The sequence below is a fragment of the Nomascus leucogenys genome, chromosome 18 (assembly GCF_006542625.1).
Source record: "Nomascus leucogenys isolate Asia chromosome 18, Asia_NLE_v1, whole genome shotgun sequence".
Lineage (NCBI taxonomy): Eukaryota > Metazoa > Chordata > Mammalia > Primates > Hylobatidae > Nomascus > Nomascus leucogenys.
Window position 1 is genome coordinate 53,114,861 of NC_044398.1, and position 144,179 is coordinate 53,259,039.

At 43.1% G+C, this 144,179-nt stretch overlaps 2 long non-coding RNA genes and 1 other non-coding gene across 3 annotated transcripts; 2 read left to right on the top strand and 1 right to left on the bottom strand.

Moving 5' to 3' along the window:
- Nucleotides 1-38,991: 38,991 nt before the first annotated feature.
- Nucleotides 38,992-106,497, bottom strand: LOC101176407. The gene is made up of 4 exons (XR_001114807.2): nt 106,385-106,497; nt 106,040-106,123; nt 42,726-42,817; nt 38,992-39,321 (listed from the first exon to the last, which is right to left on the bottom strand). It is a non-coding gene; the product is annotated as an uncharacterized LOC101176407 (long non-coding RNA).
- On the top strand, nt 52,747-59,684 carry LOC100606801. The gene is made up of 2 exons (XR_122076.3): nt 52,747-53,029; nt 55,924-59,684. It is a non-coding gene; the product is annotated as an uncharacterized LOC100606801 (long non-coding RNA).
- On the top strand, nt 86,720-86,824 carry LOC115831309. Its single transcript, XR_004026832.1, has one exon. It is a non-coding gene; the product is annotated as a U6 spliceosomal RNA (small nuclear RNA).
- Nucleotides 106,498-144,179: the final 37,682 nt, after the last annotated feature.

Below are 144,179 nucleotides of genomic sequence, written 5' to 3' on the forward strand. Positions count from 1 at the left end.
GTGTTTTGCTACCTATTGCTCCAGAATCACACAAACCCTGTCACAAGATTAGAGTCCCCCTTCACTGCTCTACAGATAACAACTGAACATTGTGAAATGTTGTTTTCCATTTGAGATATTCTTGTAGGTCGTGCATACTGATGAAACTACTGACGCCAGCTGGTCTGAAGGACCCCGTGAGAAGCTGACTCACCGAAGAATGCAGTTTCTACAACCTGATGATTTCATCCCCCTTTCCCCAACCAATCAATGACTACAGTTTTTCAGCCCCTCACCCCCCACAATCCCCTTGAAAACCTCAGCCTAGAACTCTTCGGGGAGATAGATTTGAGGGTCTTCTCCCATCTGCTCACTCAGCCTCCCTGCTGTCATCAAAGCCTCTCTCTGCTGCAAAGCCTGCTGTCTTGGTGTATTGATCTGTTTCTGCACAACAGGCATACGAACATGTTGGTCCTGTAATACCCCTGCCCAACATTGTTCCCCACCTTTTTCAGCAACATCAGTTCTCAGCCCATTGGCATCCTCCCCAATACTTCTCCTCTCTTTTCTGAGCATGTTCAATGCATAGATAATAATCTTTCCAAAACTCCACCATCCCAGGTCATTAAACTTCTCTCCTCCTTCAGTCATCTTGACCTCTACCCTCATAGAAACAGTCACTCACTTTGATGGCAATACATGGATCCTGTCATGCACATTCATTGCAGTCCTTAGGCCCTTTTAACTTCTAATTACTCTAGGGCTCAGTCATTGCTGTTGTTTTCATTTCTGTCTCTACTTACTCCGTTGGAGATCTCATGTGGTTCCATGGCTTTAAATACTACCCACACACTGATAACTCCCAAATGAATATCTCCAGTCCAGTCCTCTGTCCTGAACTCCAAACCTGCATATCCAATAGCGTACTCATCATTTTCACTTGAATATCTAATATACTTCTCTAACTCACACATCCACTACTAAACTGATTTTCCCTACCTATCCCACTGCACCCACAACCTTCCCCATGTTAGTTAGTTGATGACAATTTCATCCTTCTGGCCTAAAACGGAACACTTCTTGGATTCATCCTTGACTCCTCTCTTTCTCCCCATCCTACATCCAATCCATCAAGAATATCCCTTGTCTCTTTCTTCAAAACACATCCAGATTCTGACAATTTCTCACTGCCTTTGCTGCTCTTATTCTGATCCCAATACCATCTGGAGGACTGCTCTAGCCTCCTGGAGGCTAGCTTTGCTGCTCTTGTTCTGATCCCAATACCATCTGGAGGACTGCTCTGGCCTCCTGAAAGGCCCCCCTGCTCCTACCTTGCCCCTTATCATCTATTCCATGTGATTCAGGCTTCTGTGACCTCCCTAGTCTCAGCTCCTACCATCCCAGCTCCAGCACAGCAATTCCCTTCTGCTCCTCAATCAACCTCCAGGCTCCTTCCTTTCCTCAGCCTGAACATCATGCCCTCAAAGATCCACATAGCTCACTTCCTCTCCCTAAGACTTTATTCAAATCTCATGATCTCACATTGTCAGAAGCCAGTTCTCATCATCCTATTTAAACTCACAACTTTAGCTCCTTCCTCAAACACGCTATTCCTTTATCTTGCCCTATGCTATTCCTTTATCTTGCCCTACACTCTTCCTTTTCTTTTTTATTTCTTTCATTTTGGACAGCATAACATTTATTATCTCCTGACAGTCTATATAATTTATTTATTATGTTTATTATTGATTATATTTATAGTGAATTCCTTTCATCCTCTTCTTGGTAGAGATAGAGTCATGAAGCATGATAATACAGAAGCTGTTGTGTTGCAGATTACCATGGTAATAACAACAAAAACAAAAAGTGCAGTGTTTTTTTTTAGGCTCCAATTTGAAGACTGCAAGAATCTATTGATAGAGACAAGAACAGGTCTCAACCACAAGGAGCTGCAGCAATATGAAGGAAGGATAGATGGGCAAGGAGAAAAAGGGCAGAAATGGAAGAGAGAAGGGGCTTTTGAATGTCAGTTCAAAGTGGGTTATGTTCAGAATAAAATATGACCTAATCAGAATGGAGAAGAAGAATTTGGACTCTCTGGACCCCAACCACTGAGGAATAAGGGCCTGTTTCTGTTAATGCACCCTTTCCAATGTGATAAGGCATCAAAACAGGATGACCCTCTTTTAAAATTACTAATAAGGAAGAAAGCCTACTAGTATGAGGCAATCATTTTTAATGCATTTTTTGATTCAACAGAATTTTTCAAGAGCCTACTATGTGTAAAGTATTGTGGTTATACTATGGAAGATTTTAAATGGAATGAGAAATTATGTCATCCTGAAGATGTTAGAATATAGTAGAGGGAGGCCAGGCACAGTGGCTCAGGCCTGTAAACCCAGCACTTTGGGAGGCTGAGGAGGGCAGATCACTTGAGGTCAGGAGTTCGAGACCAGCCTCGTCAACATGGTGAAACCCATCTCTACTAAAAATGCAAAAATTAGCCAGGTGTGGTGGAGGGTGCCTGTAATCCCAGCTACTCAGGACGCTGAAGCAGGAGAATCGTTTGGATCCAGGAGGTGGAGGTTGCAGTGAACTGAGATCTCACCACTGCACTCCAGCCTAGGCAACAGAGACAGACTCTGTCTAAAAAAAAAAAAAAAAAATAATATATATATATATATATATATATATATAGTAGGGGGAGAGGGCAAATAAACAGATTACTATAAATATAAAGTAGAAATGTTCATTATTGAGGCACAGCAAATGTATTAAGAACAAAGGAAGGGATTATATATTCTGCATGAGGCTAAATCAGCACCCTGGCTACCAAACTGCAAATAAAGAAGGGACCCTTTCTTTCCTAGCAGCAGTTTATGCTGATTTGAATCAAAAACCCTTCCTCTAGCACTCTAGAGAAACAAAACCCACAAAGTGATAGGCACAAGACAGAGACTTCTAAGTCCTGTGCTGGAGATCTGATGAGTAAACCAAAGCCATGACTCAATAATAGGAATTTGTCTATGGTTTGTTTCAGTATGAAGATCTCTAAGAGAATCCCTTCTGTTTCTTGGCATGGAAACATTGTGAACAACTGGGGACAAATCCCTAGGGGAAAAGGGACTCTGGGGATTAGAACAGGGGTTCTCGAGTTCAGCGATGCCTCCAAAAATAGAAGATACCTCACTGCTGCCCACTTTGGAGAATGTGAATTTGCTTTTATTGACACAGCCTCAGACCTAGAATGAATGATTTTATCTTCTACAATATGGCACAAAGTGTTGTCATTAACAATTGATATGGAGGGCACAACATTTATTAAATTTTTTAAAACTTTTCCAAATGTTGAAGCCAACCATTAACAACAAACTATTTATTTATTTATAGACAGGGTCTCACTTTGCCACCCAGGCTGGCATGCAGTGGCACAATCACAGCTCACAGCAGACTCAACCTCCCTGACTCAAGCAATCCTCCCGCCTTAGCCTCCTGAGTATCTGGAATCACAGGCACACACAACCTTGCACGGTTAATTGATTTATTTCTTGTAGAGACAAGTTCTATGTTGCCTAGTCTGGTCTCGTAGTCTTGGGTCAGGCAATCCTCCCACCTAGGCCTCCCAAAGTGCAGATTACAGGCATGAGCCACCGCGCCTGGCCCATAACAATCTATTTATGTGATTTCTGGAGTAGTTAGTGACTGGCCTTTCTTTTAATGTGGATCAGATTTCTCTCCACCTCTAAAATATAAACGATTCATCCTGGAAAGATGGGTATTATGCTACCAAGCCAAAATGCTTTTTTTTTTTAGAATGAGAAAAAAATCAGTGTGATTTCTAAGGTTTTATCTAATATCATCCCTAGAAAACAGCTTGCTGAATGCCTTATATAGCTTTGTCTTATAATTAGATTCACATACAGAGTGAAAATTTAGAATATACAATTTATTTGAAACCAGATATTTCTGTTTCATGCTGCCCCATACTTTGCCTGACGGACAAACAAAACGAATGCTTATTTTAGAATATTTAAGTTTAACAAACACAAAGCACAGTTAGTTTTCACACAACAGTGCCTCCTTGTAGCAACAATCCTACAAGGCACTTAAGTTGAGCCAGGAGGAGGACCTCCACCCCACATCTTTCAGGATAAAGTGGTAAATGGGAGGTGGTACTAAAGTCCTATAATTCCTCTTAAGCTTTTAAGAAATTCCCTCCATTAGTATCAGTAGCTAGTTTTCCTCAAGGCTTTGGTCTGAAGGAATGTATTACTGGCAATCTTGACAAAAGATGTTTTAGTTTATATGCAGTCGTCTCAAGATTGTACGGATATTTGCTTTGACTAACCTCAGAAATTCAAGCAAAGCCATGTTACAGTAGGCATATAAACAAGTAGGTCACAGGGTTAATGTTTGATGCTAACACTGACTTTTTTCTACCACTCAAAAGCACGCAGGAGCAGTAAGATGTGCTACCCAGAAGCAACAAAAGATAAACACTTAACTATCCGCAGTCAACCAGCTTGGAGCTTTCAGGCGATGAAAAGTTATTTAATTATTAAGGCAAAAAGCACATAGGCATACAACTGAGGACACCAGAGAAGTTGATGCTTTCCAAATTTTGAATAAAAAATTGTAACTTTAAAACTGATTTTATGGAATAAAAATAATCTCTTAATGGATCTGTAAGAATGTATTTAAAAATCGATCTGAAAATGGTATTTCTTAATCCATTAATTAATAGCGGTCGGGCGTGGTGGCTCACGCCTGTAATCCCAGCACTTTGGGAGGCCGAGGCAGGTGGATCACGAGGTCAGGAGATCGAGACCATCCTGGTTAACACGGTGAAACCCCGTCTCTACTAAAAATACAAAAAATTAGCTGGGCGCAGTGGGAGGCGCTTGTAGTCCCAGCTACTCGGGGGGCTGAGGCAGGAGAATGGCGTGAACCCGGGAGGCGGAGCTTGCAGTAAGCCGAGATTGCGCCACTGCACTCCGGGCCGGGCGAAAGAGCGAGACCCCATCTCAAAAAAAAAAAAAAAAAAATCATTAGCAAAAAAAGAACTCCTCCATGCATGCATCACACATGATATGGAAAACGTATTGAATATTGATTTTGGCAGGGTGGGAACACATTTCCAAACGTGTTTCTGGACTAGGGATCTATGTATCTGTCTTGCCTATCTCACCTCAAGACTGAGCTCCAGGTCAGGTGGCTCACACCTATAATCCCAGTTCTTTGGAGGCCAAGTCAGGAGGATTGCTTGAGGCCCTTGGGCAATATAGCAAGACCCAATCTCTACAAAAATAATTTTAAAATTAGCTGAGTTTGTTGGCGTGTGTCTGTAGTCCTAGCTACTCAGGAGGCTGAGTACTCAAAGAGGATCAGTTGAGCCCAGGACAGGAGTTCAAGGCTGCAGTGAGCTTTGATTGTACCACTGCACTCCAGCCTGGGCAACAGAGCAAGACTCTGCCTCAAAGGAAAAAAAAAGACTGAGCTCCCCGAAGGTCCAAGGGCACTCTTTGAAATCCCACACTTCGCAGGGTGCATAGCAGAGAAAGGGCTCAGAAAGTCTTGTGTTAAATTTCAGTAAAACAGACAAGATCGCATCCCAACTCTTATCAACAGTAATTGTGAACTCTCTTCACTTGACCTCTCTCTTAAACTTCAAGTCAAAATTCCCCATCTAGAGAATGGGAGAAGTAATTTTATGCAGCAGAGCCATGGTTCCAAAGCTTTCCACAAACTTTAAAGGCAGTACCACTCCATCTAAACCCAGATATTAATATTTAAGATACTTTCATTCTAGGGCGCAGGAGACCAGCTTTCCCATTCTTTCAGGAAGAGAAACAGAATGTGTACCAATAAAAATGTTTGCAGGGACAAGGAGCTGCAGACTGGCTGATAAACAAGCTCTAGATTTAGTAGACGTGGTTTACAAAGGTCCCAAGTTCCGGCAGTAAGTCATTCCACATTTATCTGAGACGCTCTTCTCACAGATAAATGCAGCCCTTATCAAGAGGCAACGTATGTGCCCAGCACCGTTTATTTTGGCAGTGGCTCAGTTTCTGCCTCTATAATTAACTGAGGCTGATGAGTCAACAGCAGCTCCAAGAGAGATCAGAGGAAATTTGACTTCATCTCCCTGCCTTTTATTTTCTCTGCTCTCCACTGCCTGGCCTCCCTTGTGTCTTTATTTTTATTTATTTTTTTTTCATTAATACAGGAGAGCAAATTTAACCCACATCCAGGCCCAGCAGGGGAGCTCAGGAACAACATAAAATTCCAAATAGGTGTTTTGATCCTCATTGCCCCTCTGCCAGAAACAGCAACTTCACTTCTCATCAGACGCTAGCAACAGCTTCTTAATTATCCCCACAAAGAGTAAGAGACACTGTCGGGATCTTTACTGAAATCTGAAATAGCCCTTAACTCTGTATTCTACTAACGAGGACTCTAGAACATTAAGGTAAATGCTCACTAATGGGCTAGTGCTTGGATTCATCATAGAAAATGCTCTCAAGTGAGTGCATGAGATAGCTGTGAAAACAAAGGCAATCAACAAGTCCATAGTTGACTACCAGTTCTAAATTCATAAACCTTCTTGTTGAATGATAGGCCAAAGAACATATGTAATATCATGGGCCACTATTTACTCACAGGCTGATATCTCTGCAGGGTGGGGATGTGTGTGTGTGTGTGTGTTTGTGTGTGTGTATGCACATCCACACATCCACACAATACAAATGTTGGTTCAGGCCAGACACAGTGACTCATGCCTATAATCCCAGTGCTTTGGGAGGCTAAGGCGGGAGGGTCACTTGAGGTCAGGAGTTTGAGACTAGCCTGGGCAACAAAGCAAGATCCCTCTCTACAAAAAATTTTTTTAAATTAGCCAGGCATGGTGGCACCTATCTGTAGTTCCAGCTACTCAGGAGGCTAAGATGGGAGGATCACTTGAGCCCAGGAGTCTGAGGCTGCAATAAGCTACGATTGCACCACTGTACTCCAGCCTTGCAACAGAGGGAGACCCAAACAAATGTTGGTTTCTTCCTACCACCCAGATCTTGTTTCAGATATTCTAATTCAAAAAGCAACCTCTGTATTCTTCTTCTTTTTGTTTTTGTTTTATCCAAGGGCTGATATTTTATTTTTATTTAATTTTTTATTTATAATTGACACACAATCATTGTACATATTTATAGGGTACAGTGTGGTGTTTAGATGCAGGTATACATAGTATAATGATCAAATCAGAGTAATTACCATATCCATCACTTTAAACATTTATCATTTCTTTGTGGTGACAACATTCAAAATCTTCTATCTTGAAATACTTTATACACTACATTGTTATTTGCTATAGTCACCTACCTTGTAACAGAACTCCAAAACTTATTCTTCCTGTCTAACTACAATTTCGTATTCTTCTTTATTGTAGTTCTAGAAACAACTACAAGCACACTGCATGAGACTCAGCTGCTGTGCCACACTTAACTAAGAAGAATAGATTCCCCAAACTCTCTTAAGAGAGTAGCTCATGGGTTAAACATAACTAGTGTCAGATTTTGACCTAAAGTAGCAGAATGTGAGGTTACCGATGACACATTTCCATGCTTTCCTCATAAACACCCATCAGAAGATAGGCATTATCTCAGCTGGAAATGTGCCATCTTCTCCCTGATGAAGAAAAATCATTTCTATTATAAAATAATCTGATAAAAGCAACCCACATTAACAGCTTCCCATATTAACAGCATTTCATATCTGGCCATGTAAAGTGTCCTAGCACACACTGTCTCCTCTAGATAGACTCCACTGTGTCCTCCTGAATGCTCCTATACTGTGATTATCATCTTTTAAGTGTCTGACTCCCCCATGCAGCTGTGTTCAAGAGCAATTCTTGTCTCATTCTTCTTTCTTTCTCTTTCTTTTTCTTTCTTTCTCTTTTTCCTTGTTTCTCTCTTTCTCTTTTCTTGTTTCTTTCTTTCTCTCTCTTTCCTTCTTTCTTTCTTTTCCTTCCTTTCTCTTTCTCTGTTTTTCCTTCTTTCTCTCTCTTTTTCTTTTCTTCTTTCTTTCTTCTTTCTTTTTCTTTCCCTTCTTCCTTTCTTGCTTTCTTGTGTTCTTCTTTTTCTTTCCCTCCTTCCCTCCCTCTTTTCTTTCCCTCCCTCCCTCCTTTCTTTCCCTCCCTCCCTCCTTCCTTTCCTTTCCTTTCGTTTTGTTTTCTGACAGGGTCTCACTCTATTGCCGAGGCCCGAGTGCAGTGTAAGGATCATGGCTCACTGCAGCCTCAACCTCCCAGCCTCAAGCAATCCTCACACCTCAGCTTCCCAAGTTTCTGGGACTATAAGCATGCATCACCGTGCCCTGCTAATTTTTCATTCTTTGCAGAGAAAGAGTTTTGCCATGTTGTCCAGGCTGGTCTCAAACTCCCAGGCTCAAGCGATCCTCCCACCTCAGCCTCCCAAAGTGCTGAGATTACAAGCATGAGCCACCATGCCTGGTGTATTCATCTTTCTAACTCCAGCAGTGTGCAAACTCCCTAGTGTACCTGAGTTTCAACAAAACCATTTATTGAAATGGAATAAATTATCTCCTTTGATCCTTACAACATTTCCGGGAGCTAATGCCGAGAGGAGTTAGATGTGGATGGTTGAACACATGACCAGTGATAGAGAGAAAACAAAGGCATTTGGTGCCAGGTCTAACCTCATGTCACCCCATCAGGTACCTGCTTTAATTGAATACTCACCTAGTGAGTCACTCTGCAGCTTCAACATTTATTTTCACATTAGTGTGTTTTATGTACCCACAGGGATTATTATTTATTTGAAGGCAGAAGATTTAAAATTAATAAAACATATTGTACATTTGCATTGCTCTCAACACAGTTTGAATTCCTTCCTCATTGCAAGGAGTATAAAAAATAACATTTAGGCTGGATGCAGTGGCTCATACCTGTAATCCCAACACTTTGGGAGCCCAAGGCAGGGGTATCACTTGAGGCCAGGAGTTCAAGATCAGTCTGGGAAACATAGCAAGACCCTGTCTTTACATAAAATTTTTTTTTTAATTAGCCAGGTTTGGTGGCACATGCCTGTAGTCCCAGCTACTGCGGCTGAGGCAGGAAGATCACTTGAGTCCAGGAGTTCAAGACTGCAGTGAGCTATCTCACTTTGCCTTTCCAAGACTATTGGATTCCAAGCCTAGAAAGTGACATCAGCCTAAGCCAGGCCAATAGCTCAATATTCTCGCATTGTTTTGGAAAATAAATATGTACTCCATGGCACTCCAGCCTGGTTGACAAGGTGGCACCCTGTCTCAAAAAGAGAGAGAGAGAAAGAAAGAAAAGAATGAAAGAAAAAGAGAGAGAAGGAGGGAAGGAAGGAAGGGAGGGAGGGAGGGGAGAGGAGAGAGAGAAAGAAAGTGAAAGAAAGAAAGACAAAAGAAAGAAGGGAAGGAAGGAAGAAAGAAAGGAAGAAAGAAAGAAGAAAGAAAGAAAAAGAGGAGAGAGAGAAAAAGAAGGGGAAGAAAGAAGGAAGGAAGGAAGGAAGAAAGGAAGAAAGAAAGAAAGAAAGAAAGAAAAACAAAGAAAGAAAAGAAGGAAGGAGAGAGAGAGAAAGGGAAGAAAGAAAGAAGGAAGGAGAGACAAAAGAAAGAGAAAGAAAAGAAAGAAAAAGAAAGAAAGAAGAAAGAGAGGAAGAGGAAGGAAGGAAGGAAGGAAGGAAGGAGAAAAATAATATTTAATAGTGTTCACATAAATCCTAACATGTCATTTACACAAACTGTCCAGTGATAACCATCAGGACCTGCTGTGGAAGTGAGACCTGAACCCTCCCATTCCTTTCTGTCCAGCAGCATCAGTGTATTTTGTCTCTCACTTTGCCTTTCCAAGATTATTGGATTCCAAGCTTAGAGAGTGACATCAGCCTAAGCCAGGCCAACAGCTCAATATTCTGGCATCTTTTTGGAAATTCTTTTGTCATCCCCAAACCCACCCTGAGACTTGAGGCTCAATGCTTCTTGTGACTCCCCGGTACTAAAGAAGTGCCAAGCTCAGATTAATTCATCCCAGTGTGAGATTTTACAGTCACTCAAGAACCAGGCACCTGGAAACTGGGAAACACTGTTACTTGCTCTACCACACTTGCAGCTTCTTATAGGATAACACATAAAGTTCAATCAGTAACTCCAATCATCAGAATGAACCTTTGATTAAACAAAGGATTTATTCCTGGGTGAATACCTGAACTTCTAGACTTCATTCAGTATCATCCTTGTAGTATTTTGTCCTACTCATGCTACATGCTTTCCTTCAACTAAATTCCTAACATGAGCCACTTGATTGACTTAAATTTTTCAACCTAGCATCCACAGCATTTACACACGTAATTGAGTATGCACATGGAATTTTTTGATGACTATGTTTTTGTGTATTTTCACATGTACTGATTCTGTCTTTTCCCACTAAGCAGTAAATAACTTGGAGTTAGAGGCTGTGTCTTTATTTTTTTATCTCCGTACAACATCCAACTCAGAACTCTGTGGAACCAGTATTCAATAAAGTTGTTTGCTCCTTAAGTAGGTAATTTTATAGAATGTGATAGAAATTTAACAAAGATGTGACTGTGCCTTACACATGTTGCAAAATAGAACAGAAGAGAGTTATTTCCTCTTTAGAGATTGAGCTCTGTGAGAGTAAACACCCATCCAAATTCTATTGCTGTCCCAAGCCTTCATTTCTTTAGAAGCGTAGAGGTAAAGTCTACACAAAGCAACTATCTTGCAAGTAGTCACCAGACTGCATCAGGAAAGATTTACAAGTACCAGATGCAGTAGCTCATGCCTGTTATCCCAGTGCTTTGGGAGGCTGAGGCAGGAGGATCACTTTAGGCCAGGAGTTCAAGACCAGCCTGGGCAACATGGTGAGATGTCCCCATCTCTAAAAAAATAAAATAAAATAAAAAAGTAGCTAGGCATGGTGGCATGCATCTGTAGTCCCAGCTACTTAGGAGGCTGAGGTGGGAGGATCGCTGAGCCCAAGTGTTCATGGTTACAGTGAGCTATGATCATGCCACTCACTCCAGCCTGGGCAACACAGTCACGCCACTCACTCCAGCCTGGGCAACAGAGTGAGACTCTCTCTCTAAAAAAACAACAACAATAACAACAACATTTACCCAGAACAGTCAACAAAAGAAATTAAGATTCCAGCCATTATGTTCTGAGAAGTTCCAAGGTGTAGGATAGGCAAATAAGAATGATTATTCACTAGGGGCTGATGCAACCAGTACTTATTTTGGAGGATTTAAAATCAAACACTAATCCCACTCAGAAAGGTTTGAGAACTAGCCTAATAGCCTGATAGCCATTGAAACGTAGGCTCTCATTTCCACAGTGGAGCCCTTCCAGGCTATATTTTGTCTCAAATAAGATGGATGCCTGAGACTGAGTCAGGCCGGGGTGCTGCACCCGTACATTTTTTTTCTATGAATTGCATGCCATCAAGAAACCATTGAAAATGAAAGTTTGCACTTTACCCATTATTGTGTCAATGAGATGAAAATGTGTAACCGATTCTGTCCGTTCTGTTTCCATGCTGAGATGGCTTAAGTCCTTTTGCTGCATGATCCTTTTGTTGGACTGTTAGGTAACAGGGGTACCTTAATGGCGCCGGTTCCAGGTTCTTCTCCCCTCCTTGACCGGGCACTGTCTGAACCCGCCAAAGGAGGGCCAATAGGAAAGAAGCATCTCCCGCCTTCCCTTGGGCCCGCCCCACGTAGGCCCAAGGGATATAAAACCCAGCATACCAGCAGCTCTCTCTCTTCTCTTCCTTCTCTGCTCGATACCTCCAATAAAGATCTCTTGACCGCGACCGGTGTAGTCTGATCCTTGCCCGGCCTCTTTCATTGGTGCCGTGACTCGGATCGGGACTCCCCACTTCCTCTCAGTGGGACCCCGATCCTCTTCGGGCTCGGTCCAGACCCCGGCCGGTCTTCGCCCATTTTCCTGTTCGCCGACCTCTCCACCCAACACCGGCCTCATCTCGGTAAGTCTCCCCTCCTGGTGTCCAACACCAGCCGACCAACTCCCGTCTCAGCCGCCCGCTCTCGGCTGCCGTAAATCTTACTCTAGACTCGGCCTGCAGGGAACGGAGTTTTCTCCCTCTCCTCCTCGCGTCTCCGGCCTGGGCCCCCCTTCCCTTTCTCGTCTCAAAAATCCTGGTACCAGGTGGCCCACGGTCCTCGGCCATAGTCGGCCCCTCAGTCCTTTCGCTTTGGTGACGACCAAACCGGAAGCTCTGAGTCACGTCGCAGTGTTCGGCTATTAGGGGACGCCCTACTTAGCCCTCACTGCATATCCTCTCGTAGCCCCGCAATGGGAGGCTCCGCATCCCTGCCAGCCGACTCTCCCCTACGATGCCTCGTAAACAATTTGTCAGCCCTAGGCTTAGCGGCCGACCTCAAACCAAAACATCTAATTAAATACTGCACACAAGACTGGCCCACTTACACCTTAGATAACCAAAACAAGCGGCCCCCTTGTGGGTCCCTCCATCCTGGTATCCTCCAGGACCTCTATAACTATTGTGAGCGAACAGGAAAATGGGCAGAGATCCCATACCTCCACGGGTTTTTCAAACTGTCACCCTCCCCAACCCCCCTCATTCCTTCCGCTCCTGACTTTGATCCCGCCGATGAGCCCCTGCCATATCACCACCCAGCCCGCAAGGGCCCTGCCCCCGGCGGCAGCCTCACCTCCTTCCACCAACCCCGGCCTTCCTTCCCCGTCCTCTCCAACCTCTCCTACTTCCTTTCCTCCACCTTTCAGCCCTCCTACTGCTCGCTCCAGATCTCACCTCCCTGTCCTCGCTCCTCTGCGAGAAGTAGCAGGGACAGAAGGCATCGTTCGCGTCCATGTCCCCTTTTCTATGGCTGATCTTTCACAAATCGAAAAACGCTTAGGCTCCTATACCTCCAACCCCGCTTCATATATCAAAGAATTCCAGTATCTTCTCCAAGCTTAAACCCAACCTTTAACCAGCTTCTCCTCAGAAATTACCAACTTTTAGCAACCTGTGAAGACGCAGAGGACTCCAGAGACAGCCTCACACCCTTCTAATAAGTCAACGACCAATACGCCAGTCAGCCCACACCAGTCAGATAAGATCTACCATAACAACCCCTCATCCAACATCCCTCATCCAGCCATTTCCAGGGTCGAGTCTGCCAAACACCCTAAATAACTATCATTCTCTTTTCCTTCTGGGCTAAACCTAGGTCCAACGCCCAATGTCTCGGCTCCACCAGTTCCTAGATGACCTCCGCACGGACAGCTGGCTCATCGCAGACCCCTCCCTGCCCCTTGGCTGGCTCACGGCTTTGGCATAGATTTCACACCCGAGGAGGTGTTCATATATAGCGCCCTACTACTTGGCCTTATACTCCTACTGTGCCCTGTCCACAACCCTCACAGTCCTCCCTTACCCCTCCCCCACAACGCCCCTGTTCAGCAGGAAGTAGCCAGGCGAACTACAACGCCCATTTCCCCAGTTCTTAAAAAACAAAAAACGGAGGAATGTTAGGTAACGGGGTACCTTAATGGCGCCGGTTCCAGGTTCTTCTCCCCTCCTTGACCGGGCACTGTCTGAACCTGCCAAAGGAGGGCCAATAAGAAAGAAGCATCTCCCGCCTTCCCTTGGGCCCGCCCCACGTAGGCCCAAGGGATATAAAACCCAGCATACCAGCAGCTCTCTCTCTTCTCTTCTCCTCTCTTCTCTTCCTTCTCTGCTCAATACCTCCAATAAAGATCTCTTGCCCGCAACCGGTGTAGTCTGATCCTTGCCCGGCCTCTTTCATGGACCACATCTCAAAACTAGAAACATCAGAAACTTGTCATTTAAGTGTTCAACTTTACCTATCTATAGTTTGCTCAGCTTTTGGTGTGGGATACAGGCAGCATTGACTATAAAGGATTATTCACTAGATTAAATATAATATATAATAAATTATGCATAATTTGATCACCTTAACTGATAGGAAGAGGAAATTGATTTTAATCTGATGTTAGTCAATAGCTTTCCAATTGTCCTCTACAGCTATTCCAACAGGAATCAGACGGGTTTGAATAACCCACAGAAAGTCGGCGGCAGAACCTAGAACCAAAACAACAGAAACCTTAACACTTGCTTAGCCCTGTTCCGTGGAAACTGTAGAGGTTGGTTTCTTCCTCTATTCTACAGCCATTTTTCATAGGTTTATTCCAGCCTGTCTATCGACAACCAACCAATTTTGGAACATTTAACGATCTTGGTTGGGAAAACACTGGTGCTTTAAAGAATTACTGGTGTTTTGATAATTGTTTTTATGGCATGTTTGGGCACACCACATAATTTACTTAAATAAACATCCCAATGTGAAGTTAATTAAGTTCTGAAGAGAGTTAACAAAACTCTCAAGAAATAGATTATTAAAAAAACTGCAACCAACTTGGTTCTTGGCTGTCACAACTTAGATTTAGATTGCTATAAGTATACTTAATCGTGCTTACTGCCAAATACTGTATTTCTGTGTTTGTTCATAAAAATTTAATTTGAAATGCATGTAAGGATGATACAGCCTTTTTATAAAAGGAAGTTATTATCTGTGATAAAAGCAGTTGTTGACATTAGAAATGCAGACGCAAGGATCCAGACGGGAAATGTAATAAAAAGAAAACAAATGTAGCAGGGGAGAGGGGGGTTAAAAATATGGCAAAACAAAGCCAGATGTTGGCTGCAAAAATCTGCCCACAGGCAAAGCTGGAACTCCTACCTTTCATACGGGCCATCGTTGGCCATTAGAAGTAAAATATCCATCCTGACTAACACGGTGAAACCTCGTCTCTTCTAAAAATACAAAAAATTAGTTGGGCGTGGTGGCTCGCGCCTGTAGTCCCAGCTACTAGGGAAGCTGAGGCAGGAGAATCGCTTGAACCCAGGAGGCGGAGATTGCAGTGAGCCAAGATCATGCCACTGCACTCCAGTCTAGGAGACAAAGTGAGACTCTGTCTCAAAAAAAATAAAAATAAAAAAAATAAAAAAATAAAAAAGTAAAACATGACCACAGATCTAGAAAGCAAAATGGACGATTCAATTCACAGCTGCCTGCTGAATGCAACCTCTGCAAGTAGAGGTTGAACATTTATTCAATGAGGAATGAACAAATGAACACTGCTTCTATTTTTTTCTAAACACTGCTTCTTTCTTTCTGGAGACAAGGTCTCATTCAGTCACCCAGGCTGGAGTCCAGTGGTGCGATCATGGCTCACTGCAGCCTTGACCTTCCAGGCTCAAGCTGATCCTCCCACCTCAGCCTCCTGAATAGCTTGGACTACAGGCGTGTGCCATCACACCTGGTTAATTTTTTTATTTTTCTGTAAAAACAGGGGTCTTAGTATGTTGCCCAGGCTGGTCTTGAACTCCTGGGCTCAAGTGATCCTCCCCCGCCTTGGCCTCCCACTGCTTCTTTTAGTGTCTCAGGATAATTGACTGTGGATTTCCACACTGCTGAGCCTTCTTGTTTCCATTGCCTCTTCATCAGACGTTCTCCAGTGGGGCTCCCACACAGTAGTTTAATGAACAGACTTTATACTATTCCCCACAGAGCTGCAAAGACATGAGGCTGTGTGGTAAAAACTGGTACTTCAACACATTTTACTTAGGCTCAGATAATCTGTTAAATGTTAGATTCTTTCAACAAAACCCATGGCAGGTTCTCCCCTCCCCACATCCATACAGTTGTCGTCCTGGAAATTATTCTCACAGATCACCAGGATCCTGTAAGACCCCCCAGGTTCACCTTGATGTTCACCAAAGCAAGTTGTTAATGATGTAGTCAGTGGCAGGTGTCAGTGCTGGGTTTTAGCTAATGTTTTTAATCTTTCCTGTAAGACAAATGTGTTTTAAAACCTGTCTTTTACCCGCCCCTGCTCCCTGCCCCTCCCCTAGGCTGTCTAGAGTCGCTCCTTAATGTTCAAAATAATTCCGTGCTTATGCAAATAACAGAAAACTCATAGATCTCCCAAAAAGGGTTTCTTAGGGCCCGGCGCAGCAGCTCACCCCTGTAATTCCAGCACTCTGGGAGGCTGAGGCAGGCAGATCACTTGAGGCCAGGAGTTCCAGACCAGCCTGATCAACATTATGAAACCCTGTCTCCACTAAAAATACAAAACTTAGCCGGGCATGGTGGCGGACGCCTGTAATCCCAGCTACTTGGGAGGCTGAGGTGGGAGAATTCCTTGAATCCAGGAGGCAGGGAGGTTGCAGTGAGCCAAGATTATGCCACTGCACTCCAGCCTGGGTGACAGAGCAAGACTCCATCTCAAGAAAAAAAAAAAAATCCTATCACCCAAGACAGCCCACAGTCTTGAATATCATGAACATGAAGCCCCTGCCTTTTCCTTCTTCTCTCCCTAAGTGAATTGCTGGAAAACTCAAATTTTAATGAAACTAAAAAGTATGAAAATTGTGGGAGGTGTAGAAATAAATACTTGGTCCTGCCTGAAACCCACAAAACTTCCAGAAGGGAGGCAGCACCCAAGGGTGTGCACAGGACATTGTAGGAGAAGGACTGACCTCAAGACCCAGAATGATTTGCTAAATTTCCAGCATCTGTGCCTTCAATAGCACAGAAATGTTTCTAATAACTTGGTTCACAACAAGAACCAAACGTTTCTTCAAATCTTGCCATGAATATTTTCTAAAACAACAATGGCCACATTAATAGAAATCAGACCTGGAAATACATACCCAGGTTGTTATAAGGATATCCAGATTAGAGAGTTTAAGAAAGTTCAGACCCTTAAGCAAAGTTTCCTGTGTGATATTAGGAATTGGCAATTGAGTCCCACAGCCTTCGAGTCTTGTGTTGAAACTCTCAATCCTAGAGAGCCTCTGTGTGGAAATCTGTGCCTTTCACTGTCTCCCCAGCCCTCCTTCTCCGCTGATGTGGGTAGACACACACACATACACATGGGCGGCTAGCTAGTTAGATTTTGGCCAAATAATGACCTTGAAATGGGCACTTTCAAATCTGGGTATGAACACATAATCATTTCTTCTTGTTTTTTTTGTTTGTTTCTGTCCTTTGTCTATACATAAACATGCTTATTTTTAAAACGTGGAATTATTTTATATCTAGGATTTTAGCCTAATTTTGTTGTTGTTGTTGTTGTTGTTGAGATGGAGTCTCGCTCTGTCGCCCAGGCTGGAGTGCAGTGGCATGATCTCGGCTCACTGCAAGCTCCGCCTCCTGGGTTCACACCATTCTCCTCCCTCAGCCTCCCAAGCAGCTGAGACTACAGGCGCCCACTACCATGCCCAGCTAATTTTTTGTATTTTTAGTAGGGACGGGGTTTCACTGTGTTAGCCAGGATGGTCTCGATCTCCTGACCTCGTGATCCAACCGCCTTGGCCTCCCAAAGTGCTGGGATTACAGGCGTGAGCCACCACGCCCGGCCACCTAATTCTTAAATGTTAATTATAAAATGTTTATTATAAAACATTTAAAAATCAGGTTTTAAAATGGCATAAAATAGATGGAATAAAAGTGTTTTATTTCATCATCTATTTTGCACCCTTTTAATAGTTCTATATTATTTCATTCTATGTATGGATGTACCACAGCTTACTTAACCAAGCCATCATTGTCAAACACACATCTTTTACACAATTTTACAAGGTGCTATGCTAAGTGTAAATTTTTACACATATCTATGACGGTTTTGTGATATAAGCAGACCTACTACATCAAAGAATACAAAGGTTTCAGGCCTTTTGAGATTTATTTGTAAATTAGCCACCACTTATGTTTTACATTCCCAGCAACAATATGTGATTTCTCACTCTTCCAAACACTAATCACTTTTTAAATTTTACCAACTTGTTAGGTTAAAAAGCAACACCTTGTTTGGATTTGTAGTGTGTTTCATTATTAGGGAAATTGAACCTTGTCATTTGGTTAGTTGGTTGCTTCGGTCAATAATAAGACATTTATTGAATGCTTACTATGTTACTAGTTCTAAACTGGGGAAGACAAATGGTTTGCAAATCATGTAAAGAACAATAAAATACCAGGATATATAACAAGAAGAAAACAAGACTCAGAAAGGACAATTGTTTTAAGAGCTGAGCTCTAGAAAGGAAGTTAGACTGATGCATTTTTTTCTCCTTATAATCTTCTATTTTTGTTGTTGTTGTTATTTTGTCTTGTTTTTGTTTTTTGTTGTTTGAGACAGAGTCTCTCTCTGTCGCCCAGGCTGGAGTGCAGTGACACAATCTCAGCTCACTGCAACCTCTGCCTCCTGGATTCAAGCAATTCTCCTGCCTCAGCCTCCCAAGTAGTTGGGATTATAGGCATGGCCAATACGCCTGGCTAATTTTTGTATTTTTTTGTAGAGATGGGGTTTCGCCATGTTGCCCAGGCTGGTCTGGAACTCCTGGCCTCAAGTGCTCAAGTGATCCTCCAGCCTTGGCCTCCCAAAGTGCTGAGATTACAGGCGTTAGCCACCATGCCTGGCCAGTCTACTCTGTTTTTAAACTTGTTTTCTATATACACTATACACCAAAAAACACCTACATACGTACATCTTAAAGAATTATAGAAATAAAAAAAAGACATTAAAGACATGAAACATAAACCCATGTGCCAGTCTCCCAGCTTAAGAAAGAAAGGTAACTGATTATTCTGCAGCCTTATAAATACCTCCACCCAGAAACAGGTTCTCCTCTTTTTTTCTAAAAGGTAAGTACTGAGCTTTATATAAACCCCCTCCTGAATTTTCTTTAGAGATTTTAACATATGTGAACATATCTCTGATTAACATATTGTTGAGTTTGGCCTGTTGTTGAATCATATATAAGTTCCGCAATTTAGGGCTTTTTTTGTTTTGCTTGGTTCTCTTTTTTCATACACTTTGTTCTTGACCTGTATCGAGTATAGGTTTTTCATTTTCAGTGATATAAAGTCTTCCATTACTTAGTATACATCAATATACTTATCCATCCTGCCATCACTGGACATTTGAGTTCAGGTTGTTTTCTTTTTAGAATTATCACAAGCAATATTGCTATGAAGAATCTTATGCATGTCTCCAGATCAAAAGTGCAAGAGTGTCTTTAGGGTATATACTAGGTTGAACCACATGAAATTGTCATTTTTGTGTGTCACGGACAGTCTAATTACTCCCTTACAGGGTCTGCATGTGTTTGACTTAATTCCTAATAAATTATTTTATAAAATGGTTTTATCAACTTGCACAAACACAGCAGTGTTTGAAAGCTCCCTTTGTTCCACATTCCTGTCAATACTTGGCTTTGCAAGACATTTTGATTTGGGCCACTGTAGAGGGTATGTAGTGATGTCTCATAGTGGTTATCATCATCCTGATAACCAGTGAGGTCGAGCATTTTTCATTTGTGTATTAGTTATTTATGTCTTCCTCTAGGTCATACCTGTTCATATTTTCTGCCTTTTTTTAAATTGGAGTGTTTATATTTTCCTTATTAATTTATAAACATTTAAACAGATGAGTATTCTGTATACATATTTTTATATAAAAGGTTGAGTATTCTGTGTATATAATATACAGAATATACTTTATATTACAGAATACTCATCCTTTGTCCTTTATGTGCTGAAATATCTCAGATTATGACTTGTCTTTTCAGTCTCTCATTGATGTCTTTTGAAGGACAGAAGACCTTGATTTTATTGTGATTGAATTTATTGATATTTTCCTTCATGATCTGTGCTCTCTGTGCTTGTTAAAGAAATTCTGCTCTATCCCCAGGGTCATAAAGATATTCTTTCTATATTTTTTTCCAAGTACTTTAAAATTTTACCTTTCACATTTTGGACTGTAATCCACCTTGCCCTCTGACTTCAGCATTGTCATCTGAAAACAGACTGTGAGACGGTTTTCGTGATTTTTCCCATACACATGACCAACTGTCCTGGTGCCACTTGTTGAATAATCTGCCATTTGTACACTGGTCTGCAATTGTCAGCTCGCTCGTGGATCAAGCTGCTATATTTGGCAGGCCTTTTCTTGGGCTCTGTGTTCCATTCCTGTTGTCTCTCTGGGCTAATAGGCACTATCTTAATTGCTAAAACTTTATAGTAAGTCTTGATATCTTGTAGACATCATGTATCTTGTAGATAATCTTGATATCTTGTGCATGTCCCACCTGGTTCTTTTCAAGATTGTCTTGGTTATTCCTATCAATTTACTCTTCTATTTAAATTTTATCACCATTGCGGTGGCTCACGCCTGTAATCCCAGCACTTTGGGAGGCCAAGGCAGGCAGATCACCTGAGGTCAGGAATTCAAAACCAGCCTGGCCAACATGGGGAAACCTCGTCTGTACTAAAAATACAAAAATTAGCCAGGCGTGGTGGCATACACCTGTAATCCCAGCTACTCAGGAGGGTGAGGCGGGAGAATCATTTGAACCCGGGAGGCAAAAGTTGCAGTGAGCCGAGATTGTGCCACTGCACTTCAGCCTGAGTGACACAGCAAGACTCTGTCTCAAAAAAACAAATAAATAAAATAAATTAAGTTTAGAATTTGCTTATGAAGTTCTGCACAAAATATCCTTTTGGCACTCTTATTAAAATTGCATTAAGTATCTTATCATTTTGGGTAGAATTGCCATTTTTATTATGTCTTTCTTCCATGAATATGGTTCTCTCTCCATTTATTTAGCATTTTTATTGTAACTGAATACAATTGTGTAATTTTCTGCATGAAGGACCTGCACAGCGTTTGTCAGATGCATGCTGGGTTATCCTGCCTCTGCCTTCCAAGTGTACCCTCCATCCTTCCTACCATGTCATGTGCCCAGGAGACTGACTCTGTGGACAGCATCGACAGGCTCTCTGGATCCTGACTCCCTGGAATGTTGGAAGTAGAAAGCAATGGGTGGGAGATCAGAGGGCAGAAGAAGAGTGAATTGGAGGTCAGGCACGGTAGCTCATGCCTGTAATCCCAGCACTTTGGGAGGCCGAGCCAGGCAGATCACTTGAGGTATGCAGTTCGAGACCAGCCTGGCCAACATGGTGAAACCCCGTCTCTATTAAAAATACAAAAATTAGCCAGGTGTGGTGGCACACGTCTGTAATCCCAGCTACTTGGGAGGCTGAGGCACAAGAATCACTTGAACCCAGGAGGCAGAGGTTGCAGTGAGTCAAGATCGCACCATTGCATTCCAGCCTGAGAGACAGAGCGAGACTCCATCTCAAAAACAAAAATCAAAACAATAAAATAGAAAAGCCATGCATAGTGGCTCACGCCTGTAATCCCAGTACTTTGGGAGACTGAGGCGGGTGGATCACCTGAGGTCAGGAGTTCAAGACCAGCTTGGACAACATGGTGAAACCCCGTCTCCACTACAAATAACAAAAATTACCCAGGGAATGGTGGCAGGCACCTGTAGTCCCAGCTACTCCGGAGGCTGAGGCAGGAGAATCACTTTCAACCCAGGAAGCGGAGGTTGCAGTGAGCTAAGATTGCACCACTGAACTCCAGCCTGGGTGAAAGAGGGAGAGACAAAGTCTCAATAAATAAATAAATAAATAAGTAAATAAATAAAAAGAGTGAATTGGGTCTTACTTCCCAGCACCTTCTCTACCAGGCAGCCGGTAGGCAGTGACTGTGCTCTTCTCCTGAAACAAACACCTCCCGCTCGCAGCTCCAGCTAAAGCTGAAATTTGCTCCAGATTCTGCTTCCCATTCTTGCCTCCCAGGCCTGAGGGTCCCTGGCTGTTACTTCCCCGGGGGTTTGACCACCTTCGCTGGTATCCCTTCGCCCTGCCCAGACCTTTGCAGTCATTAAACTGCGTTGGAGTTGCCACCTATTTCTTGTAGAGACCCTGCCTGATACAACTGTGAGTGCATGAAATTTCTCATGCTTTGTAAATTCTTTCACGTTTTCCACATAGAAAATCATATCATCTGCAAATAGTAATATTTTTTTTTTCCTTTCTGATTCTTACACTTTCTACTTTCCTTACACCGGCTTGTGCTCCAGAGCACTGCTGGTCCGCAGTGGCAAGAGCAGCCACCCCTGTTTCATGCCTGATTTTTAAAGAGATGGCTTTTCATAATTCTCTACTCATAAGATGTTTGCTGTCGGTATAGGGATTTCCATGCTAAACTTTGCTTGCTAAGATTTTATCATGAATGGTTTATGAATTTCCTCAAATGCTTTTTCTTAATCTATTACGATCACAGGATTTTTCTCAAGACTATTGATATGAGGTATGACATAGTACATTTTGTAACACTAAATCAATCATTCTAGAAATAAACACTACTTGTTCCTTGCTTGCTCTGGATTGCCATTTAGGATTCTTGCCTTTATACTGGTCTGGGGATCTTTTTTCCTCCTAAATGTCCTTGTTTGCTATTGGAATCTGGATTACATTTGTCTCATAAAATAGGTGAAAAATGTTCTGTCTCTTTCTATTCTTTGAGTTTGTATAAGCTTGAAACTACCTGTTCCTTGAATATACAGTAGAAACTACTTATAAAAACATCTGGGATTGGTGTTTATTTTGTGGGAAGATTTTTAACTACTGACTCAAATTCTTTAAAAATTATAGGGCCCTTCAGGTGTTTATTACTTAAATCAGTTTTAAAATTTATACGTTTCTAGGAATTTTTCCACTTAACCTAAGTTTTTAAGTATTTGATATTTATTTGATATTTAAATACTTAAAAACCTAAGTTTTTAAGTATTTGACATTAAGTTGACATAGTTGACATAAGTTGATTCCCGTAAAATATAATCTCTGCTGCATTAGCAGTAATGAACTTCATTCATTCAGGTATTGTTTGTCATTTCTCTTTTTATTGATCTGTCTTACTAAAAGTTTGTCATTTTAAGCAGCTTTGGCTTTGATAATTTTGCATCTTTGTTTCTTATTTTATTTCTTATTTCTATCTTATTATTTCTTTCTTCTTATCTTCTTAAGATAGATACACAGCCTTTCTTCTTTTTCCAGTTAAGCATTTAAGGTTAGAAATTATACTCTAAAATATGACTTTAGCTATGTCTGCCAAGTTTCAACATATAATATTCCTGTTTTATTCAATTTTTACTATTTTCTAATTTCCACAGTGGTTTCCTCTTTGAGCCATGGGTCCTTTTTATGTTTTATTTATTTATTTAGAGACAGAGTTTCGCTCTTGTTGCCCAGGCTGGAGTGCAATGGCACGATCTCGGCTCACTGCAACCTCTGCCTCCCGGGTTCAAGCCATTCTCCTGCCTCAGCCTCACGAGTAGCTGGGATTACAGGCGCCCATCACCGCACCCAGCTAATTTTTCTATTTTTAGTAGAGACGGGGTTTCACCATGTTGGCCAGACTGGTCTCGAACTCCTGACCTCAGGTGATCTGCCCGCCTCAGCCTCCCAAAGTGCTAGGATTACAGGCATGAGCCACCACGCCCAGCCCATGGGTCTTTTTTAACATTACATGATAAGAGATTTATTTTATCTTTTAAACACTAATTTCTGGTTTATTTGTATCGTGCTAGGGACTTTGAGATTTGTAAGCTTGCTTTATGACCCGTTAAGTATAGGTGTCCCTCAGGGGCATTGGTTCCAGGACCCCCGTGGATTCCAAAACCCAAAGATGCTCAAGTTCCTCATATAAAATGGGAGTAGTGTTTGATTATAACCTATACACATCCTCCTATATACTGTAAATCATTGTTAGATTACTTATGGTACTTAATATAATGTAAATACTACGTAAATAGTTGTTATACTATATTGTTTTTAATCAGTAGTTTTTCATTGTTTTTGTTTTGTTTTTATTTTATATTGTTTTGTTTTGTTTTCATTGTTTTATTGTTACTGTTCTTTTTTTTGTTTTTTTGTTTTTTCAAATCTTTTCAACTCAAGGTTGATTGAATCTAAAGTTGTGGAACCACAGATACAGAGGGCCAACTGTCATCAATTTATAAATTGGCCTATGCGTACTTAAAAAGAATGTGTATTGACCAGGAACTGGGCACATTTTACACACACACACACACACACACATACATATACACATATATATGTATGTACATTTCTCAGTAGATTAATATTGGTAATTGTGCTGTTCAAATCATCTACGTCTCCAGTGATTTTTTAGTGAATCTATACCTAATTCCGAGAGAGATGTTTTAAAACCTCAATTTATCCTTAAAACTGTTAACTTAGGCTTTATATGTGATTCAGTGCCTATAAATTTAGAATTGTAACGTTGTTTAATTGAAACTTCTACCATTATGTTGAAACTGTAATAAATTATTTTTGCCCTTAGGCTAATTTGTCTTGACATGGTCCTATCTCCCAAGTCACTGAAGGCATCAGCATCCTGTGCTAGTTAAGTAATAACCGGAAATCTGGAATACAGAACCTGTCTTTTAGTAGTCACTAAATAAATTATTGTTGAAATAGTGAATGAATGGATGGATGAATACACCCAACTGACTGCCTGAATAGACAGTCAAAACAGCCTTCAGCTGAAGAGAGAAATTATATTCCCACCATTTGTTTTTCATCCTCAAGCAAAAACCACAATACTGTAGCCAACACGAGAGTCTGTCCAATCAGTGCATTTCACTAGAGAAGCAATCTCCCTTTCCCTTGCAAAATGGTGATTTTAAGGAAAAACCTTAACACTCTTTCTTAAGGAAAGTGCTTGGATAGGTTGGAAATTGGGTAAAGCTGTCAGTGACTCCATAGGGGGAAAAAAAAAGTTATATTTGCTGACCCTGGTTGAAAATCAAAACAAACTTAGAATCAAACATTTTTATGGTCCGGAAAATGTGTGCTTGAGAAGATGCAGAGGAGTCCAGCAATTAAAAAGATATGAAAACATTTTATTTCTCTTGCATCGAATTAGTTTGCTGTCTGCAAATTTCAGAGACAAAATCACGTGGGTTTTCAGATCCTGTGTCTTATTGTAACAGATTTCAGGGGTGTGGGGTGGAGAAAGAGAAACAAAGACTAATGGAGAAGAGAAAAATAGAAGGAGTCAGACACAGAGAGGGAGAGAAACAGGAAGACAGAGAAAGAGAGAGAGAGTTAGAGGCAGAGAGAATCCGATGGTGTATGCCCACTAAGAAACGTGCTCCCAACTGGCAAAGGGAGGGAAGGAGAAAGAAACCCTCCACCACTGAAGTTTGTTTGCCTCACTTCTTTAGCTCTGGAAATAATAGATAAGGAGGAAACAGGGGGACTGGAAGGGGAGAGAGCAAAGGGAGGTTGTAAAACACTTTAATACATTAAGCTGAGGGAGGATTCCAGTGCTGTCGCTGAGGTTTCTTTCATTGATTAAGACCAGCGCCAGCTAAAAGGGACAACAGCACGATCCCACATCCTCTCCTTTCCCTCTACGACTCCCTGTCCGTCTTTCACCATCTCTGTCAGCCTGCATGTAAAGAGGCCTTCATCATATCTCAGAGTCCCAGCCCAGGAACCAGAATCAAGAGTTCATTGCCCCTCTGCCTGACAGGCCTTGCATTTCAGCAGTGTCAGGAAGCAGATGGAGATAATCCTTGCTTCTAGCAGAGAAGAGCGGAACCGGCAAATTTACATTAAGAGACCCATCTCATCCAACAGTCATCATGGGGATTCCATAACATTTGATTTCTACCCAAATAGAGCACTCATCTCAGTCCTGCTCTGCTTAAAGTAGGGATCGTTGTGCACTTGTCTTTGAAACCCCAGGCTCTCCACTCTGCTGGACCTATGCGGCATTGCCTGATTCATTCATTTCAGGCTCCTCTGAAGCCTGACCAACCAGAGTCTTGTTCATAGAGGAAGGACTCTGTAAATTTAGAATCGAATTCAAACTGGGGCCAAGTAAGGGGTTGCGTAGCTCCCTAGAAGTAAAGCTTAGATCTTCTGGGATCTCACTCCAGGGCTCTTTCAACCTGACCACACCCGTCATTCAAAAAGGCAGCTAACTTTTTCCTTCTTCCAGACAGCAAGTGTCCACTAGCCTGGCGTCAATAACAAGCTACTATTCAAATGACTCCCTGTTTTCCTATTTCCCTAGTTGTTCATTCTGGTCTCTTTCTTCCTACTTCATACTTTGCAATGTCTAGAAACTGTTACTGAGTTTATGATACATAGAGGAGATCATCTCCTGAACTGATCAGGCTTGAATGGCTGCATGGACGAGACACACAGATCATCTTTATTGAGGGGGTTTGACTTTGAGAATACACAGGAAACTGAGACAGCCCAAAAGCAGGCTCAAGCAGCGGTACAGACAGGCAAATCATGGTGCTTCCTAGTTCATGATGTACATCAGTCCCTGGGGAGAGCTGAAACAGTGCTGGCTTAATGCTGCTCAGAATCCAACCTGAGCTGTAGACCCATTTCACGTGATTTTCCTGGCCCAAGAAGCCAGGTCAGTTTGCCGCTGTCCAGTAAGGAGTCATCCCATTGGGCAGGATGTTTTAGCTGTTAGATCTCCCTTGTATGTATGTATGTATTTATTTATTTATTTTTAGATACAGAGTCTCACTCTGTTGCCCAGGCTGGAGTGTAGTGGCACAACCATAGCTCATGGCAGCGTTGAACTCCTGGGCTCAAGCGACTCTCCCACCTTGGACTTCAGAGTAGCTGAGACTACAGGCATGTGCCACCACGCCTGGTTAATTTTTTTGTAAAGATAGGGGCTTGCTATGTTACCCAAACTGATCTTGACCTCCTGGCCTCAAGCGATTCTCCTACATCAGCCTCCCAAAGTGCCGGGATTACAGGCATGAGCCACTGTGCCCAGCCAATCTCCCTCATTTAGATCCTCAGGTTCTAAACCCGTATCAGTCTCTTGAGTCCTGGACAATCACTTGGCACCTGGGAAGGAAGGCTGGCACTTAAGCATGCCTCACTCCTCTCCAGGACATCTCTCCTAACAAGTAGAAACTATTTTTCACCTTTCCCATAAGCATTATTAATCTGTTTTCTTCTCACTCTCTTTCAAGTCGTTATTCAACTCTTCTTTCCTCAAGCTACTCTGTCATTTACTCCTCAATAAAGTCGCTCAATTTACTTGCTCTCTATTCTGCCAATCAATTTCTAAAAGGTCCTTCCTCCCATTACAACAAAGTGGTACCCAGAAGCTCTGGTCCCTACTGTCTGCAGGAATCTCTCATGCCATGTCAATGTCCTCTTCCCATCATGCCAACCCCATCTCAGAGACCTGCAGATCTGAGTACACATGGCATAAAGATAGCAACAGCAGAGACTGGGGACTACTAGAGGGACGAAGAAGAGAAGGGGAACGGGTTAGGAAACTATACCTACTGGGGACTGTGCTTAATACATGGGTGACAGGCTCAATCATTCCTCAAACCTCAGCATCACGCAATATACTCATATAACAAACCTGCACGTACACCCCCTGACTCTAAAATAGAAGTTGTTTGCCAAGTGTCATGGCTCACACCTGTGATCCCAACACCTTGGATCGCTTAAGCCCAGAAGTTTGAGACCAGCCTGGGCAACAATAGGGAGACCCTGTCTCTACAAAAAAATTAAAAATTAGCTGAGCATAGTGACACACGCCTGAAGTCCCAGCTACCTGGGAGGCTGAGGTGGGAGGATTGCTTGAGCCCAGGAGTTCGAGGCTGCAGTAAGCTGTGATCACACCACAGCACTCCAGCCTGGATGATAGAGTGAGACCCTGTCTCAAAATAAATAAATAGATAAAATTAAATTTACTAGTTGAAATTTTTTTTTAAAATCACTAGTCATATGTTTTATATCCTTTTGATCTAACTTCTAAGGTAATTACTAAATAATTACATTATAATTTAATTAAATGATCAGTTTCACAATTATATTTTTATTAGAAATTAAGAATACTTAAATTATATATATAAAAAAGAAGTCTGCAGGTCACTGCTGGCATAAAATTCCCAGCGAACGGTTCATGTTTTCAGTTGGCACGTTTGTTACCCCACCCCCTGTCTAATCGGGAACATACTCATCCTTCTACATAGGCAAAAATATTAGTAACCTGCTGAATATTACTTGTTCTCCATGTCAAAGCTGTCATGTTCAGCCAACCACATAGGATAGCTTCCTCCTCTCTGCACTGTCCTTCAATAGCCTGCCCAACGGGAGAACCACACGGACACAGGGAAGGCTATGTCTTCCCTGGAGAGACCACTTCCTCTCATCATCTACATCAGTGTCTGAAACAGGTTTCTGTCTGAAACAGGTTTCTATCTGACCTGCCTGGGTCTCACGCCCACCCTGTGGTAGGAGTGTTGTTGATTGCAAGCCATTAGTTGACTGACCCACCAGAATTATACAAATGCCAGAGTAGTAAATCCTGAAAGGGAGGAATAATCTGATTCAGACAAAATAGTAAGAGATGAGAACTTTTATCTGAGGAATACAAGTCATTTTAATTAACAAGTCCAGAGAGACATTAAAATGAGACAGCAATCATATTTTACTCCCCGCTTTGAGCTATGTATTCATCTCTTGAAACAACCTGCTATTGCCACAAGTAGCTATAAATTAACCTAATAATGCTGCACTGGACAGGTTCACAATGTATAGTCAATCACAAATCAATGTTATTTCTGTAAACCGATGAGAATTCCTGACAAGTAACTTCATATCAGGCTACTCCCTGTCCCCGCCTCCTTTTTATTTATTTATATTTTTTTTGAGACAGAGTCTCGCTCTGTCACCCAGGCTGGAGTACAGCGGTGCGATCTTGGCTCACTGCAACCTCTGCCTCCTGGGTTCAAGTAATTCTCCTGCCTCAGCCTCCCGAGTAGCTGGAACTACAGGCGCACACCACCACATCCAGCTAATTTTTGTATTTTTAGCAGAGATGGGGTTTCACCATGTTGGCCAAGATGGCGTCGATCTCTTGACCTCATGATCTGCCCGCCTCCCAAAGTGCTGGGATTACAGGCATGAGCCACCTCACCAGGTCCTGTCCCCCTTTTTTTGCCTTTAAAAGTCTACTTGTAACTGCTGCAACCAGAGTATATATTCAGGGAAACTTGAATCTGAATCTATGCTCCCAGGTTGCAATTCTCAAGCTTGGCCCAAATTGTGTCTCTACTTATACCAATTTTGCCTCAGCTTCTCCCTTTTAAGTTGACAGAGAGATCCACTGTATAGGTCATTTGAAGGTAATAAAAATGATTTTCTCTGTAGTATACAATTGATGTCATAATGCATCTGTACACAAATCCCCTAAAACCATAACAGGTATTTTAACATGTTTAAAGGAAGCTTCCCTCTTACATGTGCACATATACACACATACAAACTCCAGCAAAAGTGTTCATTTAAAAATTCACTGGAAAGCCTATTGAGAAGCATTTTCACAAGCAAGTAAATCAAATGTGACTTTATTGGATATCAAATCAGCTCACTCTTTGTTTTTTAACGACTTCTTGTGTAAACTGTAAGAGAAACACTCCTTGGGCTGGCAGAGGAGATGGGAGTTTGTTTAGGAGCTGTCTTGCTCAAGGGCTATTTTTTAGACACTAAACTCTTTCTTCTGCTTCAGGCACAGAAGCAGGGGGTTACATGAAATGAGTGAAGCACAAATAAATTTCTTAAAGGGGTGGGAAGGGGGAGAGGGAATAAAGTCTGTGGGTTTTGATATACAGTGTGGAGAGTACAGGTCAGGAGGAAAAAAAAGGGTCATTCAAACAAAGATACCCAAGAGGCCTACAAATGTGTCTCATTTTTGAGCATTATCCATTTTGGGGAAGGGGGGTTGTCGGATGTTGATTTATGCACCAGGCCACCAAACGTAACGTTTTGCCAATTTTTTTTAAAGGAAATGTGGTCATTACCTTTGAATGAAATCCAGCTAGCCAGCTTTCAATCATGCAGGAACTAGCTGTCCTGGTGTGAGTTACCCAAATCCTTTTCCTAGCTGACCTGTTTGTATGATTACGTCACCCTGAGGAGAGCAGTGGAGGGGGAAGAACTTAAGAGTTTTAAAATCTCAGCTTGGGTAGTAAGGACGTAAATCCGTAGCTAAATGGGAGTTATGGGTCAAGGATTGAAGACCGTCCTCTCCCTGATCCTTCCACCACTTCAGAAACTATTAATATGGCCAGGCGCGGTGGCTCATGCCTATAATCTCAGCACTTTGGGAGGCCGAGTCGGGCGGATCACGAGGTCAGGAGATTGAGACCATCCTGGTTAACACGGTGAGACCCCGTCTCTACTAAAAATAGAAAAAAATGAGCCGGGCGCCTGTAGTCCCAGCTACTCGGGAGGCTGAGGCAGGAGAATGGCGTGAACCTGAAAGGCGGAGCTTGCAGTGAGCAGAGATCGCGCCACTGCACTCCAGCCTGGGCGACAGAGCAAGACTTCGTCTCAAAAAAAAAAAAAAGAGAGAGAGAGAGAAATAAAGAAACTATTAATACATCTCCTAGGAGCTTTTCTTACTGAAATTAAAAAGGGAGAAGGGCTCCGGGGTGGGATGGTTGGGCGAAGGGGGATCAGAGTTTAAGAAAATAAATCCTTCCAGAAAAGGAGGCCAAAAAAGACTCCATTTATCGTGAGATGATGAATTCCTGAATTCACTTGACTGTTTCCATTTTTCTCCATCTTTCTATCTTTGCCCCTTTTTATTTATATGTATGAGCTCCTTCTATATTATGAATAATAATCTTTATCAATCATGTAGCTTCAAATTTTTTACCTGAGACTGATCATATTTTTCTTATTTCACTGCATTAAACCTTTTACATTAACTAAATTTGGGTAAAATGTCTTTATGAAAAATGCATCAGCTCTTGATATATTGGTTTTAAAAAACAATGTTTAATGGCTTAATAATGAATATATTCTTTTAAGTTTTCATACAATATAGAAGTATATCGACTACAAAAAAGAGCCACTTTTACCTCCTCCCTCCCCCGGCCCCAATCACAACATGCACCCCCATAGAAAGCACTATTACAGTTTGGTATGTAAATTTTAGGCTTTTTTTCTATGCAGTTGTACATGTGCATCCATACATATACACAAACGCACAAACACACACATGGGAGGTATATAAATAGCATTAAACTGTACGTATTGCTCAATGTGCACTTTGTCACATAAAAATATGTCTTATTAATCTTTCCATGTCAGTACTAAAGTCTCTACCTTATCTACCTTAGCCTCTCTCTCACTCTCTTTTTTTTTTTTTTTTGGTTGCCCAGGTTGGAGCGCAGTGGCACGATCTCAGCTCACTGCAATCTTCACCCTGCGGATTCAAGCAATTCTCCTGCCTCAGCCTCCTGAGTAGCTGGGATTGCATGCGCCACCACGCCTGGCTAATTTTTTGTATTTTTGTAGAAACGGGATTTCACCATGTTGGCCAGGTTGGTCTCAAACTCCTGATCTCAAGTGATGAGGCTGAGGTGAGTGGATCACTATAGGTCTACCTTAGTCTTTACAGGTCTGCCTTAGTCTCTCTCTCTCTGTCTTGTTTTTTTTTTTTTTTTTTTGGTTCACTCAGGTTGGAGTGCAGTGGCGCAATCTCAGCTCACTGCAATCTCTGCCTCCAAGTTTAAGCGATTCTTCTACCTCAGCCTCCCAAGTAGCTGGGATTACAGGCACACACCACCATGTCTGGCTAATTTTTTGTGTTTTTGTAGAGATGGGGTTTCACCATGTTGATTAGGCTGTTCCCAAACTCTTGACCTCAAGTAATCTGCCCACTTCGGCCTCCCAAAGTGCTGGGATTACAGGCGTGAGCCACTGTCCCCAGCCACTTACCTTAGTCTCTCTTACTGCTGCATAATGCTGTGTAGTGTTGGAAATATCACAATTTGTTTCCCTAATGATGGACATTTAAATTGAAAATTTTTTGCAATTATAGACAATGCTGCACTGAAAATCTTTATCCATGCCGCTTTGAACCTGTATACCTTCATACATGTGCAAAGAATTCTCTTAGACAGAAATACAGAAGTGGAAGTGACAATGCAAAGAAAATAGATATTTTTACTTTTAATAAACACTGCCAAATCAATCTTCAAAACGCTATACCAATGTATACTCCCCCAACATGGAATGCAACAGAATTTTTTTGAATTACCCAGCTAATGGGTGAAAAATAATCGATCTTCCTTACTTTGATCTGTGTTCACTGTTTACTAATGAGATTAAGAATGTTTTCACATGTAGATTGGTTTATTTAAGTGAATCACTTGACTGTTTCCATTTTTATCCATCTTTCTGCCTTTTTTCCTTTTTTTATTTGTATGAGCTCCTGACATATTATGAATAATAATCTTTATTAATCATGTAGCTTGCAAATATTTTATCCAAGACTGTTGATCATATTTTATTTATATCACTGCATTAAACTTCAATTTCTTTTTTTTCTTGAGACAGAGTCTCACTCTGTCACCCAGGCTGGGGTGCAGTGGTGTGATCTCGGCTCGCTGTAACCTCCGCCTCACAGGTTCAAGTGATTCTCATGCCTCAGCCTCCTGAGTAGCTGGGATTACAGGCATGCGCCACCACACCGGCTAATTTTTGTATTATTGGTAGAGACGGAGTTTCACCATGTTGGTCAGGCTGGTCTCGAACTCCTGACCTTGTGATCCACTTGCCTCGACCTCCCAAAATGCTGAGATTACAGGTGTAAGCCACTATGCCCAGCTCAAATTTTTGCTGTTGGCAACAAATTCAAATTTTATAAGTGGTGCCAATCTTTTTTATTGGCCAGGTGAGGTGGCCTATAATCCCAGCTCTTTGGGAGGCTAAGGCAGGGGGATCACTTGAGGCCAGAAGTTTGACACCAGCCTGAGCAACATAGTAAGACCCTGCCTCTACCAAAAAATAAAAATAAACATAAAATTTTTAATTAGCCAGATGTGGTGGTGTATGCCTATAGTTCCAGCTACTTGGGAGGGTAAAGCAGGAGGACTGATTGAGCCCAGGAGTTGGAGGCTGCAGTGAGCTATGATCATTGCCACTGCACTCCCACCTGGTGACAAAGCAATACCTTGTCCCTAGAAAAAAAAGAAATTTAAATCTATTTTATTAATCTGTGTATTTTCCATTCTATATAAACTAGCAGATCAGCTTGTCAAATTTCATAAAATATCCCTGTTATGGTCTGAATGTGGCCCCCCAAAGTTCATGTGTTGGAAACTTAATGCCCAATGCAACAATGTTGAGAGATGAGACCTTTAAGAGGTGATTAGGTCATGAGGGCACTACCTACATAAATGAATTAATGACCTTATTGCAGGAGTGGGCTAGTTACCTCAAGAGTGGATTCCTGATAAAAGAATACATTTGGATCACCTTCCCTGTCTTACCCTGGCCCTCTATCTTGTCCTTCCAACTCCTGCCATGGGATGATGCAGCACCAAGGCTCTCACCAAATGCTGGCACCATGCTCTTGGACTTCCCAGCCTCCAGAACTATGAGCCAAACAAATTTCTGCTTATTATAAATTACCCAGTCTGTGGTGGTGTTATAGCAACATAAAATGGACTAAAACAATCCCTTTGTAATTTTTCATTAGCTTGCATTAAATTAATAGATGATTTAGAAAAAAATTGACACTTTCGGAATTTTTATTCTTACCATCCAAAAACATGATATGTGTGCTCATTCGACTTTTCTTTTGTCCTCCAATAAAATTTTACATGTTTCTTTGCATTAGGTTTATGTCTAGAATTTTTCTCCCCACAGGTTTGAAATGAACTTTAATTAGCTTTTGTCTCCAGAATTCCCCATTGATGCCTGGGCTTTAGGGTTCTCCTCACCCCCTCCAATTTGAAGGTCCAGTCTGGAAAGAAGAGACACAAGGGGGACAGAAGATTCCCTAGCACAAAGTTGCAGGGGGGTGTCTCCCTGGCAAGAGATCCCAGGGCCCAATGCCTCTCCAGCCCAGCCACAAGTACTCAGAGTGTCAGAACATATTTTTGTAATGAGAAGCGTGGGCCCTGCCTCTGCCAACTCGTGGAGCAGGTGGGTGTCCTGCAGCCTTGGGGGCCACTTCAGTGGGGCAGTAAGCGTGGGCCCAGCAGAGGCACTGACAGCGAGAAGTGGTCAAACAGAGGGTTGCACACCACCATCTCCCTGTTTGGGGCCACGCCTGGACACCTGTACACCATAAAGTCACTGTTTTCATTCTGATCTGCAGAGTCCAGCTCCTCAGGAGGCTCTTTCTGCAACTCCAGCCATGGTATCTGTTACCTCTGGTGCTGGTGGTGATACATTTGCACGCTGGGCACCAGCTGCTGGTTGCAGGCTGTGTGGAGGCGGAAGAAGAGCCAATTATTGTACCACCATAACTAAAATCCTTCCTTCCTTCTTTCCTTCCTTCGTCCCTCCCTTCCTCCTTCCCTCCTTCCCTCCCTTTCTCCCTTCCTCTTTCTCCTTCCTTCCTTCCTTCCTTCTTTCTTGTCAATTCTTTTACCACCATAACTAAATTACTTTCTCTTTCTTTTTCTCTTTCTTTTCTTTTCTTTTTTGTTGACAGGGTCTTACTCTGGAGTTCAGTGATGTGATCATAGCTCACTGCAGCCTGGAACTACTGGCCTCAAGCGCTCCTCCCACATCAGGTCCCCCAAAGTCAGGTCTCCCAAAGTGCTGGGATGACAGGCATGAACCACCACACCCCACTTAAAATATTTTCAAGACTTTCTCTAAGTGTTTATTGATGGTACATTGAATTACTAATTTTTCACCCATTCACTCAACAGGCGTTTGTTAAATGCTTACCATATAGGGTATTGCAATTCTGTTTCTAGAAAGGATGCTGAACTAAACCCCAAGAGAGAATTCTCAGGTCTCTCGCAAGAAAGAATTCAAGGCAAATCCAGAGTAAAGCGAAAAGCAAGTTTATTAGAGAAGTAAAGAAATAAAAGAATGGCTACCCAATAGGCAAAGCAGCCCCGAGGGCTGCTGGTCGGCTATTTGTATGGTTATTTCTTGATTTTATGCTAAACAAGGAGTGGATAATTAATGAGTTTTCCTGGAAAGGGGTGGGCAATTCCCAGAACTGCGGGCTCCTCCCCTTTTTAGACTATATAAGGTAGACATTGCCATGGCATCTGTAAACTGTCATGGCACTGGTGGGAGTGTCTTCTAGCAGGCTAATGCATTGTAATTGGCGTATAATGAGCAGTGAGGACGACCAGAGGTCACTTTTCTCTCTGTCATGGTTTGGGTGGGTTTTGGCCAGCTTCTTTACCACATCCTTTTATCAGCAAGGTCTTTGTGACCTGTACTTTGTCCCAACCTCTTATCTCATCCTGTGACTTAGAAAGCCTTTATTTCTTAGAAAGACTTTATTTCTAGGAATGCAGCTCAGTAGGTGTCAGCCTTATTTTACCCAGTCTCTATTCAAGATGGAGTCACTCTAGTTTAAGCACCTCTGACAATTTTGATTGTCTACTGTTGGCCGGGCAAGGTGGCTTAAGCCTGGAATCCCAGCACTTTGGGAGGCCAGGGCAGCTGGATCACTTGAGCTCAGGAATTTGAAACCAGCCTGGCCAACATCGTGAACTCCCGTCTCTACTACAAATACAAAAATTAGCCAGGCGTGGTTGCAGGCACCTCTAGTCCCAGCTACTTGGGAGGCTGAGGCAGGAGAATCAGTTGAACCCAGGAGGTGGAGGTTGCAGTGAGCTGAGATCGTGCCACTGCACTCCAGCCTGGGCAGTAGAGCGAGACTCCATCTCCAAAAAAAAAAGTCTTCTTTAGGGATACAGACAAATGATTGAGTTTCGTATGTTCATCTCTATACAAGAAGCTATAGGATGAAATATCAGAGAATAAATTTTAATAACCAAGGTTGAATGGACAGAGAAGGCCACAAAGTTTCAAGGAAAAGCAAAGCACTTAGAAACGTTTCCTAGTACATTTTCAACCACATTTCAAATGTCTCCTACATAAAGTAACACAGGAGAATTTTCTTTTGAGTGGTGGCCAAGGCTTTTCTCTTCCTGTGGTCATGCCATCTTCCTCACAAAGAACCAAAAATGCACAACTGTGGGTCCCCTTCCTCCACTCACCTGCCAACCCACCCCCTTGTTTTGCATTTGATGCTGTGAAGTTCAGAGTTAACTTGCTTGGTCAACCATAGCAATCTTACAGTGCATTATCGGTATTCTCTTCCCACCTACCTGATTCGGTTTTCGCTTTTGTTCATGTTTTAAATTTGGTTTTCCTATAAACTCCCAGGAAGCAAGGCGAGGAGGGAGAAGAAAATATTTCTAAGTATCTGGGACACTAGTTGGTACAAAACAGGTTCGAAGGAGATTGTTCCTTCACATTCCTGAGACTCCCAAGGACAAGGTCAATCAGGTCCGCTCCCCTTCTCCCTCCCCGCTCCCCGCTCCTGCCCCCAGCCTAGGTTCAGTAGAGACCATGTTACACCTACTGACCGCCAGCCTTTCCGCTCTGGGGCTGCACTTCTCTCCCTAAGTCACCTCTGACTTCCCAGCCAGCAACTATGTTCTTTCCGGCTGCCAGGGACAGACAGGACGTGAATCCTTTCATCGTAAAGACAGAAGTATTTTCTTGAGTTTCTTTTTTCTTTTTGAGTCTTTGGAAGGAGAAAAGCAAGGAACCTTCTTTCAAGGCCCGAAACAATTTTAAAAGTTGCGTGCTCATGGCAAACAGCATTTCTCATTCTGTTTATGTGTTTTCTGCCCCACAATTCTGAATGACTCAGATGACAAAAAAAAAAAATCCAGGCCTGGGGGAGGGGCACCCACAGGGGTGGTTGTTGCTTTTCATATTGTGAGGCATAAATGATACAAAATGCCAAAAGAAGCTGGAAACCAATTTTAACCTGAACTACAGGTTTGCATTTTTCCCATTTCTCTGCCTTCTCTCTGTCACCTCCATCCCACCCCCACATCCAACTTAGCTTTTCTATTGCAAATAGCCGGGCCCAGGATTTGAATGAAAGCAGGAGCTGTTTCCTCTGCTTACAATCTGCAGACAACTGCATCACAATTTGGGTGACTTTTGCAGATGCGCCACCAATTGTGAAATAAATAACTTATCTGATTTATGCCATTTGAGTAGAAGAAAACTACGAAATAATAGATAAATTATTATTGTTATTCATTTATGCACAAGAAACCTCTTTATTTGTATCTATTATTTTGTGAAGGCCATAATTAGTTGAATAGCTGGACTTTAGATTTTTGTATCTTTAGGCTCGAGCAAGAGTACAATAACAAAGAATTTACAAAAAATAAAAAGTAATCAGGACAACCTTGTAGTAGATTTTTGACCCTTGAATAATTCAGAACCCAAAATCTACGAGAGCCACATTCTATCTGAGACAAGGAGAAATGATTCTTTCACTGCAAGAATTTCTTAAAAAATCAACTGACAAATTTTCAGCTGAAAGGGAAATCTCCCATCGAGTTTATTGAATGACAGTCATTGTTACTTAAAACAGACTCTCGTGTTCGGTTCTGATTGCAGGGTTGTGCAGTTTTTCTGTTTTTAAAACTGATGGCATTCAACATGGCAAAGGAAAGAATTTCCTCAGCAGTTTTCATAATTATCTACATTTAAATTCTCCCCTTAATAAAGAAGTCCTTTTTTTTCCTCAGCATCATTATTTTTTAATAGCATTTTACCTGATTGCAAAAGTAACACCTGTGCATTGTAAACATTTTGGAAAATCCTGAAAATCACAGGGAAGAAATATACAAATCATGTTTCTCCAGCACCTACCAGTAACTATTCACATTTTAATGTTCAGTCTTCTAGTCTGTACTTCTCAATATGAATATATTCATATTCTTCACAAAAATAAGAATATGCCATTTTTGCTTTTTCACAAACCATTACAAATCTTCACCATCCTGGTTGCAGGTAGATGCCATCTGATGCTGCACCATAATTTTTTCCACCGATTTTTTCCTCCTAGGCATTTAGGCTTTTCCCGGTGGCTCCATGAACAATGGAGTTAATGGTTATAGTCATGAAGAACATGGAGTCTAATTCAACTCACCCTAAAGTGACACTTCTACCCTCGTGACCAAGAATTCTCCTGGCGAGGAAAACAGAACAGGAAAATATTTCACACACTTTTGGGTGAGGCTTGGCTAAACTAGACTTTAGTGCACTTATTAACATTTCAACGGCGAACTCCTCAATGGCTAGGTATACGTTCAAGCAGCCAACCAAGAAGGGGGAAGTTCTCTCTTGAGTTTTAAACATATATTCTCTATGAAGGTACGCCTTCCCTCATTCCCTAAAGAGTAAGGAAAGCTCATTTGAACTTTTATACTCCTGTTTTGCTCTGAACTCCATTATAATGTTTCTCTCAATTGTCCCCTTTTCCATAAAACTTTCACCCACTTCCCCCTCGACCATCTCGCTTGGCCCAGGCCCCCACAACACCGGATCTGCTCCTGTCCCGGGGTAACTATCATTATCTATTATCTTAGGACTATTTTAAACAAACCCCTTTTATCTTTTCTCCCAGTTTTTTTTTCCTCCATTAGAGTTTATGTCCAATTCAACTTGGTAGCCCCACACAGTAGGCACTCAATAAATATTTGTCGAATGATTCTTTCAAGGCATCTCGGTCACAGCACTTTTTCTGCATTTAGGTCTCTCACAGGCTGGAGGCCACAGTTTAACAAAGCCAGGGCAAGGTCAGAGGGAGGCCGAGAAGGCGCTTTCAAGTTGAGTAATGAAAGGCGATGTTAATTACTGACATGGGCTATTTAGAAGGAAGAAAAATGCTATCTCTTATTAATTTTGCTGAAATGGACACACTCTTGTCAGTGGCTAATGGTTAACAAAGCCATTCTTTGCTAAAAGACAGGGCAGGAAAACCTCAGTTACAAAAGGACCAGAGCAGCCACAGTGCAGAAACTTCCTGCCCCTACACGCCTGCACCCGCCAGAGATAACGTCTTTCACCATTTTTTTCCCCATGTATAAAGTTAGACGGAAAACAATCAAGGAGAGGTTAAAAGTTGCATTTCTACCAAGATGTTTATGATGGGCTTACAGGGAAGCCAGGCTCCTGCAAAGGACAGAGGAATCAAGTTTACATTTTAATGGAGGGAGGCGGGAGGTGGAAAGAGGAAAAAAAGTCAGCTTGTGGAGTGGGAAATCCTCATCCTGTTAGTGGCCAATACTAATTCAATCAAGAAGAAAGGGTTTGTTGAACAGACCCTCTCCCTGCGACTTCAGCCTGCCGGATCATCTTGGTGGAAGTTCATAAATGCGTCTCAAATGCTCCCAGCCTTTCAGTCTGAACACGCGGTTTTGGCAGTTGTGAACTTCAAGTGGAACTATTTAAGCTGATCAGAGGAAACAGGCTGACAGTGAGCTGATTAGAAACCTCTTAGAGACCCTTCTTTAAAGAGGGAAAGGAGTTCTTTTTTTCCATCATCTTTAGAGACCCAGGGGTGGGTAATAAAAAGGAAAGGTTGCAAGTGGGGTGGGAGTGGGGGTTGTGGGGGAAAGGAAAACATCCATTTTAGGACACGAAGAAAAACAACTGCTTTGCCAGCCCTTTCCCAACCTCCTCGCTCTTGTCAATTTCTGCTTTGAGGGAATGTTTGAAGATAACAGGAAAGGAAATCATGAAATGATATGGCAAGGATGAGTGAGGCTTAAAGAGACGAACGCAAGCTGTTTCCTTGACCCAGGCTTATCTCAAGCCTGCCAAAAAAATAACCATCTATCACAGACCCATAAATAGGTTAGGAACATGGGAGTAAAATGCTGCTTTTAATGATAAAGCGATCGGTGAGTTAGTTTAGAAAACAACCATCTCAGACATCTTGGGCTTAACAGATGCACACAAAGGTATACTTTTGTCTCCAGGGGTGGGAGGTGGGGGTGAGTTCTTGAACAAGCTGAATGTGTTTTAGGAAGGAAGAGCTCCACTTGAGAAAAGTTATAAACATATGAACATTCAGAAAGAACATTTCAAAACCTCTCTGGGGAAAATAGGAGTTGCTGACAATAATACACATGCAGGGAGCGATTCCACTGCAAAATCTAAAAAAGTGAGAAAGCTACCTCTTTGCTAGCCACAAAGCCCTTATCAGCAACAAAAAGTTGAGGTTAAGGATTTGCTTTCCAAACGGATACCCCACAGTTGACCTAAAATAGAGCAAGCAGTCAGGTTTCTCGTTGGGGCCCTTGAGAAAAAGTCTGCAAACCTGATCCCTGCTGAAATACTCCAGGAAGAACCAGATTCTCTGTGTTACAGCCCTTAAGATCACAATAGGAGTTTCGATTCCAGACCTTCAACTGAAAATGAAGTTTACAAATTAGCTTTGAATAAATATTATGCTTCCAGTCTCCAGTAAAGAGCCACAGCTCTGAGAGAAACCAAATTAGAAAAAGACGCGATTCAGCTCCTAAACACACAGAACCAAGCCCAAGCCAACCTAGCCTGGCATGTTTCTCTTCTTGCTCTACCAAAATAGCATGGTGATGTCATGCTTTCATTCGTCCCCCAAAACCAGCCACCCTGCCCTCCTAAAAATGGCTTGATGCACTTCTAAAGGGAAAAAAAGGGGAGTCAAAATATTTTTTGAAATAAGCTTTTTTACCGTCAAGCAATAAAAGACAATCTTTTCTTTCCTGTTTACTTTGTCTCCCAGACTGTGTGTGTGTGTGTGTGTGTGTGTGTGTGTGTGTCCCAAAGTCCCTCTGAAAATCATACAAGAAGGAAAAGCCTTTTCCAAAATAATTTATGTAGTCTGACTTCTGAGGCCTTCTCGTGTTTGTAAATTTTCTCTTTGTTCTTTGCCAGTGAATGCACCAGACTCAGGATTAACCAAGGACTTATTTAGGAGTCCTCTGAAAAATATAAGCATATTTGTAGGGAAGAGGACCGACTTAAAGAGACTGCTAGACATCAGGGACATAAATCAGTGATTCTCAAGGCTGTTTGAGCCTCCAGATGAGAGGTGACAGCGTGCTAGCAGTCTTCACAGCCCTCGCTTGCTCTCGGCGCCTCCTCTGCCTGGGCTCCCACTTTGGCGGCACTTGAGGAGCCCTTCAGCCCACCGCTGCACTGTGGGAGCCCCTTTCTGGGCTGGCCAAGGCCAGAGCCGGCTCCCTCAGCTTGCAGGGAGGTGTGGAGGGAGAGGCGCCAGCGGGAACCGGGGCTGCCTGCAGCACTTGCGGGCCAGTTGGAGTTCTGGGTGGGTGTGGGCTTGGCTGGCCCCAGACTCGGAGCAGCCGGCCAGCCCTGCCAGCCCCGGGCAATGAGGGGCTTAGCACCCAGGCCAGCAGCTGCGGAGGGTGTACTGGGTCCCCCAGCAGTGCCAGCCCACCGGGGCTGCGCTCGATTTCTCACCGGACCTTAGCTGCCTTCCCACAGGGCAGGGCTCGGGACCTGCAGCCCGCCATGCCTGAGCCTCCCACCCCCTCCATGGGCTCCTGTGCGGCCGAGCCTCCCCGATGAGTGCCACCCCCTGCTCCACGGCGCCCAGTTCCATCGACCACCCAAGGGCTGAGGAGTGCGAGCACACGGCACCGGGACTGGCAGGCAGCTCCACCTGCAGCCCTGGTGCAGGATCCACTGGGTGAAGCCAGCTGGGCTCCTGAGTCCAGTGGAGACATGGAGAACCTTTATGTCTAGCTCAGGGATTGTAAATACACCCAATCAGCACCCTGTGTCTAGCTCAGGGTCTGTGAATGCACCAATCGACACTCTGTATCTAGCTACTCTGGTGGGGCCTTGGAGAACCTTTATGTCTAGCTCAGGGATTGTAAATACACCAATCAGCACCCTGTGTCTAACGCAGGGTCTGTGAATGCACCAGTCGACACTCTGTATCTAGCTACTCTGGTGGGGCCTTGGAGAACCTTTGTGTCTAGCTCAGGGATTGTAAATACACCAATCGGCACTCTGTGTCTAGCTCAAGGTTTGTAAACACACCAGTCAGCACCCTGTGTCTAGCTCAGGGTTTGTGAATGCACCAATCGACACTCTGTATCTGGTTACTCTGGTGGGGCCTTGGAGAACCTTTGTGTCCACACTCTGTATCTAGTTAATCTAGTGGGGACGTGGAGAACCTTTATGTCTAGCTCAGGGATTGTAAACGCACCAATCAGTGCCCTGTCAAAACAGACCACTCGGCTCTACCAATCAGCAGGACGTGGGTGGGGCCAAATAAGAGAATAAAAGCAGGCTGCCCGAGCTAGCAGTGGCAACCGGCTCAGGTCCCCTTCCACACTCTTTCGTTCTTTGCAATAAATCTTGCCACTGCTCACTCTTTGGGTCCACACTGCTTTTATGAGTTGTAACACTCACCGTGAAGGTCTGCAGCTTCACTCCTGAAGCCAGCGAGACCACGAACCCACCAGAAGGAACGAACAACTCCAGACCCGCCGCCTTAAGAGCTGTAACACTCACTGTGAAGGGCTGCAGCTTCACTCCTGAGCCAGCGAGACTACGAACCCACCAGAAGGAAGAAACTCCAAACACATCCAAACATCAGAAGGAACAAACTCCAGACGCGCCATCTTAAGAGCTGTAACACTCACCGTGAGGGTCCGTGGCTTCATTCTTGAAGTCAGTGAGACCAAGAACCCACCAATTCCAGACACACAGACACTTGTAACACTTTGAGATACAAAAGCTTTGGACTCACTAGGGACCTGTCGAATCATTTAAGTAAGCCCCAACCATCTGCATCATTCAAAAGAAAGCCAGGTAGCCATGTGTGGGGGCTCATACCTGTAATCCCAGCACGTTCAGAGGCTGAGGTGGGAAGATCCAGGTCAGGAGTCTGAGATCAGCCTGGGCGACATGGTGAAATCCTGTCTCTACTAAAAATACAAAAAAAGAAAAAAAAAAAATTAGCCAGCCATGGTGGCAAGTGCCTATAATCTCAGCTACTCAAGAGGCTGAGGCAGGAGAATTGCTTGAACTCGGAAGGCAGAAGTTGCAGGGAGGCAGAGGTTGCAGTGAGCCAAGATTTTGCACCACTGCACTCCAGCCTGGGCGACAGAGTGAAACTTCATCTCAAAAATAAAAAAATAAATAAAAAAAGTTAGCTGGGCATGGTGGCATGCACCTGTAGTCCTAGCTACTCGGGAGGCTGAGGCAGGAGGATCACTTAAGGCCAGGAGTCCAAGGCTGCAGTGAGCCATGATCCTGCACTCTAGCCTGGGCAACAGAGCAAGAAAAAGGAGTAGGGAGCTTGGAGAGAGGTGGCGATGGTTAATGGGCACCAAAAAAAAAAAAAAAAATGAGTAAGACATACTATTTGATTGCACAACAGGGCAACTATAGTCAATAGCAACTTAATATACATTTCTAAATAACTAAAAGAGTGTAATTGGGTTGTTTGTGACACATAGGATAAATGTTTGAGAGGATGGATACCCCATTCTCCATGAATTGCCTGCCTGTATCAAAACATCTCATGTACCCTACAAATATGTACACCTACTATGTGCCCACAAAAAATTTAAAAATACATTTTTAAATTAAAAGGAATCCAGGTGACTCCGAGGCTCATTCAGCATTAGGAAGCACCCATCAGACTTGGCATGAAGGCCCATGTTCCAAACAGCAAGCTCTCATGTCCCTCTCCCCACACCAAAAAGCAGTACCTTGTCCCAGCTCTTTTGGACACAGACGACACCAGCTATTCCAGCTAGATTCATGATTTCAGAACACCCCCTAAAGTAACTTAGCATCTCTCCCACTTCCTTCATTTCTCATAAATTGCTATAGGTTGCCTTTGATCTCGGAGTAGACTCCCTATAAAAAGGAGGCAAAGTAACTGAGATGAAAAACAAACTTTGCCCAAGAATCCAATAAAAGATAAGTGGAGAGGGTCGCTGCCAGAGATAGGAGACTTCATTCAGTAAGTCTTAAGACAGAGGCAGGGTAATGGTTAATCACTTGTTTGAGTCAAACTTACCCCTAGTTAGGAAGGCTGGCTGTCATTTACCTGAGGGTTACATTAGAACAAAAGCAAGTCCAAAAAAAAGATGGTTTCTAAGAATAAAAATATCTCTCTTTTTGGGGTCTTCTTAACTTTGTCAGAGTGCTTCCACATCTATTGTCTGTTTTTATAACTAATCCCATAAGTAACTACATATTTGTTTGTTTTGTTTTCTTTTGAGACAGAGTCTCACTCTGTCTGCTGGGCTGGAGTGCAGTGGTGCGATCTTGGCTCCCTGCAACCTCCGCCTCCTGGGCTCAAGCAATTCTTATGCCCCAGCCTAATGAGTAACTGGGATTACAGGTGCAGGCCACCATGCCAGCCTAATTTTTGTATTTTTGGTAGAGATGGTGTCTCACCATGTTGCCCAGGCTGGTCTTGAACTCCTGGCCTCAAGTGATCCACCTGCCTCAGCCTCCCAAAGTGCTGGGATTATAGGCGTGAGCCACCACATCCAGCGATATTTATATATAAGATCTATTAACCAGCCTGTAATCCCAGCACTTTGGGAGGCTGAGGCGGGCGGATCACGAGGTCAGGAGATCGAGACCATCCTGGCAAACACGGTGAAACCCCGTCTCTACTAAAAATACAAAAAAATTAGCTGGGCGTGGTGGCGGGTGCCTATAGTCCCAGCTACTCAGGAGGCTGAGGCAGGAGAATGGCATGAACCCACGGGGCGGAGCTTGCAGTGAGCGGAGATCGCGCCACTGCACTCCAGCCTGGGCTACAGAGCAAGACTCCGTCTTAAAAAAAAAAGAAAAAAACTATTAACCAAGCAAATTTTAATATTGTTGTCATTCCCCAGCTTAAGAGAAATACAGGAAAATTTTCACGGGATTATGAAATTGGTTTCTAAATACCAGTATTTTTACAATTTATTTTTTAACTTATCAAGTGAAATATCACCAGTATATTTATTATTTATTTTTAACTTAATTTTTATTTTATTAAGTCGAATATCAGTCAGAGTTACTTTAAAAGCATTAAGACTTTGGCCTAAGTTGGACCACTGAGGTAGGGCATGTTTTCAAATTTCTGTCTTTGATCAGTGCTTTTCCTAAACCACTACAAGTAAATGAGAACCTCATCAACCTTAAAGATATGACAAAGTAAAGGATGTTTTAGTGCCTCCCCTGGTAAACCATTTCTATTTTCCTTGACTCACTGTCAGTGACAATGTAGACTTGATACCTAATTATACACTTAGATTCTTATGAAATTACTGAAATGGCTTCGTTGTCTGGAGTGTCACCCGAGGTTCGTGGTCTCACAGCCAAGGAGAACAAGGACATAGGTGCACAAAAGAGTGAGATTAAGAGCAGAAGTTTAATAGGCAAAAGAAAGAGAATAGCTCTTTGATGCAGAGAGGGGTCCTGGAGAAATGGTTTGCCAGTTCCGCGGTGAAATGCAGGGGGTTTTATAGCTGAGCTGGTGAGGAGGCAATGTCTGATTTACATAGGGCAAGAAAGACTGGTTGGACCAGGCGTGCCATTTGCATAGGGTGCACATTTCTGGCCGCCCCACCCTAATCTTTTATTATGCCTGGCCTGCGCTATATTGCCCATTGCTTTACTGTACACGTAGTAACAGTACACGTGGTAACAAAAAAAAAAGGGAAGATGGAGCTTCCATGTTGAACATTCCTGGTCCCCAGGTAGCCCTTTTCTGTTGGCACAGCTGCCCCCATGCAAGTTTCCAGCTTGCTTATCTATTTTTGCAGCTGGATTTTTCAGGGTGCTCTTTGTTAGAAAAAAAATAATTTCTTGGGTTGCTTTTATGTTAAAAAGGAAGTTCTGCCAAGGACTCTTGCCCTCACTCTCTGCCTAATTTCTTTCTACCTCCTATATCATTACCTTGCATGTGATCTCTGTCAAATGAAGTATCTCTACTTTCTCTGAACTTTCCCAGCAATCTTGGTTTCCAGCCTTTACTTCACACAAGTAAAGGGGGCGTTCCTCAAGCGCCCCCAAGTTCCCTCAGACTCCTCCAAGAATTTAGTGAAATGCCTAGTAGGAACAAGGGCAAGATAGTGTCTATAGTCTACAGCGACTCAGAAAACCAGAGGAAAGAGAGATCCCTCCAAAACAGGCTCACCAGGAAACCTTAATGGCAGAGCCAGGTTCTTTGTTGTTATTGTTGTTGTTGAGATGGGTTCTCATTCTCTCAGTCACTCTGTCACCCAGGCTGGAGTGCAGTGGGGCAATCATAGCTCACTGCAACCTCCAACTCCTTGGCTCAAGTGATCCTCCCTCGTCAGCCTCCCAGGTAGCTGGGACTATAGGCATACACCACCATGCCCAGCTAAAAAAATTTTCTTTTTTTTTATTCTTATTTTTTGGGAGATGAGATCTTGCTATGCTGCCCAGGCTGGTCTTGAACTCCTGGGCTTAAGCCATTCTCCCACCTTGGCCTCCCACAGTGCTGGGATTATAGGCATGCGCCACTGTGCCTGGCCAAGGGAGACAGGTCTTGATCTGGGCTTTAAAGGATGGATCAGGATGCAGGGAGGAATCGATGACTTTGTATCAGAAAGCATTCGAGGTTTACCTGGAGCAAGAACAAGCATAGGGCGTGGTGGGGGGCACCTCTGGGAGGGAAAAAGCAGCTAGAAGATTGTTCTCATTTGAGAGACAGGTCTGTGGGAGACTCCTAGAAATAAAGTTGGAAGGAAAAGGTGGCAGAAAACCCAATAAAGCCTGAATGCCAAGGTGAGGGCCTTGGAAATCATCAGAAAGGCCACTGAGAGCCACTCCTCACTTTTAAAGAGAGTGATATTTAAGAGGGTTAAGTTGGCAGCCATACGCAAGATGTGTCAGAATGAGGTAAATAAGCAAACTGGGTGAGAGGCAAAAGGGCCTCGACCAAGGTTTATTGATAAGTATGTTGCCCAAGACTGAGTCAAAAGTCTTGCTAAAGTCAATCTAGATTAAATCTGTCCCTTGCCTTTAACCTAGCAGGCCAGTCAAGGTCTCCAAGGAAGAGATGAAATTCCTCAGAGCAGGTCTTGGTTACAAAGCCAAATGAGTTGTTATTCAGTTTGTGTCTCTGAGATGGGCACACACGCAGATGTGCTGATTATTTCCCTCTTTCCACTGCCGATCATTTCCTGGCCTAACTGTCTAAAAACAAGAGAATCACAGAGTCTTAGCACTGGACATAACCTCAGCAATCATGTGGTTCCTATCATGCACTGGTACATTATTTTGCACTGAGAGCCGACCATGTGACCAGAACTGTGCTGGAAGAGGGAAATGGAATATAGTAGTCTCAGGGGAGGCAGAAACACCTCATCACCAAGCACCCCAGCTAGTCCAACTCCTTCATTTTACAGATGGGTAAACTGAGACACAGACACATCAAGTGACATATCCACATTCACACAGGTATTTGCAGATCCAGGTTAAATATGCAGACAGGCCAGGCGCAGTGGCTCACGCCTATAAACCCAGCATTTGGGGAGGCCAAGGCAGGAGGGTCACTTGAGCCCAGGAGTTCAAGATCAGCCTGGGCAACATAGCAAGATCCCATCTCCACAAAAAGTAAAATACAATTAGCCAGTTATGGTGGTACACGCCTATAGTCCCAGCTACTCAGGAGGCCGAGGAGGGAGGATTGCTTGAGCCCAGGAGTTCGAGGCTACAGTGAGCTATGATCACACCACTGCACTCAAGCCTGGGCAACAAAACAACATCCTGACTCTTAAAAAAGAAAATACAGACAAATAGAAATATACACGGAGACTTCATATATATGTGATGTATGTGCAATATATACATATGTCTTTGTGGGTATGTATGTAAATATATATGTATATATGTAAAAGCTCTGTGGCTATTGTGCCTATCAAAGAGTTAATAAGTGGACACCGTAATCTGGCAAACACAATGCAGATAGCAAAGCTTCCCTTTGATTCAGTTACTTACAGGAAACATATTAATGATCTTTATCACTGGACTCCCTCAGGAGAAGTAACCTGGGAGCAGAAAGGGATAACTTTTGAGAAGCCCAATCATTTATTAACACGCCCGCCATCCCTTAAGTATCAGTAACTACAAAGCATTCCACTCTCAGAATATACTTTCCCATCTTGGGATGCTTTCACTTAAAACAGGCAAAAATTGGTTGCATTCTGCACCAAGGGGCAGCCCTGCTGAATTAGATCCTGTGGTTTGTTTCCAAGGTATAGCCACCAAACCTCTCCATTCACAGGATTTTTGTAGATTTGGTTTTATCTCTGGACAAGGGATCAGATTCTGACAAGCTGCAGAAATCACCCCTTTCTCACAGAATAATGAGAAGATTGGAAAAGCCATTTAGTAATAATTTGATCAGCCAATTTTCCTCACCAGTGGGCCTTAGCACAATTGCCTTAATTTCTCCCCTGGGTTGGAGGGGTGTGTGACTGATGGGGACTCCGGTGGTGTCTGCGTGGCAGGACGCACACACATGCAGGGCTTGCAGCCGACAGAGCTGGAGCAGTGGCCCTGAAAGGCTTAGGGAAAATAGTTATGTTTCAGCTACAAACAAGGCCAAACCTGGAGGTGAAAAGACAATCAACAAAGCCACAATGTTGATACTCCTGAAATGGAAACAGCTGTCTCTGAGGGAAATGTTGGCTATTCCTCTGTAGCACAGAGGCTGTATGGCAGCCACCCACCCCTCTGATTTCTCAGCAGAGGATTAGTGTTCATGAGAGAGAAGGAAACATGAGACAAACCGAGTGACAAACCAGGCAGAGTCTACCTGAGAGAAGAGCAAAGGGGAGGGAGAGTAAAAGGAAAAAGCACAAAGAAAGAAGAGTGAGCAATTCTGCAGGAGAAATACTCCCAAGTTAGCAGAATGAAACAACCACAGCACACTGCATGAAATAACAATCTGGAACTTGGTGATGGTGATCCCTCAAAAGATCTTGGAGGAATCGAATATGATTCCAGCCTTATTCTAAAGAAACTTGGTCAGTTAATGAAAAAAAAAAAAAAGGTCTTTGGCAGAGTGAGGCCAGTTGCAGGAGTATTCAACTGAAATGCATATGGTTTGGATGATTTTCAGCTAAAATGAAAATTTAGGATTTCAAGGTATACTTAAGAGGTTTCTTTTTTTAAAAAAAACCCATCTCAAAAGATAGGTTAAAAGGAGAGGGGGTGAGAGGAAACCAATTGTACCAGTAGGGGTGGGGGTAAAGAAGAAAACAGGGAAGGAAGAACATGATGCAAAACTCAAGTGAGACCAGAACATTTTCACCGGGAAAGCCCTAGTTTTAGTTTTTAATATATATATATTTTTGAGACAAGAGTCCCAGGCTGGAGTGCAGTGTCGCGATCTCGGCTCACTGCAACCTCCGCCTCCCGGGTTCAAGAGATTCTCATGCCTCAGCCTCCCGAGTAGCTGGGATTACAGGTGCGCACCACCGTGCTCGGCTAATTTTTATATTTTTAGTAGAGACAGGGTTTCACCAGGTTGGCCAGGCTTGTCTCAAACTCCTGACATCAGGTGATCTGCCTGCCTTGGCCTCCCAAAGTGCTGGGATTACAAGCATGAGCCACTACACCCAGCCAGTTTTTAATATATAACAAAACTTATTTTTTTTTTTAAGAGACAGGATCTCTCTTTGTTGCCCAGGCTGGAGTGCAGTGGCGCAATCACGGCTCACTGCAGCCTCAACCACCTGGGCTCAAGCAATTCTCCCACTTCAACCTCCCAAGTAGCTGGGACTACAGATGCACACCACCACACCCGCTAATTTTTAAATGCTTTTGTAGAGATGGGGTCTCGCTATATTGCCCAGGCTGGGCTCAAGTGACCCTCCCACCTCCCTATGATACAGGCATGAGCCACTGCACCCAGGCCAACAAATGTTTCTATATAAAAAGAGCTCAGAGTACGAAAAGGCTGCAGAATCAAGAAGAGTTCAAGAATTCTAGAAAGTAGTCTCCCATGTGGAGCTAGTCTTAGAAAAGAGGCTAAATCCTGGATGCAGACACATGGGCAGCCCAAGCTCACTATAAGGCCATATGTTAACCTCCAGTCCCAGAGGCAAGCGGTGAGCCCAAATGGGCGACGCCCTTGCAGAGCCAGGACATGCTCCTGAATTAGATTTTTGCATACACTTCCTTGATTGTTACCCATGATGTCCCAGGATGAGGGAGAATAAGAAGCATTTGTCCTTTTGTGACAGAGGGTCACAGAAACAAGGAGCCAGGGTGAGGAGGGAGTGGAGAAAAATTATATGTTTGAAGGAAGAAGATGGAGAGGCAGCAAGGATGAACATTAAAGGAGGAGGGGGGAGAGAATACAGATCTAGAATTTCTAAATTACCCTTGGCGCAAAGATCTGGTTTACCACTCAAACAGTATAATTATAAAGTTGGCGTAAAGGAGACCAGGGATCTAGTTACTAATTTCTTACTAGCAATAGCATCAAAACCTTCTCTGCTGGTAGCTGGTCTCTTGACAAAAACCGTGTGTCTTGTACATGATGTGACCTATAGGGAGAACTGGTTTTAATCAGGCTGATCTATAAAATGGTATGCAGTTGTGGTTTTGCTTCTCAGATGTCAATCCGAGCAGAGGAGAAAGTGAGGGTTGGAATTGTCAAAGTAACTAAGGTTGGGGGGTGGGGGTGAAACACTTTACATAAATGCTCCCTTGTCTTGTAGATGCAATGTATAGGCTAAGTTTGTCAGAAAATTCAGTGGGAACCCTCTGGTGGATTTGAGAAAAATTACCAGAAACATTCCTGTTGTTCATGGTTTTTGGACCAGATTCTGCCCAGCCTCAAAAAGGAAATTCTGGCTTGGTTACAGCCTTAAATGGGTGCTCAAATCCCCTGAACATTTGCTGCAAAAGTACTTTCATTCTTACTCCATTTTGGTTAATAAGAACACCAGGCATCAAAGTCACATCCTGGCCTTATCCCTGTTTACCTTGGCAGTGATAGATAAAGCCAGAGTTCCAAAGATTATTCATTTCTAAGGTACAAAATTCCCCTCTCCCCTCTGCCTTTTTTTTTTTTTTCCCCCAGAGACAGGGTCTCACTCTGTCCCCCAGGCTGGAGTGCAGTGGCTCAATCATAGCTCACTGCAGTCTCCAACTCTTGGGGGCAAGCGAGCCTCTCACCTCAACCTCCTGAGTAGCTGGGACTACAGACATATCCCACCATGCCTGATTGATTTTTTTTTTTTTTTTTTTTTTTTATTGTAGAGATGAAGGTCTCACTATATTGCTCAGGCAGGTCTTAAACTCCTGGCTTCAATTGATCCTCCCATCTCAGCCTCCGAAAGCACTGGGATTACAGCTATAAGCCACTGCACCCAGCCCCATTTTTTTTTTTTTTTACAAATTTTACAGAATTTGTACATGGCAGACTTTTTTTCTATGTAATTATTACTTTTGTTTCCTAGGGAAATGCTAAATTGCAAATGTAGGGTTTTATTTATTTATTTATTTTTATCTATTTTGAGACAAGGTCTCACTCTGTCACCCAGGCTGGAGTGCAGTGACACTATCACAGCTCACTGCAGACTTGATCTCCTGGACTCATGCCATCCGCCCACGTCAGCCCCGCAAAGTGCTTGGATTATACGCATGAGCCACCACACCAGACCCTGCAAATGTAGATTTTTGAAAAAACAACTGCAACATTTTAGCCCATTTTAAAATCAGGACCCCTAGGTCTTTCCCAATATAACTAACCAGCCAGTGATTCCTCACTCACCTACCTTTTTTTTTTTTTTGATACGGAGTCGCACTCTGTCACCCAGGCTGGAGCGCAGTGGCACCATCTTGGCTCGCTGCAACCTCCGCCTCCCGGGTTCAAGCGATTCTTCTGCCTCAGCCTCCGGAGTAGCTGGGACTATAAGTACCCGTCACCATGCCCGGCTAATTTTTGTATGTTTAGTAGAAACGGGGTTTCACCATATTGGCCAGGCTGGTCTCCAACTCCTGACCTCGCTATCCGCCCACCTCAGCCTCCCAAAGTGCTGGGATTAGAGGCATGAGCCACCGCGCCCAGCCCACTCCCTTTTAAATGCAAATCTTCTGTGGGAGGATTAAGTCACTGAGCCCACAGGGAACTGTGCTGGGAGGGGAAGTGGAGAGTGTGGAAAACCGGTGGAAAACAAATCTGTGGCTAGCTTGTAGGGCAGATGCCTGAGGCTTGGGGAGACTGGGAAAGCAGGTCTCTAAAAGGAACTTCATCCTTCTTCTCCTAGGCCTCAGATGATGCTAGAGTGCTGCCAGAAATTGCAAATAATTCTGGCTCACTTTTGTATTAGTGCAGCTGCGTAGACCAGAGTCTAGAAGAGCAACAACAACGACAAAATTCGGTGTGTCCTTGAGGCACTCTCATGAGATAATATTAAATATACAATTAAATACTACTCATTGCTTTTTCTCACAAATATATACCGACCACCTACCAGGAACTGTCCCAGAACTTGATGAGGAAAAAATGATTTTTATGCCATAACTAATCATATCGTAATATGCACTAGAATAAGCAAAGAACGTAAAATAGGATATCATGGGGACATTCGAATTTATAATCCTAGGAGTGACATATAAGCTGGGCTTGAAAGAATAACCATAATTTTGCTGAACTAATAAGTAAGTTGTGGAAGAGAGTGTTAGCTGATTAGGAAAACCTCTGTTCTCCTTCTAAGCACGCAGCTAAACTGTTTTCCATCCGTTTTTTGCCGTTAAGTGTGGTCATGTGACTGAGTTCTAACCAATTAGAATGAGACGGCAAGGGATGTGTAGCTTTTTCAATCCTGGCCATAACATTGTCCTTCGTGCGCTTCTCAATGTCCTTTCTCCTTTCATTAGGTAAAATGGAGATGATCCCCAGGGCCATCTTGGAAGCAGTTTTTGAAGACTGTAGAGTCTCGGGCCGCGGCCGTTTAACTGCTGAAAGACTAGGAAGGGGTCCGTTTCATTAACACGTTCAACCAAAGAGCGCTGTTAGGTGAGCAAAAACAAACCAGTTGTGTCTGAGCCAACACCCGTTTGTCTATGGGTTGTAGCAGTTGGTCCACCTAATCAAGGAAGTGCTGAGAGCACAGGACATGAAAAGACACAGCGCTAAGGTACATGGCACGTTCACGAAGGTACAGGAGAGGCAAGAAATGAGACGGGAAAGGTGGCCTAGGATCAGGTCGTGAATGACATGATAACTAGTTTTGACTTTTTCTTGTAAGTCAGTGGTTCTCAACCAGCGGCAATTTTGCCTTCCAGGGAAGGGAACATTTGTCAAAATCTAGAGACGTATTTGGTTGTCTTCACCAAGGGGAGGAGGGAGGGAAGTGCTACTGACATCCATGGGTTGAAGCCAAGGATGCTGCTAAACATCCTACAATGCACAGGACGGCCTCCCCCATCAAGGAATTACCTGGGCCAAACAGTGGTACTGAGATTGAGAAAGCCTGCTGTAGGCAGTGAGACACTAGCAACAATTCTTCTTTTTTTTTTTTTTAAGCTGGAGTCAGCGTCTCGTGCTGTTGCCCAGGCTGGTCTTGAACTCCTGGGCTCAAGTGATCCTCCCGCCCTGGCCTCCCAAAGTACTGGGATTACAGATGTGAGCCATCGAGCCCAGCTACAGCAGTTCTTAAAAGGAAAGTAACATAATCATATTTGTGTGCTAGATAATTATAACAACATAGAGGATTCATTGAAGAGAGAGACAGGAGATGAGAAAAACAATTTCATCCTTTGTTTATCAAGGACCTATTATGTATACTTGATCATGCATCAGGCACTACAGATTCAAAGATGAATAAGAGTCCAGCAAGGGAAATAATAAGTACCTTTATGGGACTTGGGGAGACTCAAACTCTAGCCTCGGGTCTTCATCTCCATGAACCTCTTAATTAAAACAAGAGAAGGGCCTCAACTAGAGCAGGGGTTGAGGACATCGAAAAGAGAACCTACTTGAGAAACATCTCAGAAATGAAATGAACCAGGCTGAGTTTTGGAGTGGATGTAGAAGTTGAGAGAAGTGAAAACCAAAACTGAGGTCTTTATACTGGGCAACTGCACAGATAGTGCTGCTAATAGGAAAATGCAGGAGAAGCAACTGACTTAGAGGACTGTCTTGCATGCTTTTCTTTCTGAGAGAGTAAATATCAAATTCCTATAGGACAGGTACAAGCAACTCACATAAAAATTGCCAACAGCCAATAAATTGTTTCTTTTTTTTTTGAGACGGACTTTCACTCTGTTGCCCAGGCTGGAGTGCAGCAGCAAGATCATAACTCACGGCAAACTTGACCCCCCAGGCTCAGATGATCTTCTGGCCTCAGCCTCCCAAGTAGGTAGGACTACAGATGCATGTCACCACGCCAAACTAATTTTTTAAATATTTTGCAGGCCGGGCGTGATGGCTCACATCTGTAATCCCAGCACTCTGGGAGGCTGAGGCGAGCAGATCACCTGAGGTCAGGAGTTCGAGACCAGCCTGGCCAACATGGTGAAACTCTTGTCTCTACTAAAAATACAAAAATTAACCGGGCACGGTGGTGGGCATGTAATCCATCTACTTGGGAGGCCGAGGCAGGAGAATTGCTTCAGCCCGGGAGGTGGGTGTTGCAGTGAGCCGAGATCGTGCCATTGCACTCCAGCCTGGGTGACAGAGCAAGACTCTGTTTCAAAAATAAATGAATATACATATTGAATATGTCTATATGAATATATCTATATTCAATATATATATATAGAATATATATATTCAATATAGACATTCAATATGTATATATATTCATACATATTTGTATATAACATACATATATATTCAATATATATATATTGAATATATATATATTTTTTTTTTTTGGAGAGATGGGGTCTCACCTTGTTGTACAGGCTGGTCTTGAACTCCTGGCCTCAAGCAGTCCTGCCTTGGCCTCCCAAAGCGCCGGGATTGTAGGTGCGAGCCATTGCACCTGACCCCAATAAATATTTTAAGAATGTTTGGTGGAAGCTAGGGGTGAGTTGCACCAGAGGTCTCATATCCAGAGGTCTGAGAACCAGGAGAGTCAATGTTGTCACCCTCAATTTGAAGCAGAAGGCCTGAGAATGAGAGGAGAATGGGGCTCAGGGGGCGCTGGAGCAAGTCTGGAGGCTGAAGGCCAGAAAACCTAGAGTTCTGATGTCCGAAGACGGGGGGAAAGATGGATGTTCCAGCTGCAGAAGAGAGAGCAAATTTGCCCTTCCTTGACCTTTTTGTTGTATCAGGGCCCTAAAGTGGTTGGATGATGGCCATCTACACTGGTGAAGGCAAATCTTCCTCACTCAGTCTCCTGATTCAAATGCTAATCTCTTCCCAAAACACCCTGCAGACACACCCAGAAATAATATTTTACCAGCTATCTGGGTATCGTTTAACCCAGTTAGTTGACCCATAAAACTAACAATCACATTGGCATTTTAAATACATATAAAATCATTTACATTAAAATAGTAATACATACAAGTGTATTTGTAATCGATATAAAACATATATACGTATTTAGATATGTATGCTCTGTAATTCAGCAATTTCACTTCTAGGAATAAATTCTACAGAAATAAACAAATGAATATATTAAAAAGTGCTCTACACATTTAATGGAGTGTTGTTTATATTTCACTGGAAAAAAATGTCCATAAATTGGGGATCGGTTAAATAAATTATAGTACTTTTTGAACTAGATGGAATACTGTACAGCCTCTGAAAATAACATACTCATTGAATGCAAAGATATTCACATTAATAATATTAACAAATTAACATTAATTAAAGTGACCAAAAGCAGGCTATTAAGCAACCCATATGGTAGAATCACATCGATATAAAACTGTATACATCTAATAAGAATAGAAATTTTTAAATTGGTAAAAAACAGAAGGCAATCATGGTTGCCTCTGGGTGACAGGGTTGTATGTGATTTTCACTTCTTGGTGAACCCGCTAAAGATTCAGTTTTTTTGTTTGTTTTGTGTTTCAGATTTCCTGCACCACAAAGTTCCTTTCACTTAAAAAAAATTTTTTTTATATTACACCATCTTTATTTGTGCCTTAGAGTCTAAGGCTATCAATCAAACTTCAGTAAGAACAGTTTGAGCATCAACTAATGAACAGTAGCTAAACCAGAGAGCAGTCAAAAGTGTTTTAAAGGGAGCAGCATCAACTGATGTTCTGCCAAGTCTCTGGGTGTGGAGGACCACGGTCCCCCGGCACTTCCAGGCCCCTGTGGGCTGCAGGTGGAGGCCGAGGAGCCAAAGGGCTGCTCAGGAAAGGGTGGAACTTGGCCTCGCAGTCAGCTGGCTTCTGCCTATTATGGTCATCTTCTTTCCAGAGGTCTTGCTATCTCAGTGGACGTGGCGGTCATCCAGCCGTCCTGGGCTGTTTTCTCATAGAAGAGGATCTCCCTCTGAAAACTGTGTCATCCTTCAATTCCTGGGCCAAGTCTTGGGACACATCTTTTCTTAAAGCTTGCTGATGTGACAAGAGCAGTTCCATTTTCCTGCACTTTACGAAGTCTCTGAGGTGCAGGCAGTAGACATCCTTCTCCATGGACTCCCCCTGAGGCTCCTTCATGTGTTTTCAGGGCAGTTCAGGCAGAGTGGAAAGCGTTGGCTGCAGCTTCGGGAGGTCCCTCTCCAGCTGTGCCTTTGAACCCTGCAGAGAGACCTGCTCGCTGAGCAGACCTTGGACTTGTGCTGTGAGTTCTGTACTCCTCTGGGTTTCTTCTCACAATTGTATGTCTGCTTTACCAGTCTTTCCCTCGCGACATTCGAAGGAAGCAGCTAAATCACCGTTGTCCTTCATTCTTGCAGCAGGACTTGGGCCACGATGCTGGGGTACAACCCTGTTCTGCTTCCCTGTTCCTCTCCACTGCCAAGTCCTCATTTTCCATGTTGTCTTTCCTGGTGCAGATGAAGGGTGCTCAGCAGAGCGTGAGTCACGGAAGCTACTCGCCTACTCCAGTTCGAATATTCGGGACTTGAGGCCTTCTTGTCTTTTTTTTGTGTGTGTGTGGCGTCTGATTTACAACTTCTTGGTCGGCCAGCTCTGCGGGTTGCTGATGGTCCATGCTGTCATTCACATCGTCCGTGGTGTGCACTGGAAGATCTCCATGCTGTGAAGCATGCAGGATGTGCTTCACATCAGTCACTTGGGAAAGTTCAGGAGGCTGCTTTTTCATGCTTTTTTCAGAAGCTCACCTAGGTTAGGTCCTGATCAGAAGACCTGCTCATTTCCATTAGAACCTTCAAGCACAGTATTTGGAGCAATCAAGGACTGGCCCCAGCATGGATAACAGGTAGCTACCACTGGTGTGGGCTGCTGGCTGCATCTTGGCACAGGCTTTCTGTGGGCCTCAACTTAGACTGAAGCCCTTTGGGCCAGCCCTTCCCTCCTTCTCACTGCGTGTCGTCTCCTGACCAGAGAGGCCATCAGAGCAGTGCACGCCCAGCTCACCCAGAGTATCCCTAGGGTCACTGGCACTGGTCCCAGGATTCTGTATATCACTAATTACTGCTGCCCACAGGTGGGCCAGCAGCAGTTGAGGAGGCATTTCGTGGTGAGCAGCAGGTCCTCCGTGGCTCTTGAGGGCTCCACAGCTCTGCCTCTATTCTCCACTGGCATGTGGGCCACAACTGACCACTCGGAACTCTGCAGAGTGTTCCACCTCTAACACAAACAAGGGCTCGCCAACCAGGGTAAACCATCCGTTATGCTGGGGGAGGAAAGGCACCGCAAGTTCTAGAAAACCGTGTCCCTGATTTTGCTGTGCAAATAGAAAGTGACATTACTTAACACAGTGCCTTGGAAAAGTGGAAAGAGTTCACGGCAGCCCCCAGCTCAGGCCACTCCAGGTTCCACCTGGCCTTACAGCATAGCTAGAGGGTCAAAGCCAGTCAAAGCCCTGTGTCCACGCACGATCCTCTCAGGGCAGCATGATGGCCCGTCCCTGGTGGGGCTCATTACCCTGATTTCAAGTTTCCTTCTGCTGCAGGGAAGCCTGGTCCCGCCTACAAAGAGACTGTCTACCTTGCTAGATTGAACTATAGGACTATGTTTTCTTCATCTCTGTAACCCTAGCAGCTCTCCAGATACCCTTATACACTAGGGGCATGGTCATTGCTTGTCTTGTTTTCTTGTTGACTCTATTCTGACTTAGTGCACGTCGATTTCCCCTCTAGATCTCCATATTCAGATCTGTGAATGAGAGTAAGTGGGTGAAGGCCCCTCTAGCTTTAAAACCCCTCCAATACAGACAGACCACTGAAACCGGAAGCAGAAGCTGAGTGTGGTGAGTGGAGCATTTTCCCTGGCATGATGGAGGGGACCTATGGATCTGGCTATGAGGGTGGCATCTGGCCACTTGAATGCCTCTGCAGAACTGGACCCTAGTTTTCAAATCAGACTCAAGAATGATCTTTAGTGTGGGTGGTTTTGTGGGGCATATATTTTTTGAGACTTTGTTATTGACACAACAGCTTCTGGAAGTCTTTTTGACAGAGAGTATGCACAGGTGCGGGCTCCATCTGCTTGGCAGCCGCTGTCTGGTGACGGTGAGGGCTGAGAGCTGGACGGTCCTGTTAGAAAAGCAGCATGCCAGCCTCTGGCAATGAGCAGAGTGACCCAACCTCGTCTCTCCTTCCCCGTGGAGCACTGCGAGCTCTTCCCCAGACCGGCTTCTTGGCTTCCCTTCACCCGCTCCCACCAGGCGGCTGAGGCCACTCTAGGATTCCATTTTTAGTTGTACTTTTTTTTTTAATTGATCATTTTGTGAGCATTTTTCTCTTGAATGCAACAGAAATAACACAAGTCCTTAAAAATGTAGGATCTCTCAGCTCCCACAAAAACAAAGAAGGACTTAGGAGAACTATGTAATTCTCTACATATTTAAATTGTTAGCTCTAAAAATAGATTCGGAGAAAGGGTGGACACATGTTCCAATTTTCTCGTAACAGTCCTGGGTTATGCCTGTTATCCTGGCATAGTCATTAATCTTGTCCCCTTTCACTCTCAGACTCTCCTGGTTTGGAGGATAATTTCATTCTATTCAAAGAGGAAATCTACAAAAAGGTGTCATCATCTAACCTGTATTCATATAAACATTTCCCAGTCTCACGGTTCTGTGTACCTCTCCAAACCCCTCAATCTTCTAATCATTTTGTGTATTATTTATAGGAAAAGAGCACCAGCTAAAATACCTTGCCCTTGGATTTCTTCAGCCAGCTGCTGAAGTAATTTGTCTTAGTCTTTACTGAAGACTGAATTGTATCATTAACACTTTCTTCTAAGTCCTGTTATTTTGACTTTTTGACTCACTCTGTGCCCTCTGATACATAAAGTAGCAATAATTTCTACAATGAACTGTTGTATTTGTTCACGAGAAATTCTTGCTGTTCCTCACGTTTCTATTCAGTTTTCTAAAGGTATGTATTTGAAAAGTTGAAAAATTGCCTGGCCCGGTTATAATTTAATGGGAGCATTTAAACATACTTTTCCTACAAAGCTTATCAGTTAGTTACTTAACCTTTATGAATAGGTTAAATATTTTCCACAGTATTTATATAAATATGATACTTGGTTTCAAGTTAAATCTAATAAAAAGGAAGTTATTCTTGACTTAAATTACTCCCATTTCTTTTCATTTGTTTTTATCTTCCTCTTTTTTATGACCACTTGACTAAGAAAGAAATTCACAAAGCAGATGTGGAAATGTCGCTTCATAAATACAAGATTCAGCCAGTACACTGTTGTTGTCCCTGTTTTAAGAAAAGAAAAGGTAACTATTCCTCCTGGATGTATGCTTTGGCCATGAAAGTGAGGTCTAAAATCAAGTCAAAGGGCTGTGTCGAGTTCAGAAAAGAAAAAAAAAAAAGCCCTGGAAATGAAACGATCTCCGTGCTGAATTCAGAGTTATGGTGCAGAGGCTTGTGTGATGCACAGAAAGCATCCCAGTGTTCTTCAATCCCAACAAAACACTCCTTGTTCCCGCATCTCCCAGAGGCTCCAAGCACACATAGGCTCCTCACCCTCTGCCAATGGGGAAACACTCTGCTAAGTGCTTTATTCATTCCCAGATGCTCTGTTTATTCATTTTTCAACAAAAAGTGGCACATTGAATATGTATTCCTGGAAATCACCTGAAATCTATTCATTAGGCTTTTAGCCAGTCTCTCATACACTTCCACATCCCAGGAGCCACCCCCAGTAAACCCAAGTCTCCCATCAGTTCCACAATCCAATGCCTTAGGATACAGCAGTGGGGCCAGAAAAAGATCATTAAGCCAAGTCTGCATGGTTTTAAGAAATCAGCTAGCCCTACACATCACCTTTGACGCTCAGTAAAACAATCCCCTATCTATGACACCACCCAAATTATTGCCCTAGTCTAGGGCCTTACGCCTCTGCTTTCTATTTTGCTGAATTCAGAACAGAAGATTTAACCAGCATGAGGCTGACATAATCTTGTGACCTGGGACAGCCCCTGAAAGTAGGCAGGTGTTTGGGCAAAGCTTCATTCAGTACCAAGGAGTTACTAGTTTGCAGCCTGAAGCTGAATCATCTCACGACACCCTTGAGACAGTGTGACATTCAGAGTAAAGAGCACAGTAAAGAGCACAACAGCTCAAGTGCCATACTGCACCCAGCACATTCTATTTTTAAAAGAAAGAGCCAAATTACCACTCTACCCATCAATCCCATTACTTGGTATATAGCCAAAAAAAAAATAAATGGTTCTGCCAAAAAGCCACCTGTGCTTGCATGTGTATTGCAGCACTATTCATAATAGCAAAGACAGGGAATCAACCCAGGTGCCCATCAATGGTAGACTGGATAAAGAAAATGTGGTACGTATACACCATGGTATACTACAAAGCCATAAAAGAAAATGAAATCTTGTCCTTTGCAGCAACATGGATTCAGCTAGAAGCCATTATTATTATTATTATTATTTTATTGAGACAGGATCTCACTTTGTCACCCAGGCTGGAGTGAAGTGGCACAATGTCAGCTCACTGCAGCCTCAACCTCCTGGGTTCAAGCGATCCTCCCACCTCAGCCCCCCAAGTAGCTGGGACTATAGGCACACACCACCATGCCCGGCAAATTTTTTGTATTTTTTTGTAGAGATAGGATTTCCCCATGTTACCCACACTGGTCTCAAACTCCTGAGCTCAGGTAATCTGCCTGCCTTAGCCTCCCAACGTGCTGGGATTACAGGCATGAGCCACCACGACCAGAGGCCATTATCTTAAACTAATGCAGGAAAAGAAAACCAAATAACACATGTTCTCACTTATAAGTGGGACCTGAACACTAGGTACACATGGACAGAAGGCTGGGAACAACAGACACTGAGGACTCCTACAGGAGGAGGAAGAACAGGAGGCAAAGTGAACCACTGGGTATTGTGCTCAGTACCTGAGTAATGAAATCAATTGTACGCCAAACCTTAGCATCACGCAGTCTACCCAGGTGATAAGCCTGTACATGTACCCCTGAACCTAAAACAAAAGTGGAAATTATTAAAAACAAGGTATTTATTTACATATCAAAATTCAAATAAATTTTTTAAAAAAAGAACTTACATAGAGTTCAATAAATGGAGAAAGAAACTCCCCAGGAAACACATCTAGAAGTGTCCAAAACCAGAACTGCAAACACAGACTATTATTATCCTTGTTTTCATTTTTAAAAGTTCTAGTTAGGAAAGATGACGGTTCTAGTGTTTCAATTTACTAATAAAATCAGAAATGCCACTAAATACGGTCAATAGAAATGTGACGTCTCAAGGAGAACAGGTCATCTGAAGTCTGGAACGTCCACAGGCACAAAGGAGTGTTCGGAAAAAAAGTTTGGAGACAAACGAATTATCCAATGAACGAAAAGAAGAGGGGACAATCTAGACTTCGTTTTATTAATGACTTCAGGTAAAAAGCGTGCTATTAGGAGTCAGGGATGTAAGCTTCAAGTCTTGCTCTGGAAGTCATTCAATGTATGACCTTGAACAAGTAATTCAAGCCCCCTGTGTTTGTTTTTATTTCCACATCTATGAAATGAACTTTAGATTTGATCTTCTCTAAAATCCCCATTCCGCTCAAAATTTATATTGTCCTGAGAAACACTGGATTTTAAGTATAAATCTCAGGAAAATCCCTGTAGCATTTCAAAGACCTGTGAAGCTGCAACGCTCAAGGAAACCTTTGTCCTGGTCTTCTGACCTGATCTCCCAGGGCTGTGTCTTACAGTCTCTGTTCCAGGGGTTGGCAGTGGCAGAGTGGGCAAAACCTGGTGTCTCCAACATGATGAGTAAATGTCAGATGGAGAAAGCAGGGAATCCATAGATAAACACGGGAGGAAATGGCATGAGAGTCTAATCAGGCTTACAGGTATGAGCACTGCACCTGGCTTTCTTCTTCTAATTTTGAAAGAAATTAAAACATTATTGCAGGTCCCTAAAAACCACTGGGGCCTTGGGCACTGTGCCTCCTAAAGGAGATGCGGGCTCTGGGCTCTGACTTCCGCTTGTGCAAAGGCTCCATTTGGTGGTTGGTCGGAGGGGAGGGGATGTTTTCTCCTATACATTAAGGAAAGCCTGATCCCAGAAACAGTGAAACTCCTCATCTGCACTTTTAGGGAGCAGTGAGGGGTGAGACCATAAAACAACACAAACCCAAGTATTGTAACTCATATTCGCATGCTTCAACACATCCTTTGGTGATGCCTAAATAAAATGTACCTGTATGTACGATTACTCCAGTTAGTGACACATGAGCTGATAGGCACAGTCGAAGCCCGGTGCTATCATCCAGTCCTGGGTAAGTGCATTAAAGTCTCTGTCTGTTTCCTCATTTGTAAAATGAGATGATGAACATCTGTAATCCAGAGGGCTCTTCTGAGGACTAAATGGAGTAATATAAATAAAGAACTTAGCCCCATAGCTGGCATATGGTAAACACCGGGTAAATAAACGTTAGCTAAAAATTGTTCAGACCGCCATCATCACTATCATCGCTGCTACCCATGAAGACGACAGAGCAAAATGGTTTAATTTAGAACCAACGTGGATAATCCAAGAGGTCTCTTGCCACATTCGCATCATCTCAGATAAAGAGTTTAAGATCCAACTATAATTATCTGACTCTTATGTTTGGATAGATTCATAAGACAATCGGCTGATGATACAAAGAATAACACAATGTATGCAAACAATAAAGAACATAAAGAAAAACCCAGGCAACAGAGCTACTCTCTAAAGCAGCTATGGGAAAAAGAGAAAGTATTCTCTGTGGAAAACACTGCTGAGTATTATTCAAATGGGGGTGATCACGCCCCCAAAACAGAGTTGTCTAAACAAGGACTAGACACAATATTATGTGCGACCTTCACCCCTGCCAAGCACAGCTGAAGAGAAACCACTTATATCCCCAAAACTCAGCAACAAATTTTTCATCAGGCAAAATAGCAAAAGAGAGGAAAGTCGAAAACTGAGTTTGCCGTCATGTATTTGGAGCATTTGAATGCATGCATGCTTATCAGACTGAGAAACGCACTATGAAGGAAGTAATTCAAGAAATTGCAATCGAGTATTTGAGAAGGAAACCAAAGTTAAGAGGGCATGAATTCTACCATGGGAACTGCAAGAAAAACAAACAAACAAAAAAAAGTATTCATGTCCTGGTGGGGAACAGATAACCCCCGAGGAGATGAAAGAGACTCTTGCAGAGAAATGAGACTCACAGATAAGGCAAGGGAGATGGGCCCACGGAGCCAGGTCAGTAAATAGTGTAAGAAATCTAAGTGACAAGAAACATTCAAAGGGATGTACACACATCGCTGGGAGGCAGCCCTTTTCCCACAAGAAGGGAAGATGTAATCATCATGAGCTAAGGATTAGAAATGACTTCACCCCTACCCAGAATCACTTTTGCCTTGCCTGCCTTTTACACCTGAAACGGGAGACTGTTCTTGGTGGCGAACAAAAGAAATGGGATGGAAGGTATAACAGTTTTCACTCTGGGCAATTAGAATAAAGTTAGCTGGGGCTAAGACCTGGGGCTGGCAGATGCAGTCAAATGCTCTGTGCAGATGCTTATTTGAGAGAGAAAATGAGACTGTTTGACCCTAAGATGGGAGAGTCAGCGTATCTTAGCATGCAGACTGAGAAGGAGGCAGGACACCAGGTCTCACCCAGGGGGCTGGCTGCAGAGAAGCTGGGCAGAGTGGGCCCATGGGAAAGGGGAGTCCTACTCCAAGATCTTGGAGGGCTCAATGGGGTAGAGCCATGCCTGGAAAGAGGGGGCCTCAGCTAATGGTGCCCTTCCACCACTTGTCACCCCCACCCCAAATGGACAAGAAGACTGTCCCACGGGATTGGTGGGAAGGAGGAGGAGAGAGAGGTAACACCATTATATGTGCAAAGGCGTTCTCATTCTTTGCTGCAACCTCCCTTCAGCCCAGCTATCAAGAAGTTAGGTCACAGCCACCACCTGGTCCTGGTCCTCATTATTTTTCCCTGGACTGTTGCAATAACTTCCTTAGAGGTCTTCTTCTACATATGCCTAGCCCCTCGACTCATCCTACACCCCCAGTCTCTCTGCTGTACAGCTGCCACCAGAATGATCTTTCCAAAGCCCAAATCCGATCATGTCTATTTCCCTCTTAAAAATCTCCAGTGGTAGGCCGGGCGCGGTGGCTCACGCTTGTAATCCCAGCACTTTGGGAGGCCGAGGGGGGCGGATCACGAGGTCCGGAGATCGAGACCACGGTGAAACCCCGTCTCTACTAAAAATACAAAAAATTAGCCGGGTGTAGGGGCGGGCACCTGTAGTCCCAGCTACTCGGAGAGGCTGAGGCAGGAGAATGGCGTGAACCCAGGAGGTGGAGCTTGCAGTGAGCCGAGATCGCGCCACTGCACTCCAGCCTGGGCGACAGAACAAGACCCATCTCAAAAAAAAAAAAAAAAAAAATCTCCAGTGGTTTCCCATCACCTATGGCTGTCAGCAAACTATGACCCTATGGGCCAAATCTGGCCAGTGAACTAAGAATGGTTTTTACATGTCTAAAGGGTTGTAAAAAATTAAATTTAATTACAAAAAATTAGCCAGGCATGGTGGTGGCCGCCTGTAGTCCCAGCTACTCGGGAGGCTGAGGCAGGAGAATGGCGTGAACCTGGGAGGTGGAGCTTGCAGTGAGCTGAGATGGCACCACTGCACTCTAGCCTGGGTGACAGAGTGAGACTCTATCTCAAAAATAAAATTTTTAATTTAATTTAAAAAGAAATATGTGACCAGGCACAGTGGCTCACAACTATCATCTCAGCACTTTGGGAGGCTGAGGCAGGAGGATTACTTGAGACCAGGATTCAAGGCCAGACTGGGCAACATAGCAAGACCTCATCTCTATAAAAGAATAAATAAAATTAGCCTGGCAAGGGGGTATGCACCTGTGGTCCCAGCTATTTGGGAGGCTGAGGCAGGAGGATCACTAGAGCCCAGGAGTTCAAGTCTGCAGTGAGCTGTGATCCCACCACTGCACTGCAGCCTGGGCCACAGAAGAGACCCTGTCTCTAAATAAATAAGTAAATAACCGTATGTGACAGAGAGGTAGGTCACCTGCAAACCTTAAAATGTTTACTATTTGGCCCTTTTTAGAAAATTTGTCACCCCTATGATTTGGGTAGGGAGCAAAAACAAAATCTAAACATAAGAAGATATATGAGACCTTTTGTGATCTTGACCGCCTGCCTCTCAGCTTTCTGTCCTCATCCTTCCTGCTGGAATTTTACCCTCCGCAGCTATGGAACCACACATGGCTCCCAAAATATGTCAGGCATTCTCATTTCTCCTGCTGTCCTCTTCCTTTATCCTTGAATGCCAGGCTCCTCACAAACGTGAACTCATTAGTCAAGCATCAGATCACAGACTGCGTACTGCGTGAGTCTTGTCATTTATTTACTTAAGAGTCTGGCCTCTCAAGCCAGGACACTGGGTCCACCCCTCTCAATGGCAAGTGTCACTTGGTCTGCAAATGCCAGCTCAACTGGAAACTTCCTGGGAGCAGGCTGCAGCATCTTATCCTCCCTGAAGCCCAGCATGTGGCCTGAAACATTGTCAACGTGCAACAATAAATAAAGCAATCATTACCAAATTACAAAGAAATAATTGTTTAATAATAAGTAAACACATATTGCATTTGTTGCCAAAGGTGACTTCTGTATTAATCATCTGTATCGGTCTCTAAGTCTCTGTATCATCTGTACATCTGTAACAATCATCCGTATCAATCTGTAACAATCATCTATATCCATCTCTTTAGGTCTCAGTTTGCTCATCTTTAGGACAAATTTTAACCCAATGATTTTTAAGCCCTGAAGGTATATTATTCTATGAGAAGGAGAGTTTAAGATGGAATGCTAGCAGAAAATTTCTTGCCTATGTCTCCTCAAAGAATTTCAAGAAGCAGTACTGTCTCAGAGCTCAGGAGACAGTTGTCTTTGATTTCTGGTGAGTCTTTGCCAAGAGCTTTTTTTGAGAGCCTAAGCTAAGGTGCAGGGATAAGTTAGCAGAATCTCCTACAGAGGCCTGGCTGTGAAGGGCAAGTCAATGTTCAACTGGCCTGGTGCTGAAAAGCTAATCTGGGGATGAGCATTGAACCTGGTTTCTCTCCTGTCATTTGCATTCTCTCTTTTTCACACCGTAGGCAAGAGTCTGCCAATCAAAACTCTTGTGAAGGTTTGGTAAGAAGGAAGGTGGTAGCATGGCTTAGCTTTTTTATGGTAGATATTTATTCTATTTTAAAAGGAAAAAGGCCAGGAGTGGCATGTCACACCTGCAAACCGAGTGCTCTGGAAAGCTGAGAAGGGAGGATGGCTTGAGGCCAGGAGTTTGAGACCAGCTGGGACAACATAGCAAGACCCTGTTTCCAGGAAAAAAAAATTTAAAAATTTGCCAGGTGTGGTGGAATGCACCTGTAGTCCCAGCTACTCAGGAGGCTGAGGCAGAAGGATCACTTGAGCCTGGAAGTTGGAAGCTGCAATGAGCTATGATCATGCCACTGTTCCAGGCTGTGTGACAGAACCAGACCCTGTCTCAAAAACATAAAAAATAAATGACATAAAAGTAAAAACCAACATATAAATTCTTTTCCCATTCATAAACCCAGTCCACCTCAGAATCACTGTTTTTTGGTATTTTGTTTTGTTTTGTTTGAGATGGGGTCTCATTCTATCACCCAGGCTGGAGAGCAGTGGCACAATCTTAGCTCACTGCAACCTCTGCCTCCTGGGCTCAAGTGGTTCTCATTCCTCAACCTCCCAAGTAGCTGGGATTACAGGTGCACATAATCACTCCTGGCTAACTTTTTTTTTTTTGGTAGAGACACGGTTTTGCCATGTTTCCCAGGCTGGTCTCGAACTCCTGGGCTCAGGAGATCCACCTGCCTCATCTCCCAAAGTGCTGAGATTACAGGCATGAGCCACCATGCTTGACCAAAATCACTGTTACTGAGTTCCTGTGTCTCTTTCCAGAGATATTTTATGCATATAAGAACACATATTAGATATCTATCCTCCCCCCTGCCTTTTTTACACGAATGGTAGCATTCTATTCATGCTGTAATGTATTATGCTAGTGTAAAAGTAATTGCGATTTTTGCCATTGAAAGGAATGGCAAAACCGCAATTACTTTTGCACCAACCTCATACCTCGCTATGTTTGCCTAAAACTATATTCTAGAGTGATACACTGAAGGGTGGCCCCCTAAAGGTGTTCACATCCTAATTCCTGGATCCCATGAATCTTACGTGGGAAGAGGGACTTTGCAGTTGTGATTGAGTGAAGTATCAAGAGAAGGAGAGGTTATCCCGGATTATCCCGGATTATCTAGTGGCCCAATGTAATCACAAGGGTCCTTACAAAAGGGACTTGGAGAATGAGATATGATGATGGAAGCAGATGTCAGAGAACAAATCTTTGCTGCTGGCTTTGAAGACAGAGGAAGGAACTATGAGGAGGCAACCTTTAAAAGCAAGAAAAGACAAAGAAATGGATGCTTCCCTGTGATGGTTAATACTGAGTGTCAACTTGATTGGTTTGAAGGATGCAAAGTATTGTTCCTGGTTGTGTCTGTGAGAGTGTTGTCAAAGGAAATTAACATTTGAGTCAATGGACTGGGAGAGGCAGACCCACCCTCAATCTGGGTGGGCACCATGTAATCAGCTGCCAGCTCAGCCAGAATAAAAGCAGGCAGAAGAACGTGGAAAGACTAGACTGATTTATTAGTCTTCTGGCCTACATCTTTCTCCCATGCTGGAGGCTTTTTAGAAAGCATTTCTGGGTTTGATACTTATAGAGGTGACTTTGAAGTCTAAAAAAAAAGTCAACTAATTCACTTCTTGCATGATGATTAGAAAACTAAAGTTTGGGGAGGTCAAGTGATTCATTGAAGGTAATATACTTATTTAATAATAGAAATGATATTGTATACAGATATAGAGTTGCCTCGTAACCACCACAGGTTTGACCTGCAAGAGTCCTCTTATATGAGGATTTTCTTCCGCCTCTACCACCCCTGAGACAACAAAACCAACCCCTCCTCTTCCTCCCCAGCCTACTCATCACGAAGATGATGACGATAAAGACCTTTATGATCATCCACCTCCATTTAATGAATACTAAACATACATTCTCTTCCTCATGATTTTCTCAATACTATTTTCTTATCTCTAGCTTACTTTATTACACAAATACAGTATAGAATACATATAACATACAAAATATGTGTTAATTGACCATCTGTGTTACTGGTTAAGGCTTCCAGCCAACAGGAGGCTATTAGTCATTAAGTTTTGAGGGAGTCAAAAGTTACATGTGCCAGGTGCAGTGGCTCATGCCTGTAATCCCAGCACTTTGGGAGGCCAAGGCTGGTGGATCACCTGAGGTCAGGAGTTTGAGACCATCCTGGCAAACATGGCAAAACCCCATATCTACTAAAAATACAAAAATTAGCCAGGCGTGGTGGAAGGCGCTTGTAATCCCAGCTACACGGGAGGCTGAGGCAGGAGAATTGCTTGAACCTGGGAGGCGGAGGTTGCAGTGAGCCAAGGTGGCACCACTGCATTCCAGCCTAGGCAACAAGAGTGAGACTCCATCTCAAAAAAAAAAAAAAAATTACATGTAGGCCGGATGCAGTGGCTCACATCTGTAATCCCAGCACTTTGGGAGGCCAAGGTGGGAAAATTGCTTTAGGTCAGGAGTTCGACACCAGCCTGGCCAACATGGCGAAACCCCGTCTCTACTAAAAGTACAAAAGTTTGGCGGACATGGTAGCTCAAGCCTGTAATCCAAGCTACTCGGGAGGCTGAGGCACAAGAATCGTGAATTCCTTGAACCCGGGAGGCAGAAGTTGCAGTGAGCCAAGATCACACCACTGCACTCTAGCCTGGGTGCCAGGGCGAGACTTGGTCTCAAAAAAAAAAAGTTATATGCAGATTTTCATGTGCACAGGAGTTCAGCACCCTTAGTCCCTGCATTGTTTAAGGATCAACTGTGTGTGTGTGTGTGTGTGTGTGTATATATGTGTATATATATACACACATACATATATACATATACGTATATATGCATATATACACTATGTATATGTGTATATATACATACATGTTTGTCTTCTTTTTACTTCAATCGTGTGTGTGTGTGTGTGTGTATGCTCAAATGATTCCTAAGCCATACCAGGCTGCCTTTCAGGAGGAGCTATGGATGAGTTTTCTCTAATATGCCTATTGGTAAAACTTTACTAAGGTATTAGGTCTCTCTCTCTGAGGATCTTAATTTAAACGAAACACGAACAATTTAAATGAGTGATGCTTTTTTGTAAACTCATGAAATATCGACATCCCTGGTTATCCATTCTGCTGATGGAGATGTCAGTGAGAATAACTAAGAGCAAATGTTTCAAAGGACAGGCAATCACTTTGGTTGGACATGAGGAAAGATGGCCAATCTCAGGCTCAGGGAGGGATCATGCAGATCTACCTAGAAACAGGTAGGGCTCACCTGCAGTCATTGCTTGTGAAAATTACATACAATTAAGAAGTTGACACTGAAGTGCTTTTGTGGTTTTTATTCTAATCACCCCAGTCCTGCATCTACAAAAATGTCTAAAATCAAAGTTAATTTGCACAGCACAGAGAAGACAAAATGAACCCAAACTTTACAGTATTATTTTATGAAGACCACTCTAAGAAACAAGGTCTCCAGTAATCCTGTCTGGCTGTTAAGGCAATTAACTGGGAGTGGGGTGCTGGAGAGGGAGGCTGAAAACCAGATTATCTCCCAGGGAGAACGAGAAGTCACAGACATTTTTCATAAATCTTTTCTTCTGGCAATTTAAAAACCAGGAAGAGATAAATGAGTGACAGATCCAACCGTGCCTGTCTTTGCCATGACGAATCCATGGCTACCATCCCTCTAATCAGCAGGAAGTAGTCTCCTTTTTCTTTTAATGAGGTCACAATCATTAGTCACTCCAGTATTATCATCTGATGTCATTATGATTGTGTTTCAGGCAGAGATTGGGTGTGGCAGGGTCTCACTTTGCATCAAATATACAACCACCAGTGCTTTTGGGGGTGAACATGTTTGAACTCAACTCCAAATTCCAGCTTTCAGATGGGCAGGAGCTCCTCCATCCCATAGTACAGGAAACAGTTTTCTTCGTTGTGCACACAGTCACAAGGAAGTAGATGGATCCATCATCATGTTCTCACTGGGCGCAGTGGGACACTCCTTAGTCCTAGCTACTTGGAAGCCTGAAGCAGGAGGATGGCTTGAACCCAGGAGTTCGAGGCTGCAGTGAGCTGAGATCATGCCACTGTACTCCAGCCTTGGTAACAGAGTAAGACCCTGTCTCAAAAAAAAAAAAAAAAAAAAAAAAGACTGCTCTTCTCACTTGTTCCCTGCTGACCCTCAGGAAAAACTCCTGTTTAACCACAGTCTAAGTGATGAATACCTGCCCTCCCCAAGATCCAGGACCCGAAGCCAAGTTTCCCTGCACATCTCACTCCCTGGCCACAAATGTGCTCTGTCTCAGCCTTGTTGCCTTGAGAGGAAAAGATGAGGAAAATTCCTGTTCTGTCCAGCTCATCCCCTCTGATGACTTCAAGGTCAGAAGGTTTTCCATCCTGCATACAGAGTGCACTGAATCTGTTGACAGAGTTGTCAAAGTTAGCAGGTTTTTTAGCAGTCTCCCCATCAGTCACAATTATTGAACTTTAGCATTTTCAGTGCCACTTGCAAAATCAAAAACAGTACAACATGCATACTTGAAAAACAGAGTTTGCTCTTCAAAGAGCTACTTGTCTGCATTGTTTTCAACAGTGACTTATTCCTCAACTTCTAGTTAAATTTAACTCATGCTGTGTTAATTTCACCTTCATACCTTTTTTTTTTTTTTTTTTTTTTTAGAGTCTTGCTTTGTCACCCAGGCTGGAGGTGCAGTAACATGATCACGGTTCACTGCAGCCTTGACCTCTCGGGCTCAAGTGATCCTCCCGCCTCAGTCTCTGGAGTAGCTAAGACTACAGGTATGCACCACCACACCTGGCTAATTTTTGTATTTTTTGTACAGACAGGGTTTTACTTTGTGGCTCAGGCTGCTCTCCAACTCCTGGGTTCAATGGATCCTCCCATCTTGGCCTCCAAAAGTGCTAGGATTACTCCCAAAGTGAGCCACTGTGACTGGCCTCATCCTCATACCTTTTTAAAGCATGTTTTCTACTATGTGAGGGTAGTAGGAAAGTGGGGGGCACTTTCCATCCATTCCCAAGCAATCCCACCTGATCATCAAGTGATCCTTGAATCTTCTATACTATTTGTGAATAATCTAATACAAATTTCCTATACAGTGTAGCTACACCCTGCCTGGCACTTCATGTCACTATTTCATGAAGGGCTATGTTATCTGAAATTAGAGTATAAATTTCTTGAGAACAAAATATTCATTTTTCACCTCTTTCACATGCGTGTGTCCCTGCTCATCCATAACTGCCTCCTATCAATTATCACGTTCCCTCTGTGCTGAGGGATAACAGCACAAAGTGAAAATGTGCTGAATTGAATTGATAAGCCGAGGCCTTGGAAAAGAGAGGCAAACCCAGATGTCATCTGTGAAAATTTCCACATTCCTTTTTAAACTTGAAATTACTCCAAATGAGAGCAATAAACATAAAAGTGCTCCTATAACCTTCTCTCTGCATCCATTTCAATTTGTACTTCATTCCTAGGAACGTTTTTTTTCTTTTTTCAATAGAGTTGTCCAGGCTGGAGTGGGCTGGCATGATCATGGCTCTTTGCAGCCTCAACCCTTCCTGGGCTAAGGTGATCCTCCCACCTCAGCCTCTGGAGTAGGTGGGACTTCAGGTGCAGGCCACCACACCCAGCTAATATTTGTACTTTTCGTAGAGATTGGCCACATTGCCCAGGCTTGTCTTGATCTCCTGGGCTCAAGTGATCCACCCGCCTGGCCTCCAAAAGTGCTGGGATTATAGGCATAAGCCACTGCACCAGGTGAGAAACATGATTTAAAGCTAGCTAGCTAGTTATTTTTCTCTGCTGGATTTTTATTTTCTCTGCAAGAATGAGATCTAGAAGAAATGATTAGAATCTTATTTTCCCAGCAGCTGACATTCTAGCCCAGCCTCTCAGACCTGATGAGCCATTAGAAAAGTATGGTTTCATCATAATCACAGCAAACACTCATTGACTTCTATGTGCTAGACACTGTATTAAGTGTATTAATTGCATCTCATCTAATCTTCACAATAATTGAAAAAGACAGGAACTACAATAACTCTCATGTCATAGGTTGAACAAACCACAGGCATAACAATTGAGTAACTTGCCCAAGCTCATACAGCCTGTAGTGGGTGAAGCCAAATTCAAACCAGCTTTGTTTACCTCTTGCTACTCAAAGTGTGGTCCCTAGACCAGCAGCATTGGCACCACCTGGGGACTTGTTAAAAATGCAAAATACCCAGTCCCACCCCAGATTTACTGAATCAGAATCCCTGAAATTGGGGCCCAGCAATCTGTAGTTTGAAAAGGTCTTCAGAGGCTGGGCAACACTTTGGGAGGCTGAGGCAGGTGGATTGCTTGAGGCCAGGAGTTTGAGACCAGCCTGGGCAACATAGCAAGACCCCATCTTATACGGTTTGGCTCTGTGTTGCCACTCAAATCTCATGTTGAATTGTAATCCCCAGTGTTGGAGGTGGGACCTGGTGGGAGGTGTTTGGATTATGGGGGTAGAATTCTCATGAATGGTATAGCACCATCCCCTCTGTGCTCTTTTCATGACAGTGAGTGAGTTATCCTGGGATCTGGTTGTTTAAAAGCGTGTAGCACCTGCCTCTCTTCCTCCTGCTTCAGCCTTGTAAGATGTGCTTGCTTCCCTTCGCCTTCTGTCATGATCACAAGTTTCCTGAGGCCTCCCCAGCCGTGCTTGCTACAGAGCCTGTGCAACTGTGAACCAGTTAAACCTCTTTTCTTTATAAATTACCCAGTCTTCGGTATTTCTTTATAACAGTGAAATAACAGCTAATACACCATCTCTATAAAAAACAGAAATAAAAATATTAGCCATGCCTGGTGGCTGGGAGGTCAAGAGTGCAGTGAGCCGTGATCATGCTACTGCACTCCAGCCTGGGTGACAAAGCGAGACCCTGTCTCAAAGAAAAAGTTCATGTTTTAATTATCAGGAGCTCTTCTTGTTCTCTGACTGTTCTTGGGTCACAACTTGTTCTCATTTTAGGAATGTAATGTCATCCATATCATCCTAAATTGTTCTGAGAACTCTAAAAAAGGGGGTTTTTTAAAGTTATTTTTAGTTCCCTGAGTTATATCTATTTTCTTCAGAATCTGTTGTTCTATTTGTTCATATTAATCCTTCCCTTTTCTGAAATTGGCATAGTCAAATATCTAGTGTTATATCTGTATCAGTCCCTCTCACACTGCTGTAAAGAGCTACCTGAGACTGGGTAATTTATGAAGAAAAGAGGTTTGACTCTCAGTTCTGCAGGCTGTACTCGGAAGCATGACTGGGAGGCCTCAGGAAACTTACAGTCGTGGCAGACGGCGAAGGGGAAGCCAGCACCTTCTTCACACACAGCAGAAGAGAAACAGCGTGAAGGGGAAAGTGCCACACACTTTTAAAACCACCAGATCTCATGAGCACTCACTAACTATCACAAGAACAGCAAGGGGGAAATCTGCCCCCATGATCCAATCACCTCCCACCAAGTCCCTCCCCTATAATCCCCAGGGATTACAATTCAACAAGAGATTTGGGACAGCCAAACAGAGCCAAACCATGTCAATATCTATGGCTCAAGGACAAAGCTGATTAGTACAGATAGCATGGGTTTCTCGGGACTCTTTCTTAAGTGAGGGAGTTCTGTGCATACACTCGGTAAGTGAGTGGGAGTACTGTCAGGCAGCCTTCCCTATTGTATAGACCAGGCAACCTAGAGATCCCCAAGATTGTTAGGGAATAAAGAACTTTGGCGTAGTTCACACCTGAGCAAAGCTGCCTTGCTTAGCCTTTGTTCCTCAGGCCCAGGGTTACCTCCAGCTTTTTTCTTTAGGCCCAGCACCTATATCCCCTTACTCTAAAGGGTTAGGGTCCTTTAGAGATTATTTGGTTTTACCCACTTGCCATAATTTGCCCATGTTTGCTTTGAAATTGCACAGTGGACTAGAGAAGGAAGAGAGGAGAACGAAAAGCTCTAGTTGAAGAAGGGGGTTCCAAAGTCCTGAATTCAGAACTTTAAATAAACACTCTAATGGGTGCCCTCTGACCCATCCCTGTCCTTTGTGTTGGATGACTCTGAGCTTGGAGCTTCTCCAGCCCTCTCTTATCTCCAGAATCTCCTCCTCTGTTTTTACTTTTGTTTGCTTTTCATATTTGTCCATCTGCTTTCTTTCTACCAGCATGTATTTCACGCTCTGTGATTCCTTTATTGATGTCCAGCACTGTGGTTTCATTGGATAGATTAATAGACAGACAGACAACAGATGGGTAATAGTTTCAGTCATTTCAGTGGGACCCTGAGAAAGCATGACGGTTGATATGTATGCTCACTCTCCCTTCTTGAACAAGAAGATACTCAGCAAAGATTGTGGCATATAGAATTTTTCATTTTAGAAATCATCTTTACCTTTTCCTCCTCCCACCCTATCAAATTATATGTTCAGAAAATTATCAGATAAATACATATATAATAAATACATTACCTAGTAAATACTTATTTTATTTTATTTATTAATATTTATTTATTTTGAGATAGGATCTGTGTCACCCAGGCTGGGTTGCAGTGGCATGATCCTAGCTCACTGCAGCCTCTAACTCCTAGGTTCAAATAATCGTCCCACCTCATCCTCCTGGGTAGCACTACAGGCACACACCACCATGCCGGGTGTATTTGTCTGTTCTCACACTGCTAATAAAGACATACCTGAGACTGGGTAATTTATAATGAAAAAGAGGTTTAATGGGCTCACGGTTCCGTGTGACTAGGGAGGTCTCACAGTCATGGCAGAAGGCAAAGGAGGAGCAAAGTCACATCTTACATAGCGGCAGGCAAGAGAGGGAGCATGTGTAGGGGAACTCTCCTTTATAAAACCATCAGATCTCGTGAGACTTATTCACTATCACGAGAGCAATCTGGGAAGACCTGCCCCCATGATTCAATTACCTCCCACCGGGTCCCTCCCATGACACATGGGAATTATGGTAGCTGCAATTTGAGATTTGGGTGGGGGCACAGTCAAACCATATCACCTGGGTAATTTTTTAAAAAATTTTTTAGAAACAAGGGTCTCACTATGTTGACCATGCTGGTCTTGAACTTCTGGCCTCAGGTGTTCCTCCTATCTCAGCCTCCCAAAGTGCTGGGATTACAGACATAAGCCACCATGCCTGGCCTTAGTACTTCTTTAAGTATATACATACGGACACACATGAACATAATAGGAAATGTTAGAAGCCAACTTGTAGTAGAAACAAAAGCCTAGCTTAAAAAAATTACCATTTGAGAATTTCAGGTATCATGAAAGTACAAACATTCAAATATTTTATGGACATTTTCCTTTTATGGGGAATTTTATTGCATGAGGTCAATTAAGGTTGAATCTGAACATCTCTGAACCCTAATACATCTACCAATCAGATGAACTAATAACTTTCTGGTGATATTTGGTGACCAGCTGAGAAAGCAATGTGGTATTTTAAGAAAGGTGATAGACCAAACCAAACTAACCACATCAGGGTAATTCTATACATCTCATTTTTCAAAATGTAGGAATCTGTAGGAATCTCTGAAAGTAGGAATCTCTGAAAGTTTATAGAAAGGAAGTATTGATAAATCTATGTGTATTTCAAAGAAACTTCTAAATCAAACATTTTGCCTCGTCATAAATACTTTGTCCAGATGAAAAAAAAAAAAAGCAGAACGAGAACACGTAGTTAAAATTGGAAAAGACAAACGTGGGTAACACATGTAAACAAACAATCTAGGGTAATGACTAAAAGAAACATCATGTTTGGATTTTCAACTCTCACTATTATTCTAAACATTTAAGGCCAGGCACGGTGGCTCATGCCTGTAATCCTAGCACTTTGGGAGGCCGAGGCGGGTGGATCACCTGAGGTCAGGAGTTCAAGACCAGCCTGGCCAACATGGTGAAACCCCATCTCTACTAAAAATACAAAAATTATCTGGGCATGGTGGTGGGCGCATGTAATCCCAACTACTCGGGAGGCTGAGGCAGGAGAATCGCTTGAATGCAGGAGGCAGAGGTTGCAGTGAACCAAGATCGCACCATTGCACTCCAGCCTGGGCAACAAGAGTGAAACTCCATCTCAAAAAAAAAAAAAAAATTTTTTTTAAAACCAGATAGGCTAACAGTAATTAGTTGAATTTCTATAAAGTCATTCATTACTCAAAATATCCAATTCATTTCATTGTAACAGATGTGTATTAGAATGCGTGAGTATACATTATTATAAATGGCAATTGTAGAAAGATCATGGTATAGGAATCTTTTTAAAAGCTGGCATTTGGGCTGGGCGTAGTAGCTCACACCTGTCATCCCAGCGCTTTGGAAGGCAGAGGCAGGAGGATTGCTTGAGGCCAGAAGTTCAACACCAGCCTGGGCAACATAGCGAGACCTCCATCTCTACAAAATTTTAAAAATTAGCCAGGTGCCATGGCATCTGCCTGTAGTTCCAGCTACTCAAGAGGCTGAGGCAAGAGAATCACTTGAGCCCAGGAGTTCAATGCTACAGTGAACTATGGTCTTACCACTGCACTCCAGCCTGAGAGAGGGAGACTGTCTCTAAGAAAATAAAAATAAGGCCTGGCGCGGTGGCTTACACCTGTAATCCCAGCACTTTGGGAGGACGAGGTGGGCGGATCATGAGGTCAGGAGTTAGAGACCGTCCTGGCTAACACACGATGAAACCCCATCTCTACTAAAAATACAAAAAAATTAGCCGGGCGTGGTGGCGGGAGCCTGTAGTCCCAGCTTCTCAGGAGGCTGAGGCAGGAGAATCACTTGAACCCAGGAGGCAGAACTTGCAGTGAGCCGAGATGGTCCACCGCACTCCAGCCTGGGCGACAGAGCGAGACTCCATCTCAAAAAAGAATAGAATAGAATAGAATAGAATAGAATAGAATAGAATAGAATAGAATAGAATAGAATAATAAAATAAAATAAAATTAAATTAAAATAAAATAAAATTAAAAGTTGGCATTTGGTGCTCTTCACTTTGCAAATAAGTAGACAGAAAAAAATTTCTCAGCTCCCAAAGTTAACTTGTACTCCAAATCCTTTTGACTTTGAAGCTGCTTGTCTCTCTTTTTCAAGCATGTGTGTGTACATGTGTGCATGTGTGTATATATATATAGATGCACATGCGTGTACACACATAGCCCTTGCTTTTCATCTCAACGGTTGGATGGATGAGGCCTATGGCCAGATTCAGCCATGCCCTACAGTTATCAAGCATGACAGAGCTGGAAGAAAAACATCTGGTCCAAGGTTGCCGTTTGCCTTTGTAGCAGAGAATTTTCTTTGATCTCCAGCTGGAGTTCTCTATTGAGTCTAGCAGGTTAATTAGTTGATAGGCCATTCCCACTAGTAGCCCTACCAGCTGACTATCTAGGATAGAAATAAGTTCTATTTATCAATCCTTCCCTTCCCCTTCTACTTTAGGGAGATCCTTTTTTCCTCTTGAAATAACCTAATTATTAAACCACTTCAGTCACTTCTGTGGTTAATGATTTCCCTCCTTCTTCGGTTCCGCTCTCCTGCTGAAACCTCTTGGTGGGTTTTAAACACACCACTCCATGGCGACTGTTTCATTTTCTACTACAATTAAGGTTGGGGACAGCTTGCAGTACCAATATAAAAACCAACAGCTTGTCCAGGTTTTACTAGTTCCCTTGGGGAACTGAAACAATAATTTTTGTATCTATGTCTCCAAAAATTCAGAAGAGTGGCATAACAATTACATTTTCACCTGGATTTCATTCTAGGAAGCTCGGTTCATTTTCCTTATATTATAAAGATCAGTTCCAGGAATTTAAACAAACATAAGAATTTTTTTATCCCGTTTACAATGATGTTGCTATCAGTGCCATTTAGAAAAGAATAATTATATGTCAGGGAATCAAACTGTCTTATTTTGGGACTGGCATGTAGAATTCCAATTAGTTTTAATAATTTTAGTGGGGTCAAGACATTTTGTCTGAACTCGGTGTTTCACCTGAACACAAAACCATTATTTTTTATTATATTTACCTATCAAAAGAGTGCTCTGAATTAGTTCTTTTTGGAAAAAAAAAACAGGATTAGCTAAATGACTGGATGTTTTAGACACTCCAGTTAGACCAGCTATGCACAGAGGACAGTCAAGGACAACTTAATTCTCCAGTGAGGTGGAGTTTGATGCCCTGTTCAGTGCGTTTTACAGCAAGAGACGCTAGTCCGGTTTCTATGCTGGGACCGAGTCAAACTGTGCAGTACCAACGCTAGCTCTGCCCAAAGTACTCCCCTGGAAATGAAACACGGCGGCTGTCTTCCAGCACGCAGGGCATCCCAGGCTGTTACAAGTACTTCATCCACATAAAATTGCAAAGGGAATTTTAGAAGTCAGAATGTAATTATCCCCTTTGGAGTTTGGCAGTGGAACAGGAGGATTAAACAGAGCTGTCCTTTGTCCCCAAAATAAAAGATGCCAGCGGCTCCACAATAGACACAACCAAGGCATGAGGAAGGAGCCTGGAGTCTTGTTTGTTTTGGTGTCCGCTTTCTCACCTCTGTAGATCACGAATTCCATGTTCTCAAAAATCAGAGCAGGCCTCAAGGTGACCCCTTTTATGGCATCTTACTCCCACTTTCAGTGCTGTTTAGAAGAAGCTAGATATAAACATTCAATAAAGTCCCTGTGAGCTACTGCCCTTGTGGCTCAGTAAAAATGAAGAGCTACTTAAAATACAAGTCTCCAAGCTTTGCCTCGCAGAGAGCTAGAACAACCCCAGGATACCCTGGGCTTTGATGCAGAACCTTCCAAAGACCACGTTAGATGGTAACTACCAGTATAACTATTCTCAAAAACTCCAGTGTCTTATATCTCATTTCCATAAACTTTATAATAAAACACTTGTAATTAGGCTGGTAGGAAATGAACCACTGAGTATAAGTCTTGAGAGGCTCACCACTAGGTACCTTCAGAGAATTACTGAATGTAAGTTAGCTGCTTGATTTATGCCACATATATCCACAAGAACAGCAAAGCTAGGACAAAGCGGAAGTTGCTGTACAGCCTTACGATCTACGCTTTCTCTCATTCCTTTGTTCAAAGCATCCTTGACATGACTCTCCACTTTCTACTTCCTGTTGACTCTCTGAGAAGGTCACTATCCTAAATGACTTATCCCGGGATCTGACACTCACTCCTTCTAACATCTTTTGACAGGATCCAAGTAGAACTCCAGCAATACATTCCCAAGGCCCATGGCCCTGACTCAAGGCAGGCTGATGAAAGCTAAGATGCAGCATTCTAGAAACCCTGAGCTCAACTCTAGCCAATGCTGACATCCTGACTTTCAAACCCATCCATTTCCAAAAGGAAAAAACTTTACAAGCTTTCCAATCATGATAAGTTCTGAGCCACCTAATACTGATGTTTTGTAGTTGATTGGGTGAAATAGAAGTCAAAGCTAGACTCAAGCTCTCTAAGGTGACATACTTTAGTGTTTGCTCAAGATGACAAATATCCTCTTGAGGGTAGAACCAGTGAACCTCTCTTTCCCAAGAGCCACAATTCATCAAGCAGCCCAGGTCAAATTTTACAATGTGCAAACTAGCTAGAGAATAGACATTACCTAGAAGTCAGCACACTTCCTACTCATGCAATTTTGTTACCTTCAGTAAAAAATGTCTTGGGTCACTTTCATACAAGAAGAATAGAAATGAGTTCTTTGATGACTGTAAGTTAGCCCTAAGGTCTTGCTTTCTGGTCTTTTTCTCATCTCTTGGGAATATTTCTGTCCCATTTTGATTCTTTTTTTCCTAGCAAAAACTTTGAATTTTTGGCCAGGCACGGTGGCTCACACCTCTAATCCCAGCACTTTGGGAGGCCGAGGAGGGCAGATCATGAGGTCAGCAGATTGAGACCATCCTGGCTAACATGGTGAAATCCTGTCTCTACTAAAAATACAAAAAATTACCCAGGTATGGTGCCACACGCCTATAGTTCCAGCTACTCGGGAGGCTGAGGCAGGAGAATCGCTTGAACCTGGGAGCCAGAGGTTGCAGTGAGCTGAGATTATGCCACTACACTCTAGCCTGGGTGACAGAGCAAGACTCTGTCTCAAAAAAAAAAAAAAAAAAAAACTTTGAATTTTTTTAATCCAGAAAATGAAGTGCCAATAATAGCAGCAAATAGGATGTTTCCTTTGTGACAGTCCCAAATCTGTTTTGACTCCTGCAATAGACTGAATGTGTCCCCCAAAAACTCATATGTTAGAACCTAACCCCCAATGTGATGCTATTTGGACGTGGGGTCTTTGGAGGTCATTGGGTCATGAGGGTGGAGCCATCATAAATGGATTTCCATCCTTATAAAAGGGACCCCAGAGAAGCTCTTCACCCCTTCCACTTGTGAGGACACAGCAAGGAGATGAACATCCATGAAACAGGAAATAGCCCATCACTAGACACCACATATCTGAGTGCTGTGATCTGGGATTCCCAGCCACCAGATCCATAAGAAATAAATTTTTGTTGTGTGTAAGCCATGAGTCCATGGTCATTTGTTATAGCAGCCGGAATGGACTAAGACAAGTCCAATATCCAAGATATCTCACTCCCTCTCAATTAATTACCTGTTATTAGGAGATTTTACTGCTTCCCATACACAGGGACAAAAGCAAGGTTCCAAAAGTTTTAAACAACTTACTAGAGTCACAAAGTGAATGTGAAACAGCTATAGCCATGTGTTCTTTGTTCTGTAAAGTCATGATCACATGGAGCTCTTTAGGGAGACTGAGGGCAGGGCAGAAAGGATGATGAGAGCATCCCCCTCTGATGCAACAAGAGAAGCCCACAGCTCTAGCCCTCCCACTTTATGCCCTGAAGTCCCATCTCCACTCTCATTCCATTACCTCTGGGAGTCCACCTCTAGTCAAGTCTGGGCTTCTGAACAACCATTTTCATTTCCTGTGTCTTGGGAACATTCTCCGTGTTGCTTATTTCTTGCAGACTTCACTGGATACTCTCAGCGTGTTGAGTTTCATCACATATGTACCCGGCTGAGCGACCCATTTAGCAAAACTCCCTTGGTTTATGGATCTGGAAAGCCCTCTGTGAAACCAGCCTACCATGAGTGGGACTCCTACTTTCTGCCCTGGCCAAAACCAAGCTCCCTTCCTCTTGGCAGCCATAGAAACATGGGTGTTTTTTTCACCCAAAGTTTGCAATGGGTTAACTTTCTTTTTCAGACTTGCTCCAAATACTTGTCTGGTCTCTGGGCAGGACTTGTGATTTGATGGCATGTAATCTAAGTAAATACATTCAACTCTAATTTATGGGTGAAGAGGGAGACTCAGAATTTAAAACAAGGCATTAAAAAAAATAGAGGCTTCCCAATATGCATTCCCCAGGGTTTTGCTCTGACTGCCTCTGTTTTCCACGTTTCTACAGGCCAACTCCTGCTGGCCCTGAATAGACCTCCCATGGAACACAAGCATCAGGACGTTAATCTAAGATTAAAACACGCCTCCACACTGGCCAACTCATAGGCTACTCCCAACAGCACTGTTATTTATTGATTGATTGATAGGGTGCTGCTCCACCACCCAGGCTGGAAGGCAGTGGCACCATCACAAGTCACTGCAGCCTCAACCTCCCAGGCTCAAAGGACCCTCCAGCCTCAGCCTCCCAAGTAGCTGGAACCACAGGCACGCACCACCACGTCCAGCTAATTTTTGGATTTTTTGTAGAGATTAGGTTTCATCATGTTGCCCAGGCTCCAAAAGTAAATACTTTTAGAAGTAGGTGGTATCACTCGGCAAACAAGTTTCAAAGGATTAAATATTTTGCCTTCGAGGCCCTATATCCTGATGCTCTCAGATTCAAGAGAAACTTATAAATTATTTTCTTTTTTTTTTTCTTTTTTTGAGACAGAGTCTTGCTTTATCACTCAGGCTGGAGTGCAGTGGTGCGATCTCAGCTCACTGCAAATTCTGCCTCCTGGGTTCAAATGATTCTCATGCCTCAGCCTCCTGAGTAGCTGGGACTACAGGGATGCACCACCACACCAGCTAATTTTTGTATTTTTAGTAGAGACAGGGTTTCTCCATGTTGGCCAGGCTGGTCTCAAGCTCCTGACCTCAAGTGATCCACCGCCTTGGCCTCCCAAAGTGCTGGGATTACAGGCGTGAGCCACCGCACGTAGCCATATAAATTAATTTATAATACTTTATTTTATACACATCAAGTATTTAGCCTGAGCCCATAACCTATGGAAAAGCATGGGGCTTCCAAGAAAATATGAACTTCTAGTCTCAACCATGATGCTAACTATGGGGGTTTCCTTGGAAACGTGACATATCAATCTGGACCTCACTTTACTTATCTGCAAAGGTAGCCCTTCAACAGGATCATGTCCCAGGTGCCTAAACCCTTAGGAAAATTGAATGGCTGTGTGTCAGCTGTGACATTTGCCAACCCGTGCCCCATGCAAAGTTATGTCTCAGGCTCCACTGGAAAGGCACAGGCAGAACATAAACAAGAATGCCAGCGAGTCTTCACATAGCCACTTCATTTCTCCTCTCCATCATGAGATTGTGACAACCCTTTTGTAACAACAGCACCAACCCCAGAAACAGCAGGAAATCGAGAATGCTGGTCCTTAAATAAAAACATCCACATATAAAAGCCTGCCTTGGAAAAATTAAGGTAAACATCTTTTGGACTTGTTGCTATTGACAGTATGTTTTCAATTTGCAACGCAAATTCATCGGAAGCTTTTCTGCCAGGGAACCGGATGGCCCTGGGAATTGGTAATTGGTAATAAGTCGTGCAGCCTTTCAGGTCTCGGTTACCATTCTGAATGGAGCCCAGCTAATAGTGAATTACCTGATACTGTTGGAAACCTTTGCAACAGGAGCCAGACCCCTGGATTTCTTCCCCAGCTTAAAACATGAGTTAAAACAGTGTCTGATTGGCATTTATAAAGAGAATTAGTAGAGAACACTGCATGGGGACAAAGGTGGACAAAGAGAGAGTAAGCTGGGGGTTCTGTCTCTGCGTCTGTGGTTTTTCCCCAGGATAATCCAAGGGAAATTTCCAAGGAATGTCAGGCCTAGAGAAGTGGAATTAATGTACACCTCACATTCTTGAAGGGTCAGAAATTCCAGTCTTGGAATTTTTATTTCTTCCTAATCACTCTCCCAGTCCAGAGGATCAAACTACTTTTGCAGGAACTTTCAAGGTGAACTAGATTTTACTACTTATGATTTGTTCAGTGAGCCCACATTTAAAAAAAAAAAAAGGACAGTTATCATAAGGGCTTTAAAAGCAAACCAAAACAATGAATCTTCTTGGCTAAGAGTCACCAAACGAACTTCTACATTATGATTTGGTCTGCTGCATTTTATTTTTGGTATTTGCAGTCTTCCTAGGGGAACCATCTAACAGAAAAACAGAACTTTCACATCACTAGCTTTCCCTGCCCAATTCAGTTCCATATTTATATCACTACTTTTCCTTTACACTCTTTGGTTTATAGTAGCAATAATTTTCCCTCATATACAGTCCAACGAACAACCAATTAACAAATGCCCAGAGTGGTAAAACATTTTTGGCTGTCTTGCCCAGTTGGTCATTAATTTGGTGAAGGAAGGGCTAACAAACTCATAAAGGGGAACTTGAATTTTAGAAGTCAGTTCAATTTTACATTATTAAAAAGGAAAATGTAGTAAAAATAATAAGAGCTTTGCCAAAACTCTACAGCAAAGTCAATTAGTCTCACAAAGAGCCTAGGAGTCTGCGATATGGACTTGCATTTGGAATCACTTAGCCTATTAGAACAATTCCAAACATCTTCTCTCTGAAACCATATTTCAGTGCTCATGGCTGCAGCTTACTGAGTAAAATTCTTTCACCATCCTCAATACAACACAATTTAAAGTATTCTTTGTGTCTGCATATTTCAAATATACAAATATGACTTCACGCATGCGTATCTTCATACATATGTCCATCGCGATCACAAAAATTTCATACATTAAGTATGGTCTTCTCCAACAGATAGTAAAATGCATACTGTATTTTGTGTTGGTATGGTATATACTTTTAAGATGCCTTTAAAAGAAAAACCAATTTCAAAAAGAAAAATTGCAACACTGGCATTACAAGTCTGTGGCAAAAATAAATTGTATTTTACTCTGAAGAAAAATCACTTCTATCATTTTTCACCTTATTTCAGGTATAAGGGAATGCTGTTCCTTTAATCAAAAAATTTGGCAATTGATTAAAGACGTGTCATTTGTCCATCATCATCACTATAGGCATTTTGTTCATATAAATATTTTGTTTTGCTCTGATTGAGCAATGGGAAAAGGTTAAAATGCTAAGTGAGATTATTTTCATAGGCAATTCTTGCAAAATAGCGTTTTGCAATCAACTATATGAATTAACTGACAGGTTTTTTAAAAAGAAAAAATACATCCTATTTTGTTAAAATCTAACAAATATCCTCCAAACTCCTTAAGTGAAAATTATGTTGTATCTTTCAGACTAGTGGCTCCCAACTCTCAGCCTCTATAAAAATCCCAAGTGATTGCTATAGGTTTTCCAACGAAGATTCAGTTCTAATTAACTACAATTTTGTCCATATTTTGTTTTTCTACTGCATTGAAAGAATAGCAGGGGGTTAGCGCTGCAGAAAAGAAGATTATTAAAACTTTAATAACCTGAGCCTTTGAACCTTTTCAAATTCTTTACAATTTTCTCACATTTCCAGCCCAGATGTCTGCACGTAGTTATAGGGACAACATGAACTTTTTGTTTACAATTTTATTCAGCTTATTTATTACCTCCTTTAAAAAAAAAAAAAACAGGAAGAAGAACACACAGAAATGTTTTAGCTCTTCTAAGCAAAATAATTTAGCTATTAAAAAAATAAACTTGAAGAATGATTTTTATCCATTTTTAAGTTAAATATTTCCAGCAACACAACTGTTTCCTCCCCACTGCTAGAGGTAAATTGTCAGGCAGCCTAGCAACGTGGCCAGCTGAATCACAGCATTCTTTTCAATCATCTACAAAGCTCCAAACGACTGAAAGAGAGAGTTCACTTTGGAAACTTGAACTCTTGAGATTGTTACAAAAGAAAGAGACCAAAAAGAAGGCATCCCTTAACATAATTAGCTGCTTGCTGTTTCACCAAAGAGAGGGATATTTGCATACAACAATAGCCAGTAGAATTGCCTTTCATAGAATTCAATGTGGCAGTTGTATTATCCCAACTCCAGATGGTTGTAGCCCCTCAAGAGCAATTATTACCTTTCTTTTAATAACAGAACCCCAGTTATTCAAGCATTTCACAAACATCTTTGTTCTGTGATCGAGTGCTGGCAAATGAAATACAAGCAGATATGTTGAAAGGTACCTTCAGGCAGTCTCCAAAAAAGTGAGCCAGGGCACCTTCTTCTTCCTTTCCTCTTTCAGTGGGATGCAATTTTAGTGTGATGGCTGGAACCTGAGCAGCCATCTTGGACCTTAAGTCCAAGGAACAAAAAGCTAAGGAAGACAGAGCACTGAGCTAGCAGGAGTCTGGGTCCCTGCCCAGCAATGGCAGACTTACTTCCAGAATTATTTTCTATATGAAAGAGAGAAACATCTTTATTGTTTGAGCCACTGTTATTTTACGATGTTGGTTTGCTTAATGTGACAAAATCTAGTCCTAACAAATGCCCTCATTTTGAGGGCTCTCCTTATAGCTACAGCTAGCTGAGAAAGAGAAAACCAGTGCTGGCAACCAGGAGCTGTCCTGGTACAATGGGCAACGCACAATGGCATTGTTAAAAGCTGTTCTGGTCTTCACAATTAGATCCTGATGTTGTCCAGTTGAACATAAACAACTGCACAAAATATCAGCATCAGACAAGGCCACTTTGTGACCATGAGAGTTCCTGACAAAAATAAGATCACTCCTTGCTCACTTCAGCAATACATATACTAAAATTGGAATGATACAGAGAAGGTTAGCATGGCCTCTGTGCAAGGATGACACAAATTCATGAGACATTCCATTTTAAAAAAATAATATTATTCCATATCTTGTGTGAACACAGACAAAATATGAACATTGTCCAAGCCACAAAATACCAACTCCCCACCCATCCTAGCTAATACGAGTGACTGCTGATTTAGCAATTAAAGTTCTAACCTGGCTTCCTTCCTCTCACTTTCTAGATAAGATGCCCAACTATAGAATTAATTCCACTTCCTGACAGCATCCAATTCAGACCAAAGTCCCGCTTCCTTGAATCCTTTCCCAAATCACCACACACAGCTTAAATCCTGTAAGTCCTTTTTGACACTCTTCTACAGAGACACTCCACTGTTTCCAATTGTGTGTTCTCTCTCATCGCAGTGAATAACACCAATTTGTTCAATTCCAATTGTGTTCCTGGAGGTCTACATGGCATTCATGTTGCTATGCTGTGTCTCTCTACAATGAAAACTAAAAATAAATCTACTCAACGTATCAATCTGTAATTCAAATGATCCCACCCAAATGGAAAGCCCCTATTCTTCAACAGACTTCAATCATCAAGAAACCAAAACATTAATTTGTAGTAATCAGATTCATTGAAATTATCCCCTTGTGCTATTTCCATGGCCTGGAAAAGACCCAGTCAGAACCTTCACCTGGTGGCGAGTTTGCAGTAACTACAGCAAGTTCAACTCAATGTTTCTTCAAATAAGAAAAACCTGTCGTAAAATAGACAGCTCGAAGCTATACTCTATTTTTCTCCCTTTTTTTTTTTTTTGAGATGGAGGCTGGCTCTGGCCCTGAGGTTGGAGTGCAGTGGCACGATCTCAGCTCACTGCAACCTCTGCCTCCTGGGTTCAAGTGATTCCCTTGCCTCAGCCTCCTGGGTAGCTGGGATTACAGGCGCCCACCACCACGTCCGGCTAATTTTTGTATTTTTGGTAGAGAAGGGGTTTCACCATATTGCCCAGGCTGGTCATGAACTCCTGATCTCAACTGGCCCGCCCACCTTGGCCTCCCAAAGTACTGAGATTACAGGCATCACCCACCGTGCCTGGCCAATTTTTCTCCCTTTCTTTTTTTCCTGCTTTTTGTTCCTATCCCTCCACTCCCTATCCTGTCTTCTCCCTTGCTAAACTTCCAACTTTTCAGTAGTTCCTGAGCTTCATTCCCTAAGAGCTACTTTAAGTGGGACACTCTTGGACTAAGTTCATAAATTGGATTCTTAAATCACATCTGTCATTCATAGGCAGCTCTTGCAGCTATACTGCCTGCCATTTTTCCTTCTACTCTTTACCTGCTTAAAAAGGACGAGAGCTTGCCTCATTTTCTCAAGAAAAAGTCATAGGCCCTCTCAAATGCTCTAATAGGGAAAAGCAAGAGACAACTCAATTTCTATTCTAATTTCTACTTTTATCCTTTTTCTCCTCTCCTGATCCACAGCCTGCATTCAGAAGTAAATTTCTACAGACAATGTCCTTGCTTTTATTGTCTAAATCAAAGGCATAACTCTCAAGATGGAAAAACAGAAGGGAAATTATAAGGCAGATACTTCAGGACAAGTAATGCCTTCAGATGTTTTTCCTCCTCACTCAAAATAAGCATTGATGCCAAAATTATAACTATACTTGGCTGGGTGCAGTGGCTCACGCCTGTAATCCCAGCACTTTGGGAGGCCAAGGCAGGCAGATCACGAGGTCAAGAGATCGAGATCATTCTGGCCAACATGGTGAAACCCCATCTCTACTAAAAATACAAAAATTAGCTGGGGGTGGTGGTGCATGCCTGTAGTCCCAGCTACTTGGGAGGCTGAGGCAGGAGAATTGCTTGAACCCAGGAGGAGGAGGTTGCAGTGAGCCAAGATCGCACCACTGCACTCCAGCCTGGCAACAGAGCAAGACTCTGTCTCAAAAAAAAAAAAAAAAAAAAAAAATATATATATATATATATATATGTATATATATACACGATTCTTGAGAATAAGAACTTTAATATCTTTGGAATCTCTGGCTTCTATCTAAACACCTAGGGCAAAAGCAAATGATAAATAAACATTGTTTGAACGATTTAATTAATCACCTATAAAAAAAACAATGTAGCATACATTAACCAAATAGAAGAAAAATTCATAAGATGGACAAGGAAGAAGGTGACATGAACCAAAAACAAAGGGTTATTGTGAGCATTGCGTTTTCTTTAGGGCTTGCAAAAAATCACCTTGAAACTTGAGGCATAAAGAAACAAACAGTAAATTAGGAGTCAGGTCACCCAGGTTTTCAGAAGATCTGAAGCTTGTTTTTTCTATACTGTTTCTGTTTTCGTTTTGTTTTTTTCTTTTTTAAATAAACTTAAAGGTAGGCTCAGTGGCTCACGCCTGTAATTCCAATGCTTTGAGAGGCCAAGGCAGGAAGATCACTTGAGTTTGAGACCAGCCTGGGCAACGTAGCAAAACCCCGCCTCCACACACACACAAAAATTTTAATTAGCAGGGCTTGGTGGCTAATATTACTTCGAAAGAACTTTTACATTGGTTACAGAATGCAATTGATCAGTCTCTCCTAGGTATTGATCACCACACAGTGTGACATCATTTGGGTCAGTATTATACCACACTCAGTTCTCAATAGGCTCAGGTGAGCTTAAGAGTTTGATTTTTTTCTAGTGTACCATTTTATTCCTCCTCATTTTCTTTTTCTTTTCTTTTTTTTTTTTTTCTAGACGTCTCAATCTGTCGCCCAGGCTGGAGTGCAGAGGCATGATCTCGGCTCACTGCAACCTCCATCTCCCAGATTCAAACAATTCTCCTTCCTCAGCCTTCCGAGTAGCTGGTACTACAGGCACATGCAACCACGCCCAGCTAATTTTTATATTTTTAGTAGAGACGGGGTTTCGCCACGTTGGCCAGGCAGGTCTTGAACTCCTGACCTCAAGTGATCTGCCCACCTCAGCCTCCCAAAGTGCTGGGATTACAGGCATGAGCCACTGCACCCAGCCCTCATTTTCTTTTCTATATTTTTTAGTTATATTCTCAGTGGCTGCTGCTCTTGATATCCTACATTTATGATAATCTACTTTGAATGGTTACCAACTTAGCTTCAATAACAAAGAAAAACTTGCTTCTATACAGATCTGCCCTCCTTTTCATTGTGAGTTCCTTGACATAGATTTATTTTATGCATTTACCTCTAAATCATATTGAAAACAAAGAAGATCCGTGTGTGTGTGTGTGTGTGTACACACATATATTTATATATATTCAGCTGCCTTCTTCATTAAGCATTCCTCTGGTTTCTATACATTTCTCATTAGATTCCACAGTTCCAAAAAAGTAGCTTCTGTCAGTTGTTCCCAGCTTAATGGTTGTTTCATTAGAGAGATTGATTATTTGAGTATCCTGCTCTGCCATGTTCCATGAAGTAATTTGTATATATGCTTTGTTGTCCTCCTTTTTTTAATGTTTTAATTTTTTATTTATTTATTTATTTTGAGACAGAGTTTTGCTCTTGTTGTCCAGGCTGGAGTGCAATGGCACGATCTCAGCTCACTGCAACCTCCACCTCCCAGGTTCAAGTGATTCTCCTGCCTCAGCCTCCGAGTAGCTGGGATTACAGGGGCCCGCTACCACGCCCAACTAATTTTTGTATTTTTAGTAGAGATGGGGTTTCGCCATGTTGGCCAGACTGGTCTCAAACTCCTGACCTCAGGTGATCCAACTGTCTCGGCCTCCCAAAGTGCTGGGATTACAGGCATGAGCCACAGTGCCCGGCTGCTGTTGCCTTGCTTTAAAAAAAAACTAAGCATTGTAAAATTTACTCATTATTGTATATAGCCAGAATTGAGTTTATGGGTTTGTTTTGTTTTGTTTTGAGACAGGGTCTCACTTTATCACTCAGGCTGGAACACAGTGGTGCGATCTCAACTCACTGCAGCCTCAACCTCCCAAGCACAAGTGGTCCTCCCACCTCAGCCCCCCAAGTAGCTGACACTCCAGGCACACACCACCATTCCCAGGTAATTTTTTGTATTTGCATAGAGACAGGGTTTTGCCATGTTGTCCAGGATGGATTCACACTCCTGAGCTCAAGTGATCCTCCCACCTCAGCCTCCCAAAGTGCTGGGATTACAGACGTGACCCACAGCAACCAGCCGATTATGCCAATTTATACTACAATAAATGATGTATGAGAATTTGAGTTCCTTCATATCCTTGTCAGAATTTGGCATTGCCAGGCTTTTTAATGTTAGCCATTCTAGTGGATGTGGCTATTAGCAATTCTTGGATAAGTAATAGAAGAGCACCTTTATGTAAGTATGTTAACCACTTGGATATCTTCTTCTATAAAGTGCCTGTTCAAGTCTCTTACCATTTTTCTTCTACTGGATTGTTTGGTTTTTTTCTTAGTGATAAATACGAGCCCTTTATATTTTCCAGAATGAGTCATTTGCTTTTTGTGCCCTTTCTAATATACTTTGATAAATAGGAGTTCTTGATTTTCATGTTCAATGTATCAGTATTTTCTATTATACCCCGTACTGCTTGAGGGCTGGAGTATTGCAGAAATAAGATTGGCCATGAATTAATAATTATAGAAATTAGGTGATAAATACATGAGGGCACATTACATGATTAAAGGCTTTGGTACATATTTGAGATTTTCTATAATAAAAAGTTTTATTATTATTATTTTTAATCCAAGGGATAATTTAAGACAGGACCAATGGGATAAGCAGGAACACAATAACAGAAGCAGAGACAGAAGGAGGAAGGAGAAGGTGATAAGAAGTGAAACATATGAATTTGGAGATTTAGAAATGGAATCTATGACTTGAACACACATCAGGAGTTTTTCACTTGGCAATCTTACTATACGATCCAAAGGAACTATAGCAAGAGTTAAATACATAGAAAAAAGATAAGGCCAAAACTGATACACTGGGAAAGCAAAGAGGCCTGAGTGTGCATACAACTCGAAACTTCCAAGAGAGAGTAGGGTTAGAAGTGGCTTGTGGCCAGGCACGGTGGCTCATGCCTGTAATCCCAGCACTTTTGGAGGCTGAGATGGGTGGATCTCTGAGGTCAGGGGTTCGAGAGTAGCCTGCCAAACATGGCGAAACCCTGTCTCTCCTAAAAATACAAAAAATGAGCCTGGCATGGTGGCGCATGACTGTAATCCCAGCTACTCGGGAGGCTGAGGCAGAAGAATCGCTTGAATCTAGGAGTTGGAGGTTGCAGTGAGCCAAGATCATGCCACTGCACTCCAGCCTGGGCAACACAGCAAGACTCTGTCTCAAAAAAAAAAAGTGGCTAGTGACCTACTTACTAGTCATGTGGGACAAAGACAATTAAATGATACATTTTGAGTTAACCTGAATTACTGCCAATTCTCTTTTATATGCAAAAGCTAGGAAATGAGATGTCCTAGTTAAGCCAATTTCATATGCGTAAATACCATACATTTAGTCACTTATTAAAGTAGTAAACAGAACTCTCCCGGAGCCACTTCATCCTATTGTAGAGCCTTTGGCTTTCCTGAGAAAAATCTGTAGAATATTTTTGGAAGAGAAAGTTTTTGAGTCTCTACCATTCACATCATTTCATGTTATTATTCCAAATGCATGACTTTCATTTACAAGGAAAATACGGATCTTCCAAAGATATGAACTATTCTGGGTCATTCATGTTTTTCAGCCAGGAAAGCATCTACGGAAATGAAAAAGCAGGACACTGTTATCAGACGTGGGGTTAAATAACCGTAATGAAAGACCATTTCTTAATCACTCCATAGCACATGAGCCCCTCTAGACAGCTGAATTTACTTACATCTGTCAAAAACATGGCTGATTTTGGAAGCAAGCTGCAGGTTATTATAGTACAAAATTTCAGTTGACATTTAGCAAGCTTAACCCAAATAAAGATGACAGTTCAGGCTATAGTAGGGCTATTAAATTTGTCATTATAACTTCTAGCCAAGTATTTGTCAACTACGTATTCATTTGAACAAAACCATATGCATTTATAAGATGTCAGCCTCCTAAGTGTAGACATACATAGCCTAAAAATCATCCCAAGAACAGCTCAGTAATTCTCCTGCTGCAAAATTTAAGGACAGAGCCAACTCAGAGACACAGGAAGGTTTTCTGCAGCCTCTGGGGCAGAACTTCCAAGTTGCCTAGGAACAAGTCATTTGCTTCTGTCTATTGTCTCAAGAATGCTGAGGTGCAGGCAGAAGGGAAGAAGGCAGTAGCAGAATCAGATGGTTTGCAAATATGAATCATAAGGCACTCACTCATTTCTGCCCTTGTCTGCTATCTTCCTTTCCACCCTTAAGTATTTATTTTAACCTAGTTTGATCTGTGTCAATGCACATGGAGGCAAGGATGAATAAAAATTACTGAGGATGGGCCAGGCACAGTGGCTCACGCCTGTAATCCCAGCACTTTGGGAGGCCGAGGTGGGAGGATCACGAAGTCAGGAGTTCGAGACCAGCCTGGCCAATATGGTGAAACCCTGACTCTACTAAAAATACAAAAATTAGCCGGACATGGTGGTGGGCACCTGTAATCCCAGCTACTCAGGAGGCTGAGCCAGGAGAATCGCTTGAAACCAGAAAGCAGAGGTAACAGTGGGCTGAGATCACACCACTGCACTCCAGCCTGGGCAAAAGAGCAAAACTCCTTCTTGTCGTTGAACTCTTGTTTCTCTGGGTCCATTTTTCTCATGTGGTTCAACAGAGGGACTTTTTATTTAGAACCAGGCCCCCCAAACAAAGAACCTAAATGAGGGATATAGGAATCTGCCATGATTCTCACATTATGCCAGTTCATGCTTCACTTAGTCTTCTGGTTCACTGTAATTCTCTGCCAGGTTTCAAGGTGCTTTCCTTGGCTAAAGCCAAACCTCAGCTGTACTCCAGCCCTGTGACAAACCATAAAGTCCCTCATCCTGCTGGACAAAGTCTACTTCAACGTATGGCGCATGACAGACAATAGTTCTCCATTTCGGGAAATACTTTCTAGTAGACTACAAGTATTACCAACAGACTTGGGGGAAACCCACAGGCCAGATTCCCATCAATAATATTTCTAACATTATTGGAAATGTAGGAATTTCTAACATTATTGGAAATGAGAATATTTATTATAATAATATAGATATAATAATTAAATATTTTATAAATTTATAAAATATAAAATTTATAAAATATATAATATAATTTACAAAATTTATAAGATAATTTATATTGAATTTTATCATTTATAAATATAAATTTGTATTTATAATTTATTATTAAAAATAATTTATAAAATGATATTATATGATATTATTGATGGGGATAATATTCCATCAGTAATATCAGTAATATTTCCAAGAAAAGAGGTTTCCTGAAGTTATTACTTGTACCAGATACCTTGGCTAGGTCAAGATGCCCCTTGGACACCACTCCACACCTGCTCAGCCTCACCTGTTTCTCTTTGCATCCATTGCTGTTGCGACTAGTACTGTGTAGGATCTGACCAGCAGGTGCAACCTAACAGCACCCAGACCAAGGCCCCCACTGCCAGCCCTGGTAGGGTAGTTGACACGTGGGAACCAGCTTGGTGTTCCCAGATGATGATAACTACTAAATTATCATCTTTCTAATAATCTCCATAGGATTTTAATATTTTAATCATTAATACTATATAGGACAAACCTTTGATCATTGGAAAAATGGATCCAGTGGATAAAGGCATCCCCTCTGTTCTTTCCCTGGGCTTATGACTTCAAGACACATCTCAGGCAGCCCCACGAGATTGGACACAGGAGCTGTGCCCAGCTCAACAAAACAGCTCTGTAATCGACTCTCTTTCCTTCTTTGCTTCACTCCCATCCTTCACTCCTGCTCCTAGGTCATATGCTAAAATAAAGCATGTGAAGTATGACCTTAAGCCTTAACTATGTGGCTGTATCAGCTTTCCGGAGAACCCAGGCTAAGATACTAGTCAGCAGTCCCAATGTGATGATGAGTAAATCATTGATTTCCCAACCTTTGAACATTTTATACAATAGAAATATAAACTCTACTAAGCCTTCTCAAATTCCAATTCCATCACATCATCTGCCTAAACAACAAACTACAACTTCTTCTGCCATCATTTCAACTCCTCAGCTGTTCCCTTTCCATTTCTACTTTATTAACGTTTATTGGAAAGTCCCCTTGGGATTACATTCAAGGCTGTCCATCCTCTCTCTCCTTCCCTGCCCTTCACCAGCTACACCCCCTCCCCCAGACCCAAGCTTCCCTGTTGTTGTCACTCCACGTGCAAGGTGCTCATTCTGCCGCCAGGACTTCCATTCATTAACTGTACCTAGTTAGGTTGCCTCCCATCACACCATTACTCCACCTCCCTTCAACAGCAAGATGTTGATGAACATGGTATACAACTGGCACTGTCAAATCCCCTTTACAAGCCAGATGTGGTGCTGTGCTTCTGTAATCTCAGCTACTCAGGAGGTTGAGGCAGGAGGATTGCTTGAGCCCCAGAGTTCAAGGCCAGCCTGAGCAACATAACAAGACCTCATCTCTTAAAAAAAATTCCCCTTTACAGAAAAAGAGAGAAAAACTGTACAGCTGTTATTTTGCTGTAATAAGTCTGCTATTTTAAAAGGATGTCCCAGCCTAGGAAACACGGAAAAACCCCATCTCTACAAAAAAATTAAAAATTAGCTGGGCATGGTGGCATGTGCCTATAGTCCCACTACTCAAGAGGCTAAGTAAGGCCTGAGGGTTGCTTGAGCCCAGAAGGTCGAGGCTGCAGTGAACCATGATCACACCACTGTGCTCCAGCCTGGATGACAGAGTGAGACCCTGTCTCAAATAAAACAAAAAACAAAAAACAGGATGTCATTTTGAGCTTAGATATTTTCAAAAAATACATGTTTGTAATGGTTTTTATCATCATAGTAGAATATTAGAATATTACCTACACATCATTTGGCAATTGAGGAAGTTGCTTTTTCCTTTTCTGTGGATATTTTGTCTCCACCCACAACTGAACTAGGACTTTATTTCTCTTGCTCTTTTCTACTCACAGCCTCAGATCATCAACCCAGTCTGCGCATCTAGAGAGGTGCATCACACAAGAAGGTACTTGCTCAGTGTGTTGGGAAGTGTGCAGGGGACCCAGCCATAGCTAAAGCCAAACAGGCATCTGAAAAACTGGCCTGGTCCCTCTTCCAACCACTGTTCTAGGATTCCATGTTCATCTCTCATCACTTGTGGGGATAAATAGTTGCTAATAAGATGAAATCACAACTCTGACTTTTAAGCCATAGGAAACATTTTCCAGACACACATATGCACACATATATATTTATGTATGTACGCATGTATATATATATATTTTTTTCCCACCACTTTCCTGGAGGCAAAGGAGATGCCTGTGGATTAAACTCAGCTTTGTAGCCATTTAACAATTGCCTTAAGTGGGAGTTTTATAAAAACATCTAATTGAGGCCGGGTGCAGTGGCTCCTGCCTGTAATCCCATTGCTTTGAGGGGCCAAGGCAGGAGGATTGCTTGAAGCCAGGAGTTTAAGATCACCCTGAACAACATAGCAAGACCCATCTCTTAAAAAAAAAAAAAAAAAAAAAGCTAAAAATTTTAAAAATCAAAATTTAAAAAATCTAATGATATTTACTAATTCTTCCCACTCCCTACTTGTCTGTCTCCTGTCATGTAAAGGCTGCCTCCTCTCTTTCAATTGTTTAGCCTCCAAAGCTGGAATCCTCCCCAGTTTCTCTTTCTCTCACATATCATGCCCATTCCATTAGCAAGTCCTATGAGTTGTAACTTCAAAGAGACCTCAATATGACACTCCTCACCACCCTGGTCCAAACCACCATCATCCTTTCCCTGAACTGTATTTGAATCACTTTCTTTTTTTTTTTTTTTTTTTTTTTTTTTTGAGACAGAGTCTCGCTCTGTCGCCCAGGCTGGAGTGCAGTGGCGAAATCTCGGCTCACTGCAAGCTCCGCCTCCCGGGTTCAGGCCATTCTCCTGCCTCAGCCTCTCCAAGTAGCTGGGACTACAGGCGCCTGCCACCACGCCCGGCTAATTTTTTTTTTTTTTTTTTGTATTTTTAGTAGAGACGGGATTTCATCATGGTCTCAATCTCCTGACCTCGTGATCCGCCCGCCCTGGCCTCCCAAAGTGCTGGGATTACAAGCGTGAGCCACCGCGCCCGGCCAGATCACTTTCTAAATATTCTCATTGCCTCTATCTTCACCTCCCTTTTAGCCCATTCTCAACATAGCAGCTTGTACAATCTTATTAAAATAAAAGGCAGGCCAGGTGCAGTGACTCATGCCAGTAATCCCAGCACTTTGGAAGACCAGGGCAGGAGAATTGCTTCAGCCCAAGAGTTTGAGACCAGCCTGGGCAACAAAGCAAGAACCCATCTCTACAAAAATAAAATAAAAATAAAAAATTAGCCAAGCATGGTGGCATGCACCTGTAGTCTCAGCTACTTGGGAGGCTGAAGCTGGTGGATTGCCTGAGCCCAGGAGTTTGAGGCTGCAGTAAGCTATGATCACACCACTGCACTCCAGCCTGGGCAACAGAGCAAGACCCTGTCTTTAAAAAACAAAACAAATTCACTGGGCAAGATGGCCGAATGGGAACAGCTTCAGTCTGCAGCTCCCAATTAGACCAACATAGAAGGTGGATGATTTCTGCATTTTCCACCAAGCCTCCTCTGGTGATACCCAGGCAAACAGTGTCTGCAGTGGACCTCCAGCAAACTCCAGCAGACCTGCAGAAGAGGGTCCTAGTTTTCCTTCCTAGTTAGAAGGAAAACTAACAAAGAGAAAGCAATAACATCAACATCAACAAAAAACGCCCATGCAAAAATGTCATCCAAAGGTCATCAGCATCAAAGATCAAAGGTAGATAAATCCACGAAGATGAGGAAAAATCAGCACAAAAATGCTGAAAATCCCAAAAACCAGAATGCCTCTTCTCCTCCAGAAGATCACAACTCCTCACCAGCAAGGGAACAAAACTGGGGAAGAATGAGTTTGACGAATTGACAGAAGTAGGCTTCAGAAGGTGGATAATAACAAACACCTCCGAACTAAAGGAGCGTATTCTAATGCAATGCAAGGAGGCTAAGAACCTTGATAAAAGGTTACAGGAACTGCTAACTAGAATAACCAGTTTAGAGAAAAACATAAATTACCTAATTGAGAACATAAATGACCTGATGGAGCTGAGGAAACACAGCTCGAGAACTTCGTGAAGTATACACAAGTATCGATAGCCAAATCGATCAAGTGGAAGAAAGGATATCAGAGATTGAAAATCAACTTAATGAAATACAGCATGAACATAAGATTAGAGAAAAAGAATAAAAAGGAATGAACAAAGCCTCCAAGAAATATGGGACTATGTGAAAAGACCAAATCTACAATTGATTGGTGTACCTGAAAGTGATGGGGAGAATGGAAACAAGTTGGAAAACACACTTCAGGATATTATCCAGTAGAAATTCCCCAACCTAGCAAGACAGGCCAACATTCAAATTCAGGAAATACAGAGAACACCATTAAGATACTCCTTGAGAGGAGCAACCCCAAAACACATAATCTTCAGATTCACCAAGGTTGAAACAAAGGAAAAAATGTTAAGGGCAGCCAGAGAGAAAGGTCAGGTTACCCACAAAGGGAAGCCCATCAGACTAACAGTGGATCTCTCTGCAGAAACCCTACAAGCCAGAAGAGAGTGGGGGCCAATATTCAACATTCCTAGAGAAAAGAATTTCCAACCCAGAATTTCATATCCAGCCAAACTAAGCTTCGTAAGCAAAGAAGAAATAAAATCCTTTACAGACAAGCAAATGCTGAGGGATTTTGTCACCACCAGGCCTGCCTTACAAGAGCTCCTGAAGGAAGCACTAAATACAGAAAGGAAAAACTGGTACCAGCCACTGCAAAAACATACCAAACTATAAAGACCAATGACACTATGAAGAAACTGCATCAACTAATGTGCAAAATAACCAGCTAGCATCATGATGACAGGATTAAATTCACATGCAACAATATTAACCTTAAATATAAATGGGCAGCTGGGTGCAGTGGCTCATGCCTGTAATCCCAGCACGTTGGTAGGCCGAGGCAGGCAGATTGCCTGAGGTCAGGAGTTCGACACCAGCATGACCAACATGGTGAAACCTTGTCTCTACTAAAAATACAAAAATCAGCTGGGTGTGGTGGCGGGCACCTGCAATCTCAGCTACTTGGGAGGCTGAGGCAGGAGAATCACTTGAACCCAGGAGGTGGAGGTTGCAGTGAGCCGAGAGTGGGCCATTGCGCTCCAGCCTGGGCAACAAGAGTGAAACTCCATCTCAAAAATAAACAAAGAAAGAAAGAAAGAATAAATGGGCTAAATGCCCCAATTAAAAGACAGAGACTGGCAAATTAGGTAAAGAGTCAAGACCTATCAGGGTGCTGTATTCAGGAGACCCATCTCATGTGCAAAGACACACATAGGCTCAAAATAAAGGGATGGAGGAAGACTTACCAAGCAAATGGAAAGCAAAAAAAGGCAGGGGTTGCAATCCTAGTCTCTGATAAAACAGACTTTAAACCAACAAAGATCAAAAGAGACAAACAAGGGCATTACATAATGGTAAGGGGATCAATGCAACACGAAGAGCTAACTATCCTAAATATATATGCACCCAATACAGGAGCATGCAGGTTCATAAAGCAAGTCCTTAGAGACCTATGAAGAGACTTAGACTCCCACACAATAATAGTAGGGGAATTTAACACCCCACAGTCAATATTACAGATCAACAAGACAGAAAATTAACAAGGATATCAGCTGAACTCAGCTCTGGACCAAGTGGACCTAACAGACATCTACAGAACTCTCCACCCCAAATCAACAGAATATACATTCTTCTCAGCACCACATCACACTTTTTTCTAAAATTGACCAAATAATTGGAAATAAAACACTCCTCAGCAAATGTAAAAGAAGAGAAATCATAACAAACCATCTCTTAGACCACAGTACAATCAAATTAGAACTCAGGATTAGGAAACTCACTCAAAACCACACAACTACATGGAAACTGAACAACCTGCTCCTGTATTAGGTAAATAACAAAATCAAGGCAGAAATAAATAAGTTATTTGAAACCAATGAGAACAAAGACACAATGTACCAGAATCTCTGGGACACAGCTAAAGCAGCGTTTAGAGGGAAATTGATAGCACTAAATACCCACACGAGAAAGTGGGAAAGATCTAAAATTGACACCCTAACATCACAGTTAAAAGAACTAGAGAAGCAAGAGCAAACAAACTCAAAAGCTAGCAGAAGACAAGAAATAACTAATATCAGAGCAGAACTGAAGGAGATAGAGACATGAAAAACACTTCAAAAAATCAATGAATCCAGGAGCTGCTTGTTTGAAAAGGTTAACAAAATAGATAGACTGCTAGCCAGACTAATAAAGAAGAGAGAAGAATCAAATAGACAAAATAAAAAATGATAAAGGGGATATCATCACTGATCCCACCAAAATATAAACTACCATCAGAGAATACTATAAACACCTCTATGCAAATAAACTAGAAAATCTAGAAGAAATGGATAAATTCCTGGACACGTACACCCTGCCAAGACTAAACCAGGAAGAAGTTGAATCCTCAAATGGATCAAAAACAAGTTCTGAAATTTAGGCAGTAACTAATAGGCTACCAACCTAAAAAAAAAAAAAAAAAAACCCAGGACCAGACGGATTCATAGCAAAATTCTACCAGAGGTACAAAGAAGAGCTGGTACCATTCCTTCTGAAACTATTCCAAACAATAGAAAAAGAGGGACTCCTCCCTAACTCATTTTATGAGGCCAGCATCATCCTCATACCAAAACCTGGCAGAGACACAATAAAAAAAGAAAATTTCAGGCCAATATCCCTGATGAACATTGATGCAAAAGTCCTCAATAAAATACTGGATAACCGAATCCAACAGCACATTAAAAAGCTTATCCACCATGATCAAGTCAGCTTCATCCATGGGATGCAAGGCTGGTTCAACATACACAAATCAATAAACATAATCCATCACATAAAAAGAACCAATGACAAAAGCCACATGATTATCTCAATAGATGCAGAAAAGGCCTTGGATAAAATTCAACACCACTTCATGCTAAAAACACTCAATAAACTAGGCATTGATGGAACGTATCTCAAAGTAATAAGAGCCATTTATGACAAACCCACAGCCAATATCATACTGAATGGGCAAAAGCTGGAAGCATTGCCTTTGAAAACCAGCACAAGGCAAGGGTGCACTCTCTCACCACTCCTATTCAACATAGTATTGGAAGTTCTGGCCAGGGCAATCAGGCAAGAGAAAGAATTAAAGGGTATTCAAACAGAAAGAGAGGAAGTCAAATTGTCTCTGTTTTCAGATGACATGATTGTATATTTAGAAAACCCCATCATCTCAGCCCAAAAACTCCTTAAGCTGATAAGCAAATTCAGCAAAGTCTCAGAATACAAAATAAATATGCAAAAATCACAAGCACTTCTATACACTAATAATAGACAAACAGAGAGTCAAATCATGAGTGAACTCCCATTCACAATTGCTACAAAGAGAATAAAATACATAGGAATACAACTTACAAGGGATGTGAAGAACCTCTTTAATAAGAACTACAAACCACTGCTCAAGGAAATAAGAGAGGACACAAACAAATGGAAAAACATTCCATGCTCATAGATAGGAAGAATCAATATTGTGAAAATGGCCACACTGCCCAAAGTAATTTATAGATTCAATGCTATTCCCATCAAGCTACCATTAACTTTCTTCACAGAATTAGAAAAAACTACTTTAAATTTCATATGGAACCAAAAAATGAGCCTGTATAGCCAAGACAATCCTAAGCAAAAAGAACCAAACTTGAGGCATCATGCTATCTGACTTCAAGCTATACTACAAGCCTACAGTAACCAAAACAGCATGGTACTGGTACCAAAAAAGATATATAGACCAATGGAACAGAACAGAGGCCTCAGAAACAAGGTGTGTGCATCTACAACCATCTGATCTTTGACAAACCTGACAAAAATGAGCAATGGGGAAAGGATGCCCTTTTTAATAAATGGTGTTAGGAAAACTGGCTAGCCATGGGCAGAAAACTGAAACTGGACCCCTTTCTTACACCTTATACAAAAATTAACTTAAGATGGATTAAAGACTTAAATGTAAGACCTAAAACCATAAAAACCCTAGAAGAAAACCTAGGCAATATCATTCAGGACATAGGCATGGGCAAAAGTTTCATGACTAAAACACAAAAAGCAATGGCAACAGAAGCCAAAATTGACAAATGGGATCTAATTAAGCTATAGAGCTTCTGCACAGCAAAAGAAACTGTCATCAGAATCAACAAGCAACCTACAGAATGGGAGAAAATTTTTGCAATCTATCCATCCGACAAAGGGCTAATATCCAGAATCTACAAGGAACTTAAACAAATTTACAACAGAAAAACAAACAATCCCATTGAAAAGTAGGCAAAGGATATGAACAGGCACTTCTCAAAAGGAGACATTTGCACAGCCAACAAACATGAAAAAAAGCTCATCATCACTGGTCATTAGAGAAATGCAAATCAAAACCACAATGAGACACCATCTCATGCCAGTTAGAATGGCGATCATTAAAAAATCAGGAAACAACAGATCCTGAAGAGGATGTGGAGAAATAGGAACGCTTTTATACTGTTGATGGGAGTATAAATTAGTTCAGCCACTGCAGAAGACAGTGTGGTGATTCCTCAAGGACCTAGAACCAAAAATACCATTTGACCCAGCAATCCCATTACTGGGTATATACCCAAAGGATTATAAATCATTCTACTATAAAAACACATATGCCAGCACCAGGCATGGTGGTTGATGCCTGTAATCTCAGCACTTTGGGAGGCCGAGACAGACAGATCACGAGGTCAGGAGATCGAGACCATCCTGGCCAACATGGTGAAACCCCGTCTCTACTAAAAATACAAAAATTAGCTGGGCATGGTAGCACATGCCTGTAATCCCAGCAACTCAGGAGGCTGAGGCAGGAGAATCGCTTGAGCCAGGGAGTTGGAGGTTGCAATGGGCTGAGATCATGCCACTACACTCCAGCCTGGAGACTCCATCTCAAAAAAAAAAAAAAAATAGGAAGAAGAAGAAGAGGAAGAGGAGAGGAGGAAGAGGAAGAAGAAGAGGAAGAAGAAGGAAGAAGAAGAAGAAGAAGAAGAAGAAGAAGAAGAAGAAGAAGAAGAAGAAACACATGCACACATATGTTTATTGCAGCACTATTCACAATAGCAAAGACTTGGAACCAACCCAAATGCCCATCAGTGATGGACTGGATAAAGAAAATGTGGCACATATACACCATGGAATACTATGGAGTCATAAAAAAGAATAATTTAATGTCCTTTGCAGAGACATGGATGAAGTTGGAAACCATCATTCTCAGCAAACTAACACAGGAACAGAAAACCAAGCATCGCATGTTCTCACACTCAGAAGTGTGAGCTGACAATGAGAACACATGAACACAGGGAGGGGGACATCACACACTGGGGCCTGTCAACAGGATGGGGGGGCAAAAGGGAAGGATAGCATTCGGAGAAATGCCTAATGTAGATGATGGGTTGATAGGTGCAGCAAACACCATGGCACATGTATACCTATGTAACAAACCTGTGTGTTCTGCACGTGTATCCCAGAACTTTAAGTATAATAAAAAAAAAAAAATGTATAGTCAGCTCACATCACTCCTCTGCTCAAAGCCTGCAAAACAATAGCCCTCAGTTCACCTAAAGTAAGAGCCAAAGTCCATAAGACATTGTATAAGCCTGTAAAGTTAGGAGGTAGTTCCAAGACAACTCTCACTTCTGACACCAATTGCAAGTTCTGGGGTCCTCAGACCTCAATTTTTGATAACTCATTGAAAATCTTCACAGAGCTCACTGACAGCTATTATACTCATGGTTATGGTTTCTTACAGGGAAAGGACACAGATTAAATTCACCAAGAGAAGGGATGCATGGGGCCAAGTGCAAGAGCTCCCAGGGGTCCTTTCCCAGTGGAGCAACAGATAGCACTGACTTCTCCCAGCCGTGATGCATGATGGTGCACACAGAGTATGGCCAACTGGGAAAGGTCATTTGAGCCTTGGTATCCAGAGCTTTTCTTGGGGCTCTCTACATAGATATGGTCGATTGTCTTCATGGCTGATGTTTTGTTTTCCTCCAGAAATCAAGCTGATATGATATGACCTAAGGCCCCCATCATAATTCAGAATCCAGTGTACCCCAAGGCCCCAAGGTAAAAAAACACTTTTACCAGGCAGGACATTGCAAGGCCACAGAGATCACCTCCCAGGAGCAGAGAACCAAGGCCAGACCTCTCTTTGGGTAAGATTAACCCTTTACTACACAAGGACCTTTGAGGTCAGGCTCTCTGTGGCCTCATTGGCCAACGTTCCCCCATTTTCTCTTTTCAAAGTTATCACTTTGAAACCAATCCCAGAGGTTTGACAAGAATTGCATGCCGTGGTTCTGGACAGAAATACAGTTACAATCAAGGATTCATCAGGGTGCACTCAGGCCCACTTCCTTGTTACTAAAAGTCAGCTGGCACCACATCCTGCCCATTTGCATCCTCGTTGTTCCTATAGACAGGATGTCTAACATTAGAATCGTAATGCTTTTGGTTAAGGATTGCTTAAGATGTTTTTCAGACCCCAAATTATAGCAGCCAGTTTGAAGACCCCCACAGAGGAACAGGGTCAGTCTGAGAACACAGCTTCTTCCTCTCCCTGTCTTGTGACTTCACCCTTCACTCTTCTACCAATCAACAATCTTGACACTTCAGCCCACTCCAAAACCTTTAAAAACCCTAACTTCCAAACTCCTTGGGGAGACGGACTTGAGATTTCCTCCCATCTTCTCGTTCAGTGACCCTCAGATTGAACCCCTTTCTCTGCTGCAACCTGGCGACATGCTGTGTGCATAGGGCAATGAACTTATCAGTGTTAGAACTTCTCTCCAGCCACACCAGCCTCCTTGCTAGTCCAACACATTCAGGACACCCCAATTTAGGGCTTTCATACTTGCTGTTCCCTCTGAGTGCCACCCCTATTCCGTCTGTGCATACATGAGCTCCTCCAGACCTTCCAGGTCTCTGCTTAGGATTCCCCTGCTAGTGAGCCCCTTCCCCATCACCCTACTGAAAATAGCGACCCCATTCACACACACCAGCCTTCCCGAGCTGCTCTCAACTTCATGTTCTCCATGCCACTTAGCACTGCCAGTTAAGTATTTGTTTGCCATCCATCTCATCCATGCAGGCAGGAAAAATAATTTTCTCCTCCACCCTTCCTGAGTTCTTAGCTGGGCTTCTCTGTAACAAAAGACAGATTAACAAGAGAAAAACAAACAGTAGTTTAATACAATATATACCTCTTGTATCCATGGGAGATAAGTCAGAGAGATGAGTAATCTCTAGAATAGATCTCAAAGGGGTAATTTAAACTACAAAGAAAGAAAGTGTGGGGAAAGACCCAGTTAAGATGAGATGGCAAGAAAAATCATCATAAAACAAAGGTATGTTCTCTCCAGTCTGCAGACTGAAGTCCGTGCTTTCTCTGACAAGAGACTTCTCTGATTTAGTCATCCTTCTCTTCCTAGTGCAGAGGAAGACACACTTATAAATGGAGATTTCCTTTGTAGATGTAAATTTCTCTTCCAGAAGACTAACTTTTCAGGGCTTCTCCTGTGTCTGCAGTTTCTCAAAATAATCAAATCAACATAATCCTTTAAGCCAAAGGGCATATTTTGGGATGGCATGTGCTAATTTCCTACAGTCGTAGTTTGGGATGGCATATCCTGAGCCCCCTCATGCAAGACACTGTAAACTCTGGCTGGCTAGGATCCTCCCTCACCTGATTTGTTCACCACTCTGAGCATCTAGAACAGTGCTCAGCGCAGAGTAGATGCTCAGTAAATATTCAGTGAATGAACGATTCTACATGCCCCTGAAGGACAAATGAGGAACTAGCTGCCGTATAGGGTGAGGAAACAGCTCCTCCAGGAGTTGCCCTTGTCTCTGTTGGACATTAATCAGATAAAATCCATTTTAAGTGCTAAAGAAAGAAGTACTGTAAGTTGATTTTATACTTACTTCCTGGTGGAGATTGCCTGTCTTGGAGCCTGGAAGTCTCTGGTTCCCGGTGGATTTTGTTCTTTTCTTTTCTCCTTCATTTACCTGCTGGTGATTTTCCAGGGAATTATAAATGATGCCAGCGTTTGAGAGCCGGGAGAACTGGGCTGAAGGATCTGTCAGGTCCTGACCAGCTCTAAAAGTCCAGATCCAAGCGTACAAACAATTACTCTTGTAGTTTTCCCCCCTCTCACTGTCACTCTGCTTTCTTCCTCGCTTCCCGGTCCCGGCTGCCCTCTGACATCTCCCCTGAAGCAGTCCCTGGAGCCCTGTCTAAGGCATGGGAGAAAGGGGCCGGACTCACACCTGCTTCATTGTGTCAGATTTCCCTTCGAGGACTCCGGACTCCGAGGACCTCTAAGAGGGGAGGCACAGCTGATAACCACTATGCCCTGTGGAAGCCACCTTTGTGGTCCCACAGGAAAATTATGAGGTCACAGAGCTCTGAGGCCCCTTGCCACCCACTGTCCTCACTGCCTGCTAGGTCTCTCCCAGATCCTCAGGCAGCTGCTGACTGCCACCACAACAGCCCCCTCGCCTCCACTCTGATGGCAAAACTGCCCCCTGCCAATCCCGCTCCACCCCCCTTAAAACCTCACCTATCGCAGCAGCTGACATCAGCCAGTGTGAGGCAAAGATGAGCTGGGTAACAAAGTCATGGCTGGGCACCATGGCTCACACCTGTAATCCCAGCACTTTGGGAGGCTGAGGTGGTAGGATCACTTGAGACCAGGAGTTTGAGACCAGCCTGGACTTGTGAGACCCCCATCTCTATTTTAATTATTTTAAAAAGAAAGGAAAAAAAGTCAGAAGGCCTGCATCACAGCCAAGTGCCAAACCTCCCCAGAAGGCTTATGCTCTTACCCTCCACAGGTTAATTGAAGTATAATTAACAAATGAGAACACGTGCAGTGGCTCACGTCTGTAATCCCAACATTTCAGGGAGCCAAGGTGGGAGGATCACTGGAGGTCAAGAGTTTGAGACCAGCCTGAGGAATATAGTGAGACCTCATCTCTACATAAAATACAAAAATTAACTGGCTCTGGTGATGCACACCTTAGCCATTCAGGAGCCTGGGGAGAAGGCTCACTTGAGCCCAGGGGCTCAAGGCTGCAGTAAGCTATTATGGCACCACTGCACTCCAGCCTGGGTGACAGAATGGGACCCATGTCTCTAAAACAACAATAAAAGTATATAGTTAAGATACACAACATAATGTTTTGATATATGTATGCATTGTGAAATGATTATCACAATTAAGCTAATTAGCATATCCATCGCTTCACAGTTACCTTTGTGTGGTGTGGTGTGTGTGTGTGTGTGTGTGTGTGTGTGGTGAGACAACTTAAGATCTAACCTCTTAGCAAATTTCAAACATAGAATACATTATTATTAATCCTATAGTCACCATGCTGTACCTTAGATCTCCAGAACTTATTCATCTTATAACTGAAAGTTTGCTCCCCTTAACCAATGCTCCTCATTTCCTCTACCTTTCCATTGGTCCGACCTCTGGTAACAACCCCCTACTTTCTGTTTCTATGAGTTTGACTCTTTTGGATTCCACATATAAGTGACATCAGCATTTGTCTCTCTGTGCCTGTCTTATTTCACTTCACAAAATGTCCTCCAGGTTCAATGTTGTCACAAATGACAAAATTTCTTTCTTTTAAACATTAAATAATAGGCCAGGCATGGTGGTTCACGCCTGTAATTCCAGCACTTTGGGAGGCCAAAGCAGGCGGATCATTTGAGGTCAGGAGTTCGAGAACAGCCTGGCCAACATGGTGAAACCCTGTCTCTACTAAAAATACAAAAACTAGCCAGGCGTGGTGGTGTGCGCCTGTAGTCTCAGCTACTTGGGAGGCGGAGGCAGGAGAATCGCTTGAAGCCGGGAGGCAGAGGTTGCGGTGAGCTGAGATCATGCCACTAACTCCAGCCTGGGTGACAGAGTAAGACTCTGTCTCAAAAAATAATAATAGTAATAATAACAATAAATTAATTAATACTTCATAATGTGTGTGTGTTTATGACATTTTCTTTATCCACTCATCCATTGATGGACACATAGATTGTTTTTATCATGGCTATTGTGAATAATGCTAAAATGAACTTGGAAGTGCAAATATCTCTTTGAGATGGTAATTTTCTTTCTTTTGGATATATACTGAGATTTGAGATTGCTGGATCATATGGGAGTTCTATTTTGAGTGTGTTGAGGAACCTCCCTGTACTAATTGACATTCCCATCTAGACTGTGCACGTTTCCCTTTTCCACACATTCTTGCCAATGCTGATCTTTTGTCTTTTTGATGATAGTCACCCTAACATGTGTGAGGTGATAGCTCACTCTGGTTTTGATTTGCATTTTCCTGATGATTAGTGATATTAATTAAGCACATTTCATGTGCTCGTTGGCCATTTGTATAAATTCTTTGGGGAAATGTTTTTATCATTTTTTAATGGGGTTATTTGTTTTCTGGCTTCTGAATTGTGTGAGTTCCTTATATATTGTGGCTATTCACCTCCTGTCAAATGGATAATTTGCAAATATTTTCTCCCATTCCATACGTTGCCTTTTCACGTCAATGATTGTTTCCTTTGTTGTATAGGAAGGTTCATACCCTTTAAAAACCCAAAAGAATAATCTAGAACTCAAAAATTCTTCACCCTGGCCACACTTGGGCAGCTTTTTAAAAACTCTGATAGTTAGGCCTGTTCCAGACCAACAGAAGCACAAATCAGGGGCAGAGAGGAGGATGGGGCAGGTATGGGGGTCAGGCCTGGTGTTGTCTAAGCTCCCCAGGAGAGTCCAATTTACAGCCCAGGTGAGAACCCTGACCACTGCCACAAAGAAGCATCTATGACAGGCTCTCTGGGATTCCTGGGGATACAGCCACCTCCACCTATGAAGGATCAATGCTCTTGTTAATGACTCCAGTAAACCCCTTGTGCCCCCAAACTCTCCTCCACTCTACATCTTGGCACCTCTGCTCTGCCCAGTGAACTAAAGGGCAATATAAGGGTAAGGAGGCTCCAAGCAATATCATTTCAGATAATTTGAGAGGACTCTAAGCCAGAAGATGTTACTTGTTGTTTGTCCTTTACTAGCCCCCCTCCATACCCACCACCCTACACCTCACCTCTCTTGGCTCAGGAGAATCTGGGCCTGCAGTCTTAGTAGTAAAATGATGTTGAAAACCATCTCAGTGGTGACACTAATCAACTGCTCCGTGTGTCTGTGTGGGCATCAGCAGCATCTTCCCACGTGACACCAGGAAGTTCCGTCACCTGAATGGCCCTGTGTTCATCAGTGCTGCTTTGGTGAATCAAAAATTAAAGCCCAGACAACTCTCAGAACTCTTAGAGACACCAAATTATTCAAAGCATCTTACAGGAGAAAGTGGCGCCCAGAGCAGTGTGGCTCACACCTGTAATCCCAGCACTTTGGGAGGCCAAGGTGGGAGGGTCACCTGAGGTCAGGAATTCGAGACCAGCCTGTCCAACATGGTGAAACCCCATCTCTACTAAAAATACAAAAATTAGCCAGGTGTGGTGGTATGCACCTGTTATCCCAGCAACTCGAGAGGCTGAGGCAGGATAATCACTTGAACCCAGGAGGCGGAGGTTGCAGTGAGCCAAGATTGCACCACTGCACTCCAGCCCGGGAGATAGAGTCAGAAGAGAGAAAGAAAGAAAGAAAGAAAGAAAGAGAGAAAGGAGAGAAAGAGAGAAAGGAGAGAAAGAGAGAAAGGAGAGAAAGAAGGAAGGAAAGAGAGAGAGAGAAAAAAAAAGAAAGAAAAGAAAGAAGAAAGAAAGAAAGAAAGAAAGAAAGAAAGAAAGAAAGAAGGAAAGAAAGAAAGAAGGGAGGGAGGGAGGGAGGGAAGGGAGGAAGGGAGGAAGGAAGAAAGGAAGAAAGAAAGAAAGAAAGAAAGAAAGAAAGAAAGAAAGAAAGAAAGAAAGAAAGAAAAGAAAGAAAGAAAGAAAGAGAAAGAAAGAAAGAAAGGAAGGAAGGAAGGGCGGGCCTGGCGTGGTGGCTCACGGCTATAATCCCAGAACTTTTGGAGGCCGAGGCGGGCAAATCACGAGGTCAGGAGATCGAGACCACGGTGAAACCCCATCTGTACTAAAAATACAAAAATAAGCAGGGCGTGGTGATGGGCGCCTGTAGTCCCAGCTACTCAGGAGGCTGAGGCAGGAGAATGGCACGAACCTGGGAGGTGGAGCTTGTAGTGAGCCAAGATCGCACCACTGCACTCCAGCCTGGGCCACAGAGTGAGACTCCATCAAGCAAGCAAGGACAGAAGGAAGGGAGGGAGGGAGGGAAGGAAAGAGAAAGAAAGAAAGAAAGAGAGAGAGAGAGAGAGAGAGAGAAAGAAAGAAAGGAAGGGAGGTAGGTAGATTTTGGCCCCATCAACTGGGACTTTAACCAACAGCTCCTCATTTTCTCTGCAGATTAGGATCAAAGGTCAGAGCCCTTGAGGTTCTACTGGTCTCTTGATGAGACCCCTGTGTTACATGTGTGTAGAGAAGAAAATGAAAAAGCCAACCAAAATCTGCTCACTCTTTTCCTCTAGACTGGAGCAACCAGATGATGTATAATAGATACCATCTTTCTTGCCTAAAATATAACTCTAAAAAGGGGAGAGAGAGAGAGAGAGAGAGAGAGAGAGAGAGAGAGAGAGAGTGTGTGTGTGTGTGTAGCCATCAGGCATAAACTTATTCAAGCTTGAGTATCTACATCTCTCACTTACCCACGTCTGTACATATCCTCCTAGCAGTCAATTCCAATGACTGGTCCTTCTTGGCCATTGCGCAGTGATAAAAGAAAAACTTCAGCCGAATTAAATTTAAAGGAGTTTAATTGAGCAATGAATGATTTGCGAATAGGGCAGCCCCCAGAATCACAGCGATTCACAGAGACTCCAGCACAGCCACGTGGTGGAAGAAGATTTGTAGACAAAAAAGAGAGAAATGACGTACAGAAATAGGAAGTGAGGCACAGAGCGGTTGGATTGGTTACAGGCTGGTGTTTGACTTATTTGAACACAGTTTGAACACTCAGCAGTGTATGAATGGTTGAAGTATGGCCGCTTGGATTGGCTAAGACTTAGCTATTGTTACAGGTGCATACTATGAAGTTAGGTTTTCAATTTTGTCTGCCTATTAAGCTACGTTACAGTTCATCCACAAGGACTCAAATATGGAAGTATGGAGTCCTTCTCAGGCCATATTTAGTTTGCACTAAAAGCAGGCTTTGACACAGTGACCATTCCCTTCTTGAACATGCTCTCCCTTGGTCTCCATGATGTTGCTCTTCCCTGGCTCTCCTCTGAGCTCTTGGGCTGTTTCAACTCAGTCCTCTGCCTTTTCTGTCCCTGTTAAGGCTCTTCCATGTTCTGCCTTTAACTCTTTTCTATGCACATCTCCAGGAGATTTCACCTATATATCCATAGATTTCTTATTATCTATGCTGTAACGTTAAACCGTCTCTCTCCTGCCCTTTCCTGAGTACAACATGCCCCCCCAAACTCAACGTGCCACAAACTCATGATCTTCCCAGCCATCTAGATCTGCTGCCCCTCTTCTTGTGTCCTCAAGCTCAGTCAAGAACACAAGTGTCATCCATTCACTCTGGAGGAACCTGGGAATCATTCCAGCCTCCTTCATCTTCCCAAAATGCCCCATCCAATCAGGGACCTGATTCTGCCTCTTCTGCATCTCTAGTGTCCCTTTCCTCCCTCTACTTCTGCAGTGAAACAATCTGACTTTACGCCCTTGTCCTCTCCCTCCTGGATTATTGCAATTGACTCTCAACAAATCTCATCTAGTCTCAGCATCCACCATCCTTCTCCACATGTTACTAAAGCAACAATTCTAAGGAGCAAATCTTGACCTGCTCTTCCATGGCCTGGGATCCAAATTTATGTCTGCATTGGGAAGCAATGAGTGGGTAGATATCTGTCATAAGAGAGTAGATCTTACTGAATTTGAGTGGGAGGGAAAGTGTTGAATCAGTCCAACCATGAAAATGAAAATTATTCTAGATATTTCAAACAGAGGGCATTTAATACAGGGAAGTGGCCGCAAAAGTGTTGGAAGACCTGGGGGCTCAGAAGACAGTGAGGAAGTCCAAAAAGTTGGCCTGAAGGAGGCAGTGTTCCTAGAGTTCAAGATCTGGCAGAAGCCGGTGGAAAGTGAAACCACCGCAGGGACATCTCTTGGGATCAGGAACCTAGAAGAGACATGATTACTATTGGAGATGCCAGAAAGACAGGACAAAATGTGCCTTGATCTCTTCCTACCACTTACCCTCCAATTTCATGCCAGTGCCTCCCATTGGCCAAACCCAGCCAGAAGGCAATTATGGAAATTCTGGAAAATGATTTTCCTATAATACAGACCAGAGCAAGGGAAGGGTAGAGAATGAATCTAACAGCAAACAGGCAAATGACTGGCATAAAAGTGTAGAACATTTATACATCCACAGGGTTTTTTCAAAGATAGAAAGCTCAGTAATCAGACCATCTGATTCCACATGTGATCTCTGGAAACCTTCAACTTCTTCGCTAGGCATGGCTTGCTCAAACTTAGCTTTTTAGAAACTCTTCAAATTAGTCAGCTCATATATTTGTCCCCTAAATACAGAATGAATATTTCTTGGCTCAAATTGTTTCCTTCTGTCTAGAATAATGATCTTGCTCTTTCTACTTATTTAAATCAAACCCATCTTTGGAATCTCAATTTTTTCTTTTGCTTTTGTTTTTTGTTAGAGATGGCATCTTGCTCTGTCACCCATGCTGGAGTTCAGTGGCACAATCATAGCTCACTGCATCCTTGAACTCCTGGATTTAATTGATCCTCCTGCCTCAGCCTTCCTGTTAGCTGGGACTACAGATGTGAGCCACCACGCTCGGCTAGAATGCTAGTTTAATTCCAAACTCTTTCACTAGCATTTCCTGACAACTACTATCGGGATAGGGTTGAAAAGTATTATCAATTCTAGTGAACCATGGTATAGCTGAAAAGTTACAGGATACACAGCTAAAATCTATTCACTATAAGATAAGGGGTGTCATGGATGAGTGGTTACTATCTAGACCAGTGGTGCCAGTGGTAAAAGTGTTTACCAAGACAGTTGTAGGTAAAGAAAGGCAGATTTATTAGAGAAAGTAGAAAAATACATTGCAAGGGAGCAACAGGCAGGCCAGCAAAAACGAGCTGACTGTCAGGAGAACAAAGGCTTGCTGGGGATTTTATACAATAGTGTTTTTGCTTGTGCTGAAGAGGGCTTCATGCAGTACTGATAATGCCAAGGTTGCAGTGAGCTAACTTGCATTTTTCTATCAGCTGAGGTTCTGGTGATAGCTGGGTGCAGGAAGATCGTAAGTTATTTGTGCAGGAGGGTTATGTGTCTTGGATCATGAAGAAGGGCAGATTTGTAGCTTATCTGCTTCTTCTTTTTGCATTCCTTTGGTCCCACCAGCCCAACTCCTTTTCTCTAACTAGAACTCCACAAGGGGAACTTCTGGTGCTTCCACCATGAAAAGAATGACCATCAAGGCATGAATATAACATCTGGTCTCTCACCATCTCTTATTCACTCTGTCTAAGAGAAGGTAGAAACACTTTTCTGAGAAGAATATACTGGGCATGAAACTATCATCACAGGGTTAACAAGAATTGCATGGCAGGTTCTGGACAGAAATAAGGTTACAATTAAGCATTCATCAGGCTGCACTTTGCCCACTTCCATGTAACTGAAAGTCACATAGTTGGCCGGGCGCAGTGGCTCACGCTTGTAATCCCAGCAAGCGGCCGAGGCGGGCAGATCACGACGTCAGGAGATCGAGACCACAGTGAAACCCCGTCTCTACTAAAAATACAAAAAATTAGCCGGGCATGGTGGCGCGCGCCTGTAGTCCCAGCTACTCGGAAAGGCTGAGGCAGGAGAATGGCGTGAACCCAGGAGGCGGAGCTTGCAGTGAGCCGAGATTGCGCCACTGCACTCCAGCCTGGGCGACAGAGCGAGACTCCGTCTCAAAAAAAAAAAAAGAAAGTCACATAGCACCAGATACAGACATTTTGCATCCCCACTGTTCCTGTAGATAGGATCTCTGATGATAGAATCATAAAGGTTTTGTTTAAGAATTGCTTAAGATGCTTTTCAGACCCTGCATTCTAGCGAAACGGCTGAACTTGGAAGTGAACTTAACTGCAAGCACCAAGAGTTCTCTGTTTCTCCATGCTGTAAGTCTTACCTGGTCCAGTGCCTACATGAGTGTGGGGTAAGTATGTTGAATTTTGGAATTAACTCTACAGGTCCATTTGGTTCTTGCAATGAGCTATGGCTTCCAATTTAACCTTGAACAAAAATAAAGGAAAACTGTGGCCCTATCTGCGACTCTGGACCTGTCAGGCTTTTCAGAATTTGAGCAGGAAAAACAGGTGCCATTTATCAGCACTCCTCCCACGAGAAACTCTAACGTGATTTTCATCTCAGGTTCTTATGCATAGATTCCTTGCTAGTCATGTTTTGGGTTTTGTTTGTTTGTCTGTTTGTTTTGTTTTGTTTTGTTTTAGAGACAGGGTCTCACTCCGTCACACAGGTTGGAGTGCAGTCACACAATCATGGCTTATGCATGCAGCCCCAAACTCCTGGGCTCAAGCGATCCTCCTGCCTCAGGATCCTGAGTAGTTGGGACAACAGGTGCATGCCAGCATGCCTGGCTAATATTTTCTTTGTAAAAATTGTTTATAGAGACAGGGTCTCAACATGTTGCCGAGGCTGGTCTTGAACTCCTGGCCTCAAGCAATCCTCCCAGTTTAGCCTCCCAAAGCACTGGGATTAGAGGCATGAGTCACCACACTTGGCCAATATCCACTTTTTGTTTCGTAATAAGACACCCCTCTATCTCTGATCTGGTTCTTCCTGGACTTTTGCTATGACATGGCATTTCTCTATTCTGAAATGTCAGCAAAGTGGACCCTGATTTCCACCCCTGCTAAGTTTGCTGGATGCCTTCGGATTCTGCCTCCCTGCTCTTCACCAGAGCAACCAACACTATTGGGACGAGTCATCTCCAGCCCACAGCGATCTCTAATTCTTTTGAGCCCTTGGTGAGGCATGATAGCATAGTTGCTAAGAACATGGGCTCTGTAGCCAGACTGCCTGCATTTGAACAGTTTCCCCATTTAACAGCTGTCTAGCCTTGGGCAAGATACTTAAACTCCCTATAATATGGCATTACATAATAATTCATGCTCATAAACATTACATGAATCATCAAGCAAAGTTTAAAATCTGTCTGGCATGCTCTGTTTAAGAAAGTGAAAAATATGTAACACATTCTACAAATATTTTTGTCTACAAAAGTTTACAAAATGGCGATGCTTAAAAGGCTAAGCTTTGATTATCTCAAAACATAATTTAGAAAGGATGCATCACTTCCTGACACAATTGTATAACTGAAGCATGAGTATTTTGGGGAGGTTGGCTGGGTGCGGTGGCTCACGCCTGTAATTCCAGCACTTTGGGAGGCCGAGGCGGGCAGATCACCTGAGGTCAGGAGTTCAAGACCAGCCTGGTGAACATGGTGAAACCCCATCTTTATTAAAAAATACAAAAATTAGCCAGGGGTGGTGACCCGCACCTATAGTCCCAGCTACTCAGGAGGCTAAGGCAGGAGAATAGCTTGAAACCGAGAGGCAGAGGTTGCACTGAGCCGAGATCAAACCACTCCAGCCTGGGCAACAAGAGTGAAACTCCATCTCAAAAAAAAAAAAAAAAACTTTTGGGGAGGCATCCTGGTAGAGTGGAAGAGGTCCAAATTTGAAAGCAGACCTGAGTTTGAATCCCATTTCTGGTGCTTGCTGTGTCAATGCATGTAAGGTGTTTTATCTTCCTAAGTACCTGTGTTTGTCTGTGAAAACGGGGATTGAAATTACTACCTTGCAAAATCATCATGAAGCTTAAATGAAATAGTAGGTGCAAGAGGATACATGGGCAGCAACTCTAGGGGTGAGGAGGGGTTCTTCAACAGCCACTACCCCAACCCACTGGGATTTGGACCATGAGTGCTGTGAGTGGAGTTGGACAGAATTCTTCTGCCCATGCACCTATTTGCCCCAGGAATTTACATAGGAACAGAAAGACTCTTGCAGAGAAAGAGATCTTCTCCCCTTGCAATTCAAAATCATTAAAATATATCTGATGGGCTTAAAAGCACCAACCAAGGCCTGATTACACAGAGTGCAGGACAATGAGGTCCCTGAAAGAGAATTCTCCCTGAGGGTAGAAGGAGATGCACACAGGTAACTCCCCAGGTAAGGGCTAAGGAACAAGATGAGTATTGACCCTGGTTCATGACTTAAATCTGTCCTGATTTAGCCTGGTGACAGGGTCACACCTCGAGAAGAGGCTTTGTGAATGATTCCAAAGAGCTAATGAAGCCATATGATATGCACAAAGGACATCCAAAGCAGTGCTGTGAGGGAAATGTGTAGCCTTAAATGCATACAAGAAGAATTGAAATAAATAAAGCATCTAAATCAGGAAAAAGCAGGCAGAAGAAACAGTAAATAAAAGCAGAAATAAATTTGAAAGAAAGAATTATAAAACTAATAAGTATATCACAGAGCTAATCATAGGAAAAAGCAGGCAGAAGAAACAGCAAATAAAAGCAGAAATAAATTTTAAAGAAAGAATTATAAAACTAGTAAGTGTATCAAAGCTAATCATAGGAAAAAATACCCTTCTTTTCCATGCTTGTTGGGTGTGAATGGATTACACACTCAAAAATTAAGTTATGAGATGATAGATGATAGATAGATAGATAGATAGATAGATAGATAGATAGATAGATGATAGATAGATGATAGATGATAGATAGATAGATAGATAGATAGATAGATAGATAGATAGATGATAGATAGATAGATAGAAAGAATAGTTGTAGAGCTGGGGACCCACCCTGTCTTAGCTCCCTAGAAAGAGGTCCATAGTAAGGAAGGTGAGTCCTGTCTTATTCCTGGGCACCATACTGCTGTCCCCTGGGCTGGCCAGCAGAAACTCATTTTGTCAGGAGAATGGCTCTCTTGGGTCCCCACTTAATGGGACAGCACACCCAACTTCCCTCCACTTTTTTTTCCTCTCATGCCCACATCCAATCTATCAGCAAATCTTTTTTTCTCTACATTAATAATAGATCAGGCTGGGCTCAGTGGCTCACACCTGTAATCCCAGCACTTTGGGAGGCCGAGGTGGGCGGATCACCTGAGGTCAGGACTTCGAGACCAGCCTGGCCAACATGGCAAAACTCTGTCTCTACTAAAAATGCAAAAAATTAGTCCGGCATGATGGCGAGTGCCTGTAATCCCAGCTACTTGGGGGGCTGAGGCAGAAGAATTTCTTGAACTCAGGAGACGAGGTTGCAGTGAGCCAAGATCGAACCACTGCACTCCAGCCTGGGCGACAGAGCGAGACTCTGTCCCCCCCCAAAAAAAAGAATAGATCGGAATCCAACACTTCTCACACCTCCACCCCAGCCACGCTGATCTAAGCCTTCTCATCTCTCACCCGGATTATTAACAGCCTCCTAACCAATCTCTCCATCACCTCTTGCAATTTTTCTCTCAACACAGCAGCCAGAGTGGTCTTTTTATAACAGGTCAGTCATGGCATTCTTCTATCCAAAATCCCCCAGAGGCTTCCCACCTCCTTCAGAGTAAATGTCCAAGCCCTTTCGAGGCCTACAAGGCCTTTGATAATCTACCTCGCAACACACAAGCATCCCACACCAACAGCGTCCCCTACTCCTCTCCTAAGCACTCACTGAGCTCTGAACACCGGTCCCCCTCACATGTTCCCACGTAAATGCCCGTGCCTTTAGGGTTTCTCCTGCCTGGAACTGTTTCACCGCAGACATCACACAACTCCCTCACATCCTTCGGCTCTTGGTGAGACATAGGTTATCAGTGAGGCCTTTCCTGACCACCTACTTAAAATAGCAACCTCACTCTCCCGGCTACACACACGCCCAGCCAGTCAACACTTTCTCTGCCTATTTCCCTCTGCGGGACTTATAGACTTACCAGTTACTGCATTTCCTCACTCATTTTTTAGCTCCTTCCATTAGAATATAATTTCCTAGAGGCAGAGAGTAGATGTGTCTTGGTCACTGTGTCCCCAGTGCCTAGAACCATTTCTGGCACATTTGAGATACTTAGTAAATTAAGAGAGTAAATGAACAAATGAATGAATCAATGAATGAATGAATGAATGTATCTGTGGTGCTGAAAGCAAGAATACCACTGAGGCTGAGCAAGGTTGCTCACGCCTGTAATTCCAGCACTTAAGGAGACCCAGGCAAGAGGATCATTTGAGCTCAGAAGTTTGAGATCAGCCTGGGCAACATGGCGAGACCCCTATCTCGACAAAAAAATACAAAAATTAGCAGGCGTGGTGGTGTGCGCCTGTAACCCCAGCTACTTGGGAGGCAGAGGTGGGAGGATCACTTCAACCCAGGAGGCAGAGGTTGCAGTGAGCTGAGATCCATGCCACTGCACTCCTGCCTGGGTGACAGAGAAAGACTCTGTCACAAAATAAATAAATAAATAAATACAACGGAAAGGGAAAAACAAAACAGATCTTAAGCAAAGTCCTTACCCTTCAAGATGAGCCTTGTAACAATAGAAACAAGAAGGCCGGGCGCGGTGGCTCACGCCTGTTATCCCAGCACTTTGGGAGGCCAAGGCTCCTAGATCCCTTAAGGCCAGGAGTTTGAGACCAGCCTGGCCAACATGGAGAAACCCCGTCTCTATAAAAAATACAGAAATTAGCCGAGCATGCTGGTGCAGGCCTGTAATCCCAGCTACTCGGGAGGCTGACACACAAGAATTGCTTTAATCTGGGAAGAAGAGGTTGCAGTGAGCCAAGATTATGCCACTGCACTACACCTTGGGCGACAGAGTGAAACTCTGTCTAGAAAGAGAAGAAAAGAAAAGAGAGAGAGAGAGAGAAAGAGAGAAAGAAAGAAAAGAAAGAATAAAGAAAGGAGGGAGGGAGGGAAGGAAGGAAGGAAGGAAGGAAGGAAGGAAGGAAGGAAGGAAGGAAGGAAGGAAGGAAGGAAGGGGAGAGAGAGAGAGAGAAAGAAAGAGAAAGAAAGAGAGAGAGAGAGAGAGAAAGAAAGAAAGGAAGAGAGAAAGAAAGAAAGAAGAAAGCAAGCAAGCAAACAACCAGGCCGGGCACAGTGGCTCATGCCTGTAATCTCAGCACTTTGGGAGGCCGAGGTGGGCGGACCACCTGAGGTCAGGAGTTCGAGACCAGCCTGGCCAACATGGCGAAAACCCATCTCTACTAAAAATACAAAAATTTGCTGGGTGGTGGCAGGTGCCTGTAATCCCTACTACTCAGGAGGCTGAGGCAGGAGAATCACTTGAACTCAGGAGGCAGAGGTTACAGTGAGCTGAGATCACGCTACTGCACTCCAGCCTGGGCAACAGAGCAAGAATCCGTCAAAAAAAAAAAAAAAAAAAGGAAGGAACGAGGAAAGGAAAGGGGAAAAGAAAGGAAAAAGGCCCTGGAAGGGTTTTGATCGACTGTCAAGTCTACAAACTCAAAATCAGTGTAACCATTTGGTTTCATTTTCTGTCTCATTCCCCTGCGTAACTGAACTCTGACAACAGAATAGGAAGCCAGAGTCCCTCACTCCTGGCTCCTGTCATCTCTTCCAGCTCCATCCCTGGGCATCACCTGGAGCCAAAACAGCCCAGCTGGTAACCCCTAGCCAAGGCACCGCTCACACCCCCAATTTAAAACCCACTGTTCTCTTTAGAAGAGAAAGTCATGCAACCTAGAAGCAAATGTAGCATTTGAGAGGCCTCAAGCAAGCAGCTCTTTAGAAACAATTATCTCCTACAAACTGTGGATGCCACTTTTTTTTTTCCTTTCTACTTTTTGGCACAAGACCCTTTAAAAAAAGTGACTTACTGTTGCCTAACAGGATTAAATTCTTAACTGAGGCATTTTCGTCTAATCCATGCACTACCTTCTAATCCCCTGTGAGTCAGAATGTAAGGAAAAGTTTCTATTTTGACTTAAAAAGCACATTCTTAGAAGTCCCCACACCCTTGCACTCCTCAGAGCCTCCTTGCTAAACAGGGCAACCCCAAAATGAATCTTCAACTGCGGCCTCAGGGAGAAAATTCTCAAAAGGACCTTAGCTCTAAATCCAGATCAACTCTTATTTACCACCCGATCTTGCCTTGAGCCATGACTTTTTTGCTCTTTTGTTTTTTTGGTCTCACTCTTATCACCTAGGCTGGAGTGAAATGGTGCGATCTTGGCTCGCTGCAACCTCTGCCTCCCAGGTTCAAGCAATTCTCGTGCCTCAGCCTCCCAAGTAGCTGGGATTACAGGCTGTAATTGTGCCACCACATCCAGCTAATTTTTGTATTTTTAGTAGAGACGGGGTTTCACCATGTTGGCCAGGCTGGTCTTGAACTCCTGACCTCAGGTGATCCGCCTGCCTCGGCCTCCCAAAGTGCTGGGATTACAGGCGTGAGCCCCCACACCCGGCCTCCTCTTTCTTTTTCTCTTCTTCTTTTCTTTGATGTACAAGCAAGAGATGTTCCCTCTTGGGGCAAGTGAACATTCCAGAGATCTTTCAAGGAAAAGGTCCCCTTGGAAACATGTTCCTGTGGACAAACTCAATGTTTCATTCTATGCTACAGATTTTATTTTGAAAATCTTAACCAGAGACTCATCAAGCATCACCAATCCATTCTAGATACTCCTTATTGTTGGAAATGTAGGAAAAATAATATTGAAGTAGGAATTAAAGCACCTAGATTTTTGTTTTGTTTTGTTTGTTTTTTGTTTTTTGTTTGAGACCAGTCTCACTCTGTCACCCAGGCTGGAATGCAGTGGCGTGATCTCTGCTCACTGCAACCTCCACCTCTGGGGTTCAAGCAATTCTTCTGCCTCAGACTCCCGAGTAACTGGGACTACAGGTGCCTGCCACCATGCCCGGCTAATTTTTGTGTTTTTAGTAGAGACAGGGTTTCATCATATTGGCCAGGCTGATCTCAAACTCCTGACCTTGTGATCCACCCACCTCGGCCTCCCAAAGTGCTGAGATTACAGGCGTGAGCCATTGTGCCCGGCCTAGATTTTATTTTATTTGTATTTATTTATTTTTTTAGAGACAGGGTCTCACTCTGTCACCTAAGCTGGAATGCAGTGGTGCAATCATAGCTCACTGCAGCTTTGAACTCCTGAGCTCAAGTGATCCTCCCCCCTTGACCTCCCAAGTGGCTGGGACTACAGGTATACACCACCACACCTGGCAAAATATGTATTTTAAAAATCTTTAGTAGAGATGGTGGTCTCATTATGTTGCTGGGACTGGTCTTGAACTTCTGAACTCAAGTGATCCTCCTGCCTCAGCCTCTCAAAGTGCTGGGATTACAAGTGTGAGCCACCGTGACCAACCTAAACCCCTAGATTTTCAACCCAGTTCTCCTACCTACGAGCTGACTCACTTTACCTTGCTGAACCTCCACTGTCTCATGCCTGAGAATAATACCCACCCAGGAACCTTCACAGATGAGGAGCCTAATAGATGAGTTCTTGTGTATGCAGGTGACTCATAAGCTACAATGCACTCTACAAATACAAGGTATTAACATTTTCCATCCTGAAGTTTGCGCTTGTTGAAAATGTGTCCTGTCCCCTTTGCCCAATATAAACACAGAATGTTATTGTACTGTTATCTTCTGCAGGGCCTCTCCTCCCTCATAAATCCTTATTACCACTGGTCCTCTGGACAATCTTGCTGGCCTACAAAAAATAATATTAATGTTATTTAATCCTGGATTATCAGGGGTTTTCTGTTTGGCAGATGTTGCTGCTCTGTTGGCCTAAGATTAGACTATTAGGTAAGGTAAATGTTTTGCAGAAGTATTTATTTCTCTAGCAGAGAAGGAATTTGCACAATTAATTCACTGGAAAGATCCACATAGATATATGATATGACAGGATTCTTTTCCATGAAATACTGTCATCACAAAGCAAAGGAGGAAAAGTAGCACGTATTCATTGGGAAGCATTTTGTAGTCCCATTTATGCCATAAGAGGGAAGGGAACCATGTTCCAAATGTTCAGCAGTCTTGTTGTAGACCAAGTCTCTGGCTTCTCGGTGCTGAACTGGACACTCTTCTATTCCACAGGGCACTTCATGGCCTTGGTGTGTCTAGCGTGAGCCTGAAAGCACACACACGTGTGTGCATTTGGCAGCAGCTTTTCACTACAGCACTTAACATTTCTTGAGAACGAGACCAGACACAATGACAAATTACCTCTGGGGAGGAAGCAGGCATAAGCCAGTCCCCCAGGCCACCACGCTGTGTGTCCCGGGATATTAGGGCCCAGGTGGGCCTTTCCTCTTCCCTCTTTTGCTCCAAGTACTGGTCTGACCAGGGAATATTCTGCCTGATATATAGGTAAATTTATCAAAGTACAAGATGCAGAATGTTTCAGCCACATTCATCATGCTCCATGTATTAGTCTGTTTTCACACTGCCATAAAGACATGCCCAAGACTGGGTCATTTATAAAGGAAAGAGATTTCATTGACTCACAATTCCCCGTGGCTGGGGAAGCCTTAGGAAACTGACAATCGTGGTGGAAGGTGAAGGGGAAGCAAGGATCTTCTTCACATGGCGGCAGGAGAGAGAAGTGCAAGCAGAGGAAATGCCAGACACTTCTAAAACCATCAGATCTCGTGAGAACTCACTCGCTATCACGAGAACAGCATGGGGGAAACTGTGCCCATGATCCAATCACTTCCTTGCTTCCACACTTGGGGATTACAACTCAAGATGAGATTTGGGTGGGGACACAGAGTCGAAGCTCATCACTCCATCTCTACAATCAGATAGTTGCAAAGGTAAGTAGTTGTGGAGAGAAGGCCTTGCAAATTCTACTTAGGACAAGTGGAGAGATGTAGTCTGAAGTCTTCCTAGCAGAAATAATTTTTTTTTTTTTTTTTTTTTTTTTTGAGACGGAGTCTCGCTCTGTCGCCCAGGCTGGAGTGCAGTGGCGCGATCTCGGCTCACTGCAAGCTCCGCCTCCCGGGTTCACGCCATTCTCCTGCCTCAGCCTCTCCAAGTAGCTGGGACTACAGGCGCCCGCCACCACGCCTGGCTAATTTTTTGTATTTTTAGTAGAGACAGGGTTTCACCGTGGTCTCGATCTCCTGACCTCATGATCTGCCCGCCTCGGCCTCCCAAAGTGCTGGGATTACAAGCGTGAGCCACTGTGCCCGGCCCCTAGCAGAAATAATTTTTGTGCCCATGGGAAGAAAACTGTTCCTCTTCCTTCTTTCCTTCTTAACTGAGATAATGGAGCAACTTCCCTGGGCTGTCTTTATTAAAATATCTCTTTGCAGGCCAGGCACAGTGGCTCATGCCTGTAATCCCAGCACTTTGGGAGGCCTAGGTGGGCGGATCGCCTGAGACCAGGAGTTCGAGACCAGGAGTTCAAGACCAGCCTAGCCAACATGGTGAAACCCCATCTCTACTGAAAACACAAAAATTAATCAGGCATGGTGTCGGGTGCCTGTAATCCCAGCTACTTGGGAGGCTGAGGCACAAGAATTGCTTGAACTCCGGAAGTGGAGGTTGCAGTGAGCCAAGATCATGCCACTGCACTCCAGCCTGGATGACAGAGTGAGACTCTGTCTCAAAAAAACAAAAACAAAAATCTCTTCATGCAGTTTTATTCCAATTCTGATCTTTACAAAAGATGAATGGGTGGGATGCTTTGGAAGAAGATGATATTTGACAAGAAAGGCAGCTCACATGTCCTTTCTAGAGCGTACTGTGGGTTAATAACACATTGCTCTGTTGAGGCCTGTAGGAAGTCTGTTCTGATGGGGAACTTAAATAAATCATATTTAGCCTCTTGATGGTTTCTCCCTCCCTATTTTGTGTTTCTCAAATCCTGTGCATTTTATTTATTTATTTATTTCTCAAATCCTGTGCATTTATCAACTATGAGCGACTCTTAGTTTGCTGAGCAAAGGCTGTCAACTATGCAAAGGCAAGCTTCAGCTCTCAGTCTTTTCAACCTGTTTCATTCCAAGATCTGGCTTTGAGAGGTTTGAATTGATGAGGTATTATCATAGTACAGCCAGTAAGCACCAAAGACTCAAATTGTGTGTGTGGATGTTTACTGTCAGACGTCCAACCTCCTCATGAATCATGAATCTGTGTGTCCCACGGCATGTTCCACTTTGTAGGATACATGAAATGACTGGTCCTCACACTTTGGATGGCATAAAATTTAAAACCCACAGATTATTAATACCAGATTCTCGTTTATTGTTTCATCATTCCTGAAAACATGCTCTGTAGTAAAGACTTTCCAAATACCTTCATATTCATGGGGCCGCCCTGGGGAAAAACAAAACAAAAACAAAATTACCCTTTGACTACAATATGTGGCACAAGAAAAATCATTTTCTACTGAATTGGCCCCTGTCACAATTATCCCCTGATGCCTGGTTTTGAATATAGAGCTTACATTTCTAATCATCCATGCTGGCATTTTCTTTACTTGATTGCCCAATTGCTACAAACACAGACATTATGGTGGATTGACCTGAGTTCATTTTTGCCACGATATACTCTGTTGTCTTATGAATAAAAGACTCGAAATTCCTGAAGGGAGGCCTGTGATTGATGGCTGTGTTTTGGTAACCCTTTATGTGGGGTGGGTGGAGTGAAAGGGGCTGGGAGAAGGTCAGATTTGTACCTCTAAAATATGTAAATGAGGATAAAATTACTTCCCAGAAAATGGGGGCTAATGCAAACATCTAGAAATTTTGTTTGTTTGTTATTTTCTTAGAGACAGGGTCTGGCCCCATCTCCCAGGCAGGAATGCAATGGTGCAATCATAGCTCACTGTAACCTGAACTCTGGGACTCAAGCAATCCTCCTGCCTCAGCCTCCCAAGTAGCTAGGACTACAGTTGCATGCCACCATGCCCTGCCAATTTCTTTAAATTTTTTGTTGTCTCTCTATGTTGTCCAGGCTGGTCTCTAACATCTGGCCTCTAGTGATCCCCCTGCCTCAGCTTCCCAAAGAGTTGGAATTACAAGCATGAGTCACCGTGCCCAGCCCAGAACATTTTTTTTTTTAATTCAAAATTGGCTGGGCACGATGGCTCACACCTGTAATTCCAGCGCTTTGGGAGGCCAAGGCGGGTGGATCATTTAAGGTCAGAAGTTCAAGACCATCGTGTCCCACATGGTGAAACCCCGTCTTTACTAAAAATACAAAAATTAGCCAGGCATGGTGGCACACATCTGTAATCCCAGCTACTTGGGAGGCTGAGGCAGGAAAATCACTTGAACCTAGAAGGCAGAGGTTGCAGTGGACCAAGATTGCACCACTGCACTCCAGTCTGGGCAACAGAGCAAGACTCCATCTCAAAAAAAAAAAATCCACCATAAATTGTTAATGGATTGGGAGGCCGAGGCGGGCGGATCACGAGGTCAGGAGATCGAGACCATCCTGGCTAACATGGTGAAACCCTGTCTTCTACTAAAAAATTCAAAAAAAAAAAAAAAGAAAAAGTTAATGGAAAGAGCATGCCTCTCTACATAGGGCCAAGCCTGAAGTTGATCAGATGGTAGAAGCATCTTTTCGTCCATTTTGTAGGATTCTCCAATGTCCTAAGTCCAAAGTTCCCAATATAATGTCTTCATCTGTTTTCTTCTTACCATCGTTTATCAGAAAAGATCAGGTTCATTTTCAGAGTGGTATGGCCATAGACCTTACCATAATTTAAAAGCTCAGTTGTTATCATCATTCATTTTAATTTGGTTTTGGGAAAAGATAGGAGGAAAGAGAGAAAAAGTTATATTCTATCAGTCTTAAAATTCAATATATAAATCAAATTTAACTTCAAATTTTCCACTTTCTGGTATTCTGCAAAAATCCACTAAATTTCTGCCTAGTCCCAAGAGGTAATACTACCATCCTGTAAGTTTAACTTTCTCTTATGCCAAATATTTAATGACCCAACATACAGCACTACAAAATCCTTTCTTGGCTAGACTCTGCATCCAGCCATTACATCTGCCTTTAACAGACTGTCAGTCTGGCAAGAACACCCACTATATGAAGAGCTGCTATTGATCTCAGGTATAATTGGTTCACAGCCTGGCCTGTGTCAGGGTTGGCAACACAGGTCAGCGGAAATACACACAAATTAGACATGATCAATAGGTGGTTTCCAACCTCTTTTCCATTGGCCCAAGTGAAGGTAACAAGCACACAACAATCTTGCCCACCTATAAACTGGAATTTACCACGCAAGCAGTCCAACTTTTCCAGAGGATTAAGCTGGAAGGCAAGAAATTAAATTATTAAACATGATTGCTCTTTGCAAAGCATGATACTGTATAAATACCAAAAATATTACAGGTCAGATGTCGTGGCTTACACTCAGAATCCCAGCACTTTGGGAGGCTGAGGTGGGATGACCACTTGAGCTCAGGAGCTCAAGACCAGACTGGGCAAGATAATGAAACCTCGTCTCTACTAAAAATAAAATTTTAAAATTAACCATGTGTGGTGACATGTGCCTGTAGTCCCAGATACTCAGGAGGCTGAGGTGGGAGGCTGTCTTGGCCAGTGAGGTCAAGGCTGCAGTGAGCTATGATCGTGCCACTACACTCCAGCCTGGACAACAGAGCAAGACCCAGTCTCAAAAAAAAAAAAAAAAAGCAAAAAAGCAAAAACAAAAAAATTACTCTGTTAGGCTGGGCACAGTGGCTCACACGTATAATCCCAGCACTTTGGGAGGCCGAGGCAGGTGGACCACCTGAGGTTGGGAGTTCGAGACCAGCCTGACCAACATAGAGAAACCCTGTCTCTACTAAAAATATAAAATTAGCCAGGTGGAGTGGTGCATGCCTGTAATCCCAGCTACTCAGGAGGCTGAGGCAGGAGAATCGCTTGAACCCAGGAGGCGGAGGTTGTGGTGAGCCAAGATCACGCCATTGCCCTCCAGTCTGGACAACAAGAGGAAAACTCTGTCTCAAAAACAAACAAACAAACAAACAAACATGACTTTGCATAGGGGAAAAAATGGAAGGATTCATGTATTTCCTCATCACAGTTGAGAATATGGATTAATACAACTGCATCATAGAGAATTCATTGTATCTTATGTATACACTATAGCATATCACTCCTTTGGATTTTAAATTTACTAGGTCAAAAAATTTCCCTTAACAGCAACAACAGTAAAAAATTATATGTGTAGATGTTTTACATGGTGGGGTGGGGGGGGGCGGGAATTAATTCTTCGGGCATCAAAGGGGAGACTAATGTTGTAGAAATGTGGCCAAGTTCATTAACTTCGAAAATTAACTTATGTGCCTGGGTTGTATTGACTTCATCTGCTATTCCTTCTCCAAACAAGTTAGAAACACTCAAGAGTTTGCAAATAAGGAACCCGTCTGTCCATGTAGTCATCAAGAAGTTGGGGGTCTCTTTCCAGTTATCTGAGAAAAGAGATTTCAACGCTCTGAGCCTCCCCGCCACTCCCTACCTCCCCCAGGACTTTCACAAGAAATTCCAAGGTCATTCAGCCTGGGCCAAAGGAAAAAGAAAGATATTTTTTAATTAAGAAATCAATGCAAAAGCGAAATGCCTTTGGTGTAAGTCCTCTCCGAGTCGCTTAGAGACGTGAGAAAATCTGCTCGAGCTAAGCTATCTTTAATAATACCAATTCTTCAGCGAGCCCCTCCTAGGTGGGTTCACATATAGGCCCCCCAGAGAGAGGCACCTCTGCGGAAATGAACATTGACCTCACGCGGCTGAGTATTCTGCAGCAAGGGGATGCCATCCCTGCGGCTCCTGGAGCCACGTGTTGCTGGGGCTCATTTACACCTGGCACCGGGATGGGCGGTGCGTTGAGGCGCTTGGAGGATCTCACCTGGGCGGGGAGACAGAGCGCTGATGTTAGCTGGAACTGCCTCAGCATTTTGCGTTCTTGATCACATTTCACAGGGATTTCATTCCCACCCGAGCACCCTCTTTCGGCTGCTGCTGATGGGACGCGTGCATCCAGGGATCAGTGAACCCAGAGCGAGGCGGGGACGTGACACAGGGCGGCGGGGCCTCGGGGGACAAAGGGGACCCGCGCTCGGAAGGGGACGTCCGGGCGTGCGCCATCGCGACGCGGAGACGTTTCTATTTCCAGCCTGTCTGCCCGGAGGCTGAGTTTGCCACATCAGTGACGGCCGGCCTGGGAAGGTTTCTCTAAAATAGCCTCCCACTTGTGCTCAACATGAAGCTGAACCCATTAATTCAAAACACAGCTCTGCGCTTCCTCCCCGCCGCTGCTTTCGCGACAGACGCTGCCCCAGCAGAACAAACCCTCGCATTTGGAGGCCCGCGCGGCTCCGGAGCGCTGAGCCCGTTTGTCTAAACAGCTCCCAGCGGTGGTTCTCATTACAGGGAGACAGCCCCACGCAAACAGACAGCCCTACTCCTTTAAACACAGCAATTTGGGCTCGTCTGTTGCTCCCTGCTCTTTTCTTTCTTTCTTTTTTTTTTTAATCATTTGGACTGTAAAGTAATTAGAGGGATAGACATTCCCAAAATAAGATCAACAGCTGAGCTTTATAATTCTAACGTGAGCACACATATCATTTCAGGCTCTCCCAGGACCCCTAGGCAGGTACGATTTCAATAATCAAAGCGTTTTGCATACATTTTCTAATTACCACTCTTGCCCTTGGATTTTTTTGTTTTTGAACTTCCAAGCTCGCCAGTGCCACAGAGGGTGGGCTCCATCCCCTCTGTCACCGCCGGGCTTCTCGCTCCCATCCTCAGCCTTTCCCACCGCTGAGCATAAATTTGGTTTGTTTTTTTCCCTATCAAAGCGCTGTGCGAAGAAAGGAAAATAGTGTTTTGAGGGGGAAGAGTAAGGAGTGGTAATTATATTCCTAATCACATGTAATTTAAGAGAAAATGAGTAGATGGGAGAGGCTATTTAGCTCTTGACTCCGTGTAATTCCACAGTCTGGGACCACGGGCACCCCACTGTCACCTGGGTGTCTTTCAAAGCCACCCTAGGCTCAGCAGCCAAACGGTTAATTACAAGGGAGAAGCTGCTTTCCAGCAACTGCAGCTCTAACTGTGGAACACTGTCATTAGATGACAATGGCAGCCTTTGCCCCAAATCCAGAGCCTACCTCAGACTGTTCCCCTGGGTTCTCTGCCCCACTTCCGAAGTGGGAAAGGCACCAGGCATGTACAAACACATGACAACAAACAGTAGGGCTGCACTCTGTTTAACATACCAGTATTTTTGTGCTCAGTACATTAGATATGTAACTCATGACATTTGCACAATTCAATTAATGAACAATTGAATAATTTATTGAGCAAAAGCTACTCACATGGGTAACATTGTGCAAAGAGTCACATTTGTTAGTTCATCTGTGAAACAGACACCGACTCAAGAATTGCTGAGAGGATTCAACGAGATAATAAATAATAATGACCGGGTGCGGTGGCTCACGCCTGTAATCCCAACACTTTGGGAGACCAAGGTGGGCAGATCACTTGACACCAGGAGTTCAAGACAAACCATGGGCAACATGGAAAAACCCCATCCCTATAAAAAATTAAAAAATTAGCCAGGCATGGTGGTGCATGCCTGTAGTCCCAGCCACTTGGTAGGCTGAGGTAGGAGATCACTTGAGCCCAGAAGATTGAAGGTGCAGTGAGTGGTGATCAAACCACTGCACTCCAGCCTGGGCAACAGAGCAAGACCTTGTCTCAATAAAACAATAAAATGAAATAAAATTAATAATAATGATAATAAAACCTTGAACACTGCCTGACACAGCAGGTGCTCAGCAAAATTACATATTAATACTTAAAATTCAAACCTGAGCAACATAGTGGGACTCTCTCTCTTTTTTTATTTCTTTATTTTATTTTTCAATTTTTTTTTTGAGACGGAATCTCGCTCTGCTGCCCAGGCTGAAGTGCAGTGGCACGATCTCAGCTCACTGCAACCTCCACCTCCCGAGTTCAAGCAATTCTCTTGTCTCAGTCTCCCCACTAGCTGGGACTACAAGTGCCTGCCACCATGCCCTGCTAATTTTTTGTATTTTTAGTACAGACTGGGTTTCACCACATTGATCAGGCTGGTCTTGAACTCCTGACCTCAAATGATCCACCCATCTCGCCCTCCCGAAGGAGACTCTGTCTCTTAAAACATTTTAAATTAGCCAGGCATGGTGGTGCACACTTGTAGTTCCAGCTACTCAGGAGGCTGAGGCAGGAGGATGACTTGAGCCCAGGAGTTCGAGGCTGCAGGGGGCTATGATCACACCACTGCACTCCAGCCTGGACAACAGAGGGAGACCCTGTCTCAAAAAAAAAAAAAAAAAAAAAAAAAAAAAAAAAAACTTAAAATTCCTTGCATATAAGTTGTGTGTCCAGTACTTTATATTCATCTTATTTCATATTTACAATAATACCATGAAGAAGGCTATTCTTGTTCACATTTCACCAAAAACTGAGAATTAAAGAGATCAAAAAACTGTGCCCAAGGTCACAAAGCCAGTAACAGAAGTGGGATTTAAACTCAGGAAACGTGACTCAGCAGTCTGTTATTTAATCAAAACATTCCTCTCTTTCTCTCCCTCCCTACCTCTTCCTCTGTCTTATCTTGTGCATATAAATATATGTATAATGTTGTACGTCTTTAAATAATAAACCTCATACAAACGACCTGTTGTTAGAACCTCGGATTATTATTTTCCCTCAAAGAGATTTACTGCATCTCACAATTTATAGCTAGAGTGCTTGATTGACATAGAGTTTTATTGACAGTTATGTTTTAAGTGTGTTGTCTTATCTCCAAAATTGTACTTTGAGCTCCTCTATAACCACACTATGTCTATTCAGCTTTGTATCCCCCCATGGTTTGCCCTTTAACATCAGAAAGAGTGCAATAGATAGTATGCATTAATTAAGTTCAAAATGAATTAACAAATACATACTGAGTGCCAATACAAGGCATTATTCACCGTGTTCTTTTCATTCAAAAAAAGTTTAACATAGCCAGAAATTAAAGGTAACTTCACAATATCTTTGCCACATGGCGCCAATGGCAGAGGCTCTCAAAAACAACAACAACAAACTTCAACGTTTGAATTAAATGATGAAATTTCTTTGTTTTTTTGAAATAGGGTCTCTCTCTCTCACCTAGACTGGAGCTCAGTGGCATGAACACAGCTCACTGCAGCTTTAGTCTCCTGGGTTCAAGCAATTCTCCCACCTCAGCCTCCCAAGTAGCTGGGGCCACAGGTATGCACCACCATGCTCAGCTAATTTTTCAGCTTTCTGTAGAGATAGGGTCTCACCATCTTGCCCAGGCTGGCCCCAAACTTTTAGGCTCAAGTGATCTGCCCTCTTCAGCCTCCCAAGGTGCTGGGATTACAGGTGTGAGTCACTGCACCAGGTCAATAATTTCTTAGACTAACATGGGGCAGGAGCCATAATGGTCCCATGACTTCTCAACTACAAATAGTTGCCAAAAGTGGTATCCGCAGCCATACTTTATAAGTGAAATTTTATTAATCAGTTGATTTATATGAACATAAATGCAGAAAGGGGAGCAATACGTATTTGATGTTGCCCTGGATTATTATAGTGGTTAAAAATGGAGGAAAATTATTATGATAAAGGTAAGGACCTATTTATTCAATATATAAGTACTGATTATCATGTATTCTACATTGAAGGTGTTACAAAGATGTTTAAGAAATGGACTGGCAGCCGGGTGCGGTGGCTCACACCTGTAAACCCAACACTTTGGGAGGCCAAGGCGATGGATCACTGGAGGTCAGGATTTCAAGATCAGCCTGGCCAACATGATGAAACCCCATCTCTACTAAAAATACAAAAAAAAAAAAAAATAGCTAGACATGGTGGCGGATGCCTGTAATCCCAGCTACTCAGGAGACTGAGGTAGGAGAATCACTTGAATCCGGGAGGCAGAGGTTGCAGTGAGCCAGGATCGCGTCACTGCACTCCAGCCTGGGCAACAGAGTAAGACTCCATAACAAAAAATAAAAAAGAAATGGACTGGGCATGGTGGTGCACACCTGTAATCTCAGCACTTTGAGAGGCCAAGGAGGGAGAATCAGTTGAGCCCAGGAGTCTGAGACCAGCCTGTTCAACATAGGGAGACCCTGTCTCTACAAAAAATAAAACTGGGGGCCAGGCACAGTGGCTCATGCCTATAATCCCAGCACTTTGGGAGGCCAAGACGGGTGGATCACCTGTGGTCAGGAGTTCAAGACCAGCCTGGCCAACATGACCAAACCCCATCTCTACTAAAAAATACAAAAATTAGCCAGTCATGGTGGTGCGCACCTGTAATCCCAGCTACTCGGGAGGCTGAGGCATGAGAATCACTTGAACCCCAGAGGCAGAGGTTGCAGTGAGCTGAGATCACACCACTGCACTCCAGCCTGGGTGACAGAGCAAGACTCCATCATAAATAATAAAATAAAATAAAATATAAAATAAAATAAAATAAAAAATAAAATGCCATCCATGGTGTATCACGCCAGTGGTCCCAGCTACTCGGGTGACTGAAGTGGGAGGATTGATTGAGCCCTGGAGGTCGAGGTTATAGTGAACTGTGATCACACCACTGTACTCCAGCTGGGCAACAGAACAAATTCCTGTGTCAAAAAAAAAACAAAACGGGAAAAACTAGCTAGGCACAGTGGTGTGTGCCTGTAGTCCTAATTACTTAGGAAGCTGAGGTGGGAGGAGCCATTGACCCTAGGAGTTGGAGGCTGCAGTGAGCTATGATGGCACCACTGCACATCAGCTTAGGCAACAGTGACCTTGACAAAAAAAGAAAAGAAAGAAAAAAGGGAGGGAGGGAGGGAGAAAGGAAAGAAAGAAAAGAAAAGAAAAAGGAAAAGAAAAGAAAAGGAAAGGAAAGAAAAATAGGGAAAAAAGTGAATAAGACACTGGCTGTGAGCTCAAAGAACTCAGAGTTCAACTGGAGAGGTGAACATGTGAATAAACAATGACAACACAATGTGGTAGGTGCAATAACAGCTAGAAACATAGAAACAGAATGTCCTGAAAGCCCTGGAGAGAAGTCAAGAAACAGCAGAAGAAGTGACATTTTAACAGGGTCTGGAAGGCACTACAGCAGTTGGCCAGGTAGAGCAGGAAAGAATAGCCTTCCACACAGATAACAACATGGACACACAGCAAGACTGACACTAACAAAGCATGTTCATGTTCATCATTTCATTCAGCAACTTGAGGGTAGGAAGGACAAATATTATTATCCCTGTTTTACCAAGATAGAAGCTGAGGCTCAGAGAATTTCACTTTCCTAAAAATTAGTAGTTGCAGGTCATTTAACTCCAAGTCCAGCTCCCTTCTGTCTAAGATAGACACCAACCCCTGAAAAGTGGAGGAAATATTGCTCCTGAAAGGAGTATTTTGCTTGTTTTAAAATTGGAAACTGGCAATGGTGGAAGGAGTGGTGAGCATTCATAATTTTATGAGGCTTAATGATGTTATGGCTGCAGGTTGAGAGTTGAAGTTTCCTGTTGGATGTGACAGCTAGGTCCCCTTTCAATCTAGTTGTCATAAAAGAAGAGAGGACCACTTCATTAACAGTGCTCTCAGGGTGGGCTCAGTGGCTCACACCTGTAATCCCAGCACTTTGAGAGACCAAGATAGGAGGATTGCTTGAGGCTAGAAGTTTGAGTTAAGCCCGGCCAACATAGCAAGACCCCATCTCTGTAAAACAAGACAAAAGGAAAAAAAAAAAAAAACCGCCACACAATGCTTCCATTTTCCCAGGAGGGGCTGCACTTTAAAACAAAAAGTAGTTTGAACTCCATGCCTGTATTAGTCCATTTGGTGTTCCTACAACAGAAAACCTGAGACTGGGTAATTTATCATGAACAGAAATTTATGTTGTCACAGTTCTGGAGGCTGGGAAGTCCAAGGTCAAGGCTCTGGCATTTGGTGAGGGCTTTCTTGCTGTGGCACCCCATGGAGGAAGGCAGAAGGTCAAGAAGAGGTGGGGAGGGACAAACTCACCCTTTTGTAAGGGATCAACTCCCACAATAGCAGCATTAATTTGTCCATGAGGGCAGTACCCACATAAACCAAACACCCCTCATTAGGCTCCACCTCTCAGCACCAGGGCACTGAGGATCAAGTTCCCAGCACAAGAACTTTGGGGCACACATTCAAACCATAGCAATGCCTTCCTTTGTTTGGGCCCCTTTGTCCTGCAAATAACAAGCTGTTATCATTCTTCCTCTTTAGCATTTTCAGGCTCTTCTTCATCTTCATCATTAAACAGCCATCTTCCTTCAATGCCTTCGAAGCTTGACGCATGGACAAAGGACACATTTTTATATCAATTGATGCAAAAATGAATTAAGATCTTTATCCATTGTGCTGGTGTATGACTTTTAAAACTTGAATTTAATACACACTATGGCATCAGAGTTGGTTTGACTTGGGTCCCACTAACTTAAAAGTAACTTGCCACAGAGGACAATAGTGATTTCCAGTGACAAAGAGCTCAATCCAAAAGTGTTGTTCTTCTCATTTGGTACTCAGGAGGAAAATACCATAGGTCTCATCCCCCACCAGATCCAAGACTTCTAGCTTTTTACTTGTTAGGTATCAGAAAAGCACAGAAAGAGTTTTTTCCACATTGGTCATACTCAACTATGAAGCTTTCTCCAAGGCTAAAAGTATTCCTTAAAATATACCCCTGTCACCTGCACACAGAGTAATTGCACCACTTTGGGAGGCCAAGGTGGCGGATTGCTTGAGCTCAGGAGTTCAAGACCAGCTTGGGCAACATAGTGAAACCACATCTCTATTAAAAATACAGAAAGTTAGCTGAGCATGGTGGCATGCGTCTGTAGTCCCAGCTACTTGGGAGGCTGAGGTGGGAGGACTACATTGAGCTCAGGAGGTCAAGGCTTCCGTGAACTGGGATTGCACAACTACACTCCAGCCTGAGCGACAGTATGGGACCCCGTATCAAAAAAAAAATTTTCTTTAAGAAATTACTGGGAGGAAGCCTAGGCTGTGCCCTTTGCCTACAAGCCAATTGAACTTCTCCAGAAGTGGTCTAAGTGTTTGCTCCTAAGATTAGAGAATGAGCTGAAATAAAATTTTTAAATTGCCCACCAACTAGTTAATCCCTTTTAAAATAGGCAATGCCAATCAACTTTTTCAGACGTACTTAGAAAATGAAGCCTATCATTTGCATCCTTCTGAATTGTACTTCCTGCCTTTGAATTTTAAAAAAGCAACTCTTGTGTTCTCAAAGAGAAGGGTAACGTCAAGTTCACACAGCAGCTAGAAACGTGATAAATCCACCAGGGCCACAGTGATGCCTGCCTAAACTAACAATCCATTTATTGCTACAGTTCACTGCCATTGTCATCACTTTCATGCCTCTAATTACCTTACATCTGTTTTATGTTTGAAGTTTACAGCACTTGCCCACTTTGGCTACACTAGTTTACATCTAACACCAAACACATGTTTATGTTTACCACATATCAGTTCTGCATTCTTAGACTTAAAATTATATCAATTTATAATCCCATTAATGGAAAACTTATGAGAAGGATCCGGCTCCTTTAATAAAACTAGAAAGAACAACCATTTGGATGCTGTTAAGTACAAGCCCATACCGAAGGCTAAATGCTTCAATTAGATGCACCCCGTTCAGGTAAGTGGGCTTCATGAAACACTATCTTGGCTGCTGAGTACAGACGATGTCTTGTAGTCCATTTTCCGGCACTCCACGCTGGAGTTCCCATCTTCATTGAAAAGATAAAGTGTGATCAAAGAGTAATTTGGGTGTGCTTTGTTCAAAATATATCAAATTTATATTGGCATCTTGGAACTTGGCATTTTTAAGGTCACATTTGTGAATAAAATAAGTTTTCCATTTTGAGAGTGACAGGGGAGGCAAGAGAGCAGTGTTTTACTATTTGGCAACACCTGCCCCCTCCATATATAGAGCTCCCTACAACAGAGCTGGGTACGTGTCTGAATATCTGTGTCTACTGCTGAACGATCTCCAAAGAAAACCACAGATAAGAACATTATTTGGATCTTGGACCATTTCTGAGGGATTTCAGCTCTATAAAAACGGGGGGAAAAGACCTTGGGAACTGTAAGCGATTAAATTCTGCTCACGTACGCTTCGTTCCACTTAAAGGAGAAACTACCCTTTCCATTCAACCTGTTTTGCCCATTTCAATCCTCTTGTTGGGAACCAGACTGAGAGTCTTGCCCTCTACTGGAGTCCAACATCTATTAACAGGAAACTTAATCTTCAAAACCAGTAAATAAACAAGAGGTTTGATGACCTTTCTAAGTAGCATTCCTTTAAAACAAAAAATAGCTCTCTATCTAGAATACACTAATATAGACGACTGGTCTAGCTGTCTGAATAAGAAGTCGTATGTTAAAGGAAATGCACTATGTAGCCTGAACACTAGCAACTCTTCTATCTTTTGCCTCTACCTCTTCAGAACCGACACTGGGTTTTAGAGAGCTTTTCCCAGGTACATCAGAATCTTGCATTAAAAATTGAAGACATAGCCTGGGCAATATGGCAAAACCCCGTCTCTACAAAAAATACAAAAAAAAACTAGGCATGATGATGCACATCTATAGTCCCAGCTGCTTGGGAGGCTGAGGCAAGAGAATCATCTGAGCCCAGGAGGTCAAGGCTGCAGTGAGCTGTGATCGCACCACTGCACTCCAGCTGGGCAACAGAGCGAGAACCTGTCTCAAAAAAAAAAAAAAAAAAATCGAACACATCAAATGAGATTAGAGTTTGTCCTGAACAGCCAACCTGGGCTTGTCTGAACTCAATGATCGGATCCCTTTCCCTTTCATCTAGTGGCCCGCTCAGCCAACACAAAATCTAAGTGGCACTTTTCCCCCATGGGATTCTTGCTGCCCTGGACGTCTCCCTGTTTCGTGGGGTCTCTGAAAATCCTCTCTGATGGGGATCAGCATGCCTGCCCTGGTCCCAATCAACCCAGAATAAAGATGCGCTGGACAGCACAGGGAAAAGGGTAAAGGAGGGAAGGAGCAGGAAGGGAAGGAGTGCTCATGACTGAGCTCAGCAGCCTGAGCCCTGCTGAATCATGTCAAAGATTGTAATTCATGCTTGCAAAGCAGCATCAATTCTGTTCACTTGGGAGCCTTTCTTTACCACGTCAGGCTAACTTTTGTATTTTTAGTAGAGACGGGGTTTCACCACGTTGGTCAGGCTAATCTCAAACTCCTGGCCTCATGATCTGCCCACTTCGGCCTCCCAAAGTGCTGGGATTACATGCATGAGCCACAGCGCCTGGCCATAATGGGTTCTTAATAAATGGTAGCTCTGATGATGGGGACCAACCCCCGACATCACAGAGCTGGGGACTGGAGGAACAGGGACTCCAGCTTAGATCCTCCACCACCAAAGGCCTTACCCTTCCAGTACAGGCCATCTGGCAGTGGCTGCAGAGGTGAGCAGCAACATGGTATTCTGTAGGGGCTGCACTGTTGGCAAACAAAATCCGTTAAGATCAGGGATTGTTGGGCTGGGCATAGTGGCTCATGCCTGTAATCTCAGCACTTTAGGAGGTTGAGACAGGAGGATTGCTTGAGTCCAGGAGTTCAAGACCAGCATGGGCAACATGGTGAAACCCCTCTTTTACCAAAAAATAAAACAATTATCTGGGTGTGGTGGTACTCACCTGTAGTCCCAGCTACTGGAAAGGCTGAGATGGGAGGATTGCTTGAGCAGAGGAGATCAAGGCTGCAGTGAGGTATGCTTGTGCCCTGTACTGTAGCCTGGGTGACAGAGTGAGACCCTATCTCAAAAAAAGAAAAAAGACCAGGGATTGTCTCAGTCCATTCAGGTTGCCATAACAAAATGCTTTAGACTGGGTAATTAGTACACAACAGAAATTTACTGTTCACAGTTCTGGAGGCTGAGAAGTCCAAGATCAAGGCACCATCAGATTTGGTGTCTCTTGAGGGCCCATTCCTCATAGATGGTGCCTTCTACGTGTCCTCACAGGGCAGAAGGGGAAAGGGGCCAACACCTCTCTTAAGCTTCTTTTGTAAGGGCACTAATCCCATGCACGAGGGTGGAGCCCATGTGACCTAATCACTTCCCCAAAAGCCCCATCTCTCAATACGATTACACACTGGCGATTCCATTTCAATACATGAATAGTGAAGGGGCTCATACCTGTAATCCCAGCTCTTTGGGATGTGTAGGCAGGAGGGTTTCTTGAGCTCAGGAGTTCAAGACTAGCCTGGTCAACAGAGTGAGACCCCATCTCTACAAAAAGCCAGGCATAGTAGTGTGCACCTGTAGTCCCAGCTACTTAGGAAGCTGAGGTGGGCAAATCACTTGTGCCCAGGAGTTCGAGGCTGCCATGACAGCCTGGGTGACAGAGCGAGACCCCATATCTAAATTAAAAAAAAAAAATTAGAGGGACAGAAACATTCAGATTATAGCAGGGATTTAGGTTCTATAAGATACATTTGTCCACATATCCCCAAGTCTATAAAAAGATACTAATGCACAAGTATCAAGGTGTTATCAGTGGTTGTCCCTGGGTATTAAGTTTTCTGGGTGTTGACATTACAGTGGTTTTTATATTCTTTTTATTTATCTGTAGTTTCTAATTGTGCTCAAATGCTCATGTAGTAAGAAGAAAGTTTGGAACCTATTGAAGACTATCTATAGCATGGAGTGTCTGCCTAGTGGACCTATGATACTTAAAGAGAACTGGGGCCTAGTGCAGTGGCTCACACCTGTAATTCTAGAACTTTGTGAGGCCTGAGTTGAGAGGATCACTTGAGTCCAGGAGTTCAGGACCAACCTGGGCAACATAGTGAGATGCAATCTCCACCAAAAGTTGGTGAGGCATGGTGGTGCATGCCTGTAGTCCTAGATGCTCAGGAGGCTGAATTATGACCACGCCATGGCATTCCAGCCTGGGTGACAAAGAAAGACCCTGTCTCTGGAAAACAAACAAACAAACAAAACTGAAACTGAGCACCGGTAGGTAGCCTTTGAAAATCTTTATTTTAGACCCCCAAAAGGTCTGCACCAGCAGAACTGTTCTTTTGTTTTAATTTTTTTTTTTTTTTGAGATGGAGTCTCACTGCATTGCCCAGGCTAGAGTGCAGTGGCACAATCTCAGCTCACTGCAACCTCTGCTTCCTGGGTTCAAGCGATTCTCCTGCCTCAGCCTCCCAAGTAGCTGGGATTACAGGTGCGTGCCACCATGCCCGGCTGATTTTTGTATTTTTAGTAGAGACAGGATTTCACCATGTTGGCCAGGCTGGTCTCGAACACCTGACCTCAAGTGATGGGCCCACCTTGGCCTCCCAAAGTGCTGGGACTACAGGCGTGAGCCACCAAGCCCAGTCGAGAACTGCTCTTTTAACGGGGGTTGGAGGGTACTTTGTTTTTTGTACAGAAGCTTTATTAATGGCATTGAATGCCATTATCAAGCATTAAAGCAAGCCTAGTGACAAGACGTTGTTGTCCTTCCCTTTCATTTCTGTCTCTATTCCCAAATGACAACAGCCATTTGAATCAGAGATACATGTATAGATTGGCCTTGACTTCTGCCATAAGGAATTACTCACAGGGTGTGTTGCAATTGCCTTCAAGGATGTCTTTCAATAAAAAGAGCATTTGACAATCTTGGCAAAGCTGGGCCTAAGCCCCCTGCTCTAAGCTGATGAACTTGGGACTCCCTCTGAGGACAGAGTTAAGTGTTCTGAAAGTCTCCTGCTCACAGAGATTTCACATTCTCAGTTGAGTCTTTCCTGCCAGATAAATGGCCCTAGACAACATGACCAAGTTCGTTCACTTTCTCCATCCACCCACCATCCGGTGAACTCCTGGCCTCTAGGCATCTCTTCCAGTGCCAGAGCCTGGACACCACCTTTGTCCACTGAACCTTCCTTTGCCTTCTAGAAGCATTCCATCCAGATCTGCTTTTTCATTTTCATTCTGAACTTCCTGGATCTAAAATGATCTTTATTTCCCCATCAGAATTCTAGCTCCTAGCTAGTTTCCAAAGTCGACAATAGTGAACTTGTTCATCCCGAGATTGTTAGTGACTGATACAGATTTATGAGTGCAGGCCCTGGGAAAACATGTCCTTGGAAGAGTGAAAAAAAAAGAAAATTAGAGAGAGAAAGGCCCAATCAAAGGAGAGGAGTGGCAATTTTGTAATCATGGGTACTGCAGGCTGGTAGAGGAAACATTTGCAAGCCTGCGCATTTCCAGAACCTTTGAGTGTAATTCAGAGCTGCAGCCTCGCCTGCATGTGAGGCTCACCCTGCTTTTGACATGACATGCTGCAAAGCTGTGCCCTTGGAGAACCCTAATGACTTTTCTCACTGCTGGAATCTGTATCCACAGTTTCCCTTGTCCACTACAGTGGCAAGGGCTTCTCTGTTCACTTTCCGAGTGACAGCTGGTGGAGGACAAGAGGCCAGGCTGGGAGGCAGAAGGCTGGAGCTGGCCCATTTCCACCCCAACTCATGCAGCAACCTTGGGGAAGCACAGTGGCCTCGCCCTCAACTTCTTTATCTGTAAAATGGAGAGATTACACTAAACCACTGCTTCCCAGGCTCTTGGATTTTGTACCAAAATGCTTAAAACAAAGCTCTTTTCAAAAACGTTTTAGCTTTATCTTTTAAAAAATACTTTTAGATATATTGTCTAATTTAAAAAACATGGGTTGGGGCCATGGCTCACACCTATAATCCCAGCACTTTGGGAGGCCGAGGCACGCAGATAACTTGAGGTCAGGAGTTCGAGACCAGCTTGGCCAATTTGGTGAACTCCATCTCTACTAAAAATACAAAAATTAGCCAAGCGTGGTGGCAGGCACCTGTAATCCCAGCTACCCGGAAGGTTGAGGCAGGAGAATTGCTTGAACCCAGGAGGCGGAGGTTGCAGTGAGCCAAGGTGGTGCCACTGCACTTCAGCCTGGGTCATAGGACAAGACAAGACTACGTCTCAAAAAAAATTAATTAATTAATGATAATAAAATAAGTTATTTTATACCAACAAGGGAGAAAAACAAAACTTCAAAGTAAAGGTCGGTCGTTTAAATGAATAAATGTATTTTCTTAAGAAAACTCACTATAATCTGAATTTTTCTCTTTGGTTGGCAGCCGTCGACATTCTGGCCTGGAATCATCCCTGAGGTCCCTTCTAGCATCATATCCTAGAGAAGGAAAAATTAAAAAGGGAAAAAAAAAGCAAACCTTTAGGACAGAGTCAAAGCAGCTCCTTCAAAGCCAAGAAGGATGCTTTAGAACTCGGGATAATTTCAGGCTCCACATTTAAGCAAAGGCTTTGCCATCCAGTAAGACTTTAAGAGGAAGGATTTAGAAATCCATCTGTTTGCCTTGGGGGACTCAGAGCAAAAGCAAAGTTTCAAGCTGATAGGCCCGTGATAATATAACATATTCATTAGGTCATAAAGGGTAAAATACATGACTGCAGGTTTGGAGCCCCTCATTTACACAGCTTTTAGGAAACTCACTTTATATACCCCCAGCTGGAACTGCTTCTCCAAAGCCATTCCCCAGATTGCATAATTGTTCATTATGTCTTCAGGGAGGGTTCCATCTGCAGTCACGAATCCCCATGAAAACTTGCGGGAAAATATCCTTACTCTTTCATTACATCTAAAATGTGATCACCCGATATTAAAACACAAAGCGCGGCTACATTTTAAAGGTAAACTGCAGAGCTAAATTGAGACTTGACTTAATCCCATTTTTATGGGCTGATTAATGTCCCGAGTAACCAGGCTGGGAGGAAAGTTAATGCCTTTTTCCTTTAATGGAACGCACCATGTTTCTTGCTTTTTATCAGGGGAGCACATCGCTACCACTGTGGCTTCATACAGAACAAGACTCAAAGCGACTGTCAGAACTTTCCTTGTGTCAAATGGACCTCAAATTATACATGCACCAAAATTCTTAAGTCTGAGTTTCAATAAAGGAGGAAAAAAGGAAAATAAATGGGAAGTTGAGATTTCTTCACAAGAGGCTAATTGTGACAACTTGAGATGAGATGATGTGTAAACTCTGCCTCGGTGGTAACAGTAATAGCCACTTGTTGAGTAGCTACTCTGTGCAAAGAATTGTGCCAGGCACTTTGCCTATGTCTTCTTTTTTTTTTGACAGAGTTTTGCTCTTGTCGCCCAGGTTGGAGTGCAGTGGCTCCATCTCGGCTCACTGCAACCTCCGCCTCCTGGGTTCAAGCAATTCTCCTGCCTCAGCCTCCTGAGTAGCTGGGATTACAGGTGCCCGCCACCTCACCTAGCTAATTTTTTATATTTTTAGTAGAGATGGGGTTTCACCATGTTGGCCAGGCTGGTCTCATCACTTCAGGTGATCCACCCACCTCAGCCTCCCAAAGTGCCGGGACTACAGGCATGAGCCACCAGCCCCGGCCTCTTTGCGTATGTCTTCTTATTTAACCCTCTGAGATAGCTGATATGAGCCACACAGGGGCTGAGCAACCTGTTCAAGGAGCAGACTTAGGCTTGCCTGACTTATGGGCCCCCCTGCCCACCCCAGATTGACCTCCCTGACTCTTCAGTCGCCCATCTACCTTGGACAGATTCGCTTACCCACCAACGTGCAGCAGTTTCAAGAAGACATCCTTTCATTTATCCATTGACTCATCAGTGAAGAAATTAACATTGTATAGAGCTCTTTCCAAAAACAATATGGCCAGGCTGTCTAGATCCCTCCCCTCAACCTTCACCCTGACCACAACCACCACCACAAGCGCCCTGATCACAGCTACCACCCCAAGTCCCCAACCCAACCTGAGATGTGGCAATTTCACTCCTTGTCCCTTGAGTCCATACCTCCATAACTCAGCATGTCACAGGCATACCCATTGTGAAAAATATCCATTATCACCATAGTATTACCAACACATTATTACAGGGCTTTACATGTCACAGAACTCTTTCTGATGAATTATTTCATTTAATAATTACCTTAGGCTGAGGGAGAAGGGAGAAAGATAAATTATTTAAGGCTGGGCGTGATGGCTCATGACCTTAATCCCAGCACTTTGGGAGGCCAAGGCAAGAGGATTGCTTGAGCCCAGGAGTTCAAGACCAGCCTGGGCAACATAGCGAGACTCTTCTCTCTATAAAAAAATTCAAAAATTAGCTTAGCATGGTGGCTCATGCCTGTAGTCCCAGCTACTTGGGGGCACTGAGGCCGGAGGATCACTTGAGCCCGGCAGGTTGAGGCTGCAGTGAGCTGTGATCATACCTCTGCACTCCAGCCTGGATGACAAAGGGAGACCCTGTCTCAAAAAAATTAATCAATTAAATTTAATTTAAAAATTAAAAAATTGGCCAGGTGTGACGGCTCATGCCTGTAATCCCAGCACTTTGGGAGGCTGAGGTGGGCGGATCACAAGGTCAGGATTTTGAGACCAGCTTGGCCAACATGGTGAAACCCCGTCTCTACTAAAAATACAAAAAGTTAGCCGGGTGTGGTGGTGTGCATCTGTAATCTCAGCTACTCAGGAGGGTGAGGCAGGAGAATCACTTGAACCTGGGAGGTGGAGGTTGCAGTGAGCTGAGATCGAACCATTGTACTCCAGCCTGGGTGACAGATAAGAGACTTTGGGAAAAAAATTAAAAATTAAACTAATTAATTAATGAATAATAATAAAATTATTTAGGCCAGGTGCAGTGGCTCATGCCTCTAATCCCAGCACTTTGGGAGGCTGAGGTGGGTAGATCACTTGAGGTCAGGAGTTTGAGACCAGCCTGGCCAACATTGTGAAACCCCGTCTCTACTAAAAATACAAAAGTTAGCCCGGCATGGTGGCAGGCGCCTGTAATCTCAGCTACTCAGGAGGCTGAGGTGAGAGAATAGCTTGAACCCGGG